This window comes from Rhipicephalus microplus, chromosome 10 (genome assembly GCF_043290135.1).
Source record: "Rhipicephalus microplus isolate Deutch F79 chromosome 10, USDA_Rmic, whole genome shotgun sequence".
NCBI classification, from domain to species: domain Eukaryota; kingdom Metazoa; phylum Arthropoda; class Arachnida; order Ixodida; family Ixodidae; genus Rhipicephalus; species Rhipicephalus microplus.
In genome coordinates this window covers 29,027,197-29,171,375 of record NC_134709.1, presented here as the reverse complement: position 1 = coordinate 29,171,375, position 144,179 = coordinate 29,027,197, and the positions used below count along the sequence as shown (strand labels likewise).

At 45.5% G+C, this 144,179-nt stretch overlaps 2 protein-coding genes across 3 annotated transcripts; one reads left to right on the top strand and one right to left on the bottom strand.

Moving 5' to 3' along the window:
• Positions 1-15,017: 15,017 nt before the first annotated feature.
• On the top strand, positions 15,018-17,547 carry LOC119180774 (uncharacterized). The gene is made up of 2 exons (XM_037431909.2): positions 15,018-15,848; positions 17,218-17,547. The coding sequence occupies exons 1-2, from the start codon at positions 15,484-15,486 to the stop codon at positions 17,357-17,359; spliced, it is 507 nt and encodes a 168-aa protein (XP_037287806.1). The 5' UTR covers positions 15,018-15,483; the 3' UTR covers positions 17,360-17,547.
• Positions 17,548-43,291: 25,744 nt separating this feature from the next.
• aux (cyclin-G-associated kinase) lies at positions 43,292-100,658 on the bottom strand. Of its 2 annotated transcripts, XM_037432247.2 has the most exons (26): positions 100,264-100,658; positions 94,894-94,955; positions 94,632-94,691; positions 92,427-92,541; positions 90,319-90,458; positions 89,320-89,445; positions 86,719-86,808; positions 83,587-83,722; positions 77,726-77,920; positions 77,173-77,368; positions 74,945-74,997; positions 73,717-73,988; positions 72,171-72,304; positions 67,585-67,701; positions 66,948-67,028; positions 64,836-64,938; positions 63,751-63,830; positions 62,901-63,085; positions 61,900-62,018; positions 60,161-60,415; positions 59,377-59,622; positions 57,831-58,098; positions 57,405-57,725; positions 51,745-51,896; positions 45,331-45,504; positions 43,292-43,884 (listed from the first exon to the last, which is right to left on the bottom strand). In XM_037432247.2, the coding sequence occupies exons 1-26, from the start codon at positions 100,415-100,417 to the stop codon at positions 43,789-43,791; spliced, it is 3,930 nt and encodes a 1,309-aa protein (XP_037288144.2). In that variant the 5' UTR covers positions 100,418-100,658; the 3' UTR covers positions 43,292-43,788. The 2 variants fall into 2 exon arrangements, with proteins under 2 accessions (XP_037288144.2, XP_075731453.1); XM_075875338.1 differs by lacking the exons at positions 43,292-43,884; positions 45,331-45,504 and adding an exon at positions 45,532-45,667.
• Between the last annotated feature and the right edge of the window lie 43,521 nt (positions 100,659-144,179).

Here is a 144,179-nt window from a genome sequence, read left to right as displayed (position 1 = left end):
AGCACCTCGCTACGGCGAGTCGAATGCCAGAACTACAACCGATGATTTCAAGATCATCGTACGTCCTAGAGATGGCTTCAACGGAGTCGAATATGGCATGGATCGCCTTTCTTGCTGCCTACGTAACGTGGTGGGTATTGGCAGAGAAGCAGATCGAAAAGATAGCATCTGCCTCAATGTGACGCAAAACGTCGTACTCAGCACACCGTCGGCAGACAGAATCACACGCTACGGAGCCATCAGCAAGTTTTGCATCGGTGGCAAAGAGTTCGCTGCTAATGCTTATCAAGCCGCCGCGGAAAAACACTTCAAAAGGCCTGATTAGGAACATTTCCAAGGATGAGAGCCCGGCGGACATTAATAACTTTGTGACGCAGCGCAACCCCGGATTGCTGCACGCTAAGCGCATGGGCACCACGGACAACATATGTATATTGTTTGACGGCTTCCACGTACCCAGACACGTGTACTATGGACCTATGCTTGTCACATGCTCCCTTTACAGGAAGCACATCGACGTGTGCTATGAGTGTGACAAGCTGGGACATCGCTCTGACGTGTGCCCCAACCCGCAGGACAAGATATGCCGGGGCTGTGGCAGCAACAAACCGCCGTCTGACCATCGATGTGAGCCGCGGTGTCAACTGTGTGGCAAAGGCCACCTCACAGTATACCGCAGCTGCAAAGCGAGATACAAGACTCCGTACATATAGTCAAGCGTCTTCAACTAGAGCGACGACAACGAGAAGAAGAGGAAGCAGCCGAGGTGTACGGCAGCAGATACAACAGCAGCATCGGCACAGTAGGCAACACAGGTCACTACGGTCACTATTCATCGTTCGACAATAATTCGTGCAACGCCGGCCCGTGAAAGACTAGCCGAGACGCGAGAGGCGGCAAGGGGAAACACTGGTCCCGCTCTCGCAGCCGCACACCGATGCCGAGAAGCACGTCGAAGACGCGTGGTGGTGCCTATCCAGGCACCACAGCCTTTAACCAAGGCACACAAAGTCAGCAGCACCAGACGCAGCGGCAGCCGCAACAAGGGCACATGAGCACTGGGCAACAGGTGAGATGGGCAGATGTCGCCGCTTTTCCCACCGGTGGCGTTGCTTCCGCGGATCGTTCTCTTGGTCCCGCCGTCGGTGGCGGTGGTGGGAGCGAGCTCGAGCAAGCAATAGAGCGAGTGCTAGAACAACGCCTTTAGGACCATTACAATCAATTATTTCTGAGCTTAAACGCGAAAGCGCTATCCTCGGAGCGGGAAATTCCATGTTGAAAGGCGAGGCTCCACAATGGCAACCTTGGCAGCAACAGGTGACGCCGCTGCCTCCGGGTTTAAAGCTTTGGACAGTGAGCTGGGCCAGAAGGGTCGCCGTAGCACAGCAGTGTCCGGCCACCTAGAGCGGCCCGAGGGCTCGCGTCATCCTGATTCCACTTCCCCAACCACACCCACCCTCAAATGATTCCTTTGTGAATCAATAAAGTTGATTACCCACCTACCTGCCTCCTTCGCCGCTTCGGTCTTCGACTTTCACGCGATCCGAGGCGGTGGAGATGGACACGAACGATGAGAGCGGTTCGGGAGAAGAGGCAGACCACCGACATGACCGCCCGTGTAGCGCGAAAAGAATCGCACTAGATCGTGCGAGACCCGCGGACCTCTCCGGCAATGTGAACGTTATGAGCAACAACAAAAACACATCGATATTATAGAAAACAGCCTCGATGATCGTTTTGCAAACCATGTGGCGCAGATGAATGACATGTTGAACAGTGCGATTGCTAAGTTGTCTGTGCAAATGGCTCAAATGTTCACCGCGCATGTGGCGTGCATAGGAAACATAGAAGCCCGAATGCCGCTAGCTTGGGGCAAACCGATTAAAACGATAAACAAGCCGTACGCTAGACAGCAACCAAATCAACAACAGCAAAACACGCTGGCAGACGCAGAGACGCAAATTCAACCGAACCCAAGTCGCCTTGACGGTGATGGGTTCAATTAATTGTGACTATCACCATGTCTAGACACGCACATAATCGCATAAACACTAGCCAACAACAGTATAAGATCCGGCAGTGGAACTGCCGGGGTTATAGGAGAAAGCGGGGCAATCTAGAGCAATATATTCGCGGCCGCGCAACGAAACCCGATGTTATCATTTTACAAGAGACAAACTGTCCGGCAAAACTTGCTGGTTACAAAGCCATAAACGCGGCAGTGACTGACAGCAGACGGAGAAAACAACGGGTGACATCATGCCCGGCACATGGCGGGTCGCCGAGGGTGGCCGCGGGGCGCCGGCGGCGGGGCGTTCCACTCACGTCGTCGGTGCACCCGCGGTCACCACCGTCGCGCTCGCAGCCGTGCTTGTAAGACGTAACGTCACAGTGGTGCAGCGTGAACTTGAGTGTGCAAATATACCACACGTCTTCGTAGAATTAATTCCTAGGCGTGGGCGAGGACTGTTGGTCCTTGACGTATACAGTAAACCCACGTTGCAGCACCGATTTGGGGAGCTGCTCCGGATGGCTATAGCACGGCCGCCAACGCGGAACCTCTGCTAGTCGCGGGTCATTTCAATGCGCAGCACGGGGCCTGGGGATACATGCGTGAAACGCCTAAAGACAAACACCTTTAAGAAGACTCTGCAAGACCTACGGCTTGAACTCGTCGCGAACCCCGCCGATCCAACACGCATGGGGCAATATAGTGAGTACAGACACGCGTCCAGACCTTGCGTTCGTATAGAATGTAACCGCAGTGTCTCGGAAAAATATGCAAGAGGACTTGGGGAGTGACCACTCGCTTATAGAAAATATAACTGACACGGGCCCGAGCGTTTGTGGAGTATGCTCAAAAGGCTACGGCCGTAAACTCAAACTAGTAAAGTGGGACGCGTTCCGGAAGAAACGAGAAGAAGAAGGGCGCGGTGACAAGCCGATCACGAATATAGACGAATGGACTGCGACGCTCAATAGGGACGTAGATGCGGCAACGTGTGACATTCCGCCCGAGGCGAAGCTTGAAGTAATCGACAGCCGGCTGCTACATAAGTGGGAAGCAGAGCAAGCCCTACTTAAAAGATGGAAACACCAAAGACACAACCGGGCATTGCGAAAACGCGTGGCACAGTTAGACATATCTAGGAACACGCGTTCAAAGTATGTATGGCGGAGTGGGAAGACATGTGTAATGGCTTGGAGAGGCAGATGCGTTGGCCGGATGCTTGGCGTCTCTTTCGGCACCTGTTGGATCCGGAGGAAACTCAGGCCACCCAAGGCCATACAACTCCAAGATTTGTGAAATATTGTGAAGGTGCGAATATCCTCGCCGCAATACGAGACCGTTACTTTAAGGCGGGAGACTGCGCCCAACGCCCCGATTACGATGGAGTCGCTAATGATAACTTAGACGCAGACTGTAGTGAGGCAGAAATTTGGGCAGTGCTTTTCAAACTTAACTCCCGGTCGGCGCCAGGACCAGAAGGGTAACCAACAAGGCTCTCCGAAACTTAGACGATGAGTCAATCTCCCGATTGGTAACTTACGTCAACGAGTGCTGGAGAGACGGCTCCCTTCCCAAAGCGTGGAAAAGAGCTCGAGTTGTCATGATACGTAAACCAGGCAAGCGAATTGCACTCGATAATCTAAGGCCAATTTCGCTTAGTCCTGTGTAGGAAAAGTCATGAAGCACGCAGCTCTCATTAGAGTAACCGACTTTTTCGAAGACCGTGACGCATTCCCGCACACCATGCTGGGATTCCGCCGCGATCTCTCCGCACAGGATGCACTACTTCAGCTAAAGCACCACATTGTTGACGACATTACCAGCTCCACAAAGGCGATTCTTGGCCTGGATATTAAAAAGGCCTTTGACACCGTCAAACACCAATCGATACTAAAACAAGTTGAGGCATTAGGTCTAGGCCGAAAAATGTACAATTCCATACGTGATTTTTTTTTTTGCAAGCAGGCGCTCAAGTGTCGTCATCGCCGACCAAAAGTCACAATATTTTGAGATGGGCTCGACAGGCACGCCGCAAGGCTCCGTAATATCACCGTTGCTTTTTAATTTAGTGCTATTGGGGCTACCAGAGAAATTAATGGAAGTACCCGGAGTGTATCATAGTATATACGCGGATGACATCACCCTCTGGGTTCCCGGAGGAGGTTGTGACGGTCACGTCGAGAGAACGCTACAGGCGGGAGTAGACAAAGTTCTGGAGTACTTGCAAGAAACGGGCCTCGAGTGCTCAGCAACCAAGTCCGAACTTTTAATCTACAATCCCACAAGTAGAGGCCACAAAACCCCACGCCGCGAGGAAAGGGAATCCTTCAAAACACGCGTTCTGTTGGCAGACAGCACTCCCATACCACACGTAGACAGGATTCGAATTCTGGGTTTACACATACAGGCAAATGGCCATAATGGTGAGACTGTGCGCCGGCTCCGTCGTTCAGCAGACGACGTGATCAGACTATTGCGTCGTATCACGAATAAACGTAATGGTCTGCGCGAACACTGCGCGATCTGTCTCGTGGATAGGCTCAGTGGATAGACTCAGAAAAAAAAAATAAACTGCATGGTACAAAAGGCCTTCAAGAGAGCTATTGGCCTCCCGATCAAAGCGAGCTCCGAAAGATTTCTAGAGCTAGGACTTCTCAACTCACTCGACGAGTTAATTGAGGCCCATGACGTTGCGCAGTACGAACGCTTAACAAAATCAAAGACGGGTCGACACATCCTTGAGTCGCTGGGCATCAGATATCACGCCCAGCAAGGAGAAAAGGTGGAGGTCCCTGCCTCAGTCCGCCACCGCTTGATCGTTCCGCCGATTCCTAGGAATATGCACCTCACGCACCACATCGGACGGCGTAACCAGAGTGCTAGACAGCTTCAAAAGAAGTTTGGTAACAGTACGGACGTGGTGTACGTAGACGCCGCGAGATATGGAGAAGGGAGAAGAGCCCACGCAACTGTGGTCGTTGACCATCAGGGAAAATGCCTCGCGTGCGCCACGGTGACGACGGGACACACGGAGGCGGCCGAAGAAGCCGTGATAGCCTTAGCACTCGCCGCATGCAAAGATTGTGATAAGTGACTCAGAGGCGGCAGTCCGCAGTCTCGCGCGTGGCCGTGTCTCGCGGGAAGCCGCGCGCATCCTTCAAATGTGCTGAGATGGCGACTCGACGTCGCCTTCACAACCTCAAACTTCAACGGTTTTCCTCCTATGGACCCCGGCACACACCAGCGTTCCGCTCGCGGGGAACGATGTGGTCCATGCCATGGCTCGAGGTCTTGCTCGCCGAGCCGTGGCTCACTATGTGGCCGCCGCTTCCGACTCCAAGAGCGGGGCAATGCATCTGCTGGATCAAGACACTTTGATAGGCACGCAGCAACAATATTCAGAATGCTCATGGGGTGATCGTCTTACAACGTTCCGTGACATCACCCAACACTATAGGCTCGATATAGGTTCCCGCCACCGCACGAGAAATTAAAGAGGCGCGATGCCGTAAGCTTTCGCTTACTCCAAAACTTACTCCTAACCTAGCCCGGGCCTTCTACGCCACCTCTACCCGAACCTATACCGCACCGGTATGTGTAAAGCGTGCGTCCACAGAGCAACGCTGAGTGACGTGTTCTGGGAAGGTGCCGGCGACAACAGTCGTTAAAACGCCGCCAATCGCGATGCGATGCGTCTATAGCGGCCGTCATTACCAAGTCACAGGGAGCCTCAAGCTCACTCTTTCCTGCCGCCGCTCCGGCTGCGGGAGCCGCGGGAGACCTTCTTCGTGGGCGTCGCCGCCGCTTGGAGGCGGTTCTCCAAAGCTCAGAGCTGAACGACCAGCTTTGGGCCGTCCGGCAGGCCGAGAATGCCGCCCGAACCCAGGGACTACGAGCCGCCACCTAAAGCCACCGAGACCAAATTACCCACTGTGTTCAATAAAGTATTTTCCCTCTCTCTCTCTCTTTCGCCTACGGCAACACATCAACCACGTGGAGGCAGGCAGGGACTTTGCCAGAAATCTTTTTGAAGCAATACACTTTCAGTCGTACAATGCCCGGTCGTTGTTGTCGAGGCTCGCCCAGCCGTGACCCCTAGACGAAATGCAGGTGCAAAACATCTGTGCACAATACCGTCTACAGAGAGTAAATAACACGCACATGGTTCAAAGAAGATAAAAGGCCACAACACCGCAAAAACACCAACATTAGACCGCCAATCAATTGAAGCACATGACAGCACAAAAGATTAACAGAAACAAGATAAAGGGCTGTTAACTTGCACAAAATAGAAGGTCGTGATTCATTACTTTGCGCTCTGCTTCGCCACTCTAATCAGCATTCATTTCGGAACAATCTTCCCAGTCCGTCATTTCGGCCCCTCGGGACGGCTTTAAGCACTCCCATAGTAGAGTACTCTGTGCTCTGAATCGTTACCCCCTTTTTCTACCCCCCCCCCCCCCCCCATGTGGTCGTGATAGGGACGGCTTTGTGCTCTCCCATAGTAGAGTACCAAGTACTCTAAATCGTTAACAACTTCTTCCAACCTCTCTTGTTCTCGTCGCGGGACGACTTTAAGCTCTCCCATAGTAGAGTACTCTGTACTCTAAATCATTACCCACTTTTTCTAACCCCCCCCCCCCTGTTCTCGTGCTCGTCCACCATTGAGGGCCACGGGACGGCTATAAGCTCTCCCATAGTAGAGTACTCTGTACTCTAAGTCATTACGCACTCTTTCTAACCCCCTCCCCTCCCTTGTACTGCGTGTGCTTACAAACTGGCAGGTGTTCTCTGTGCTTACCCACGGGACCACTTTATGCTCTCCCATTGTAGAGTGCCAAGCGCTTTAAATCGTTAACCACTTTTTCTACACACACAGAGAGAGAGGAGATAGAGGAGTGGTGGTTTAGACACATTCAAATCATTTCCGTGCGAGTGGCATCAAGAGCTTCGAGCCCCCGTCCCCAAGTTACGCCAGTAGGGGCAAGATCAATAGGAGTTACGCAAAGAAAGATGAAATTGTGACTGTCCATCTCAACTATTCGGTGCAGCAGGCAGGGCTTAACCATTTATGTTCTTTTAGGTAATTTTAAATTGCCCAACACCACTCTGTCTCTGTCTATCTCAACTGACATTTGTAGAGCTTGGTCTACAAAGTTCGCGGAACGTCCCTCTAAGCTACAGTAGCCGGCTTGCTCCTTCCATGTTTACTCTTTTCCCTTAGCTTGTCTGTCCATGTACCTTTGACCTTTATTTGCCTGACGTGACCACGCACGTGCATCTGAATGTCAAAGAAATAGAGGACGCATCTATTTACTCGGCGCAGCGTCGATGTGTTCTCGTTGCAACAAGTCGCCGCATCAGGGTGCGTGCGGCACTTGGTAAGCGTAAAACCCGATAAGGGCCGTTTCACGCGCTTGCCGCACAGCCGCTACGCACGTGCCGGGACCCCTACCGCACGCAAGCGGGGGGCAAATAAGCCGATTGGCGACGCTGCGGAGAGTGAAAGAGCGTTGCCAGTTGGCTTATTTGTCCCCCGCTTGCGTGCGGTAGGGGTCCCGGCACGTGCGTTGCAGCTGTGCGGGAAGCGCGTGGAACGGCTCCAAGTCATGTCCCGGCCTTGCGCAGTACTTTGCGTATGCTTGAGCAACCGAGAAAACAACAAAAAAAGAGCAGCGAAATCCCCTTGAAGGGTCAGTCAACAGGCTCCGAAACACGCAGGACAAGCTCGCGCATTTTTCCTGCGCGTGACCAACCTCCTTCAACGCGCAGTGACGTCATCTCGGCCGGCGATCGGCGACGTGGCGTAGCACGCAGCTCGTCGATTGGTCTAAACCAGGTATCAATAAAGAGTAACTTAGTCGACGTCAGCGATCGCCGAGTTGACGTCACTGCATGTAAAAGAATTAAGGTTGGTCGGGCGTATGAAAGATGCGCGTTCCGGAGCCTTTTGACTGGCCGTCGCCGTTCCGCGACGGACTGTAATAAGGCGATTCACACGCTGCTTTACATGCTACTCATTATTTGCTTTGACCCAGATGGTGTAATTTTGTTTTCTAATTTAGCTGTGGTAAGCTTAGATAATACGCAATGCAGCATGGTTGGCCTCGGTGGTACGGGGGTTACAGCGTTCGGCTAATGAGCCGGATGTCAGGGGTTCGATCCCTGGAGGCGGTGGTCGCGTTTCGGTGGAGAGGAAATGGTAAAGGTCCATGCATTGTGCGAGGTCAGAGCATGGTAATGAATGCTAGGTTGTTGAAGCTTCCCGAACCCTCCACTACGGCGTGTCTCATAATTATATCGTGGCTTTGGCTCGTAGTATCTTGGATATTATTGTTGTTATACAGCGTTAATAAACACCTAAGACTTCGTCGCATTAAAAGCAGCATGGAAGAAATATATTAGGCTGCTCTGCAAAAGCATGCTACATGGGTCAGTCGTACTTTTACAGGATGGGAGAGAGAAATAAACGTTTATTTAGAAACAGTGTTCCGAGCGAGGACCGGTGACAACCTAAGGTGAGAAAGTTCCCTAGTGCAGGAACACTCTAGCTTCGACTGCCCTCTTGGCCCTGGTGACGAGTTGTCGCTGGTCCTCCAGGTCCTCGAGGACGAGCTTGGCCTCTCACGTTTCGATCAGGTGGTCGTCGTTCGTTCTTGGTGCTTGGTCCCACTCTGGTTGCATGTCCTAATTTGCATGGCACTGGCATTCCAGGAGCAAGTGTGCCAGGGTGTCTGGTACGCTGCAGAGCGGGCACGTGTAGTCATGTTTCGTTGGGTATAGGCGTTAAACAAGATAAAAAAACAGCTTTTTACTCCAAGCATAGCGCTGGGATAACGCGTAGAATAAGCCATAACCGAAGATGTCCCTTCAAGCTGTCGTACAACGGAGCTCACTGCGAGGGTCGCGATTTGAAAGGTGTCCGCTCGGGATCTATTCTGTTATTATAAAGGGCGCTTTTATTTTTTTTCCAAAACAGCCCTAAAACATCGCAGTGATACAGTTCTGATGTCGGCAGGAATCGCTAAGTCTATAATCTCAATAATAGAGGTCACACGACACAATATGCGTTTGATGATGATGGCCAATATGTATGACTCACACTCACTCTAGGGGATTGCCACGAAACGAAAAATTAGATAGAAGGGATCACATTTGGGGTGTGTTCCAACACTCACCGTAGACCGCTAAATAGACAGCTAAATGAATAGCGGTCATCTTAAGTCCCATTCATCTTAAGGCCGCTGTCACGGACAGCTATTTTTGGCGACACCGCGTCTCGGCATTAACGGGCGCCGTACTCCCCGACTGACCGTGAGAAACGGCGGCGCATGAAAGGGATCCGAGAAGGGCAAAATGGGGTGCTCGTCTTAGAACGTCGCCGCCGACGGTTAATCCTTTTGTAACTGTGGCGGCCTCTGCAAGGTCGTAGAAGGCCGCGGTATACCCCGAACAAGGATTAGACTACGAGACGACCCGCTGAGAGCTAAGTGGTTGACCGTTCCCACGGAGAAAAGCGTGGGAAACGCTCTGGTGGCCAAGCCGTATGACAACAACCCGACAGGTTGTCACTCTCGCTAGTTGCGGGCCCTCTCCCTATTAAAAGGGGTGGGGTCAAAATATTTTTGGGGCGGAGTTTCCCCTCAATTAAGCGCGCATGATTGGACCCAGGTAGAGGTCTCTTGTCCCCAAGGAAGAGAGCGAGGAGACATGAGAGGGATTTAAGCGCAGGATTTTGTCCTGCTAGGCAGACTAGTCGCTGACCAAGATGGTGTAGAAACAGATCAACAAGCATCTCTTCTAGAAGTTTTTAGTGTGGCTCTGTATCGGCTGGCCACCTAAACTTAGCCGTTCGTCTAGTTGTGACGCGATATTAACGTCGGCAACGTAGACATCGGGACTTCGCCTCGAGTTAGCTCAACCTGCTCGAAGTCACCTGCAAGCACTAGCCTCCCGGAGCCACCAGCGTTGCAACACCGCCGACATCGCAGTCGTGCCAGAACTTTCTTCGACTTCTCGCATCCGATCGTCGGGGACACAACGCTGCCGGTCATCACACGTATGCCTTCACCTGTTTATATCTTTGAACTTTCTACTCCGTATTTCTATTGTTGTTAGTTTGTGTAGTTTGTGATAGTTCTCTCGCGTAAGCTGATTTATTGCTTTGTATATATATTTTTTAGTTGCATCAAGTGTTGATGTGCTTTGTTAGTTGTATTGAAGTGTTGTATTATATCCCGTGTGCTGCAATATCACTAGAGTAAAGCTGTTTTGTTTTCTCACGTCTCTGATCTCTTCACTGTCTCTGCTTGCGTGCGGAACGAACCAACCTGCTGTCATTCCCGTCGCCGACTTCGCGCTGGCGACGCTTGAGTGGCAGCTTGTAACAGCCGCCCTTTCGCATACGTGTCGTACGTGTTCACTCATTTAATACCCCCTCCTACAACAACGTTAACCAATTTAGCCATCGACCCAAGTAAGTCGCAATTTAACACCCCATTTCACAACCACGTTAACCGATTTAGCCATCGACCCAAGTAAGTCGCAATTTAACACCCCGTTAACCAATTATATGCTCCGCATCCTCCTCAGTGTTCCCTCGAGGGAAGCTGCGGGCAATTTTTTTGCACTGTTTTTCTTTAAAAAATATAACCCAACAGCGTGTACTGCTTGTTCACAATACCGTCCACGCTACTTACTCCAGTGAACGGAAAAAGTGCCCTAGTTTTTCTCAACCCGTACAAACCTCGCACGCACAAGTGTCATCTCTGATAGTGTTCGCACCAATGTTTATGCGATGACACGAGCAAAGAGAAAAAAAATGTAATTTTTTTACGTTTATCGAGAACACAAAAGCAATCTCACGACGCGTCCGTTATAGGGGAAACGATTTTCTGGCGTGTCAATGCGACACGGGTGTCTTCTTTCCTCGTGGCGTGCGCAGCAGGGAGCGATTCGGGTCGCATCGACGCACCGGTCGATGCGACCCGAATCCGAACACGACCTAGTTTCGCTCAGCCGGCGCCTTTCCCTGACTGCGGTACAAGAAATAGTGTAGCTCCGAAGGGACTTTTATTCCTGTTACTGCGATGACACTTTCTCTTCTCCTTCCGATAGCGATATTGTGACTTAGAGGAGCGTGGCTTTCTCTCTTTGCACTCCTTCTCTCTCCCTTTTTCTCTGTATTCATCTTTAAAACTCACCCTTCCCTCTCCCAAGTGTATGGTGGCATACTGGTTCTTCTATACTGGTTAACATCCCTGCCTTTCACCTCTCTCATGTTCCTTCCTTCCTTTTCTTCCTCTCTCATTTCTCTATTCCTTTTGTAAAGACAGAAATATTATATGCCTTATCAAACGCGAAAGGAGACAATCGGGGGCGTCGGCATCTACACGAGAGATGCAGAAGTCATCACGTGGAGACGCCACTTTACGACCGTAGGTCACCAGCATTCCTGGTGTAAGTGACGTCGCTGTGACGTCACATAACCTGTTCCCGCGTTGAAATTCGTCGTCGCATTTCGTCGTCGTTTCGTGGGCTGATCCCGGAGGCACTGCAAAACCACGTTATGTGCAGCAGAAAGGTTTCAGTAAGGAGGCGTGGAAGGTGGCGATGCAAAAAAAAAAAAAATACATGGACTGAGAAAGAAAGCAATGGCGGCTTTCGGTTTCGAGTCCTCTTAAGCAAAATGCATAAGGGGACGTGGGACTTTTGTTTTCCGCGATTACGTTTATATGCTATTCTTTAAACGAATTTTTTCGGGATGAGTTGCCTCCGAGAGCCGAGTGCGAAATCTGCTGTTTCTTCAGGGCAATGACCTTATAAGTTGAAGGGTATGTGGGCCTCCTTAGAAATACATGGGATAGTGGCCTAGAAAGTTTTGACCCCCCCCCCCCCCCGTCCTCTGTACATAAACGCTTGTGCCCACTTAAATGAGCGCGTTTTCTGTCTGAGTCTCGTTCTTTAATGTCTCTTTTTTTCAGCGGTACTAACGATCATCACCACATGTGACACCAATACAAGCACATCTAAGTGCGCGAATCACAGAGAAGCTAGATAAAAATCAATGTCTCGCGATGTTACCACATTGCGATGACTTCGACTTTGGAGTATACACTAGGCAAAGATAACTCGCTAACTATTTCGGTGAAACATGCATACCACATGGTTTGGTGGCGTATGCAGAAGTTCGTTTCGCGCGCATGTGGGGGGGGGGGGGGGGGGTTAGGCAGAGGTGTGTGTTTGACCCAAGTGTAGGCCGGCCACGCAAGTGTGGTAGTAGTTGTCTTCGTCACCGTGGCGAGCTTGAGGCGAAGAACACACTGGCTGCTACGTATTTCTATAAAATCATAGTTTACTAATTGAACGTAACGATTACAGTAATAGTTGGGATTTTTACGTTCCAACACCACGGTGTGATTATGAGGGACGCCATAGAGCTTAGGGCTGCGAAAATTTGTACCACCCGGGCCTCTTTAGCGTGTGCCTCAAAGTACACGGTACTCCGGCGTTTCGCCTTCATCTAAATGCTACTGCCGCGGTCGGGATTCGATCCCGGGACCTTACCGTCAGCACTCGAGCACTACAACCACTAGATCCCCACGGTTAGCCATGAAATGTAACGAAGTGGAGGGGCATAGTAGCCAGATATTAATAACGCAACTCGCGCAGATCGTCGAAAACTTTCGTTGTAACTTTCTTCGTTCGTCTTTTTTTTTTCTACTTGCAGGAGTCGTCTCACCAGAAAGGATCCATCCGAAGCTGCAAGCAAAGCTGTGGGACTTTCTTCCTTTTGTTGACCGACTGGTCACCACAATCGCTTCAGCATCGACCAAACAAGCGGCTTTGCATTTCTTCTTTATTCTTCGGCAACTCTGGAAACTGGCCCAGCTGAAGCAACCATCGGAGAGCTTTGCTTTCTTTCTGTATTGGCAATCTAAGACAGCGGGCGAAAGAAGCCATCGGACCGCTCAATCCGCAATCAGTAGACCATACGGCGCAGCGCAGTGGAACGACCGCCTCCCAGCTTCAATATAAGAGACTGAGATAATAATCTCACGAGAAGGCTGCAAACAATCAAGACTTCGATAGCACCGTCGCTTATACACTAGCCCTCGGACCAGTAGAAGAGATAACTGCGTAACACTGTATTAGGGCGAAGAATAGTGCGGTGAATATTTTTTTACCACAGAACTTCATTCGGCCTTGAGATATAACAGCACCAAGAAGAAATCGAGTTTTCCGACAACTTAAACGTCGAGTATCGAGTGATGTATTAGCAAACAACAGGGGCGCAGTGCCACTCGGTTTATCTGCGTGGGGAATCTGTTATCACTGTGGAATCAAAATAGCCTCGAAGAACCTGACCAGCGAAACATCTCATTGTATCGATGCAAAGGCAACGGGAAATCTAGTTACCTGATGGTTTAGCTTTAACTCATAGTTGTGCACTGATCATTGACGTCGGTGGAGCGCAATTTCAATTATTTTCCATAATTTTTGAAGAATCAGATAATCATAGAAAGTTGAGACGTGAGCAGCAAAGGCTTGTACACAGAACCTTTGGACCAATTACCTGCGATAAAAGAGAACCTAACTACCTGACTAATTACCCTCAAACTTTATTAATGCACTCAATAGAAACATGTTATAAACCACTGATATAATCTAATGACATCAACATATACTTCAATTCTCATCGTGTTATACTACGTGCCTCACTGTAAAGATAAAAACGAAGTCGGATTTCCCGCTATCACGAGGACGTGTACACACAAATTAAACCAAATTAAAGATACTAACAGAGCATTGCGATTGTAGTTTTTTTTTTCTTTAGTAAAACTATTAGGAGCACCGAAATCATGACGTCATACTGAAGGACTTCCCTTTGGGACCATTAACCGAATAGCCCACTTCGTCGACTAACTGGACACAATATTTTATATTGTAGCAGGAGTCTTGTCCAGCTCAATCAAAACTACATATCTCAAGTACGTATTAAAATATCAGCTCTTTTTCCGCAAACCGTGATACTAAAGAACAAAGAGCAGGAAAATGACCACTCAATTTTTTACCGGAAACTTTACATAACCTAGCAAATCGCACCAGCCGATGCTTGGAGCAGCGTTTTAGAGCTGCCTAGAGCCGGTTGCATAGTGTATTAGTTATACTCAGCACATTATAACCTCGGCTTCAAGCTTTCGTAAAAAGCTGGCGCCTCAAGTGTAGATAAAATAATGATGTCTATGTAGAAGACACGTGCTGGCAGCCCTGCCAGAATATACAGAGCCTGTAAGGCTTTTCAAGTCCACCCCAGCTTTTACGGATCAGCGTAGGATATAGCCAGGCTATAATAGAGACCAGAATTATATAGTTCAGACAGCCCAAGTAGCCGGGTAACTGGCGGCAGCTGAAGCATTGTCGACTGGCCAAAGCTGGACCAATAAAAACGACACGATTTTTTGTCGTTCGTGAGGAAGCTCTGACTGTGCTGAAATCCTTCAAAGCCATTTGCCGGGTGGTAATCTAGAAATTTCGCAAGTGAACAACTGAATTTCTGGCTTGAATCTCAGCCAAAATTTAAGTAGCTGATTTTCGATCAAAATAATAAGCCTCTGAAACAATATAGAGTGTTTTGCTGGCACTTGAGAATACCAGACATGACAGAAGAGCTCATGTGAAAATAATGTTCTATGATCTAGTCGGGCAGATGATTAGTCATGCCATTCTTTAGGAGCAACAGCAACAGTTAAAAACAAGCCAGGAGTCAATCAAAACAGAACGGTTATGCCCCGCAAGACGCTTGATAGTATCGACATTCTGAAGTGGAGGGACGGCATTTTTCGTTTGGCAAAGCTGCAGGAAAATTGTAAAGGTACACCAGTACATGTTCTGGTCATCCACCTGTCTTTCCTTGAGGCCAAGCTCTAGGAAAAAATACTGTGAAAAGAGGACGCTGCGAAGACCACTTCCGAAGTCACTAAACCAATCGCCACTGCGAAACCATACAAGATACCGTCATCTACATTGTACGAGAGAACGCAACACCAAGATTGTGCGGGAACCTCAGAAATCACACCTGTTTGTACACTTCATCTTTATCACGTGATCAGACACGCGTCAGGAAAACTCCAGGAGTCATAAAAAACAAAAAAGAAAACGAGAATATGTCTGAAACAGTGCGCTAGACACAAAAAGGACAGGTGTGAAACAAAACAATACCTACATCCGCTCTTCAAGGAACTCTTGGGAAAACGGTAAACCCCTGCACCGAACAATCGAACGCTTGTCTCTGGAACGCATTGAGACTGGAAAGCAGGATCGAGCGGTGACAAAGTGGAGCCAGGAGTCCAGGAGCCTGTCTGAGAAGGACACTGCACCACTGGAAGACCGAATGCTTGCGACGTGATACCAAAGGAACCAGGAGGCGTCGTCGACAAAGCAGGCAGTACAGGAGAGGCCCGTTCCGTCGAATGGCTCCCGTTCAGGCGCGTCACGTCCAGCGCGCCCCGCATTTGACGTCGCCCATAGACGTGCACTGCCACAACATGACCAGACTCCTGCTGTCGCTGACGGCCAACCTCTCCTCCTCGTCGTCGTCACCATCAGTGAACGTGTCCCGGGGTGCAGAGGACGACCTGTGGTTGACCAACGGGTCCTCCACGTCGGGCACGGGTTCTCCTGCCATCGACGACCGGGAGTCGGAGGCGAGCCAGCGCCAGGCTCTGCTCTACATCGTGGTGGTGCTGTTCTTCTACTCCTTCGGCATCGGCTTCATGATGATACGCTACATGCGCCAGGAGGCCAAAGAACAGGAGGAGTGCAAGATGTACCGCAGGTCAGTGCGTTCGAAGGTTCACTCTCACACAAAAAAAAGTTGGAAGTTTTGTGTGTGTGTGTGTGTGTGTGTGTGTGTGTGTGTGTGTGTGTGTGTGTGTGTGTGTGTGTGTGCGTCTTGACTTGTCACGTGTGTCACTTTCTCTGAATATTGAAAAACGTGAACTCTCTTTACAAATCCTCGTGCTTGCTTCTGACAGTCATGTGACCCAAAACAGTTACAAACGCCGTGAACGTTCCAGGCCAGGATTCACCTAAAAGAGTAACGCATAATCTGATTTTTTTTCTTACTAGTCATTCACGGCAGAGCCAGCGTGGAGTCAGCAGTGCAAGTACAGGGATAAGCGCTATGGCCTCGGTATTCATTAACTCGCACACCGCCAGCACTGTTTAGCACAGGCTAATACTAGTGTTGGCTAAATAGTAGTTTTTGACTAAAGCTTGCTAATCTTGTCCTGTGTTGGCTTACGAATGGCAATTGTCGGATAGTGTTGCCACGTGGTCGCTAAATATCAGCCATACAGTAGGCTAGTCCTTCTAATGAAGGCTATGCGCTGCAATGACAACCTTTTAATTGTGTTGCCTTCATTAAATCTCACTCCAATGGTGCTCTCGCATGTACAGTACAGTTCACTGCCGAAGGGAACGTTCGAATCTGCGTATTTCGTATTGCAGGCCACCCAAACACTGGTCGCGCATTGCGCGAGTCTCTCAGGAGGTTTCAGAACCGTCGAACACCTTATTCAAGTGTACACACAGTTACAACCTAAGAAAACATGTCAGCTCCGCCCACGGCCACAGATGTCCCTTCCACAGATAGAATTTGCATAAACTTTTGATCCAATAACGCTTACTCATTTCAATGACGTCAAGCTCCTTTCGAGTTTTTAGATAGGTCACTTAACCATACAGAACCTTATGTTGCTGGTTGTGTTGCTGGTTTTGGGTAGGAAACTTGAACAGCCCAGTAAATTTCATCAAGGATTCTGACATCGTTGCTCATCCAAACTTTATGCACTAACAACGAATTAAACTCTTAGTAATACACGTATTATTCATATTAGCGGATAAAATGTGTTTACGGTTCGGACGGAAACCAGCTGGCACGACGATCTTTCACAGACGATGGGCAGGTGCACTGCAGTTTTGTCTACGGAGCTCACTTTTTTTTAGATTCCAACAGACTATTACTCCCCTCTGATTTTGCTACAGCATGAAATCCTGACATGTCCTGCGCTCGTGTGTTCCTTTTAACAGTGAGCCTGTCTGTAGATAGACAACGTGTGTTGGTTTTGTCTGAAATTTATATTTGTCAAGGCACGCCGCCTGACTAAGCAGGGCTCACTCTTCTTATGCTCCTCTGTCCGCAGATACATCAACGCTGCCCACGAGCAGTACCTGAACGCAACGAACCGAGCAAGGCTGGCCAACCGGCTGGCGTTGCAGGCGCTGAACACCGTCAACGCCATACCGCAGACAACCCACGTCGGTTCCAAGGTGACCTTCGTATGACGACCGGCCAAGGCCTTCTTCTAGACGTCCCAGCGCACGGACAGGACGTCAGCTTCTGCGTTTGGTCTGCAGCACCGCAACGTCGATCTCCGAAAAAAGAACAGATAATGCTCTATTCCCCTGCTGGAACCAGACAAACGATCCTACAGAAGCGTGTTGATAAAGAAGCAGACGGCTTGTTCGCCTGCTGGACTGCTGAACTCTGAAGCATGCGACGTTGCAGGAGTGTATTGTCGATATACATACATGTGGAGTTGTCCACTCAAACGGTCATCCACTGCACCTCCTACTAGCGATGATCAAGCATGCGGAAACATAGGAGAAGGTCCTGGCGGTCCTTTTTGTCAGCTTTTCTGCCTGACCATTCTAAGGTTTCAAAAAGGTCCCCGGAACATCTTCATCATGTTCCCTGTGTCTCGGCGTTCATAACTTATTAATCGTGTTGCGCCAGGACATGTTGAGTTCAATTCATCGCGGAGGGGCTCGTTTGAAGCAAGGAAAAGAGTTCAACCGCGTGAAGCTTCTGTGAAATCTACCAAAGAAGGGTTTACGCTCACCAAGAAGACGGTAACCTCGACGAAAGGGAAGTGATCGTTGGAGACGCTCAGAGCTATACGTCAAGGATTGTGGTTCAGGAACTCAACAACCAGCACACGGAAGACGACCTTCCACTCAACCGATTCCTCCCCAACGCAGTTGCGTGTTGAAGTGAGGAGCTTGTGAAATATATATATTTTGAGTCAGTTTACGCGAAGACTTCGAGGAGGCAGCAGTGTGACCACAAACGCTTGTCCATCTGCCGCAAAGTACGTGCGCGTGGTTTAATGGGACACGAGCGTACAGGGTGGTGACTGTTAGACGACTGTGAAAGTGCGCACCAAGGCAGCTGTACGGACAGTTTTCTGCATGCGATTCTTACCCACTACTCGGTCTTTGCACACTTGAGACCTGACCTCAAAGAAGCCAATCGTACTAGAGGGTATACATATAACGTCTCAGACCAGACTGATTAATAATTGATCTGCGGCATAAGAGATCCCATTGAAGGGTTCAAGTCACATCTCCTGGAGCCGAACTTGTTAAAGTGTTAGCATTACGGGGCACAAGACGGGGTAAACAAAGTGTACAAGTTCACCTAAGGCCCTCTGTGTGAACCCTACTTTATGTACTCGCATGGCACTAGCACCGAGTTGGTCAGCCTTTGACTTGTGCTGGCTAGATGTCGGTTGGTGTATTGGCCAATGCTGGAGTGTAACGTAATCGAAGGTAATTACAGGTAATTAAGGGTTATGTCAGTGCATAATTTTTTTCCCTTTCGCTCATATCATCACTAGATGTTCTAATCTCCTGTTTGTCAGTTTGTAAAAGCCAGTGACAACTTACATGATTAGCGCCAAGCTCGACCTCATCGTGGCATCTGTCTTCGAGATGACGTTGAAGAAACGCAGCATTCGTGCCGCGGCTTCAGGACTGGAGAACCCCGTAACCCGTGCATATTTTTTGTTTACTTTCTCGACTTGTTGAATATGTAGTGTTGCAATTGCACGCATACATATATACGTGTCTTCCTTATCCACCTCTTTTTGACGATATTTTGTCACTTGAGCAATTTGCGTTTGGGTGACTTATACACAGTTACGACCCGTTCCTGTCGACCAGAAAGCACACGTGCATAGTAGGTGGTGGTAGTGGTTCTTGAAGAAAAAGAAGGCACCTAATTTCTGCAGCCCTCTAGGGAGCACGGCGCAGCGCCTAGGCGTGCGCAGATGGGAGGCAAGGGGGGCCACCTCCTCACCCCACATTTGTCTAATGGAAACGCTAAGTCCGCCTCATGCCTTTGCTCAGTCAGGCCTCTCGTCATAGTCGAATGTGCAGGGTCATGACTAGGAAGGTTTTTGTCGATAATGACGGCCGAGTACTTCCGGTCTAGCACTCTGACTGTTTTGCATCCAGTGGAGCTCTTGTTTTCTTTCGGACTCAGCCAATGGGAGGAGGGGGAAGGGGGGGCAAGAGTGTGGCGAAATTTCGCCCCTCTTGAAGGAGAGCCCTATATACGCACGCTTATGCACAAGTGTTTACGTAGAATATTCCTGCAAGCCTTTGCTTCGTTTCATTGATTTTTTACGGCGGATGAATGAGCGCAATCAGTTATCTTCAACTCGAAATAACAACGGCTCACCGATACCATTCAACGCTAAGACCACATGCCCAATGAGACGACCGGCCGCAGTTAACGCTCCTATTACCAAATGTCTACGTCGTCGCACATTTTTCCGTTCAAGAGACAGTCCCTGTAGTTCACAGTAGTGGCAAAGATGTGACGCTCACAGTCAAAGCACAACTTCTGGCGTTCTTGAAAAGTTAAGTAGTAATAAAATAAAACTTGAATATAGGTACAGGGAGTGCTGACTTCTGCGACTCGACCAGACGGCCCTCAGTCGTTGCTGAAGGCGACCTCTTGGGATCTTGCGTGACCCGAGTTGGACGTCCGGAGCAGAGCTGGCCCGCCGAGTCTCCCGCTTACGCGAGTCTACAAGCTTCCGCTTTGGTAGAAGGGTCCACGCGTTAGTTCAACAAGATGCGTTTCATCGAGGCCATCGTCCCACATTTGGGCTATCGGGTTCGGATTCGTCTGGGTGGGTGATGAAGCTCTCTTTGACCGTCATACTTTACACGACACGACATTTTCAGAATAAATTTTGCTTATTGCAGCATCGTTTAAATGCAGTTCGAGCGAGCTAGATCATTACTTTCGTGATGATAACACACGGGACAACATCTTATGTTCATTCGGGAGTTCGCGCGGCTAAACAAAATGCGACGCAACAGGCACTTCTTTTTGTGTACGCTTGTTTTCAGTGCATAATACAGTTATATCGCGTACGCGTGCGTTCGCAGCGTCAGTGAACAAGATATCGATAAGAGTATATTTGATGACATGCAGAACCGGATAAGGAGGGCGGCAGGGGCACATAAGGCCGTGCTTCGAGTGACCAAGATGACCACAACGAGTGCGCAGAAAATATTGATACACAATGTCCACAAGGCAGATCCTATCAATCACAAGAATGGCCTTGCATAAGATAACCATATTTTTCACGTAGTCTCGTTCAGCCTGCTAAGTATTATAGCTATAGATGGATCAGTGCGATGCGTGGCGAGTGTAAAAACGCTTTTAAAAAAAATGGCACAAAGGCTTTCGTAGCAGAGACCGTGGCTGAAATAAGAAAAAGCGACGACTGAACGCCCCTGAGTGATAATCGTCGTTCAGCGCTAATTCTACATTTTTACATACACTACTGCGTTGTCATATTGCCCTTTCGGGAAAAGTTATACGACGCACACAATTAGCTAATCAGAGTGCCGCAGCTGCCCTCTGGGCCAGTCAAAGCCTACGACCAGTATGGTCACGAGATGGCACTCAATGTCACCGTCGCCATCAGCACGGCTGCTTTTGGCCCCGTATATCCTCTGTATGAGGTCTACAGAACGTCTGCAAACTATTAAACGTACATCAGAAAGTACTGCTTCTTGTGGACTGTATACATCTAACGGATGAGTTCAAGTGCCGCTATCTCAGGCTGTGTACGTTGTCAGTTTGTATTTGTAACAATTACTATGTAAAAGATACCATATGGTAGATTGATTAAGCCTAAAAACGTCTTAATCCGTTCGCACTTTCATTAACCTGTTAATTTGTCACTGCAACGCACAGAACAGAAATCACTCATGTCCAAGATGGTGGCCCAATGCATTAGTCAAAAACGAAATTATTTATTGTGCAGAGACAGTGGCTGGACGAATTTCAAGTTCCATGGCGTTGCCGAACAGTCGAAGCACTTGCGATATACGTGTGTTCATGTAATTTCCGGTTGAACAAGTTCTTTCAGGTGTTTCTACAGATGTGCGAAAACTTCTAATGACGTGAGCCGCCTCTGACGTATTCAGCGACCGTGTCCGTGATATGTCGGCGTATTTTTGTCAGAGCCCTACGAAGAGCATTATATACACGTCTAGGCTCTGGATATTTGTAAATAGATACCTGCATCTACCGTGTCTGCGGACAGAGAAATAAACGAGTTGAAACTGTTATCCTGTGTGTTTAATACCTCCCCTTCTTGTTGTGTTATTCTGCCATATGATGCGCGAAGTGGCTATGAATTTCTGATTGATTGATATGTGGGGTTCAACGTTCCTAAAACCACCATATGATTATGAGAGACGCCATGGTGGAGGGCTCCGGAAATTTCGACCACCTGGGGTTCTTTAACGTGCACCCAAATCTGAGCACACGGGCCTACAACATTTCCGCCTCCATCGGAAATGCAGCCGGGATTCGATCCCGCGACCTGCGGGTCAGCAGCCGAGTACCTTAGCCACTAGACCACCGCGGGGTGGCTATCAATTTCTGGTTGGGATAACAGGTGACTACCACACTTCCAAACATTAGGCACAGTAGTGGCGGATTTCCAGCGAGCACTGGAAAGGAAAATTTACGGCAGATAAGAATTCCAGGCGAAGTCAATGTCGAGAAGTACACCAAGGTATTTAACAGATGAAACATAGGGAACAGGTGTGCAAGAACATGGAGATGAATAGTAAACCAGCAATAGGATACCTAAATAAACGTTTTTTAGTGGATTATGTAACAAATTAGCTGTGTTTTAAAGACGTTTACATTAATTACAGTATTAACGAACCAGTTCATAAAACTTGTCGTGGCATCTTGCAGAAGGGAAACTGCTTCTGGGAAACGAAAATTCCGAATACAAAATGACTGTGTTGTCAGCGTACTGAAATATGCTAGTAGATACAGTCGCGGCGAGATTATTAACGTGCAAGTGGGAAAAAAATGGCGTAATATTTATCCCTGTGGTACGGCGACATTTATAAAGTTTATATTGCTACGGTACTGTCCTATGGATACTAACTGTTTTTTATATAAAAATTTAGCAAGTATTTCTAAAGAAGGCCCAAGAAATCCAGTCAATGAGAGTTTCGGTTTTAGTAAACTATGACACACACTGTCAAGAGCTTTTCTAACATCCACGACTAGAGCCCCTACGACCTGGTTAGCTTCTAAAGCAGAATTTAAAAGGTCTGAAATATCCTCTACTAGGTTCTCTGTGTCTTTACCTGGTGTAAAACGATGTTGTGCATCTGATATGTTATTGGCATCAAGGTATGTGAACATGGCTGGTAAGATATGCTTTTCCAAGAGATGCAAGAGAAATAGGGATAGCATGGTAATTTGTACGCTTATTTCGTACAGCTCTCTTGAGTAATTTTGTGGGGTAATTACAGCACAAGAGAAGACACGAAACGAGACGAACAAAGACTTCGTTCGTTTCGTTGTCTACACTTGCACTTTAATTACTCCACGTAATGGGTGGCACGCTGCATCAATGCATGGGCGCATTCCTCAGCAGTCGCCAAAGGCACACTTCGGCTCCGTTTACTGTACATCTCAGTTTCAAAAAACGATAACGGTGGAGGAGCTCACCGCCCTCATTCCTGATGAAATCATTAGTGAGCGGGCGATGGCGCTTTAATCGGGTGCCAGATAAAGGACGGGTTTGCCGAGCTGTGTTTTCCTAATTGCTACTGTTTTGCGACCATTTCTTGCTGATTATTCCGTTCTACCAACGCCTCCTTTATTTATTTCAATGCCAGTGCAAACACGCACTCCTCAACGGATGCCGTCGATCCACGTTAGTTCAGCGAGTGGTCGCGATGGGACGCCACATGTAGTGTGGGGCTGCTTGCGTCCTGCGTGCGTCCGAGCGATTTCCAAAGGAGACGCGAAAGACGTGTTAAGCCTCTACAATATCATACATCCGTGAAACGTGTTCCTTCGTGCGCCTTCTTTGTAGCTCGAAGCAATGCCGCTGCCGCATCATTGCAGCGCTCCTAAAAGTCAGCGCATACAGCAGCATCTGAGTGACGCCATTTCCCATGATGATGATGATGATTAAAGGCCTCCTCTTTGAATCGGGGTGACAGCATGCGCCATCTAGCCTACCTTAATAGTTCGAGTTTAAATTTTGTCCCTCAACTCGGATGTCTTTTTAATTTTGCCCAGCCGCTACTCATGGCTGGGATGTTATTTTATCGACTTCTCTGCTTAATCGCCCGCACAGCGCCACCAACGGTGACACGATTTCTCAAAAACACCGCATCTCTTACAGAGCAAGCGTGACCGTCAACATTGTGAGCACGAGGGATGCATGACGCTGCCCCACGGATTTGTACACAACTGAACAAAAGATTACTTTATACGACTTCCGTCACATGATGGCGCCACATGACGGGTTTCCTTCCCCCTGCTTACTGCCGCCGTGACGTCACGCGACTTGACCGAGTGAGCGCGAGCGGGAGGCTGTGAAGCCATTGCCGCCAGCGCCTTGCGTGAAAACATAAAACATTCGCAGCAAGTTTTAGCTGTTCGATGGCTCAATTTCGCCGTTAGCGTTGGTATTGACGCTGGTGAGGAACCTATTCCGCTTTAAATTGTCTGGTTAATGTATCTGCAAGGAGTTTATTTTGCCATTTGAAGAGAAAAAAGTTGTACACTATCGAAGGTGTGGCTATACCATAAGTGTAAAGTATGATGTCCCGAAAAGGGGACGGAATGAATAAGGTAAACTATATTCAATCTATACTCTTTATTTACACACACACACACACACACACACACACACACACACACACACACACACACACACACACACACACACACACACACACACACACACTGTCCAGAAGATGCCCAGAAACTATTTCCGTTCGTTTGCTAAACTTCTGCAATTTTGTATGCTGAGTGAGTCCTTTTGTATTGTGTGTTGGTTGTTGCATCAGTGTACTTAATAGTCTTTAAATATCCCAGCTTGAAATGAGGCTCACAAACCTGAAAACCATTTAGGAAAGTGATTTATCGCAGGCTTTCTGCTGCACATGCACCAATATTGACCAACTTACAAAAGAGAAAAATCTTTGGGGTGTCTACAGGTATCCGAATTCGGTTGAAAAGCAGGCGTACACTTTTCAAGGAAGGCGAACGTGGTGGCGAGACCGGCGCATATTTATAGTACCGCAAAAATAAGGTCAGAGGAGCGGTAAGAAATATTACATACTATAACAGATTCACGACGCCACGCACCAGCCCTCTGCGTTTCTCAACTAAGAAACCGGAGGTGTAACAATAAGCCCACGGTTCTACGCGCAAATAGCGATATGCTTACCAACCATGAAAGAAAAACGCCTGCTCGAGAAAGATAATGCCATGCGCGTTTATTACTTCATTTTTATACGTTCAGGTGGCGAGCAGCACAACGTGGAACGGCTCTCTCACTCTGCTTCTGAAGTCGGCTAAACGAAGCGTGAAAATGCTTCTGCTTTGTTTCGCCGTCATTTTGCAGCCAGCCAGACATTAACCTCCCGACAAACGCGTTTACCAAAAAACTCTAAGCAGTAAAGTGCTGCCTCCGGAATCTACGTTATCGCATGGGTGAGCGTCAGCGACCCTCAGCTAAGTGTGTCTAATGTTAACACTCACGCTAGCAAGTCGGAAACGCACACATCGTTTCACAGAAAGCACCGAACGTGTGTTCGGAGTGTTGCTTTCAAAACAAATCAAGGGCATACCTTCGAATCACGGAGAGAACATCTATCGATGTCGCCCCTGTCAAAGGTAAGCTTTCATTTCGCTTTTTGGTCGTCCTCGGGGAATGAAAGCACTGGAACCATCGGCACATTGTCAATAGCGTCGGCATGTTAGGCCTGCGGCACTGTCCCATTGGGAGAGCTTGCAGTGAACACTAAACGCGAACATTCCGTGAACAAAGCACACCACATTGCCACGCAGCACTCACACGACTACGGAAAACACGGTCATCCTCATGCAGTCGCCGAAAGAAACACCGGCATTCCACGACAGGTTTCGTCAGGCTTTGCAATCCTGCTACCTTGAACGGCGGGAGCATGAATGCGCACGTCTACTTGACAGGAGACTGTAGAGTCAAAACTGAATGACGTCAGAGGCCATGCGTGGAGTAGTGAGCAAGCCCGATGCCATCTGGATAACATCAGGCCTGCTCAGTGTTGCGGCCGCGTGCTCTGACGTCATTCCGTCTTGACCGTCGTGTTCCACTGCACAGACCTGCCTTCGCTTGCTCACGCCGTTCTAGGTAGGTAACTAACTTTATTAGGATCCAACGAGGAATTACTGGTCCCGGCTAGGCCTCCAGGAGCTGTCGTCCGCTGAGCATCGTGCGATGTTTTCGGCGATAGCCCTGGCCCGCTGGACAGCCCAGATTTGGTCCACTGCCCGTTGGCTGAGAAGGGCGGCTCGCCACAGCTCAGCCAGTCGCCCTGGGGTACACTCACGCTCGTCCGAGTAATGGCGGCGAACACTGCTATACAAATGGATTTGGAAGCCTGATTAATTGATGATTGATTTGTGGGGTTTAACGTCCCAAAACCACGATATGATTATGAGAGACGCCGTATAGTGGAGGGCTCCGGAAATTTCTACCACCTGGTGTTCTTTAACGTGCACCCAAATCTGAGCACACGGGCCTACATTTCCACCTCCATCGAAAATGCAGCCGGGATTCGATCCCGCGACCTGCGGGTCAGCAGCCGAGTGCCTTAGCCGCTACAGACCACCGCGGCGGGTCGATTTGGAAGCCTGTCACATGCTTTCGTGGCATGCTGGTCGGCAACGGAAGAGACCGTGTTTTAAATGTGGAGCATTTCTTAATCGCACGAAGTCACGCGTCGGCGATGGCGCCGTCCACAACCCCTAATGTGCATAATCGCGTCTCGTGCCGCATGCTCGCGTCCCATGCCGGCCCAGGAAGACACCCGCAAAACTGTCGCTCCCCCCTCCCCTCTTTTTCCTCGCAAGGTCGACGCAAGCAAGCTCTGCTAGTAAAAAAAAAACAAAAAAAAAAACGACTCCTCGTGCTGCACAACCGTTCACTGGCCACCCCGTATACGCTGGCACAGGATCGCGTGTGAGAAATTCCGTCAAGGGCGTCTTTACTTGGCTTTCACTTGACGTTGGTGGTGGTGGTAAAAAACATTTATTTCAGAAAAAGTTTACTAGAGAGTGCCGACGTGGCCCATCGGCGTGCTAGAGTGGCAAGACCCTATTCCGGGACGCCAGTGGAGCTGGAAGCTGCCCGTGCGCGCTCCACCAAGGAGCGTTGTGCAGCCAAGGTAGAGCAGCCGAGCAGGTGCTCCTCCCAAGCCTCTCTAGTTGGGATAGGAAAAGGGGATGAGAAAGGGACGGGATTAACTGGGCACGATGCTACGACGTGATATGTGTCGGCGAGCACATGACAGGTCGAGCAGGTGCCATTGATTTCCGGCAAAAAGTGCCTGGCGACCGCCGGACTGATAAAAGTGTTCGTCTGCAGGCGGCGTAGCAGTCGTTCGTCCGCTTTCTCCAAACCGCGTGCGGGGTCCGGGTAGAGGCGGCGCGAAGCCCGGTAATAAGCCAAAATTTCGCGAAAGCGCGTCAGGCCAGATTCCGTCTCGGGACATGGAGGGGCAACGGCCCGGACAGAAGAAGCGCGGGCAGCGGCATTTGCCGCCTCGTTGCCGGGCAGGCCCGAGTGGCCTGGGGTCCACACTATACGAATGGGATAAGGGTTAAAGCGCCAAGAGGCTGCCTGTAGTAGGCTAGCCGCCAGCGGAGCAATGGAACCCTGAAGGTACTGAGAACAGGCCGAGCGCGAGTCCGTCAGGATGGTGCGTGAGGCAGGGTGAGAGGCGGCCAAAGCTATGGCAACCTCTTCAGCGTGCGTTACTGTGTCTGCTCGAAAGGAGAGGCCATCTACGTGTTTGCCCTCTGTAATCACGGCAGCCGTGAAGTGACCCGAGGGGGAGGGACCCGAGACGTCCACGTAGAAAACACCAGGACGATCGGAGTGTCGCGTATGAAGGGCCGCGGCGCGTGCTAGCCTACGGCCAGGATGGAGGTCAGGGTTCATATTACGGGGTAGAGGTTCCACCCATAGCTTTTGACGCCAGAGCTCTGGTATCGGCTGCAGAGGGTCTTGGTCAGATATCGGGTTAAGGCCAAGTCTGTGTAGAAGACGGCGCCCTGAAGGCGTCTGCGACAGTCGATTGATTTGGTTAACGCGATGAGCTTCGCGTATCTCTGCAAAGGTGTTGTGTACCCCCAGAGCCGTGAATCGGCTGTTGGAAGTTGCAATAGGTAGGTCCAGAGCGCGTTTGTATACTGAACGAAGAAGGACGTCCAGCTGGTGCTCGTGTCGACGACGCAGGCGAAGGTAAGGCAAGGCGTAGAGGACGCGACTGGTCACAAACGCGTGGGCCAATCGGAGGGACTGAGACCCGCGGAGGCCGCCGCGCTTGGTAGAAACTCGCCGTATCATGCGGCTCACCTGTTCGCTGGTGCGTCTGAGGCCTGATATTGTGCCCTTTGGATCCAAGGACGATGTGAGGTGAAGGCCAAGAACCCGAATATTTTGCACTGACGGGACGGGCCCGGACGGAAGAAAAATTTGAGGCGGCGGTAGCGGAGAGACTGAAAGAAGAGCCGATTTAGCTGGAGAGCACTCCAGGCCGCATGAACCTGCGTAGGTGTCCACCAGAAGGGCAGCCTTTTGCAGGCGTTCTTCGATTTGCGCTAAGGAGCCGGTGTTGGTCCAAATTGTGATATCGTCCGCATATAGTGCGTGTTGTATTCCCTCGACCTCGCTTAGAAGAGAGGGGAGGTTCATCATCGCCAGGTTAAAAAGCAGAGGAGACAGGACTGCCCCTTGAGGTGTACCCCGCGTGCCTAATAAGTACGGGCCGTGTTCGGTAGAATTAAGGCGAATGAAGGCGGTGCGATGTGATAGAAAGGCGCGAATGTAGTTGAAAGTCTTCTGCCCGCAGTTTGTGGTAGACAGGTTAGTGAGTATAGTGCTGTGTTTGACGTTGTCGAACGCCCCGCGGAGATCGAGAGCGAGCACGGCTTTATCGTTATGGCGCATAGTAGTCGGCTCTATGATATCGTGTTGAAGCTGGAGCAGGACGTCCTGCGCCGACAGATGCGGGCGAAAGCCAAACATCGTGTCGGCAAAGGTGCTCCTGGCCTCCAAGTAGGCTGAAAGGCGTTCGCGAACCATGGTTTCCATGAGTTTGCCTGCGCAAGACGTAAGTGAGATGGGTCTCAGTGCCTCAATACTAACGGACTTTGCCGATTTGGGAATGAATGTCACGACCGATGTGGTCCATTCCGTTGGAAGCGGAGAACCGTCCCATATCGAATTTATAAGCTGGAGTAGCGAGAGGTGTGCTTGGTCGGGAAGATTTGCCAGGAGCGATACTGTGATTCCGTCGCGTCCAGGGGCCGTGCCCCGTCGCATTTTCGTGAGTGCAAATCGTAAATCAGAAAGCGTGTATGGGGCGTCGAGCTCGGTGTTAGGGGCGCCGGAATACGTATATGCTGGGCCTGCGGGATCAATTGTGCGGCAGATGTAGCGGTCACAAAGTTCTCGCGCGAGTTCATCCGTAGTGCCCTGAAATGCATGCAGAACACGGTGGAGCTGGCGTTGCGTTTCTCCCCTGGTGGTGGAGGGATCGAGAAGGCTTCTAAAGAGTCGCCACGCACTCTTAGAGCTCATCTGGTTTGCAGCCTTCGAACAGGTGTCTGCCCAGTTAGCATCGGAAAGTTGTGCGGAGTATGCGGCCGCCTCTGCAGTGAGCGCCTCAATGCGAGCGCGAAGTTTCCGATTAAGTTTGTTGCGTTTCCAGCGCCTTATGAGCCCGCGGCGAGCGTGCCAAAGATGTAGGAGGTGTGGATCGATTGCAGGAGTCAAATTAGAGGTTGCAAGGGTGCGAGTGTTCGCTTGTTTCATATGAAGAGCGTATGATGCCAACGCTGCATATTCGGTCGAGGAGAGGCCGGCGGGGAATGGTTGCATTCTGAACTGAGTCCAATCGGTGAGACGGGCTTGGCCCCAGTGTTGGCGCATTTTCTGCCGCGGTGTGAACGAAATGCGGAGTAAAAAGTGATTGCTGCCTAGGTTTTCGCCTAAATTTTCCCATGTAGCATCGCGGATGTGACGGGTGAGGGAGAGGTCGGGGCATGTGTCTCGCGTGACCGAGTTGCCGGAACGTGTGGGTTGTGCCGGATCGGTAAGAAGCGTCAGGCTCAGCGAGGAAATGAGCTCCTTGAGCTCTCTGCCCCGGGCCTTCTCGTAGTGGTAGCCCCAGTGAGGGCTGGGGGCATTAAAGTCCCCGACAATCACCAGTGGTTGTCGGGCCGCTATACGCAGTGCCCGATGGAAGAGATGCGCAAACGAAGCCCTCGCAAGGCGAGGGGGACAGTACACGTTTAAGATATGTATTGATGGTTGGCCCCTCCGCTGAGACAGCACTGATATCATGCCGTAGTCGTAAGGAAGATCCAGATCGAGGTCGATCTGTATCGCCGTGTAAGCTTTATGCACGAGCAGGCATGTGGTGGTGCCGCCTACATAGGAGCAGTATCCAGAAAGGGATGGAGCAGGGCCAGATTCTTGGAGCGCCAAGACGGCCGGCTGAGAGCCAAGTGAGCTGAGGAAAAGGGAAAGATGTGAACACTTTCGCCTGTTCCCGAAGCCTCCAGGGTTCCACTGTATGATCTCGAATTTAGGCGCAATGTTTGAACGGGACGTACGATTGGTAGCCATCGTGACTGTCCTAGGTTTTATATTTGGTCCTCCATGTCCCGCTCGGAATCCTCAGAGGCAGGGAGGGGCACGGAGGCCGGATTGTCCGACGGCGGGGTGGTGGTAGCCACCTTACGACGACGCCGTGGAGCTGTACCCTCACTGCTCACCGAGCAGGAGCGGGAACGCGATGCCTTGGGTTGAAACTGGGTGATTGCCCAGGCTTGAATAGCCTGGGTAACCTCTACTACTATGCGTTGGACCGAGAAGCTGGTGAGGAGGTGATTAATCGAAGCTTCGACGCGCGTGAGGCGTTCCTCTACGCACGGGGTGTACTCTTCGCTAGGGAGAGTTTGGTTAGCGGGCAAGAGAACCTGAGGTGCCCCAGGAGCCTCAAGAGCTTCTGGAGTAGATGTGGCACCGGTTCCGAGTGCTGGAGTACACATGGCTGCTTGAACCGGCGGTTTAATGGGAGTGGACTTAGCGCGAGGACTAAGCTTGGACGTAGCTGGCGTAGCCGCCTGGACAGAGGAGGCAATACCGGATGGCCTTGCAGGACACTGTTGTTGTGGTTGAAGTCGCTTATTTAAGAGTTCGAGTTGTTTACTTAAAAGAGAATTTTGCTTTTGAAGTGCCGCAACTTACTGGCGAAGGGCCGCAAGTTCGGGAGAAGGAGGATCGACAGAAGGGGGTGAGAGAGGCTTAGAAGCAGCTTTCCCTGCCCAACTGCTCACCTGAGGTACCGCCGCTGGTGCTTCGAGCGGTGGGAATGCTTGAGAGTCGGCGTGGAGTGGTGGAGCCGAATGATGCAGGTTTGTGCTGCTGTCTGGCTGTGACGAACATGAGGTGGTTCCTCGAGGAGATGTTGAGGGCTGCTTGCGTTTCCGATATTTTCGGTATTTTGCCGTGCAGCCACTGGTCCCAGTCTCATGGGCGCCGTGGCAGAGGAGGCACTTGGGGTGGCAGTCGTGGGCATCGAGACCTGCAGGTGCGGGGGTCCCACATTTGGCACACTGGGTTGGAGCGGCGTGAGGGCACTGAGGTGGTCGATGACCAATGGTACCGCACTTGGTGCATACAGGGACCGTTTTCTTATAGGCGCGGATATACGTCGCCACGCAGTGGTAGAAGAGGAAGCGGGGTAACTTCGTGCCCTCGAAAGTCACCACCGCCGCCGCGGAATCTCCGAGTTTGCGGACCGCAAGGATAGTACCTTGAGGCCAATACAGTTCAGACTTTATCTTTTCCGGGCTTTAAGCAGGGTTTACATTGATGACGCCCTTGCATGTATCCCCTGGTGCCTTGGCGTGGCCTCGAACGGGCAGCTGCTGATCCCCCACTTGCAGCTGGAAGTCCCCGAGGAGTCGCTGTGCGATAGGCAAAATGGTGGTGCTACAGACCAAGATGTTCTGTTCCCATATTGGCCACACTTGAATTTGCGTGGTAGTCCGGTCGCCGAGGTAGCTGCGGATGGCGTCGCCCGCGCGATCGGCCGGGACAAATGTGCGTAGCTCGCAGGGAACGCGAGGTTTCAGCACTACGATGTAGTCGTTGCGAGAGAGGCGAGGAGTTTGACGCGGACGCCACTTGCGTTGCTTCGCTGGCTGCGAGGACGGAGCAGAGGTAGGCACACCGCCGGAGGGATGGCGCGCCGGCGTTCCTTGCAAGGCTGGGGAATGGTGGCCCGCCGTGGCGTCTCGTTGTTGTTGAGACGCAGACTTCGATTTCGCTTGCTTGCGTTGCCACAGTTTCACCATATCGTCGAGGTATTCATCTTCTGATGGCATAGGGTTTTCGGAGGATGAAATCTCCATGGACAGCATTTGGCTTGAGGTAGGATCATAGCCCGTAACCACGTTAGCGGCCGCCATCGCCGGGCTGAGAGCCCTTAGCGAGGCGGCGTTGTAGCCGGGAGTGAAGGACGTCCCTCAAGTTGTCAAAACTGGACCCACCTGGACGAAGGTGTTGTCTAGGCGAAGCGGAGAACTTGGCGGTGACGATAAATCCAAGTTTAAGGGGTACCAAGGTGGATGTCCGCAGAAATAGCAGAAAATCTACGGAGGCGATGTGGAGTGCGTCCGTCACCATCGAGCGCTCGCAGCGCCTCCCCACTTGACGTTGGAAGCAACGCTTCTCCTTCATTCAAGAAATAAGTATAATAAAGACGAAATAACAAATAAGCATTCCCAAACCGTACCCAATTACGCAACGTTCACGCGGTACTCTCAACCCTCTGCGACGCGATTCCTCGATGTTTCTCCCGTGGGAAGATCCAGGAGGCCTTTTTTAAAAGGGCGATAGTCTTTCTTGGGGACTTTCGACGGAAAAATATTGGTCTGTCTGTCTGGTTGTGACGCACGATTTCCTGAGACAAAGATTCTAGGCAGAAGCGCAAGTGAAACTGCACGTGAAGTGTTAGAGCTAGGCCTTTTTCATTGAAAAAAATAAAGATCACTGTGTAAGCACCCCTTCAATTTCGTTGTTACCAAGCGAACTTCAGTTTATCGCTCTGAGGCTATGACATTGATTAACTGTACGTTTGATAATGTATGCTGTTGGCCTTCTATGGTGTGTGTGCGCACAATGTGTCCTGTATATATTCAAGCCTTCGAGCTATGGATAAATCAGTTGGAAGTGGGCGCTGTGTGTGTTTGATGCATGGGTGTGTGCGTGTGTGAGTGATCGTGTCAAGTTTTCGCGCTCAAATTAACTTTTCGAAATGCTCTACCAACTAGCCCAATAACAAGTTAATTCTTTTACAATATTCTAGACGCAGTGCCGACAATTTCTCCCAGTGACCTAACTTATGCGAGGGACTACGCACCAGTGCGAGAGAGGACAGATCAAAAAAAGGAAATGCCGCTCCGTGTGTCTGTCCCAAGACATTTTTTGTAAATGGAAGATTGCAATATCTGTTGCAATCTTCATCATCCTGACATTGTGCTGAATAACATACTTGTGGCAGCAGCAAACACTCTCCTCAATACATACGCCTTTACGAAGACAGATGTTCTAAAGAGTACAATAATGATAACTCAGCAGAGAAAGCTGCTGGGAACTCGGGAAATAAGTGGGCATAGTTTCTACGTGCAGTGTGTGTGTGTGTGTGTGTGTGTGTGTGTGTGTGTGTGTGTGTGTGTGTGTGTGTGTGTGTGTGTGTGTGTGTGTGTGTGTGTGTGTGTGTGTGTGTGTGTGTGTGTGTGTGTGTGTGTGTGTGTGTGTGTGTGTAAATAAAGAATGAATAAAATTTACCTCGTTTATTTCTTTACTTTGTTGGGCCATCAAAATTTCGCTCTTATTATTCGATCACATGTTCGATAGCATACAATCTTTTCTGACTTCATGGAGGAATATTAAATGGTTTAAAAATAAATCGACAAAGACTTTAAAGAGTAATACACCACTTCAACTAGCTCCTTTCTAGACGCTGATGATGATGATGATATGTGGGGTTTAACGTCCCAAAACCACTATATGATTATGAGAGACGCCGTAGTGGAGGGCTCCGGAAATTTAGACCACCTGGGGTTCTTTAACGTGCACCCAAATCTGAGTACACGGGCCTACAACATTTTCGCCTCCATCGGAAATGCAGCCGCCGCAGCCGGGATTCGAACCCGCGCCCTGCGGGTACCTTTCTAGACGCAAAAGGCAGAATAAAACTGTTGCGCATGTAACAACTCGCCGCAGAACGTTTTATCGTTTAGCGGGAGACGATGGTGGACATTGGTTCACAGCCTACAGTAGGCGCGCTCGCTCGGTCAACACGAGTGACGTCACGGTGGCGGTGAGAAAGCCTGAAAATGTTTTCTAGATAGCATTGGCAGGTGGCATTGATCGCCCGCTTATCTGGCTAGCATTGAAAGCAATCAGCAGCATATGTGCGTGCTTCGCTGCAAATGTCGTCGAAAAACGATACTCTTCTGCCGGCAGTCTCTCTCTTTTTTTTTTCGTGCATGGCGTCGCATTTTCAGCGCAGCATAAGAAACACTGGGGTCTTTAGAATTACGTATCCATGTATTTTCTAGTAAATGAACAGACCACCTAATACTTACGTATTGATGTTGTACCTCCAACATGCGGAATATTTGCTTTTTGATCGACAATGTTCACGAGTATGGACGCAACCACCAGTTCAAGATAATTGGGAGTTCAGCTAGTGCATTAACTTTCGACGGGTGGCTGAACCATGTGACATTCACGGACGGACAGACCAAAATTCATGCGTTGAAGTATCCCAAAAAAGACTACAGCGTCTTTAAAGGATAGAGGAGGCGCTGGTTCTACTTCATTCCGTTTTCCTCCTCTCGCTCTAGTACACTCTTGGAAAAAAGGTGGTAGTACTTGCTAACTTTGGGGTAGTAATGGTTTGTCACATATGTTACAACCCTGGTAGTAAGCGCAGTTAGTAACGGTGAGGGTGGCAACAGTTACTACCTCTGCTCTTTCTACCAGCAGTTAGTAACTGTTACTATACCTAGCCGTTACCACCCATTGGTAGTAACTTTTAAAAGGGTTCAAAAAAGTAGTAACCGATACTACGTAGTTCACTCATTTTAGCATATTATTTCTACACGGCTAATGCTGGCTAATCAATGTCTTACAACTAGACAATTTCGAGTAAAAAGTGGGGTGCGCCATGAATGCGAAGAATGCATAGACCAAAAAAGTTCACTATTTTTACGTATTTAAAAAAAAACACTATTTTTACGTATTTTTTTTCTTTATTTACACTATTTTTTTACGTATACATGTAGTAAGAAGTAAGCGTGGGGTATATATAGCCCCTACTTTGCAGGGGCAAGTCTGGCATAAGGGAGCATTTGCATTTCAGGATGAATTTTAACAAATATAAAACTATAGTACTACATTATACTACGTGGTTACGTGTGTTTGGTGACGTAGCACAAGACTTTTAAGCAGCCTTGCTTATAAAAATTTATATCTCATATTTATTTATTATAAAATGGCCACAACAGGGCATTATGTACAGTGGCCGGAGCAATGTACCGAACTCATTCTCAGTGCATTTGAATGCTTCACATGACTAATATATCTGCGTTTAAAAGGTAATAATCGTTATGGGCCTTTGACGCGCCAAAACAATGATAATATTTGAAGACACGCTGCAGTGAATTAGCTGTGGCTGTCCTCGAGGCTGATTGTGACAGCATGGTTATTTTGATCTGCCGGTCTTGTTAATATGTGCTGTAATTTACTAAGTTTGTTGTGATTGTCTATTACGACACGTGTAGCACTTGCTTATGGTTCGTTAACTTGTACTTCTTCGTTTCGACAATATCAGAATGACATTTAAATATCTGTGTTGCGTAATTTAAAACAAATTGTATTTTCTTGATCTATGGATACCTTCTGCGTCATTTTTCCAAGTAATGATTATACGTCGAGACGATTACTCTCACAAATAATCAGAATCATATTCACACATTATTTGGAATAGATAGTCGAAAGCCGGGCAGCAAAGATGTAGTAACGGAGCAAGAAAGGTAGTAACAGCTGCAGTTACTGCCTCTTTTATTTCAGTTACTAACTCTTTACTAACGTAGGTAGTAAAGAGGTCGCAAAAAGTTAGTAACGGTCACAGGTAGTAACTGTTTAATAACGTAGGTAGTAAACATGTAGCAAAAGGGCAGTAACGGTCGAAGAAAGGTAGTAACTGCTGCAGCTACTACCTATTTGCCTGCAGTTGCTACCTTTTTACTAACTTTTTTTTAAGAGTGTAGATGTCACAGCCACACAAACAACAACACCTGTCTCACTACGCGGCGCTTGGCGTTCGCCCCTTTCATCGTACCGTGTGCAAATGACCCGTTCGCTTCCGCCAACATTGCGAAACGCATGAACAGGAGCTTATGAAGGAGCTGCGCCCTAATATTACAGTGTCTAGAAATAGTATATTTCTAGACACTCTACCAATATTCTTGCGCACGCACACCAAGCAGCCAGTGAAATATTTTGTCGTGGCAGGTTTCGAGAAGCCGCAGTAATGTGCTCTGTGTGTACACCTACCCACCATCCCAATACGCCAGTCGTGCATCATACGCGTTGACAACGCGCTTAAGCTGAATTGCCACCCCCGTTTCATGCGAGTTTTCATCTAGTGACCATCGCTTTATGTAGCTACGCTCCGGCGATATGTACAGAGTAAAGAAAAGGTCTGGTGTAGCAGCCAACCTTGCGTTTGAAGGAACGAATTGCCAGTTCCTGTGACCATATCGCTCCATCTACAACGCCGACGCATACTACCGATACACCGGAGGACCTTCGCGATACGATTTATCTTGAGTGCTAATCAGACTGGACACTTTAGTGAACTACCTGCAAGACAGACAAAGCACTAGCCTCCGGGCAACTTGGATAACTTTGCGCATGGTCGATAATCCTAGCCAAGTGCTGAAATGTGTACGACGATGCAGTATGTTACGCTACCTGTACTGAGTAGCGTGTCCGTTCAAGGCAAGCGATATTTTCCCCTTGTTCTTGAACTCCCATTTCTAGCACTTGTACACTTCTCCCTTACACCGCAGCACGAACTAGCCGGCGAGATGACGAGCGTCCTCGCGCAACGTGCCCACTGCTACACAGCTTCCGGCCTGCGCAACATGTATCGAGGTGGAGGACGTCAGCAACTTAGATATGTGGGGTTTGACGTCCCAAAACCACGATATCATCATGAGAGACGCCGTAGTGGAGGGATCCGGAAATTTCAACCGCCTGGGGTTCTTCGACGTGCACCCAAATCTGAGCGCACGGGCCTACAGCATTTTCGCCTCCATCGAAACTCCAAGTGCACAAAAAGGGCCATATTTGCTCATAGGCTAATATGATGCAATTATAATTGTTAGTGTTGTCCTATCCCGAACTGGAGCAATTAGGCACCTTCCGAGTGAAGCTCATTGAAGAAACTTTACCATGAAATTGAAATCAAGACCATCGATTTAAATGAACATCGAACTCGTGCCCTTGCTGTTTGTTATTGTTGAAAGCAGGTCACAACGTTGACCACGGCATGCATTTCTCCACCAAGCCTAAAATTTACAATCTTATTATAACCCGGATATAATGAAATATTGGTTATAACGAAGTAAATGAAAAATTTACCGTTAGGAATATACTTTTATAATGAATTTTCGAATATATCGAATTTATTTTCGTGTTAGATGCAACTTCGTTACATAGAGGTTTGAGTGTACAATGCGTTGACATGAAAGGCCATCCCGGAGCTGGCGATCAATACTGAACGCCTCAACTGCGTTCCCTGGAGCAGAAGTCTCGAGCAAGCGGCACGCGAACCTTTCGCAAGCAGCCCGGCTTCTGCGCACGACTATCTTCATCGTACATAGAATTCTTTCCCTAATTAACACATGCGATCCACCACGAGTATCAGATCCACGCAAGATAATACGTTCGTTTCTCTTTTCGCAGCTAAACATAGTAGGTATCGTGCCAGCAAGTTTATAATTTTTGCAGTTATGTGCTTAGAAGTAGCTTTGTGACAATGCTAAATGCTGCTCTAGCATTACTTTAATTGTGGCAATTAACGAATTTTTGTTCAGCATCTGCTGGTTTCCATGGAGCTTGTTCAGGCTTCATGCTAACGCAATATATAGGACATGCATATATACACAATGTTTATGTAATGACGTCAGGCTAGTGACAGCACAGGGTAGGAATGGCTGGCTTAATTTGAAAAATTATTCAACAAGAAATGTCACGAGCATTTCGACAATTGGACGCCATGGAAGCACTCGATGCCTTGACGAAGACAAGTCCCGTTGTTGCAATGTTGGCTTCAACAATGTACACTATTCAGCGATTCATTACCACAAGCCTCCATGTTCCTCCGACTTGATTGATATGTGGGGTTTCACGTCCCAAAACCACTGATGATTATGAGACGCCGTAGTGGAGGGCTCCGGAAATTTCGACCACCTGGGGTTCGTTAACATGCACCCAAATCTGAGTACACGGGCCTACAACATTTCCGCCTCCATCGGAAATGCAGCCGCCACAGCCGGGATATGAACCCGCGACCTGCGGGTCAGCAGCCGAGTACCTTAGCCACTAGACCACCGCGGCAAGGCATTCCTCCGACTTCAGTCTTGCTTGGCTGAGCAATGTGGTCGCAATGCAACAGGTCCCAAAAAACTATTCTGCTAGTCTGGACAGTTTGAATGCCTGTTTAGTGCTTCTTCATAGAAATGCTCTGATAGAAAATCTCCCCCAAAAGCAAATATACAGCTGGCATGAGTAGTTTCGAGACCACGAGATGAGAAAAATTTGAATTACCCAGCAATCGGTGACTATATTCAATCAAACTGTGCCGTACATGCTGTTCGCGCATTTGAGAAGAGGCCGGTAATCTATATTCAAGTCTGCCAGCCTGAACAGCGAGAAAATCCAGCTTTTTTTTGTTGTGGTCTCTAAACTTTTGATACCAACTGCAGATCAGCCCATTGGCACAGCCATTGGAGTACTTAACACTCCCAGTGGCCCTGCATGCAGTAATAAAAACTCAAACAACTTTTTTTGCATTGTTTCATTGATTCCTCAACAGCATGAATTTATGTATATATTTATAATATGTACATCAACAAACAGACACACACTTTCGGTCGGAAAACACAGTTCTGCAGGTGTAACACGGAAACTGGACATCAAAAAATATATTGGCAAGAGTAAAGCAAAACACAGAGAGAGAGCTAAAAGTGTGTAAGGGCTGATTACACAGCAAGACTTACACGTCCGATAGCAACTAGTGGAATGAAATCCTAGTGGCCGTCGAGCTTCCAACAAGTACTCACAGAGACGAAAAAAAATGTTACGCACTGTATGTGGACAAGTACTACGCCCAACTCTGTTTTGTGTCCTCCGTGTAGCCACCTACATGATGAATTTGCAAAACTAGTTTTTCACTTTTTTTAAAAGTCAGTGCTTTGAGTAAACTGACATGACAGTTTACGAAATTTTGTTACACCACTAGGTGGGAGCATCGTATTGCCCTGAAATTTCTTCTCATCTTGCTCAGTCTCACGGAACTTCAAAACTATTACAGTTTTACATCTTTGGCAGTCACAAGCATAGTCCTTTCATGCCCCTGTATTTTATTTGCCACCTGTACTCATATGCTAATCAGGCACTCACACCCAGAGTCTGCCCTATGATGTTTAGTTTTGCACAACTCGTCAATCTATTACACTAAATACAAAATATGATGAAATGCCACAGGCATGCTGTGCATTTGATATGCAACGTGATACATACATCTAGCTGTTCACAAAAACATCAAGCCTAGTGCTTCTCAAATACTAAGCCTAGAGCAAAACAACCACTGTTATTTACATTGCTTAATTCACTTCCACTTGCAAAATAGTTTTTCTAGCAGTCTATAATGAAAGGCTTGCATGCATATCTGAACATGATGCTCATCACTAAGGGTTCCCAATTATAAACCTTCGGAAAAAAAATTGGTGATACCGTGAGACCTGTCTTCAGCATCTTTTATGCATTCTTACTCCTCACTGCAAATGTTATCGAAGGACTAAATACGTATCCATTTTAGGACAACTTTCAATCGGGGCCAATCGTGTCAAATTGGGGAGACTGGTCACGAGGACACAAAGACAAAAGAAAGCCCTCAGTATCATTTGTAGGCACAGCATTGACGTGTGCGGGCGCACTTGTAGGAAGCTGGACGACGTTGAAACAGACAAGTTCTCATCAAATCTATCACAGACAAAAAAACAAGAAGTTTTGTCACCATCTCAGCCACCGTATATTACACTCCTTGTGCTCCACCTCGCACATGGCAACAGTTGCTTATTACTCACGAACTCAAAGGAAAAAATTTTTTCTTCCTTAAAGGCTCTGGGTACTAACCAGGTTATAATAGTAGAGACGGGAGGTGCGGCACTGTACATCACCAAGGAGAATGCCTCGAGAAGGCATCACTCTAGAAACCGACAAACAAAAAGTGTAGACAATGACCCACATCTTCCAAGAAAATGACCGCTCAAATCGCAGCTGTCGATCTAATGCATACAACCTAGTTTTCTTGTGCATCATGATCGTAAAGGCAAATTTGGGGCAAACAACAAAGCACATATTTGCACTCAAGCAGCGTACCCATCAACCTAGAAAACTGCAAGAGTGCGCCTAACCGGGCTGGTCAGTACACTATAAAGATAGGAACTGCAACTGTCTAACACTGTTTTTATCTTAACCTAAAAAATAACACTTGTGCACTCAACAATCTAACCACATCTAAAGAAAGCTTTCAAAGAATTTTTTGACACCAAACCAGATGCCAGAACCTGCATATAGGCTCACCCATTATGACAGCACTTCTTCAGTACCGATGTGCTCTCAGAGGCTTAAAACCCACACCAAAGTCTGCATGACAATTTTTATATGACGACTGTTACACCACAATCAAACACTTCTTTTTTTCCCTAATAAATTTCAAACTTTCTCGAATGTTACCCTGCCCGAAACGCTAATGGGTTGCTCTTCTTAACAATGCATCAGCCTAAACATCGAGAACTTCAGAGGTCCTTCACTAAGTGCTTAGGCAACCGCTTCAGGTCAAACGCCAATTACCCTGAACGCATGTAACGACTGCTGCACGGGCTGACAAACACACACAATCGAATGATGAGTGCACCTACAGTGATTGTTGCAACACTTGCATGTGTCTTTCTAAACATGCCTCAACTGGATCCCACTCGAGTAGACACACATCATACACACACCAGCCCCTAGAGGGATGCCTGCACGCTGCTTCTAAAGGGACAAGGAATACAGTGAATTCTAGATCCCATCTTGTAGCCTGAATTCGCCCATGTCGTGAGAAATTTTTCACTAAGCAGCGCTTGAGTGACGACCTGCTTGCCAAGAGCGACGCATGCCCGTACTGACAAAGCAGCACTGGTGATGAAATCCCCATACCCCTACGCACAACTGCAGGGTGTTCCTTGTTTATCGCAACTTCGACATCAGTGGCATGCAGCACAAAAGCCGTTAATCACCTGTAACTGGTGGATCGCCATGTAAGACTCAAAGAGCAGTAGTAGTAGAATACGGTGCAGTAAAAGAAAATCAAGACACAAGAAACAATAAAATCACAACTAAAATGACAAAACACTGTCATGGTAAATGCGCTGATCTCACTTTCAACAGCAGAACCAAGATCTACACAGTCTCCGTAAAAGAGTTTATAAGCATTCAGTTCCCAGTGCAGCCAAACCTCAATTACTTATCACCTCAAATTACATATCAGCTGTAAAAATTAGTCGAAAAAGAGTCACGCTACCAGGATGGTTTCGCAAATGTATGTTGAGGAACAGTCACACCATGAGGACAGTGTTGGAAATGAATTTCAATAATCAATTTTAGCCACAAAGCAATTTTGTGAAACATGCAATTTCGTTTTGATGAGGTTTGACTGTATCAAGGTTGCTGCATTACCTGCGACCTGGCAAATAAAACTCAAGCACACTGCATTTGCCAGTCATGACGACAGAGCCAGATCTGCACTCCATGTCAACAGCACAAGTTTTTGATCCTCCATGCACAAAAGAGGTCAAAGTGAACCGGCGTGCCCACAGAAGCATGCATACCACCAGCAAGGAAAGGTAACTAGAGAAACCAGACTTCGTAAAACATGGCACATGACATATACAGCATTCCGTACGCCACAAAATGAAAACCTCAAAGTTTACACACAAGGTTGAGTTCCCAACTGATTGAACGCTCTCCAATGAGGACAAAAGTGCGAGGACGACATTTCGCAAACCAACAGAAGTACTTTGATTAATGCAACCATAAAAGCTTCACCGAACAGAAAACGCGTAGTGATTAGCTTTGAAGCGAAGACCTAAAAATCCACTGTGCAGCGTTCACAGAGTGTGTGTGTCGTTAGGGTTGGAGAGCAGTTGCTAGTACCACGCCCTTCTGCTACAGAGGTACTTGTTAATGAACAGAAAAGAGATGGTTAACTGGCAAACCAAATAAACGAGCCAACATAAAAGAAAAGGGCAGCATACAACACACCTATGTATAAGAACAGCACGTAAAGTTGGGCACTAAAAGAACACAGCCCCAAGGAAGGAATACAACTGTGACACTGCCTCTATGTCTCGTTTGCAAGTGCCACATTTTTAACGAGGCCTCTTTGAAAGCGTGCCAAATGAAGCCGACAAAGAATGTGCAAGTCTGGTCTTTTTTGATCCCTATAAAATAAAAAAAGAAAACTCGGTATGACAATGACATGCAAATATAAGTGCTGGAATAATAACGCAGTAACCTGGCTTTCAATGCACACTGCCGAACTCAAACCTCCTACAATTGTAGATTGTACAGTTGATAAGCTGGCTACAGCAACAAATGTACACCCCCAAAATGTCGAAATAATAATCATAATAATAATGATAATATTAGTAAAGACAACTTATTTTACAGCTCGAGTCTTCAATGACTGGCTCAAAATCAGAACGCCAAAAAGAAAGGCAGCAACAAAAGATAGCATTATGTACAAAAGGGTTGAAAAAAAAAGTATCAATAGTTGAGCAGAAGTCTAGGATAGCGTGCCTAGCACGTGAACACTACTTCAATCCGTGAAAACCCACTCTGTCAAGCCGGTATGCTGAAAAAAAAATAATAATAAAGGCGTACTGCGAGCTATTTTTCACACTAATACTTTGCGCATGCGATTACAGTTTTCTTAGAGATTCGCCAGAGCTGGAAGGCAGAAACTGTACAAAATGAACAGAAAATTTTAAAAAAAACTGCAAAGCACTTTTGTAACTGGATCGAGTGCCTGCTGTCTCGCACCAGGTCACCACATCTGCAGAGCTGTAAGTTACATCATTTGCAATAGTGAGAATGCAGCTTTTGCTAATAAGAGTAGGCTCCCCGTGATTCTTGGTGGTTTAGTCATTTGATCCTGCTAAAAAGTAAAGTGACTTCAAAGTATTTTAAATACTGCTTATTTCTTCAGGTAACACCGTCTTCTGAATATGTGACATTGCACAAATCAGGTTCAGCCGATTCAACTTCAAAGAAGCAGCGAAAGTGCCTGCCCCGCAAGAATGCCGTAAGAGCAGCAACTTACTTCGCCGATTCTAGTTTTTAAATAAAAAAAAAGGGGGGGAGGATGGATGGATTTTGAGCCACTCTCAACGTGGCTCAAAATCAAGCTTCTGCAAGTTTCCTGCTGCCGAAAACTGAGTCGTAGCAAGCCCAACGACTAGCAGTTGTAGGAGATGGGCCAATACAACCAGTCATATATCTTTGACGAGTGCTGGGTTGTATCCACCTGGACACCTGGACAGTGCTTCCGAAATCTCCTTCCAAAACAAACTAGACACATGCGCACACAAGGGTCAACCATACGTAACAATTTGGTGTATGTCGACTTGTGACAAGAACCATTTCTTCGGCAATGGTTGCGAAAACAATGACAAGCACTGAGACAAAAGAAGGCATAAAGTAAACGTCCACGATAGCGTTGGAAACGCGTGCACCCGGTGGCTTTTGCACGTGGACACCACTGCTCTTGTCGTCGCCGCTGCTCTTTCGCTCGCATTTTACCGTTCGCGCCGTGCGGGTGCTGCCGTGCACCCCACATGCCTTTCCTTTGTTTTCAGTCTCTGCACTCTCCTTCTTGCTACAAGCACAGCACTGAGGTCGTGCGAGGAGAGCAGAGGTGAGAAGTGAAAAGTCCAGTCCTTTTCTTGACTAGGCAAGTCCTTGCTGCTTCTCGAATTCGCTCCAGGCATCGTTGAGCTCCATGAAGATGAGCTTGGCTAGTTCTTCATGCTCGGTGCCCACAAGCTGGTCGGGAAGAGAGGACAGCACACAATACAGTTAGAAAGTGGTCCGAACAAGGCAATTCCATATCAACTTTGACTGCCTGTTCCTTAATGTGCACCTATATCTAACAGTTCAAGTATTCTCGCATATTGGTCCTCTGTAAGTACGCTTGCAGTGTGTGAGAATTGTAAGGTGCGGCACTGCCAAAGCTCCTTAAGCTTGGCAGTGCCGCACCTACCCACTAAGCTGTCATGGTAAGCTTGGAAATGCTTTTGGAACAGCTATACTAAGTGCTTGAGAGTGCACAGTAGAAGAAAAATTCACATGACATCAATGATGACAGGTAGCAGTCATAGCATGTTGGTCTGCTTTCAGGTTGAGGGACCAAAGACTTTCACTAATGCAGCCAGCATATAAATTTTGTTCCTATAGTTGATTTTATGGACAAAACAAATAAGGAGAGAAATACAAGCTGCTTAAATCGGGAACAACCATCCCAGGCTGCTACAGTCGATGTACATGTATGAGTATACTACACATTAGTAGTGCGAGTAGCAATATTATGGGTGAGAAGAAAATTTAAGTAACAAACTGAGCGCAGATCGAATCGTATAATTGTATGCTCATACGGTGGCCCGACATCTCGAACCGGAAGTCGATGCAGACTGGCGCTGTAGCCCACAATCCTCTGCGTGAGCCACAATTTTTCTATCCACCTATGGTATCAGCATCAGTAGTTGGCAAGTTAATATGGCAAGTTGGGATACCACAATTCATTGTTCGTGAGTTGCTGCATGGGGGGTTACATTAAAGGGGCCCTGCAACACTTCATCAACTACCCATGGAATGAATTCGCTGAAGGAGCTTACTGCCTTGCGAATTCACCGCCGAAAACATTTTTCGTTTCCGTCCACTATGAAGCTGAGTTGCAAAGATTTGTCACACGCAGCAGCCACATTCTCTCCCCTCTCGTCCTGACGAAAGCGCTGGGAGCTAAGCAGGGATGAATGGCATGGGGAAAGAAAATAAGTCACGCATGCCTCGTGAACTTGAACACTTTATTTTTTTTATTCGAATACACGGCTTTCCAGTGCGATCGCATGTGCATGCGTGGATAAGTTGTGGTCTCTCGCGGCAGCCCCAGTAACGACCAAGCGCCCCAAGCTCAAATTAGCCAATGGCAGATAGAATGGCTGTGATAAGTGATTTTTGAGCTGTAGTGTCATTTGTCGAGAAAATAGAAAGCAACATTTAGCTGACGGAGAATTTATTGTGAATTCCAGGCCACAGGCTGCACTGTGATATTCGGCTCTTGCGTTCTCGGACGCCTCGACCACCGATCGGTAGTGTTTTCTGACCATGCTCGAAAAGTGTTGCAGGGTCTCTTTAGGACACAAAAAGCTACTCAAGCAGAATAATGGGTCAGGTCCTGCACTAGCGTACGCCATCATTCTCTGCCATACGCACCTTGTCGGGATGTACGGCGAGACAGGCCTTACGGTAAAGGCGCTTGACGTCGGCCGGCGACACAAGCTGGTGCATGCCCACCTCGGTCCAGCGGCAGCCCTCCCAGATGACCGTGTGCAGCGAGCACAACAGTGCCCGGATGTTGCGCTCCTTCTTCGTTGTCCAGTCCATGATCTACGGCATTGGCACAGGATCGATGGCCAATGGTTAAGTATGCCTCGTGGGCTGACAACGAGTCATTCCACTGCCAACACTGGCTGTGGCTCCGACAGTACACAGTTGCGAATGCCGCAAACATTTATTGCTTGCATACAGGTAGCGAATATTCTGCACAGGGCTATAACAGCAGTGGAACAAATGGAAAATTAAAGGTCAGCATTCTGAAAAATAATCGTTACAGACTGTATTTTCTTCCTGTTACCTAACAACAAAAGCCCTACCGTACAGTCAAAGCTCATTAATACATACCCATCTAAGTGTACTAACTAGGCTTGTGCAAATAGTCGAAAGCTTCAAATATTCAAACTAATAATGCAGTATTCCAATTCACTTCGAATTGAATTTAAATTATTCAAAATTTTTAATTATTTGAAACTAATGAATACTGCATATTAATACGCATGTGACAACATGTAAAGGTGGTTGCACTGCAGTGGAGTGATGCTAAGCCATGAAAGTACCCGACCAAGTGTATATTAATTCGCATATATTCTTGGCAAAAGTGATTTCACTGCAGTGAAGTGGTGCTATGCCATAGAAACACATACCCATGAGAAATATGCAGCGCAATGAAGCCCCACTTCAAGGTTAAATGAGAATAATACCCTCACATCGATTCATTCTTTGAGTTTAAACGCTTGTTATACCAACTTATACCCCTGACACACGGGCGCCCTAAAGTCCTTTCGACGGGGGGGGGGGGGGGGGGAGGACATCTTCTAAAAAGAAGTTTAAGTGCAGTGACACACTACAAAGAAGTAACTCCTGTCCGGCAAAGATCCTTTTCAATAAAGCAGATCCCGTATCTACCTTTCGGCCCGGAATGGCGTACTCCCAAACGCCCGCAAGACGTCACAAGCACCCTGTTGGCAGCGGCAGTTGCTGTGTCTGGTGCCGTGTGTCATCGGCGCAACTCCTTTCTGTAAATGGTCCCTTTTGCCGACAAAAGGGGTTTACTTTGATGTACTTTACTTTTCCCCACGTGTCGCAGGTATTACATGCTCCAAGCGGAGCACATTTTAAAAGTAACATATTTTTACAGGCTATCACTTGTATTCTACAGAAAGTCAAATTTTTGAGACAGATTTTTGAAATAAGCGAAGTTGCGCTAATCGTTGTAAAAGATGAGTGCTTTAGAGAAAATTACTACTACTCATCAGCTCTTCAATGGCAGTTTCCAATCTTTCTTCTCATACAGGTTTAAAAGCAAAAGAAATAACATACAAGGGACGTACCCACTGGGTTTTGCCACAATTCCATTTTTTTAGCAGAGAAAAACTGCCTAATGCTCATCAACTTTGCGGTCATACTCGGGCCTAAGAAGGTGTCATCCGGCTGCTTGACACGTCGGATCAGTGTATCTTCACCACCCCTGCACTAGACCTTATTTCGAAGCAAGCTGAGCAAATTTATCGTCTCAGAAGACGTCGGAACTTCTCCAGGTGGTTCGTTGTCGCCGTCGTCTCCGCCATCCTCTACTTTAGCGGCCGTTTGCACTCCTTTGACGCCATGCTTGCCACATTCACGGTAAGTCGTCGCTCCTCACAGTCAGGAAAAGAATTCGTACCATTCGGTTTGCGCAGATGAATGGAAAACACAGCTAAGAATAAATCCCGAGCACTCCACTCAGTCAGCGAAAAATCTATACCACACGGTTTGCGCAGACGAATGGAATTCACACTTCACGAAAAATTTTGTGCACAGCATAAAGTTAACGAGAGAAAAACTACACCAAGCGTGGACAGAGGGCCTCCCTGATCAGCACATGTGGCACATGACGTGCTACAGGGTTGCTTGACAAAGTTGATGAGTCGCTGGGCTAAAACATTGCTCACTTCCCATTCGCGTAAGCGTCAACATAGTGGCAGGCGTGGCTAAATAGGAAAACAGATCGTGGCAGCATTGCACAAGTCTTGTGAAATGGTCCGGTGACGGAATTTTCGTCCCACTCTCAATTAAGATTTCGAGTTATCCGCAATCCGACCCAAAAATACCTTGAGATAAAAAAAATATACATGGGACGTATAGGCAAATGTTGGGTGCCGCAGAAAGTTTCGACTTAGCAAATTTTTTAGATGCATATGCAAGTTCGAGTTATTAAGGTATTACTGTTGTGTACAGGTTAGCTGGGCCATGAGAGATATGCTTATTTTTCTTTATAGTATGCGATACATATACTAGGCAAATTCGATTCAAAATTATTCGACCAAAATCACTATTGGCTCCGAACTTAAAATTCACTATTTGCACAAGCCTAGTACTAATGGTCAAAATCTAGTTGCAACGAATCCCCCAAACGAGCCTCATAAAGATTAATGCATTTGCGTGCCGCTTAAGCCAAAGTGTTCGCCATACGCCTACCGGTTAGTGCGTACTAACAGCGTACCGTGATAACATTTTGCACCCTAAAATTTTACTGCAACACTGAACTTTCAGACGCCACAATGTGCTGTGAACGGTTTTCGGTCATGTTGATAAGTGTGTAGATCAGCCAATCAGTTATTATGACTTCCGAACGATTGTGGTGATGACTTTGAAAGTGATCATTGGGAAAAAATGAAGGCGAGGTGGCGGTCACCGACAAACATGCTGGTATGACTTATCACCGCGAAAAGCCTTATGACAATATTATAATATAGATCGACCTTTTTTTTTTTTTTCACAACTAGTTATCAATCTATATTAACGACCAAATAATCTTTACCTATATTTATGATCAAACCAACCAAAAGCACCAAGCTTATGGCGTTAAACTGCCGTGCCCGCTGTTCTTCAAGCAGTTCCTGCTACATGCGCATGTTATATACCATAAAATCTAAAATAAAGACCACCCCAGGCCCCCCCCCCCCCCCCCCCTCCGTTTCTTGACTAAGTAATTAACAAAAAGGTTGTTGATGCAATAGCCGCATACCAGCTTTTGAAAGCCCCCGCGAAATGCAGCCACTCCGCCATGTTTGCGATGAAACCAAGTTTCTAGCCCGCCAGACGTGCTTCCGGTACCGCCATCCAGCATGCAGCTGCACTGTCCTGAGGCCTCGCCACCTCGCTCTTTGTTCGCTTCACAATTGCGGTGACGGTTCGCATTTGCTTGTCCGCGGTTGTGACAATGTCACGACGGCAGAGTTAGACAGGCGACTTCAAGCGCCAAGTACTTTTTGCCGAAGACTCGACCAACTGTGCCACACAGCGCGAGTTCTGTGTGACTGAGAACTTGATTAGGGGTTGGCGAAAGCAGCAAGACAAGCTGTTTGCGTGCAACGGACGGCGTCGTGCTTTTCGCAGCGCAGCAACCGGCAGCAATAGCAGCGAGGATGACATCGTTTGGGAAGATGTGGATGCTTGCGAAGAATCCAATGACAACAACATTCTTGATACATCTAACGAAGATGACCGCACCGGCAGCAATTAGGGCGCTAAGTTATGCAAATAAAGGTGTGCTAAGCTTCAATTTTTCTGTTTCTATATACATAAAAAAGGAGGGGGGGGGGGCAGACTATTTGAATGCTTTTTTTTTTGTTTTTTTTTTTAATTTCTCATCTAACACTATAATTAGGGGTCAACCTATATTTGTGTCCTATTTTCGAGTAAATACAGAAATTAGCAGCAAGAAATGACACACAAGTAAGTTATTTGCAAACAGAAGCACCATGTCATATACACTCAAACCTTCATACAAAACTCTGATATAACAAAATATCGGTTATAACGAAGTAAATGAAGAATAGTCTTGCAATAGATATAATGTAGGAATAACCTTTATGAGAAATTTTTGGATATAATAAGCTTATTTTCGTGTAAGATGCAACTTTGTTATGAGGTTTGAATAAATGAGCAAGTGTGAATGATCTGTGGCTTACTTTTAAAGATATTGTCTTTGAATGCGTGGAGCGTTTCATACCGAAAATCGTTAAAAAAACTGAATGCCGGAACCCCTAGATTACAAGAGAAACGCTACATTTACAGCAAAAACTTAAACGAATAAAAAGCAAAAGAGCGAAATCTCATGATAAAGCTGCTTATACACCGCTGATAGCTAACCTGTCGGGCGAACTAAAACTGCAAACTGTGCGCGACAAGGAAAGATACCACGAAACATCGCTTTCAACTTTAATCAAAACATCACCCGAGAAATTTTGGAGGCTTATCACGCCAACATCTCGCTCGATTGACTCATTCACGATAAGCGGCCAAAGAACATGCAATGAAGAAATAGTTTGTTCCGCCTTCAACAACCACTTCAAGTCTGTTTTTACTTGTGATAATGGCATCCTTTCTGATTTTTCAATATCGCTCCCACCTATTCCAGACTTAGTCATTTCCGAGAATGGCATTTTAAACTTACTGCTGAATCTGGATGTTAAAAAATCAACCGGGCCAGATGGCATTCCAAATGCCTTCTTGAAGCGCTACGCAGAATGGTGTTCTCGCTATTTGTTTATTTTGTATACCCATTCGTTGATTGAGGGCCAACTGCCAGATGACTGGAAGATCGCCAAAATTAAGCCTTTACACAAAGCGGGAGACAAGTCATCTATTCCGAATTACCGACCGATTTCTCTTATATCAACATCATGTAAAATTCCAGAACACATTATTCATAAACATATAATTACCTTCCTTAATTCTCATAAAGTATTAACAAATGTTCAACATGGGTTCAGGCGGGGCTTTTCAACGAATACTCAATTAGTGGAAATTACACATGACTTTGCTCAAGCAATTAACGAAGGGAAGCAGACGGATGCCATATTTATGGATTTTCAAAAAGCCTTCGATAATGTTTCGCATGCTAAATTACTTCACAAATTAACTTGTATTCTACAAAACAAAAAGATCCTTGACTGGATAACAGCATACCTAACAAACAGGCGTCAATTTGTTACGGTAAAAAATACATCTTCTAAACACGCTCCTGTAAACTCAGGCGTTCCTCAAGGATCCGTCCTTGGGCCTCTTTTTTTTTCTGTTATATATAAATGATATCGTCACTGACCTTTCTGTTTACATTAGGCTGTACGCCGACGACTGTGTCTTATATGAAAAGATCACCTCAGTTGATGATCAAATTAAACTAAATCGGAACTTTCTAAAAGTAATTTCGTGGTGTGACAAATGGCAGATGCCTGTTAATTTTGCTAAAACAGTTTTTATGAGAATTACCCTTAAAAAAGACTCTCTTTTGTTCCAGTACTCCACCAACAATACAATTCTGTCAGAAGTAACTCAATACAAGTACCTTGGTCTCTGGATTACAAAAATCTATCCTGGTCAAAGCACATAGATTTTGTAGCAGCTAAATCTCTCCGTAAACTTTTTTTCCTAAGGCGTTCTTTAAGATCAACCACACCAAGTATTCGTCTCCTCGCTTACAATGCCATTATCCGTCCTATACTGGAGTATGCTGTGGTCATATGGGACCCGTTCACTCAGACTGATATCCAAAAACTTGAAAGGGTGCAAAAAAAGGTTGTTAGGTTCATTTATAACTCATATGGTCCTACTTCGATTACAAAACTTCTCTTGAAAAGCAAATTTCCAAACATTCCGGACCAAAATCGAATATTGCGCTTAAAATTTCTTTTCCAGTTAATAAAAGGTCACTATGCAGTCGACACATCACATATCGTTCACTTTTCATTGGGTTACGGAACAAGACAGAGACACAATCTTACTATCTCTCCATTGATGCAACGAACAAATTGTTTCAAATATTCTTTTTTTCCGAGGACTATCGTGGATTGGAACAATCTACATAACGATGTTGTTACCCTAAATACATTGTCTGCATTTGAAGAGTCACTGCAGATATGATTGTTATCTATGTTTGTACCTTGCTTTTTGTTGATTCTCTAGTCTCGAAGAATCACTGCAGCTATCAGTTACATAAGTTTGTATTACATTTGTTTTTTATTGTTTGTTTGCCTGTTTTCACTGATGTTTATGTTTATGTTTTGTACCACCCCTGCTATGATCTTGTAAAAGATCGCAGTACCAATAAATAAATTTAAAAAAAACAATTTGTTAGCAATTACACATCAGAATGGAGGTGATGTATTTCATTAAATAATGAGTTCATGAAGACAAGATGGCACACTCAAAACAGATAACCGGGTTCCCTGATAGTTATTCAAAAGAAGCTAAACTTAAATTATCCAGAGCCTACTGTATGTGCAAGTGGAGGCCCTGCCCCCTCACCATGAGCTTTATTGGGTCCATCTCTTTGGCCATCTCTGCCCGGCGAAGCTCAGCAATCGTCTTCGGACCTGTGTCCTTCTTGCCAAAACCCGAGAAGCCCTGCGTGCCCAGAAGGTCCTCGAATGTGTCCTCCGTCAGCTTTGCCTTCTGGCCTGAGTACATGGACAATGCAGAAAAAAAGAAAAAGGTAACCATAAGAATTGGGCGCACTTCTAGGAAGCAAGTAAAATTTGTGTGAAAACAAGAACAAGATGACTGTCGGTGCATGCAAACAGGCGCAGTATGCAAGCAATCAGTTTACCATGTCAGCACTTCCTCTATTTTCTTCAATACCAGTCAGATGCACTTGATCCATCCATGTTCACCACCCACTCGTCTTGTTCCTTCCTACTGCACTCCTACATTCCTACTTTGATATAACTAACATGACTTAACGAAATATCGGTTATAACGAGGTAAATCAAGAATAGTCTCACAATAGATGTACAGTCAATGACATACTTTTATAACAAATTGTTCTATATAACGAACTTATTTTCATGTAATATGCAACTTTGTTATAATGAGGTTTGAGTGTATACCCTGTCGGCTAGCCTTCACATTTGCTTTACAATTATGGGCAAGTGTACCGTTTCAGTGGAGCCCCACGGCAGTAGTCAGTGTAAGCAATATTTGATCAGTCGTGTTCTTATACACGGGACGTGTCTTGCACCTATCATGATCCCTCTGTTGGCCATCATGCTGGCTCTGTTAGACACTGTGTACTGAGATGGCGCGTCCCATTTCTTGGTGCCAGGCATGCTACCAAATGGACAGCATTGCTTTGAGCCACAGAAGTCTGACACACACATGCTATAGGAGAGGGCTGGCACATCTAATGAATCTGCATGGGAACATGCTCAACGAACATGAGATCTAAGCATTTGTACCGTTTAGGTGACGTCATACCATGACAACTCCCTGAACTAAGGCGGACCAACAGTTCCCGTTAGGAAGCGAGCATTTGCAATTCGCATTGAAAAATAAAATAGAGAGGGCATTAGCTTTGCTAATCTCTTAACAGTCTATTGCACCGTAGCGGTGCCAAAAATGACGACGCTGATGGCAATGAAAATGACGATGATCACCGACCAGAACTGGTTGTGCAGTATATGACGCATCGATATGCCCTACGATACATTTCGAATGACTGAAAACAACCAGCAACCACCAGGGGAACGTGCATAGGCATCATATTCGCAAACCTCAGGCTAGATCAGATACCACAAAACAGTAATAACAAAAGCAAAATGAAATTCGCAACTCGACAAAACATACCTGTTATGACCAACCAACAAGGTGTATTTAAATACGTTGTATATAACTGCACACCGCTTTGTCACTGATTCATGTGCATGAGCGGTCAATGTCACGGGTGATTTACGATAACACGAAACGGTACCACTGCTTTGCCCACTTATCATTCACTTCGTGCACATTCAGTGGTTTTTAATGCAATAGTGTTGAAGAGCTCGTCTCGCAGAAATGCGTCGGCGTTGGTGTCAGCATCGGCGGTTGAGAGCGAAAAATCATCATCTTTGTGCGACCAAAAAATCAAGCAAGACGCACATAAGATAAATAATAAAGAAATCTGGGTCTGAGTGGGGATCGACGTCGGGTCGGTTGCGTGGCAAACGGGTGTTCTACCACACAGCCACGCCTCAGTGTGTAAATACCGCGAAGGTAACTTCCTCTGCTTGGAAATGCAGTGAAAGCAACTTTCATGCTTTACAAACACGTGCGTCCTGTATACACGCGTCACATTAAAACATGAAATATTGCCGTAATGTGTGGTACAAGCATACAGTGCCATCAGGCGTCAGTACATGGGATCGTAATAATGACTTCATAGTCAAAAGCTGGTGGGTGCATAGCAAGTTTGAAAACATTTTATACACTAAGTGCTCGAAGTACGCACTTGGAACAGAATAATGCTATCAAGTTCTACTCTTAAAGGTGAAACGTAACAATCCCCAATTTTTTTTTTCCTGAGGAGAAGGGTAAGTTTCTTCAGTTTGATATTGAATATATTGCTTTTTAAAGGCATGTCTTGATGCACACGAAAAAATTCAATCATATAATAAGTCAATTTAGCATAACAAAATTTATTGTCCTACGGGCTAATATTGTCTTTCCTGATTCACAAAATAATGGCCTCTTCCTGAAAGTGGCAAATTCCATAACACATCAAGACAACAAAGCCAACTTCAGTATCTAAACAAGTGGTGCGCGAAGGGCTGTAACATGAGGAAAGGCTTATTTTCCATGACGAAAAATGGCCAACACAGGCGTTTCGTTCACTGGACCTGGTTAACCTTCCAGCCTCTCTAATGCTTTTCTCTCCCCCTTTCCTTTCTGCCTTCACAGAACAACATATCTGACACACGACTCGAAAAAAATGCAAATTGGTGGTTAAAATAAATGGCCAAGCAAGTGCTGCCACCTGTGAAGAAACACACAAACTAGCTTGCAAACAAGCGATTCTCATTCAAAACACTCACGGGGAGACTATCTCAAGTGGACCAGAAGCACTCGCCCAAACGGTTTGAGCATGGCTGGGCAAGGACGTGCAGTGCTTGTCCACAATGATTGACGGATTAAAAGAGTATCGATACAATTTTAAGGCATCACAAAAAGGGCATTTTTTTGTTTCGTTGGCATGCAGTGTGTGTTGTCCCCCCACATCGAAGCTAGGAAACATGTATAAGGTGCTTTACTTTCATTTGAAAGTTTTCTGTTGCCCAACATCTCCAATATACAACTCTACCACTATGGGCATTATCACAACGAGTCCTGTACACAGTTAGCCGACTTTCCGAACTCTTCATCCTACATGCAGCCGAAATTGCTGTCATAAGCGGTGGATGCCAATTCACCCTTTCTTATACACAACACATACAGTGTCACAGTGTTGTCCTTTACGAGAGAGAATTCACGAGCGTGTGACCTGAGCTCTGCAGTGGCTGCAGACAGCACCATCAACCGACATCTGAAGTAAGCACGTCCACCTTTGAAGTCAACCACTAGGAAACAAGATAATGAGTCATGGCGAGCGGACACGCACAGCTAGATTACGCTACCATTCCGGTCTGGCAATGGGCAATGCTGACAAAACCGGGCGTGCTTTCATTAGCTGCCAGTTGATGGTGCTCTAGGACAGCGGGCGCAAAGCGCAGGCTAGGCGCTCAAGCGTTGGCTTTCATAAAGGATGACTGTGTGGTACAACTAACAGCGAACTGCAGAGTGCTGCAAGCACACCAAGAACTGCTGTGCCCCAGTGAACCCCTATCAGATTTTAGTGTTCAGCATTGGTAATTTTATTAAGAGCAATAAAATTAAAATTTCTGAAATTCACATCAGTGGTACAATTAATCCAGACGGAGGTGTTCCGTTCGTTACGTCAAAAAGTGGGTGGTCCGCATCGGTCGCGAGGACGAGGGGAAGCGAACAGCCAATGTGGAAAGTGGAGGCCTGCGTCACAATTTTGACGTCGGTTTGAGGACCAATTGAGCGCAATTAAAACGTGACGCGTCCAGTGTCTCCGACCTGCGAAGGATGCGTCCAGTGTCTCCGACCTGCGAAGGATGCGCCCAGTGTCTGCGACGGACGCACTTGGTGCCTCTGCAAGGGACGCAGCACACTCGTAATACCACGGAGTGAATGATGATGAGTGGGGCGAAGCTTGAAAGGGTTTCATTGGTAAACCGTGAATCCTCCCTCCGTCCGTTCATCTGTCCATCTGTCCGTACGTCTGTGCATCTGTCCATCTGCCAGTCTTTCTGTCCATCCGTCTCTCTGTCTGTCCGCCCGTATGTCTTTCTACGACAACGAACACTGACAGACAGACGGGGCAGTTATGACAACGAAGGGAGGATTGAGCCGCAGCGTATGTGCATTAGGCCCGCTGCGATGCCAAGTTCTCAAAGTACCCGAATACCGAAAGGCGCGAAGCCCTAACATTTGAATCCAATTCATGCCACCTCGCAGCCATATCAATCCATCCGTTTCATTTCGGACGGTCTCTGCGACTGTTCTTCCCCCTCCGTCCGAGAAACGAACAAAAACAGACATGTGACACCTTGGCTCAAGTAGCATAAAATGTCACGGCATTCATCACGGCTCAAATGGGCCATTCGCGTGCGACTAGATGGAGTGGAATGCCTCTGTCAGAGTTTGGCTCATGTGAAATATAACATCACGGCAGTCGTCACGACTCAAATGGGCTAATCGCGTACGACTCGATGGAGCGGAGCACCTCCATCCAAATATGGCTCACGTGACAGAATGTCACGGCATTCCCCATGGCTCATATGTGCCAATCACGAGCGACTCAATGAAACAGAACGCCTTCGTCCGGATTTGGAACGGTATAAAAATGCACCACAGAACTCTTAAGGGAGAGAGACAAGAGAAACGTGGCAGCGGCCAACGTGGTTGTGCCGTTTTCTTGCCACTTTGTTTGGAAAGCCAAGAAGAGGGACGGCGGCTACTGTGTCCGGCCGCTCTGTTTCGGCCCTAGAAATAAAATGACAAGATCGGCATGGCAATGTGGGCTGCCTTCACGACGTCTCACGTTTCGACTCTCTCTCTACAAAGAAATGGTGTGTATTTGTGCGAGTGAGGCTCGTTAAAATGCATTTGCTGTTTCAGTGAGCAATTTTGCAGAGAACAGTGCTGCTAACCAGTAAACCTGTCAAATGCACAGCTGAGGATGACACAGTAAGGTGCCGAGAAAACTGCCAGTATGCAATGAACAGCAACGCCATTACCTTGTTCGTCGAGTGAGGGAATGTGACATCCCTAAGCGACTCGGAAGACGCAACAGAGACAACAGTGAAAGACTTCTGTTTAAGCTTGACAATGTGGGTTTCTTCAGTATGCAGTTAAAGCAAAGCACAAAGGTTATCCTGTGTTCCTCACAAGGGACACAAGTGCAGTGACCAGGATTGAGCCTATAGTCTCCACCTGGCCACGAAAAACACCCCACAGAAACATGGGAATGCACAAAAAGGCACAGGTGAAAGGTGAAACGACATGGCTTGTCTCCTGCTACGCACACTTCAGCCCCATTTTCATCATGGGTAACAAACCTGCCTAAATAATAGGTGTATTAAAGGGAACCTGAAGCACCTTTCTAGAAAAATATTACATTAAACCTTTCAGGGGTATCAGGCAGGCGGCCGCGTTAAACCTAATTCAAGGGTTAACGTTATTAGAGTATATGCCATGTCTGAGAGATCTGCATCTAAAAACGTATCTCTAGAGGCAGCATTTGTTGTGGCGAAACACAATGTCTTTCAAATTTCTGTTGAGAGTTGCGAAAGCTGTGTTACGTCAAGTTGGCATTGCGCAAGAAAGACCGGAAACAGGCGGCGTGCTCCAGCCAATCAGGAGAGATCGAATTGGACACATCCACGAATTGGACATCGCGAGAATAGCTCCCCTGGCATCATACTCCACAGTAACATTTGGCTTATGAGGTCTCAGTATTCTCGACTACCAATCAGCAGATTTTTTGAGACGCCAGTTTTTATAGATGTGCACAAGCGTTATCAGCTAGGCCTATTGGCATGCAAAGACGTTCAAAGCAGAGACTGTCAATTCGCAAAATTTTTCCTAACCATTGCTGTAAGGTGCCCCAGCCGGAGCTGCAGTTTTTTCCACAAACACACTTGCGCCACCGGGTGCAGCTGCAGCGCTGTAGTTAGGCTTAGCAGGCCCCGCTGCTGTGCCTGTCTGAGCAGCTGGGGGAACAGCGCTGCCAGGTCTCCACTTTACGCCGTTGGCACCGGCACCGCCAACCTGTGTGCCACTTCCAGTCGGCTGCGGGCTGCTCGTAGCTGTGGCTGACTTCGGTTGCGACCAAGCAGGGAAGCCAGTCGCGGTTGCCGCTCCAGTCTTGGAGGCTGCACCGGCACCGGTGGAGCCACCAGTCAGGTTTCCTGTAGCCATAATAATATAATTACTGTTGAGCTTTCATGTACCAATAATAAATGGCAATTCATTACTGTGAATATTGCAAAAATAAATTGGGTACGTGAACCGACCTAGGTCTGCAAACGGGTCGGCCTTGCGCCCGAGCGCCTCGAGGTTTGGCGTGGAAGCATTGCGCGTCAGCCCAGATGCCGGGGTCCCCGCTGCGCTACCACCCGTCGAGGGCACGAGCGGCACCCACGTGCTGCCTGGGAACAGGGTGTCCCATGTCCCTGGCATGGTGTCGAGTTTGGCGGCTCCTCCGCCACTCTGAGTCGTCGCTGTAGAAGTGGCAGCCATGTTGAAGGCTGATACGCTGTTTGGGATGCCACCCTGCTTGTGCTGTGTGAGGGCCAAAGAAAAATAAAATATGAAAATAATAAAATAACATGTCTGCAGAAACAATGGACTCTAAATAGTGTCTTTATGTTCACACTGACATAGTATTTCCTCACTTCTAAGGCTCATTCTTTATCTAAGAGTAGTATAAAAAAAACAGTGTCCCTTATGTATTGAACAACTCAAATGCAAAATCCATATATTTCTTCTCAGTTGATGCATTCATCCTCCTCTATCTTAAAAAGCCTTCCCCACCTAAAAAATGCATTTAATTGATATTGATAAGACCAACCGCGATCCCTTCAAGTCTGTCATGAAGGAAGACTACTGTAAATTGCCAACACCCATGTGGATATGACGGTATCTGTGCTGCCAATGATGCTTCATTACAACCAGGTTTCAACTTCATATCTATGCAGCTTATGTACCTATGAACATTATTTACGGCATTGCTCAATTGTAGGCTGGTGCGAATAGTAAACTTTAGGTTAGAAGCGAATAGTGATTTAGGTCGAGTAATTTTGAATCAAAGCCCAGAGTTGCGCACATTTCTATAGCTTTTATGCGGGTGCACTCCGCTGTCATAAGTAGCGTCCTTGCATGCGGCTCCTGGACGAATTCGGTGAGTAGCGTTTCCAGTTCGGGGTGCACTGCAGTCAGTCCACGAAACAGTTTCTTTTTGGCTGCTGTAGGGTGTGATGCGTTGCTTCTGGCTCTTCCAGTATGAGACGCTTTTCTCCTATGCACCGAATAACCAATGTGCCGCCAGGTTGCTGTGCGCTTCAACATACTTCATAACTTTTTTTTTTATAGCCTATCATTAACTGCTGTCGACTACCACTCATTTCTAAAGAAAATAGAAAAAAAAAAGAAACTGCAGACTGACAGAGATAACTGAAGCAAAATGGCGTTGCCAGTACACTGTAGGTCTTGCATAGTTTTGCCCAACAGCGCCGCTGCTGATGCTCACGATGGCAATGGAGGCCTTCAACTTCAGCTGCCCGTCATAGCGAGACTTCAACATTATTATCTGCCAATGACCGATATATAAAACGAGGATCGGCTTTTCATTGCGTCCTCCGAGAAAAAAATTCGACCTATATTCCGGACCTATATTACGATTTTTAGGGTACGTTGACAGCGATGAAATATTACAAGCGCGAGACACTCGGACTAGCAACTTTTGCTGACCAAGCTTACAGCACAGCTTACAGGGTATTGCACCTGAATGTATGAAACGGAGTACCGTGACCTCAGTAACTCTGTGCCTCAGCGTCCCACCTGTGGTGTGTTCCCTGCGCTGACACTGGTGCTAGCCCAGCCGGGAGCAGCAGAAGCCGGGGTGGCCGTGCCAAACGGGTCGAAGAGGTCGGCCCCACCCTTGGTGACTGTCGGAGACTTGGCATCCAATAGGTTGACAGTGGGAACACCCGACGCAGGCGCTGCCCCCGTGGAATTGGCGGCAAACGGGTCGAAGGCCGGGGCGCCAGGCGACGAGAGGTCCCCGATCAATGGTGGTTGCGCCGACTGCGAGGCAAGCGATAACACAATCCATGACAGAGTCAGTTTTATGACGTAATATCAGAGGTGATTACTGTTATCGACACACCACATACTGAGTAACAATGACAAGAATAATGTCTCAAATATAGTGATCCAAATAATTAACTACCTAACATATCTCAGTAAGTGGCACTCCTGTTAAACAGAACACACTTTGCCGGTTCCTTCAGGTTCAGATAACAAGAGCCTACTAATTGTCCAGCAAAAGGCGATTTTAGGCCGAAGTGGCAGGATTTTTGGACTAGGTCAAGAAAGACGACCAGCAAGCAGAAAAACTACACAAAGCCTACACACAGTGAAGCCCATGCTAGACAAACATGTTTGCAATAGTCAATATTAATTTAAGATGTATCATAGGTAATACCTTATTTATTATGTCCCCATTCATATGTCAAATGAGTTCAGTAGCAACCATCAGTTTGCTGTAAATAAAGAACATTCTGCATGGGGAACATTCTGCGAAGAACACGTGCTGCTTTCCTTTAGCTAAGCCAGCACTGACCCTGTGGTTGACGAGAAGGTCAAAGTTGGACGTTGGCTGGCTGGACAAAGAAGTGCCCAGGAGGTCGTCCAACGAGCGGTCCGAGGGTGCTTTACCCTCTCCACCACTACCCTCATCAACGGAAAAGCTCCCCAGGTTGAGAAGGTCCGCCTCCTTTGCCTTGGACCGCGGTGGACGTGCCGGTGCACTGCTATTCGTGGCCACCATGTTCCCACTGTCTGATGCTGAAAGCTTGCGCATGGGGCCCAGCAGGATCTGGAATGAGTGAGATGCAGAGGAGGTGAAGCAACAACTCCTTGCATTTTACCTCAAACTAAATTTTTCATATCCGTTTTGTTGCATGACCTGAAGTGCACTTTACAACTGTCACCCACTATATGACGCATGCTTACGATCAAAGCAGGAAGCAGTGGATGGTGAACAGAGCTACGGGCAGCAAAGTGGAATGGTGAGGAGAACCCTGACAATGCCTCATCTCGAATACTTTTGCCCTCAAACTCGACGACGTTGTAAGGAGTTGGCACGGTAAACTTCAAGGTGGCACTGAGAGCTAAATTTTCTTTTTATGAATTTACTTGCTAACCAAGTACTTTAAGACACCAAAAGTATACTGTGATATGGTGGAAGGGTATCTCACTAATAACGCTAATACAAGTGTCGTACAAATGACACTTGTACGCTTGTAGAAATACAGACAACAATATTCTCTTGTGCGCGCCTTCAAGCCTACAAGGGGAGCTACCTTGACACACATTCTGCGACAAAACAAAAATTGTCCAGAGGGGACCAGAGGGAGCCCCACAGCATTAATGAAGGCTCGTTTGATGGCTAGACGTGAGAAGAGCCACCAGAAAAGGCAGTGCTGCCAATCATTTCGGCAAAGACTGGATACAGAACGATCTCCAAACGACTTGCATTGGATCGAAACACCAGCGCTCGGGTCAGAGAACCAAACTAGCCTGTTTTGAGCATGGCTTTCTGCAATCCAGTGCCAAAGGTGTGCGAAAATTTCAACCAGCCCTCCCACCGTGTCTTGCAAGATCGCGACACCAGCTAGTGCCCAATCAAAACACTGAGGGCAGATTTATCTCGGAAATTTTTTTGTTGATTTCTTCGGTAATCTTGATCAGGCTGCACAGGCATATGCAGTTCTTTCTGCCGATTTTAAATATGTAATTACAGTAGAAATTTTTAATTAGAACTAACTGGAACTGTGTGTGACTGTGAAACATTAAAAAAGTGGGATGTAAGGAACTTTGAATTATTGAAACTCGTCAGACGTGGTCATTTACTGAATCTTCAGATTTCAGGTCAAGATCCAGTGCTGAAGGTGGCGCCAGTGAACTGTGGTACAGCACGTCGTCTCCCACGTGCTAGGGAGCGTTTGTACAGTAAATGCACGCCATACGCTCTCTCTACCAATAGGAACAAGTCGGCATTGTGATGGACATTTGAAGAGCACAGCATGTGATAACAAAAATACTCCCTCTTAAAAATTACATGATGCATGGAAATTATTCCGAAACCCTTCCTTAATAGGCCAAAACAACAATTAAAAACTCTCATCACGTGGCGAGCGCTGAGATGGTGGCGGGAACGAGCAAACTCTTGGCGAGAAAAGACGATCTCTCTCGTGTTCAAACAAATCGACCATCATGACAGCAGCCAACGATGCATGCCGACACACTGAAACTCCAAGGTGCTTTCCCCTAAATCTCTGTGTGTGGACGAATACTTGCCTCTGCAGATGTGGCACTGGGGACATCGCTCTCCGAGTGCTGAGGTGAAGTGTCCCTGCTCGGTAGGCTGGGTGTTGCAGGCGGAGGCGGCCTTCCAGGAGCGTTCCTCGAGAAGTGGCCTGCAACGACGAGAGGACAGCACACCTCGTTACATTTATAGACTACTGAATAGCACACAGAAGGTCAAATATGAAAAACTCAGTTTAAAAATACAGGCACCGTAATGTTTAATTTACTTAGGGGGTTTTGAACATGCGGTTCGCGGGCCGGTCTTGGTAAGGCTATCGGGCCGGTCTTGTTAAGGCTATCGGGGTAAGGCCTAGGATTGGGGGGCGTTATTCCTACGCTCCCGATTCCCTGTCACATGATGTCAATCTGGCCACTTCTGACACCATGTCGCGCGGTTGGTGCCGCAGGGGCAAGGATACACAGAGACTGACGCGTGCACACTGCTGCCTCAGACGAAAGTGGAATGCTGCTTTTTATTAGACACGAACGTATGCACGGTGCAAGTAACGGGGTGCCCCGTTCCAGTGGCGGCCTAATAGAAGGGCTGAATTGTGGCGACCTCTACACAAATAAGCGAGAACATTGATTCCCCTCGTTACTAGGCAGTGATCAAGCCAACCTGGCCAAGTAGTGCTCTGCCATCAAAAGCGCCTGCAAGAGTAATCAGCTTTGGGCTGTCCAGAGAGCCCACAATGGAGTGATCAGGCTTAGCCTGCCCGTACCGACATCTGAGAAGTCCACAGCACACTAGCCGCGTCTCTCAGGACTTTAAATAAAATTTCTTCATCCATCCATTCAGTCTTTTCTTGCGTATTGTGTACCTTAAACTTCTGATGCTATCTGTGCATGAAAACTGTACCGTGAAGTTGAACAAAAGTGCTCAGCACAGCCATGCCAATTATGTTTATGATGGAGCCCATTTCGTGACTGCATTCTTGGGCGGTCGGCAGCTTCAGGATATTTCCTCAGAGGTTTAAAACAACCATACACACCAATGCAAGCCTCGAGTTCCTCTTCGGTGCTGAACAAGATGGCGGCGCTAGTCTCCAGGTGCTCAAGGTCAGCCCATGGACCGTTGGTGAGCCGCTGGCTGGGAGAGTCCCCCACCCGGACTTCAAGGGTCAGCTGGAAGCCCTCAGGGTACCGGTCCAACTCCTCAATGCCATCGAGCTCGTGCCTGCATCAAATTCACACACACGAATGACATCTGTAAAAGACTGCACCAGTGCTCTAAGTTGAATCACGAAAGGCAAAAGAAGGGGGTGGCCATTGCTGCAATATATTTTTCTTTGCTTAAGCAGAATTCACTCTCTAATTCATCTGTAACTGAAGAAAGCACAGTCCATAAAAGAACTTTTATGACAGAACTATCTGTGCACCCAATAGAACAATGGCATACAACATAACATTGTAACAAGGAAATAACACAAGCATGCAGAATTACATGCGTCATCCTGAGTGTAATAATTTTCATTTTTTAATCGCTACCTACACTTCACATTCTCGATTGAGACCTAAGTAGTTTTGCTACTTTATTTCATACTTTTCAAGTTCAAGTTACTTACGCTGTGTGCACAGCAGTTCATGGAACATTTTTACATGATTTTGCCTGCCCAAGCTGTCTGGCCAAGCAACTACTTTACTACAGCAATTAAGCCTGATTCAAGGTACACAGTTTCCATAATAATGACAAGACAAGCAAAGTTTAAGGAAAGAAACTTCCCTTCTTCTTTTTTTTCTTTTACAGAAGAGTAAACCTTTATCAAAAGTTCAATTTATTCAAAGTTCAAGCAGCCACCAAAGAAAAATTTTAACCAACCCACTGAACCTGTCTCTACGTACCTGCAAAATGTCAACTGGGATGTGCCAGCTGCCACGAATCCCGAGTACAGTTGGACTTGGCAGATTTTTATCGGCGAAACCTGTTAGACAAAACGCACAAGTATTTCAGCGAAGCATAAAAGTCGTCACTTTCTTCCTAGGTTGCAAGCGACCCGACCGACAGCACCAATTCTGAACATCACTGTTAGAAACAACATAATGCAATACCAGAACAACACAGCATCAAGTAACACATATGGAATCCTTGAAGCTATACACGGGATAGTAAAAAACAACTTGTGAGTGTGCACATAAATGTTTCTAGCAGCAGCAGCAACATAGAGGAGAACATCATTAATAACTAATGCCACAAAAGTCCTGGTTGAGTGCATTGTGCACTCCTCCACCTGCGTTTGGTTAGCGTTTTCTGAACCTCTTTATGAATTACGAACATGCCCATACGTCCAACCAAAATCTTCGGTACAAGTGCAACAAAGTTAACTTAAATTACGTTGGCGGTTAACTTATGAGCTTTTTTTTTGTACTAGAAGTATCTGAAAAGGAAAATTTGATTTCTAGAGCCTTACATGTTGGAACAATGAGGCAATTACGAGGCACATCACTGTGGAGTACTCTGGTTTCATTTAGACCCCCCTAAAGTCTTTTTTTGTTGATTCACACGTAAATCTGCTGTTGAGCCTTTTTATAAGAGAAACCAGGAAGTAGTTAGTGCCCCTTATACAAGTTTTCTCTCTTAAGTAGGGTACCATGTTGTAGATATCTGGTCAAGCCTTATTTCGATGCAGGCATACTTGTGTCTTACACCAAACTCTCCATCACATGAGTGTCTCTAATACAAGGTTTCAACTATAACCACGCATTTTCGAATTCTTAAACCAACCAAATGCAGCTGCTGTGGCCAGGATTTGAACCCCCATCCTCGTATTTGAAGAGTATCTGAAGAGTGCAAGTCAAAGCTCGCACATGCTAGGGCAATGGCTGCGAATGAATGAAGACGGTATGCTGTATATGCTTGTAGGCTCTGCTCACCGTATTCAAAAAGAAAGCAGGTCTCTGATCCAGTTTTAAGCATATGCTGCACTTACCTTCCCAAACGACGACCGAGCGTGGTAGACGGCAACTGTGACGTCTCCGGCAGCTGCGACGTTCAGCGGAATCGTCAGCTGCTTTTCTGCATAGTTGTGATGACTGCACAGTGTTCCGGTGGAACAAGGAATGACATGAAATTCATTGAGTCAACAAAATGAATACGGTTACACGCACTTGGTTTATTTCCTTTGTGACAGCATATCATCAATGGTTAAACCAGTGTTATTACTAGGCACAGGTCATGCTAAAATACCGCATTTACTAGCATAATAGGCGCACTATTTCCCCAGAAATTTCCGGGGTCAGGTTCGGGTGCACCTATTACACAGGGTGAAATTTCCAATAATATTATTTCTGGATACAACATATATCAATGATAATAACAATAAACAAGGACAAAAAAGAGCACTACAGCGCTCTTTTCTGTCCTTGTTTATTGCTTCCGCAGTCATGTTGTAACTACTAGGTTGCGCTGCTTGCATATACAGCTATGGGGCAGTTAAAACATTTGTACCGGAATCGAAGGCACATGCGATATCAAGATTTATTTTTTCCAAAAAAAAAGTGCACATTGAAATTGAGTAAATACAATACACTGCAGGAACAGTACAAATGAAGTCAAAGAGGCTAACACCTTTTACCAGGACACTAAATTGAAAAAAAATAAATAAATGTTGGATGGCAACACTGGAGTAAGATTCCTACAAGAACTTGCTGTGACATTGCAGATCTTCATGGTATCTGCAAAGACCTACTTTTTTTCTTTGTTCCTAATGTTAAAAAGACCTGCATTGCTAATTAAGGGAGCCAGATATGTATCAACGCCATTTTCAGTCAGTTCTGTCGAGCAAATATTGCCAGAATTCAAACAAAAAGGAACATACAGAAATCGACGACATCACGTAGACATGTGCTTACAGTTCAGCGAGATATCTGAGACATAGATGTTTACCTTCATGCTTTCACCCTATAACAAACCTGTGATGAAGAACTCAACAATTGCAGAGTTCATGAAGAATATTTCATCAACCTAAACTAATTCAGCTTATCACTTTAATGTCAACCTTAAAGGGCCACTCACCAGGTTTGACAATTTTTTGCTGACAAGCGCAATGCGTAGACGAGGCGTTCGTGATCACGTCTGCCAAAATTTGCAACGCTGTGCGCCGCCGAAACGGGCCAAATTTCAAGATGAAAGCTGCTAGCCCTCCCCTCTACTTGCGCACGCGTAGAGAATGAGGGCATGATGTGGACGTAGGAATGGCCCTACGTACACAGCACTGCGGTCACGTTGGTCCTCTACGTATACGACTCTCCTGTGACGTTGTCAACAATATACCACGTGACGTGGCAAAAATTATTTAACACAACATGCGTAGTTTATGTATTTGTTGCTTTAAAAGATGAGTAAAATTTGAAATAAATAATGAGACGCAATAAAAATTTGTGCACGTTTTTCTTACATTTTTTCCCCGTGAAATGCTACGAGATGCGGGGCTAATGTGCCAGAGTTTCACATGCGTTCGGGTTCTCACGGTCAGCGCATTAAGCAGATGACCACCGTAGAACGCTCCTACGCGTTTGCGCACTCATTGTGCTCATCTACTCTACCGCGTCTAAGCCAGCGTTTCCAAAGAATCCTGCAGAAACAGGCAGAAGACCACAAAATAACGCTGGTCAACAAAGCAACGCCGCTCGCGTGCACGGGGGGCTGGGCTTGTTCGGGCACATCATGCGAACGTCACCTCTTGGTCGGTTGCCGGAGAGGGTGGGGAAGAGGTTTGGCTTGCGAAGGCTATGAAGAGGAGCGGCAAGGGTTTCAAACTCGTCTCCTCTCACCCTCGTTTCGCACTGCTTCAAGAAAACTGTTTTCTCCGCTTGTAAGGAACCGATTCGAGAACTTTTTGTGGCAAAACGTTCCTCATCGAACACCCAACAACTTCCACTGTCTAACTAAAATTCGGTATGGGGCCTGGTGAGTGGCCCTTTAAGAGAAAGCGAAATGAGTACTAACACAATGTTATGACACCATTCACTGAAGGCCGTGACTCATGACAGATTCCACAAGTGCAGCCCAAAAATTACCAATTAGTATAAACTTCACTCACGCAATTCGTTCGTACTCTTGACATGTACTGTGTATCCTCTCCTCTCCAATGTAGACCTCAACAAAAGGCCGACATCCATCCCTAGGGGAAAGCAAAAAAACACAATTATAACTGAAAGTTTCAATGACCAATTGATTGAGTGGTTGATTGATTGATCGATCGATAGACAGAGTGACATTGTCTTAGGAACTCAAAGAAGCATGTGCAAACACCAAATCAAAGACATCGCGTCAGGAGGGTGGGGATAAGACACTTGTGCTCTGAAACTATAGGCATGGTCCACACTCCAGGGTAGTCTACACTCCGGGGAAGCCTTCACTCTAAATACAGCCTTTACGCCCTGTAGGGTCTTTTTGTTCTACAACAATAACAATCAAGCTTGAACTGATTTCCTTTCTCGAAATTCAGGGCTTGCCGCTTTTGCATCAACAATGTATTGTCACGCAGATAGCCTGCGTAACGTTCTTGACCTCGAAGTAGCAATCAGATGGCAACAACGCAACAAAAGGCAAGCAAGATAGGTGATGACTAATGCCACAGATGCCACAAATATGCCCTCTATGCTTTGAATGCAGACCACAAAATCATCAATGGCATCCTATTCGGCATAGTTGTTCCCAAAGAAGATCAAGCTCACCTAAGCTTCGTGAACATAGGCACAGGCTTCAGCGTAAGTGCCACAATCTGCAGCGGGAACCGGTGCGGCAAAACTTGGTGGTTCTGGGAGACCATCAGCGACATGTACTGGATATACCTGCGAGAAGGACCAATGTTTCAAGCCAAGATCGATTCAGACGCGAGCCGACGCCTATCAAAGGTGGGAAGACCACTAGCGAATTTCGTGGCCGAGTCGATATCTATACTCGACGACAACTTATCTCGACATTGGAGAGAAAGCTACAGAGACAGGGCTTCCACACATACGTGTTGCCCCGCCGCAAGTAGTACGGCAGCTTGCGGCTAGTTTCGGTTTTCCTCGCTCACATCAATAACACATTCAGACAAACATATACGTGAAAATTATGAATGGGTGCAACATTTGGATTGTTCAGTGTCCTTTAATGAGTACATTTTTCTCGAAGAACTAAATGCGATTGAAGCTGCAAACTGGCATCAGGAATGCCATTTTTCCTTGAAAAAGGGTAGACTGAAACAGTGTTGCTGTCTTAGGAAAAAAAAAAAGGAAAGCATTCTTGCAAGGAAAACAATAACTGTATTTTACCTACAATTCCTCGCAAATGTTTCAGTTTCATATAAAATGAAGCAGTATTTCAGCAAGGCAAATGAAAAAATCACGGGTAAATTTAAGTACTATTCTTTTTGACACGGCAACAGGCATGCGCTTTGCTTCTGTAGCTCCCACATTGCTGTCACGAAAAGTTGTCGCCGAGTATACAGCGGAACGCGATACGCCCGAGATCCTACGCCTAGTACAGTCAAGTTATCAAGACACGAACGTGCATAGAATGCAGCAGTTTTGCTTAGGCTCCCGCAAATTTTTGTCTCATATGTTCACTTTCTCTTAATATGTTTTCATCCTTTACACCCAGGAAAGGATAGCAAACAGGACTCGCACCCGGTTAACCTTCCAGCTTTCCTTCCTCTCTCTCCCATTTTTTTCCCACCTCATCCTCAAGTGGATTGCAGGCCACATGCTGTGAAACAAAGCACATCTGGATTCCCTATTTTGCATGTCTCATCAATCTGCACGAGATTCCGCAAGACTGCTGCGTGGTAGACACCGTCACAATCCGTATGAGGTGCAGCGCACTGGGCCCTCATAAATGTGAGTGCTCAATAGCGATTCCATGGCAACTTGTAGGAAACCACACTGCCCCACAAATGCAAGCTGCTATTGCCCCTCATATGCACGTGGCTACACTGCCGCCTCAGCCTTCCAACAATAGTAGAAACTCGACTATATGATTTAGAAGGAACCGCACAACACCATTGTATAAACCAGACATTGCATAAGCTGAAGATTGAATATTCAGGCAGAGACACTCAGTCCTGCTAAACAAAATGAACACTGAGAGCCCGGATGATCATATGACGTGAATGTGCACTTCTCTAACAAATAAGATTAGGTTATATTAGGTTACTTCATGCATATTAACTTAGACTAGCTTACCGTATTTACTCGCGTAATTCTCGCACTCGCATAATTCTCGCACTCCCACATCGCCAAACAAAAATACGTTTTCTTTTTTTTTTTCTCGAGTAATTATCGCACCCCCGAAAACTGCCGCAATAATGTCGTCTGCTCGTTCCAGCCACTGATGATGATAGCGTGCGCTGTCTGGCACCATCTCTTAAACATCAAGCATACTATTATTGCACGAAGACTCAATCCAATCCAAGCCAAGCCAAAGTGGCAAGTGCGCGTTGCGGCATGTTTTGTATGTTGTATCGGTAACCTTGTCACGTTATTTATTTATTTATCAATACTGTTGGCCGAAGGCCGTTACAGGGTGGTTGTGTTACAAGATATGCAATAAAAAAGGGAAAAAATGCAGTCGCAATCGAGGATAGACTAAAGGTACAGTACACGCAAGACACAATACAGTAGTACACAATATACAATGATAGAAAAGGTACAATGCAAGCAAGAAGAGCTATAGACACTAGTAAATCCTGGTACCATCAATTTTTCCGCAGTCGCTGGAGGAATCGGCTTTTATACAACAAGAAACGACAGTTTTCTTTAGGTAAATAGAATCTGCAATGTATAGGCTAGGTGTCTGCAGGTTATGGGGCAATATCGAAGCTACATGGCTGCTTTCAAGTTGAAAGTGATAGATCATGCACTAAACAATGGCAACAGGGCTGCCGGTAGGGCCTTCGGGGTCTAAGCTTTTTGTGCTCGCTACTGGTGATGGCCGTTGAAAGCCACCAAGAAGCATTGCGCCTGCCGTGTGCTTAAAACTGGGATTGATGGTAAACCTTATTTCTTTAGAAGGAAACTGCGGACGATTCTGTTAAATAGCCATCAGCACAATACTCGCATTCTAAGCTTATCATTGAGGGCTCCTGTTAAGCGAAAAACGCTACGCCCACAAGCTTTGCATATGGTATTTTGATTCTCGACTATTTGCTTGCACTTTTTGTGTCTCCAATAGGTCTTGCCTTGTGTAGAACCTGCGCTTTTATTGCTGAGGTAAGTCTTAATTGGTACTTCTCAAAGCTTGTTGTTTGTTGCTGGTGTAAGAAACCCGATTTGCGGCCACTTCGTTTTCTTTTTCGCACTGTACGTTTTCGTGGAAAGTCACCGCGTAATTCTCGCACCCCCCAACTTTGCATCGGTTTTCCGCCAAAAAAAAGTGCGACGATTATGCGAGTAAATACAGTATTTTAAAAGCAACAGTCCGGCATTTAACTGAAGATGTAACACAGTCCTTAGTGAAGTGTTAAAAATACTGAATTTAAATACTGAGGTACATTCCTTTCGATAAAAATGGTCAAATGGCTTGCACGTTAGCATCTAGTGTGAAAATGAAACCATAATAGTGACAGCTTTCTGCCCATGGTGTGAAATACAGTGTCACCACCATCACAAATTACCACAGAGTGCATATTGTTACAAGTTCGTGAAGATTTAGTTCATGCTAAATGCAACCTGCGTGGTTTGAATGAGGCACTGTTGGTGGAGTCGCACTTTATTAAATTTCATGGGACAGGAGAAAGTTAAACAGCATTCTGAAGATAGCTGCAACCCTCGTTATCAGATGCTCACAGCCTATGACCATGAGCTGTGCAATGGAAGACCTCCTACTACAATCAAGGTCCGATTTCCCGGACCCTCAAGGGACCGCCAAAACGTCCGGAAAATCGGGCAGCCCAGAAAAACAAATGCAAGCAAAAAGACACTTTTTAATAGGTATTTTTCGCTGATGGAGAGGGTTTCGCTAGTAGTGCAGGGTTTTCACTGCAGCGAATGCATCGTTTAGGTGGCTCTGGAAAGAGCCGAAAGAAAAAAAATCCGATGTGGCTGGCACTACCACACTTTTGTGTAAACACAAAAAAAGAAAGTCGCATAGTTTCTTTTGCATGACCTTCCACTTGCCCGCGATGATGTCACCCTCAATTTCATTTAACGTCATGCTGTCGCTGTGCGCCGATGAGAGTCAGTGCTCGCGTCAATTCCGCACACAGCTCGGGGTCTTTGTCAGCGTCGGCGTGCCTACAAGGGTTATGCCAGCTAGAATCAAAACACCAACAACGAGCAGATCATAGAAGGCAACGTCTGTTTGCGTGTGGAAGTTCGTCGCACACACTGACCACTCCGGGCGCGATGGCTGTCTCGATGTCCAGTATGAAACTCGTATGGCGAAAACAGTCGCGGAGGGTCTGTTGCGTGAGCGCCTTCCACGAGTCTACAGGCATGCCAACGCCAGACCACAGGTAAACAGCGTAGCTTTTACCGCTGTTAGGGCACAGGCTGCACAGCACCATGCGACCTAAGCTATAGAGGCATTTTCAGTTTCGAAGGTAGGAAAAATGGCTGGCGTCGATACTGACTTCAAGTCTGCGGTTAGCGGTAAAAGTACGGAAAATCGGGTGGCGAAAGCTATAAACATCCGGAATTTTTTCAGACTTTTTAATACATTGACTCTATGGATAACTTGACGGTGCCACTGATGAGTCCAGGAAATCAGGCATGTCCGGAATTTCGGGCGTCCGAGAAATCGGACGTCGGCTGAACATATAGTCCACAAAAACTTTCTAGGGGCCTAAATAAGATAAAGCTTTTATAAACTGGTAACTAGTTTGATGAATACACTCTGTTTAAGCCAAGCTTGTTTATGTAACAGCCCCTCAATGCTCATACAAATGAAGCACACTAAAAAATGAAAATGCACTGCCAGGAAAGTAAATTCTCCTACTATGATGGCTAAGTCCACTTGTGTCTCTTCTATTCATTGACACAAAGGCATGCCAGGTTTATATTAAAAAGCTGTATCATTACATGCAGTTGTACTTTTATTCTGAAACCAGTTCAGACCACGAAAATTGTGCACGCATTAGGTTAGAGTAAATACGATATCTTGGGGTGGGGGGGGGGGGGGGGGGGAGTGCTTTGATGGCACTGACATTGTATGAGGTAGGGATGGCATAACAGCGTGCCGTATAAGCGAGGTTTGGGTACATTACTGCTATGGGGGTTTCACCGAGGCCAAACCAATTTGTCGTAAAATGTATGCCATGCACAGAACACTGCCTGACCTTATCTGGGAAGGGCAGAGGGTGACGGGACACCGGCGAACAGCAAACATCTGCAGGGCTTCTTCGGGGCTGTCGAACAGGTGGCAGAACACCAGGAACGCCGACACCAACACTGCTGATGAACACTTGCCATCCTGCAGTGAAAGGTCCACAAAGGAAATGCAAACACAATTGTTGGGGTGTTACATCCCGAAGCCACAATATGATTATGAGGACACTGCAATGAAGGGCTCTGAAAATTTTTAAAATTTCATGTTTTTTAACTAAGTACACTTAAATCTAAGCCCATTGTCATGAGTAAGAGGGCGTGAGGCGGGTGCTAAGCACTGGAATGTGACATCGATGCGCGAGACCCCGATGGTGCGCATACGCGCCACATTCACGTTCAAGATTGGACACAGAGGCTCGTGGCACGCAACCAGAGCCGTAATGAAAAGTCCCAGAGGATGAGCCGTCACTGCGCTGTGGAGCTTTAATCTGCGAAGATCAAGAAGGGTAGCATCGCCACAGCGACAGAAGCAGTAGCTGCCCAGTTCTGAAAACTGTCAATCCCGTAAGACTTGAGTGAGACTGCTCGGACTTGCCGCACCCTTTCACAGCAGCTCCTGCGGCAACTACAGCTCTTCCACTTCGTTCCGGAATGGTTGCAGCCCACACCAGTCAATGGAGTGAGTCATCAGTGAGGCCATTGACAAGTTAGGTTTAACAATGCGGGCCGAAGGTGATGAAATAAGACCGGAACACCGGCAATGAAGACAAGCGGTTCGTTGGGCGGAAACAACCGACGTTGACTGTGGGAACTTGCAGAGGACGTCAATGACAGTTTCGAGAAACCGTCGACACGGCAAGAATGCAGTCGAGGCGACAACGAGACGACCTGTAAGGTAGTTAGATTACCAAGGCGCCATATTGGACAGGTAGCAGCAGCTAAGGCTAGAGAAGGGTATCAACTGGTCTACAGTCGGCTTTGGTTTGAATATGTACGTTTGGTTACCGAGCTAATTTTGTGCGTCTTGCTTTCTATTTTTTAGGGGTGATAAAGAGTGTTAGATTAATGTACATTTGGTTGTTCAGTTAATTTTGTGTGTCTGCATGTGTTTCTTTTTTGCTTTCTATTTTTTAGGGGTGATAAAAAGTGTTTGTATGGCCACCCCAGTCTCTCCCGATTGAATCCTTTGCAAGCGCTCCCGAGATAAATCGTGACACCCACAGACCTACAGCATTTCGTCTACATCAAATTGCGGCCCTCACAGCCAGGATCAGTCCCATGGCCATCAGGTAGATTGGGACCAAGCTAGCAGGTATTGGTTTTTAATCTACTTTAGTTCCTTTCAATTTAGGTCATATATTATACTACCATTAAAAACATACGAGCAATGTCCTCTATACCTTCCTTGGCTTCACTGTCTATCCATTCCACTAACTTGTGTCTTACAAAAGAAACACGTCCCCAATCGATTTCCCGATACATCCCCCAATCAATCCCCCCGTTTTATTCACATACTTTCTATTGCACTATGAAAAAATATATATACGTGCGACTCACGAGGCAGTGGACGACGCACACATTGCGGGTGTCCTGGTTCAGGTAGGCCAGCATGGAGCGGCATAGGTTGAACAGGGTGTGCAGGGGCGGGGCCTTCCGGGCCAGCCAACCCCGCTCGGTGACCTTGCAGTCGAACTTGGCCGACGAATAGGCACGGCCCGACACGTTGTAGATGGCATAGTGGCCGCGGTGTCGGGCGTCCAGCAACGTTCGCACGTCCTCCACGTGGTTGCGATATGCAGACTCCAGCCCTTCCGCGGGATACGACATAACTGCCCGCCATCGCGATAAAAAGAAAGGGACAACAAAATGTGAGGAGCCCTTTTCCCGATAGGGAAAATGGGAGCAAGCGAAGCTTGGTATGTGAGTGTCTGACCTATTTTTCTTTCATTCTCTCTATCACCTTGCACCATGCTCCCTCTAAACTTTTTCCTTCCTCCAAGCCAAGAATTGGCCCTTTACACACAGGCTTAGCATCACACCACTTTTGTTGCTACAGGCAACAACAATAGTAACGCGTGAAAATTAAATGTAACAGTGAAAAGCGACAATGAAATGCAGGAACATAGCATGGCAAGTAACCTATTTAAAGATCAGATTGCCATATCAGAAACGGCTGATCCCCAAAAAACCTACGATCAAGAGAGCATCAGTTGTTGGAAAATGGTGCACAAAAATACACATGTCTCACCCTCGAGGCCCTATTTGCGTACACCTGCACTTCTGTACACTCATCAGCACCGGTTTTTTGCTAAATATGCCATCACCACCGTAATCTGCAACTCACAGAAGCTTTGCTTAAAGACTGTAGTCTGACTGACAGTTTGGTGGTTCGCAATTAGGTGAAGATATCGTACTTAAATTACATGTTATCCGAAGCGTCTTACTGAAAAGAGGGTCCAAGTGATGCAATTTACTAAGATAAGATAACGAGCAGGAAAACGGTTGCCAAGGGAGGAGAATCCAAATGATGATGGTTAATTAATAACACTCAGAGAAAATGAAAATCAACTGGATGAATGACTGCTCGATTGACTTATTTTTCAACTAAGTGAAAAAATTGCAGGAAAATATGTTTACCAGAACGTTTACTGAAAAAAGTGGCATTGGGACAGGTCATGCAATCGAGAGATGAGGCAACTGGGAAAGATTTGTTGAGAAAGGGACATTCTAAAGGTAACAGTGAACATCGTATAGGAAAGGTCATCACAAGTAATCAAATACTCACCTGCAATTCTACTTGTGATGTAGTTGAAATCCAAGTCAGCCTTGCCCATTGTCCTGAAAGAGTAAAACAAATATCGCAAAAAAGGAAAATCAATCAAAGGCTCGCAACTTTTTTTAGACACAACCTAATGAAATGAACAGATAATGTAGACCATGCCTCACTGTAGGTTTCTGGCAAATTTGGCTATCTGTTTTTTTTTTGTTTGTTTTTTTTTTTTTTTTCACTTAAGCTGAGCCACTAGACAAGCCTAAGGTGTTTTACCTTAATCAGAATGCGACCTCCGCGGCTGAGATCGAAACCACGAGCCTTGCGTTAGCAATCGAGCACCATGATCACTATGCCATCGAGGCAGACGTCTTTCTTATTGTATTAACTGTTTCTGCACAATCTACTCATCGCACAACTTCACCTATTTTCTTGTATTTTTTTTTACCTACATAGCGTGTCCACTCTACAAAGTGGTGCTCAGTTTTGTCTTCACGCCTCTTATTTGTATAGATGCTTCGCGAGTACAGTTTGCATTCGCACTTCTGTATGATTCTTCATTGCTTATAGTATTAATAAAGAAAAATGCCCCGCCATGATGGTCTAATGGCTAAGGTACTCGGCTGCTGACCTGCAGGTCGCGGGATCGAATCCCAGCTGTGGCGGCTTGATTTACTACACGCGATTTTCTACAGATACTACGTCCAGCCATCTAGCCCCGCTGCGGTGGTCTGGGGGCTAAGGTACTCTGCTGCTGACCCGAAGGTCGCAGGATCGAATAGCGGCTGCTGCAGCTGCATTTTCGATGAAGACGAAAATGCTGTAGGCTTGTGTGCGCGTATTGGGGTGCACGTTAAAGAACCCCAGGTGGTGGAAATTTCCGGAGCCCTCCACTACGGCGCCTCGCATAATAATATGGTGGTTTTGGGACGTTAAACACCACATTTCAATTAGATAATTGATACAAAATTAATTGTAAAGCATCGTCAAAGAGTTTAACGACTGTGTGTGAGTGTGTGTGTAAATGCCTGCCTTTCCCATTATAAATATCTAGTGTAAAAATAATTTATTTTGCACATTATTGCAGCACTGAGAGCAGCATGTAGAAATGATTCGCTCTAAGGCATAGTTCACTGAGGACTGCCACTAGTCGCTACGCACTGGTAGCAAATAATGAAAAAAAAAATTTTGCAACGATTTGTGACAGCTTGGACGAAAACAAAACTTGAAGTACATAAACAGTGAAAAAAAAAAGTGAACTGCACGCATTTTTACAAGGGGCATCATACCAGCAAAGAGGGCGTACCTAAACCAAGGAAAGGAATGTAGAAAGAAAGAACCTGCGTGGCGTCATAGTGGTTATGGCACTCAAAAGGTCGGGAATCGAATTCTGGCCACAGTAACCCCCCTACGACAGAGATTAAATTCCGGAGTTCTTAAACTTAGGTGCATGTTACATAACAACACCTGTTCACAAAATTTCCACCACGTCTCTCATAATCGTAATTTGCGAGAATTCATGTTCCGGTAGTTCCAATATGTAAATTTCCGCAAATTATGACTGAGAAAACTAGACGGGTATTACCTACAGAGAAACACGTATAATGTATATTTCATTATACAATTGACATCACAGATAGTGAAAGCAAAAATGAAAGGCGGACACAAGACTAACCAAGAGCAGCAAAGAATGTTTACGGACTAAAATACGCAATTCATGCACATGACAATCAAGCGTACAGCCGTCAGCGTATCCGTTTCTTACGCTAAGTTGATGCCGGCGTAAGTTATGCATGCATGTCCTGTCGAAATACTGGCTAGAAACTTAAGCTGCGAATGGATTATCTGTTCGTTGGATGCCACCTATCACGTTTGATTTTCGCTGTTGAAAACGCCCTCTTTTATGTTCTCTTGGAGAACGATACAGCTTCCACAGTTTCTGGAATGATTAGTGCCCTGCAGCCACCCGACACCTGCCATGGTGATGGTAGCATGCGCATTAAACTGGAGAAAAACAAGCGCCGGCACAATTATCCGGGCGCAGTGAACACACACAAGTGCGTAGGCGGAGGAATCAAAATGGCGGCCACGCTGCGGCCAAGGCCGCAGAGGTGGCACCTGTTCTTTCAAAGGGTGACACCACTCTTAGCGGGGACGCGTGTATCGAGGCACTCTGGCTTAAGTAAAAAACCAGACTTGTACATGTTACAGAAACTGGAACGGACGCATTGTGCATCACTCACTGTTGGGCCATGTGCATGACCTTGGTGGAGGTGTCGCCGAGACGCTTGAGCAGGCTACCAGCGCCGCCACGCAGCGACGTCAAGAGGCCTGCGCTGCCCCAGCCTCCTTCAGCTGCCGAGGGAGGAGGAGCAGCTGCGGAAGGCGTCGTGTTCCCGTGGACGTTGAGGCTCGGTGGAGGTGGCCGACTGGGCGGTGCTGTGAACAGCAAAGCAAAATAGAGGTCGTGGTAAGCCACTAAAACCATGATAAACTGCAAGGGTGGGCAAGTAGGGGTGGCAGTGCCAAGTGTTACTATGTAGAGCCAAGGAAGAAAGTGACAAATAACATAGAGAAAGATGACTCAGTCGGGTTCCACCACCCCATTTGGCGCGCATCAAAAACAAAGATAACCGAGAGCACGTGGCAATATGAGAGCCTCAATGGATTGGGACATAATGAACACAATACTGCTGTTACAACAGTCGATAGCTCTACATGGGCCAACACAAGCTAACGTTAGTGACCACTTAGCCAATATCCAGCCAGCACTAAGCAAAAAGGCATGCCACTCACTGGAAGTCGAGTTGGCCACGCTGTGTATAGCTGCACTGGTGTCGCCCTGGGATAGGCCTCCCGTCACCGGGCTGGATCCGCGCAGCCCTGGCGAGTTCTCCAGCTGCACGTTCTTGGCCTCGCCCATCTCCTGCAGTCGCTCAGCCACGTCGATGATCGTGGGCCGTGATGTTGGGTTCACCTGAAGCATGCCCCCTGCAGGCACAGCACAAGTGATGTTCACGAAAGAGCATGTGCATAGATACAGTAGACCACAAAACAAATTAATCAATTTCTCGGGTTTTGAGCAACAATTTCATGACATAATTCGAACTCGAAGGGGCCCCAAAATTTGTTCGAATTAAAAGAAGTTTGAATTAATGAAAGCTAGATAAACGGAGCGCTCTCCATGCAGTGGCGCATGTGCATTGAGCTAACACACGAGGGGGAAGTTTTAGAAGACTTACATTTATTCACAAATCACAGGACATCTGTTATTAATTGAAGTAATCGGTGATGCGCGTCTGCACATGTTTGCCTTGCAGCGAGTCGATCAATTTTGCAAGCAGCTTGCAAAGCATTTCTACTTCGGCTTCAGCATCCTCCTGGCAAGAGAAGTTGCGCGCGAGAATGTCCAGCGCCTACACTTTCTAAAGACGACGATAACAATGACTGCTGCGTAGCAGAGCCTCTTGCTCTCCGCTACGCAGCCGCAGCATGGCCAGCATGTGACGAGAAATGAGGAGCGTCTCCACGCGGAGAGAATTTCAGAGAAAACCAGCACTCCACGGCAGCTTTTTTTTTTTTTTTTTTTTTGCTCTCTTCGCGCGTGTCGTTGAAAGTAGGAGGATTACGTGGCAGGGAAGGGAAAGGGAAAAGCGTGGCACTGGCACGTCAAAGACACCCCCTCTCAAGGCGCAGACCTGTGCTCCCGCAAGGGACAAGGGCTGCAGAAAATAGTGCCTTTTTCCTTTCCTTCAACCACACAATCATTCAACACAGCGATGGCTTTCTTTTTTTTCCTCTCTCTCTTCGCGCGCAGCGTTGGAAGAAGGAGGGTCTTTACGTGGCAGGGACTGAAAAGGGAGAAACGTAACACGGGCGCGTCGCAGATCGGCATTTGAGATAGAGCAAACATTCCAACGCAGCCTTTTCTTTCCTTTTCATTTCCTTCGCGGGCAGCGTTGAGGTGTCGCAGGTGCCACGGCGGGATTGGGCAGGGTGCTGAGAGCATTTTTGGAGCGCAGTATGTTCGAATTAACCATCGTAAGTGATTGGCCGTTCAAATTACCGAGCATTTTCGCCCATTGGAATACACATAGCTTTGACGGCATTTCATCGCAAGTTCGAATTAACGGGAAGTTCGAATTAAGCATGTTCGAAATAATGAGATTCGACTGTACAACTATGACAAAGCTAATCAAGCCAACCAACAACTAAAAAAAAATCATGGCGGACATTATGTTTTGTTTTTCAAAAGAGCCCTGCAACACTTTTTGAGCATGGTCAGAAAATGCTGCCGATCGGTAGTAAAGGCTCCCGAGAACACGCAAGCCAAATATTGTAGTGCAGCAGCTGGCGTGGAATTCACAATAAGTTATCAAAATCATCTAAAAATTGCTTTCTCTTCTCTCGACAAATGACAGAAGATGCTCAAAAGTCCCTCATAAAAAGCCTTCTATCTGCCATTGGCCGATTCAAACATGCTCGGCCGTTACAGGAATCGCCACGGGTGGCCGCAACTTGTCCACGCGTACGCGCCCGATCACACTGAAACATCTGTTTATTCAAAAAAAAAAAAAAAGTGCTCAAGGTCCCGACGCGTGCGCGACGTATTTTCTTCGCCCCTACCATCCCTGCCTACTTAGCTTTCAGCACTTTCGTCAGTACCAGAGAAGAGAAAATGCGATTGCAGCATGTGACAAATCTCTGCTCATAAGGGACAGATTTTTTCAATTTTCGCTGCGTTGAATTCGAGAGGCAATGAGCCCTTTTAGTAAATCCATTCCATGGTTACTTGAGAAAGTGTTTCAGGGTCTCTTTAACTATAGTGTAATCATTTGCCTTAAATTGAAGAAAATAAAGTGAACAAAAAATTGCCTGTTCTGCTGGTGGGATCTAAACAGATTCTTCTAATATGTAATTAGGTTTGAAGACTGGCGTTTATGGGTTCTGAATTTAAAGGTTGTGGATTCAGATTCCACCAATGGCAAGAGTGATTTTTTTTTTTTCACTTTTATTCCTTTCATTTTAGGTCCATATCATTGGACTACAATTAAAAGGAGCTAGAATGGAGTCCCCCGCCCTACTCCCGCACGATCTTCTTGGCCTACACGGTAACTGTCTGCTGGTTTCATTGGCTGCATCTAACAAAGGAACAGGCCACTCGAACGACTGCCCTTCTTTCAATACAATGCCGAGGCATGTCATTATCAAAATGCAATCACTGCGACCGAGATTGAAACTGCGACCTTTAGTCAGCTGCCGAGCACAGTAACCAGTGTAGCACCGAGGCAGACCGGCCACAAAAATGCAGCCAGCAATTGGCTGTCCATCAAAAATTGGGGCTCACCAAGACGCACTAAGACATGTTCTTCTATATAAAAAAAGCTGTTCTTTCAAATTTCGAAGAGCTCCTATACTGAAGTACTCAATAAATATAGAGATATCATCCACAGTGAAGCCTCGTACAGTTCAAAGAACTAAGCTCCCTGATATGCCAGACATAGGTAAGGCTACCACCTATTTAATACACCCTACCTCTTTACATAGAACACCACCAAGACATACATGTGCCCTGTATTTTTTGTGCAAACGCACAGAGGAGTGAATTGAAGAACGCCATGTCGGCAAGCCCAAATCGAAGCCATACAGTACCTGGAAATGTAGAAGCATTAGACTGTGCTCGCAGAGAACATCTGTTCCTCTAAACGGGGCCCTGCAACACTTTTTCAGCATGGTCAGAAAACACTGTCGATGGGTGGTCTAGAATCCTGAGAACACCTATGCCACGTGCTATAGAGCAGTTCACGGTTCATGGTTCAGAATTTGCAATTTAGTCTGCAAGTCAGCTAGAAATTGCTCCCTGTTCTGTCGACAATAGACGCCACATAACACACATGGTCATGCCAAAAACACAAAGCCCACGACCATTGGCCAATTTCAGCATCACTAGCTACATAGCGGTCACCGTGAAATGCGGCCATGAACTCGCGCTCACACTGAAAGGAAGCAGTCTGTTCGATGAAGAGAAAAGTGCTCAAGGTCATGATGCGAGCTGACCGAAAGGAAGCCGTCTGTTTGATGAAGAAAAAAGTGCTCAAGGTCATGATGCGAGCTGGCGAAGGGACACATGATCTTGCCCTATTCTCATTGCCCCTCCGTAATTTCCAGTGCACTCACTGGCACAAAAGGCGAGCGAAAGCACTTGATGTGTGCGACAGATTCCGGTAACTCAGCTCGTGCTTGAAAGATTCTAAAAATATCTGCGGCAGTTGATTCACGAGAAAATGAGCTCCTTTAATGATACCATTCAACGATTACTTGGAAAAGAGTTGCAACGCCCATATGGCCTCTGTATGACTATCTGTACATGGAAAACACTGCCAATCTGCACTCAAGGCTCCCGTCAACGCACATGTCAAATCATTGCTGTACATGCAGCAGGGAATTTACAACTTCGTAGCAAGAGTGCAACAGTAAGGCCAACCAATCTGCACTCAAGGCTCTTGTCAACGCACGTGTCAAATCATTGCTGTACACGCAGCAGGGAATTTACAATTTCGTAGCAAGAGTGCAACAGTAAGGCCAACCTAATATACCCCACACTCATCTGTATATGTGCAGTGCTGAGGTTGCGGAATAAAATGCCAAATGAAGAAAAACTGTTCCCAAGAGACATCAATCCGAAATGCTCTTTGGAGCAAACATAATGAAACAAACTTTCTTACTTTAGTCATCTCATGCAAGCTACAGTTTCAATGGAGCGAAAATCAATGCTAGTCGAAGTGGAAGGTTAGAGGGGCCCCGCAACACTCTTCCAGCACGGTTAGAAAAGGCTGTTGATCGGCCATCAAGGCTCCTGAGCACATGATAGCCAAACATTATTGCGCAGCACACGGTCTGAAATTCACAATAAATTTTCAATGTCCGCTGCAAATTACTCCCCCTTCTTTCTACAAATGATGCCATATACTCAAATTACCACGCCATATTCGAAAATTCACGGCCATTGGCTAAATGGAGCATCGCTAAGCTGTGTAGTTACTATGGTCCCCGCAAGAGGCTGCTTCGCGTCTGAACGCACACTTGCTCACGCCCACATTGCAAGTTAGCCACACGTTAAAAGAAATAAAAAAAAGTGCTCAATGTCATAACATGCAAGCAACATATACCCCTGTCACGCTGGAGGTGTTAATGTCATTAGGTTCAAATGTCATTCAGAGCAACGAATGCCATTCGATCCGTGGCGGTGCTACACAGGAACGCAGGAGTGCTACATAGAAAAGCAGCTTCTCACCGATAGCACACTCGCTAGCACGAAAGGAGAGAGAGCACCAAAAAAAGCATTTGACAAATCACCGTAACTCCACTTGTACTTGGTGGATTAAATGAACTGTATCAAACAGATCCCACTGACAGTTATACACAAAGAATGCAACCAGCAGTCATAAGTAACTGAAGGATATATTTACAACAGCTGATAACTGATAATGATAACTGATGACTCTACGGCCAAGCTGTTAGTGCCTTACAAAAAAAAAAAAAATTAACATCCCACCTGACATAACCTTACAGGCCCTTACAGGAAAGCCTTCGGCAAGGCTCCAACCGGCACAGCACGAGCACCACGGCAGCATGCTAGCAATTTCTTCGAGAATCCTATTGATCATGAGGATGCGTAGGCAGAGATTTTTTTACAAGACCGGGCACTGCAGAAGAAGGGAGGCCAAGAACACACCGCACGGCACGACACACGTCTCCCGCACACGACTGCTTGCCAGTAGCCAATGACAAAAACCACTTGCAGCCAAAAGGCGGCAACGGTAAAAGTTGAGAAAGGCCGGAAGTGCGACAGAGGCACCCCTACAACCAGCCGTAAGGCTTCGTTTCCACTTTTTCCGTGCATTACTGTGAGCACCGACCTGGAGACAAACCAGCGCAAAGGTTGAGGCATTCAGTCACATGCAGGTATTCCGTCCCATCTCATGCTTGAATGAACTGGTACGAGAAGTTAAAAAAAGTAGCCACCCATCAAAGGGAGGAAGCTGGGATAAAGATGATTGAGAAAAAAGTTTGTATGAGAAGCCAAGAAATGCTGCAGTCCCATCCAGCACCTTTCAACTAAAAGCCGCTACAGCTTTGGGAATGCTGCACAGAATTGTTGAAGAGTAGTTCCGATGGCACTCAGCATGTGACAGACGGGCACTGACACTTGAAGAGAAGCAAAAAAAAGAGAACACAAGGACACAAAGTAGTGACGTGAAAAATTAACAAACAAAAGCGAAAGCACAATGCCCTATAAACTCGCACGCACTCTGCGACAGCACTATAAACTGCAGCTGAGGAACAAGGCTGCGGGAAAAAAACGTAGCAACGGCAGTAAAACATAAAGACTCAACCACAAGATGCCGTGACCAACACATGATGCAGGAGAATGCTGAAAGTATAAAAGACAACTGTGACAACTCTGTACGCACACAGTAACAGCCTATGGTATGCGACAGCTGACAGCTGAATGCTGCTGCCTAGCTGGCAGCTCCAAGAGCTGCCAAAATACAAGGTTAGAAGTGCGTCACAATGACGTCGATGCTGCGTAAGTGTCACTAAAGGAAGCTTTTAAAAAGTCACAGAAGAGTGCGAAAGGGTTTGCGAGCACTCACGTATGAGATCGTGGAGGATGTCGAAGCTCGTGTTCCCAGGGGGAATGCTGTAGTTGGCGTTGAGGATGCGGAGCTTGGACGAGTCCGGGAACGGGTGCTCGCGAAAGCACAGGAGGAACAAGACGCACCCCAGAGCCTGTGTCGATGATGGCACGCACGCAATGAGAGCATGTCAACAAACACGAACACCTTTCATTAGCAAAAGGTACAGTCGTCAACATTCTCATCCTGTTTTTGTCCACTGCACAACAAAGGCCTCTCTCTACCAATGATCTCCTGTTTACCCCATATTGTGAGAGCCAATTTAATTTCATCCTCACCAAGTTCTCAATATCGTTGCTCCATCCAACTTCCTGCCTACCTCGACTGAGTTTTTCTCATTCCTTGATAACCATTCTGTTTCTCTATAACAGGTGCAGTACACTGAACAAAAACTGGTTTCAACAGTTTGAGAGTAGCTCCCTAGCACCTCGCGATATTGTCTATTGTTAGAGTAAATGCGCTGTACCTTCAGTGAAACTACGTTAATATGCACCTGCCAGGTTCGTCGGCCTAACTACGCACTAAGCGTACTTCGCATTAACCACCCGCAACAAATTTGCATCTCCTGACACGCGCCATCACCGCCAACAAAGGAATAAGTTCAGTGCCACAGGAAATGCTGCCTAAGGTGACCACCGCCAAGCCATTTCTTTTTGCCAAAGCGCAAAAAAGATTCTGTCACTCTTGCAGAACTGTCCGATAGCACCCGGTGGTGACTCCAATATACATTTCGAAACTACTGCGGGGTCTGGGTTACGCAGCGTGGTACAGCTACAGAACGAACATGATCGGCTGTCCGCGACACACGAATTACGCAGTTTGCTTCTAAATAAAGACTGACACAGTTTTTTTTTTTTTTTGGGGGGGCGGTATGGTCACAGAGAGCCAAATTGCGTACTGCATAGGTAGTTGCGTGCAGCGCTTCGCCCACTCAACACACAACGGTACTGCCAATCTGCTTGCATTAGAAAGAGCCCACTCCGCTTCAAGCCATGCACAGATGCAGCGAGTAGCCTGTTAAGATAATGCAGCGCAACGAACTTTCTGCAAGCATTGCACTCTTCGCGATGCACTAGCAGTCCTGACAGCAGACGGAGGAGCGTTTCGGCTGTCACTGAATAAACACGTGCAACAGTGCCACGCTTGCTGTACAGTGTGCATACAGCAAGGTTTCTCGGTGCCCACAGCCCGCAATGCTGAACTCCGCAACAGCTAGAAGCTTGGGTTTCTGCAAAGTGTTGTGTTCTTGAACATGATTGATTGATTGATTGATTGTTTCATAGGTGGGGTTTAACGTCCCAAAACCACCATATGATTATGAGAGATGCCGTTGTGGAGGGCTCCAGAAATTGGGACCACCTAGGGTTCTTTAACGTGCACCCAAATCTGAGTACAGGGGCCTACAAAATTTCCGTCTCTATCGTAAATGCAGCCGCGGCAGCCGGGATTTGAACCCGCGACCTGCGGGTCAGCAGCCGAGTACCTTAGCCACTAAACCACCGCGGCGGAGCAGTGCGTGCTTGAACACAGTATCGCTCGACGTGGCAGCAGGGTTTGGTGACCCAGCGCATTCAGGTAGTCACCTACTAAAAGCGTGCAGCAGGCTTAAAATAGCGTTACACCACATGCGTGTGCCCGAGCAGATAGGCGAGAATCATTTCATCGATAAGGCTTCTGTCGGCGATAAGCCATACCGGCACATTTGTCAATGGTCGCCACCTCGCATTCGTTTTTTCCTTATGATTACCCACAAAGTCTTCGCCACAATCACGTGGAAGTAGGAATAACTGATCGGCTGAGCTTCGCACTTATCAACATGATGGAAAAATGTTCATGGCACATTGTGGCACCTGCAAGTTCAGCGGCGCAGTAAAATTTTTTGGTGCAAAATTTTATCGTGGTATGCAGTTAGTACGCACTAACCGGTAAGCATAAGACGAACACTCTGGCTTAAGCGATCCTCGAATGCATTATTAGTCTGTACGAGACTCTGTCGGGGATTCATTGCAACTACGTTTTAATGTTAGTACACTTACTTGAAGCCTGTACACACTGACAAAGTTTGACTGTACTGTGCCATCATCATCAAACTGTAGCTAAGTCCAGCAAAACTAATCTCTGTTTTAGATTACTTTACGTCCAGTTCATTAATAGTGAATAGTTCTTTCCGATAAAGGTAATTGAAAAACATTTATTTAATCTGGCTTTGACCAACAGCAAATCTTAGTACTGCATACATGACGCTCATAATAGTGTTGTATACATAAGAGCTAAACGTATTGCACGCTGTGCATGCTGGGAACTTCTGCTCATGCACACTTTGCAAGACACAGTATTAAACCTCGCTAATGACCAAGTTCTCCCTTGAACAACGGATCACACTGTGAATAATACATACAACAAACCTGACAATATGCCAATTAAAAAAAACATGCATTTCAATAGGGTTGTTTCAAGTACACTTTTTTTTTTTTTACTGATGGGTGTGCACTTTGTTAATGGCAACTCAGTTAAGTATGATGCAGAGGTGGCATGAGAAATGAGAGATGCTGCAGCAGACATCTTAATTGTTTAGTGTAGAAACAGCGCTATTACAGGATGCAGAAGAATGCGCACACAAGAAAAACTACATTTCGTGCATATGAGCATTCTTGTATGCCAAGCTTATATGAACAGATGTGACATGACAACTTTCAGCGGCACAGCAACAAATGAAATGTAATGCCGGTGTGGAGTGTGACTTCGGACTGCATTCGGGGCACATCTAGATCAGATATATTGATAGCAATAAGAAATGGTCACTGCTATGCAATCCAACAGTGTAATCGGTATCAAAATTGACACAGACGTCAGCTAAACCACAATGCACAAATCGCGCATGATCCAAATAGGGCCAGATAGCAACTCAATGCTACCACATTACAGCCCCCCCCCCCCCCCCATTTGAAACAAGCCTAATCCAGATCAGTCCTCCAGATCAGTAATCCAGATCAGTAATTAAATGCAGGAGTTCTGCTTTAATAGAACTACTTCAGAGATCACTAACAAGCAAGGAGGAAAAGTTGAAAGCAAAATAGTCAAGGCCCTCACCCAAATGTCCATGGCCTCGTTGATGGGGTAGTTGTTGTACGTGTCCAACACTTCCGGCGGCCGATACATCGGAGTTGTGTTTTTACACATCTGTCATATCCAGAAAAAAATAAAAACAAAAATGTGTAACACAGCACAGCTTTCGTTGAACTTGAAACGCACAAAGTCAGTCAGAAGTGCTGCTGCAAGCAATCGATTTTTAGTATGTTACACATACACACTTCTGGCTATTTTCTGATATACAGTAGACTTGTTATACGAAACCTGGAAAGACCAGGATAATATCTTCAGTTTTAGAGGAATTCCACTTACTGAGAGAGTAACAGGAATGCAGAATAAAGATACTAAACTGCAAGTGTTAGACGCAGTCATACCATTTAGGCAGCAACGCACTTAACTCTTTCGTTACCAAGACTATTCAAATCGATCACCAGTGATTGACACATAGCATCACATGTTAAAATTGCTTTTCACACAGCCAGCACTTCCTAGTAGTTAGTCCAGCCACTCAACTTTCAGAACCAATTTGAATTTGCCAGTTTTCGCAACTTAGTGAATTTTGACAGAGCTTTACACGAACCAATGTACATGTGTGGTTGGGAAAATGCACTTGGCTAGCGAACTTGACTGAAGTATGTGCCTATCGTGGTTAAGCTGTAGTAACATCAAGGTTCTGTAAAGAAAAGAACCTTTGAAAGTCAAATATCAAATTAAGGTGTCAGTTTTGCAATCTAACAGTGTTGAGCAAAAATAATTGACAAAAATTTATGCCAGCTATTCAATATAGGGCTGTTGCCAGGAGTCGGGTGGAATTTATTCTACAAAAAATATTTTCGAAGGTCCGCCGCGTGTATAAAGTGTGGAGGTGGCCTTCTCAGCCAGTTTCCAGCCAGCTTTGGTTTCGCTCGTATCATTGTATCAGACACAAGGCTGCATCTAGTGTCACTCATTTTTTTTTAGGATGACCATAAAGTGACAAAAGAATTGTTTGCGTAGTTACATACACAAGGTTTATTCATGAGTAATGGCACGATAAATTGCAATAAATGTTTGTGTAGTTCACATACATACAATAATGAGTGCATGAAGTGGCCTCAAGCGGAAACTCTGAGAGAAAAATGTCACTTTTGATCCAGTTAGCATCATTTCACTATGCACGCTTTTGAGACATCGTTCAGTGGTCATCATTTGAGTCTGAACTTGTAAGTAGCTCTTCGTATGATGGGGCTGGCACCCTATAAATCAAATTCTGATTCGGCATTTGACCAGTGTTTCGGAGGAATAGCACTTTCGCAGCGCATGCAAACTGCACATGTGAGCGCAAAGAAAATTGCATGGTTGCATGCAAGTTTGGAAAGCAAAAAGCAGGGAACCTGCAACAATCCCTCGCCTTATCACTAACAAGACAAAAGCCGTTTTTATGGTCCCAAAACGATAAACACAAACCACAGCAGCGTCGTTTCAGCATCGGCATATGAACAGACATGATTTCATCCCTGGGTACAATAAACAAGAGCTTAACAAAATAAGTAGCCGCCCTTTGTGAGATTTTAAACCAGACAGCCGTCATTTTTGCAGGCACAAAAAGTGGGAGCACCCTGAAGGACATAACTGAATCTAGCCGGCGCACCACCGTACGAAAGCAGAAAAAAAAAAGAAAAGCGAAACTATTGATGCAAGAAAATGCCCTATGTATTCTTGCAATGTAGCAGCGCACACCAAATGAAAGAAATGATTAAAGAAGGCACGCATTTCAAATTACACAAGCAATGATGTACATATTTGTGATTGACCATATTGAAGGTGTTTTTAGAGGCAAAATGTGTACGTCGTTCACCTTGAAAGAGTTAAGAGAGTTCCCTTTCTGAGAATCTATTGTTACCTCGATCATGACACATTGTTGATTAAAAGCACAGGCTTCTTGAAATGAGTGGACAGTTTGTTCTCGTTAGCTTTACTGCAGGAGTGCAAAAGATTGAAAAAAAAGAAAAAGGACAATAAAGACATCTCCATAATTTCCTGTTTTAGTATTTAGTGCCAATAAGATGGATGCGGACAAATTTCAATAAAGGCTTGACAAGGTTTGCGTGTACTATTACTTGGCAAGCAAAACATACCATGTCTGAGCATTGAGGCATGCAGAAACAACATTTCAAGGACCCTTAAACAACCTTTTAAAACCCAGAGGACGAGCGTTCCCCAGCTTTTTGGAATAATTAGGTGATGCCAGCAGTGTCTGTTTAAGTGTCAACACAAGAAAATGAGCCCTTGATTGGTCCATTTACAAGGGGTATCCTGCCCTGCCTTGCCACGCGCTCGCAAGCCCGTTCTGTCTTGTCTCCCGCGGCTATTGTGAGAGATCTACTGATATCACTTCGTGTTGCGTTTTTTTATTTCTGCAAGAAGAGACAGCAGTGCGAAACCAAAAGCACGAAATTCTGATAGGCTCAAAATTTATTGCCAATTGTGCATGAGCTATATAGAAAAATAAGTGGAGAGGAGCCGATAGTGCCCATAGGAAGGGCAGCGAAGGCCACAAGGAGACCACTCTCGCTTTTGAACTTGGAGAGTTGTCCAGCGGTAAGGATTGCCAGAACTCACCTCGTCTTCGACTAGGCTCCGCTGGATGGCCGTCCAGTAGCTGTCGGGCTTGTAAGACTTTGTCGTCGAGCTGCCAAAGTCGCACAGCTTGATGGTGCCTTTCGAACTCAGCAAGAGGTTCTCAATCTGCGAACCAAGTAGAAGAAACCAGAAATCTCAGTCACATTTTGCTTTTCAAACCCACAGAACAAATAAGTATGACAAATTTTTTAACTCTAGCGATTATCCAAAGGTCACAGGCAGAAAGGTCACAGGCTCACCAATAGACTGTTCGACAGGCTTCTACAATTTACTGCTGCTCCTCAATCATAGACAAGAAGGCTTTAAAAAAACTGCTGGCATGCAAATCGAATGAGTGGTTATCAATTTTTTTTAACCCTTCCACCCCTTTGTGGAATGCCACAGCACTGGTTTACAGTGAAAATCTAGTTTTAAAAGTTAAACCCTCCTTACACTTCTGAGGAAGAACAAAGTGAGGAAAATGAAGCACCTTTCACAAATTAACTACACTCAAACCTCATTATAAAACAAGTTTGTCATATCCGAATATTTGTTATAAAGGTTTATTCCTAACACTGTATCTATTGCAAAACTACCTTTCATTTACTTCATTATAATCAATATTTCCTTTCATCCGCATTTCTTATATGGAGGTTAGAGTACACACTGCTCAAGATCCACAAATGATTTAACTTAGCAAGTGGTAAGCACATCTGTTAAACCAACACAAAAACTTGAGATAAGGTTAGAAATGTGCAGTGTCCTACTGGTAAGCTGGTACAGCGCTCTTTGCACAAAATTTGAAACACAGGTTTTCGATAATCACTTAATCTTCATAATAAACCTAATGATGAATCGGTCAGTGATGTCTGTGTGCGCTTTTCTGCATTCTCTGTTATTACTTACACTATGAGGACTGTTCAGTGTAAATCACAACTAGTTGGCAATGCTTTCAGTTCTACACGCATTTAAGACGCTGCCCATCGCACAGCTACTGACCTTGAGGTCGCGGTGTATGATAGGCGGACTCTGGGAGTGCATGTGACGAACGGCACTGCACGTCTGGTAGAAGATCTGCAGCACCTGGGCGAGGCTGAGGTTTGTCGTCCGCTGTTGAAGGACGTCCACCAGGGGGCCACCTGTATAACCAGCGCAAGGTATATAAGTTTATAGGGTCAATTGTTTAAAGCTGCAAAGCATACAAGATGACTGTGCAGTACCGCATGAACGCGGATATTACAATCTACCCCACACGTGAGGAGTAGGTTGCACTAATAAAAACAAGCAGGGCATGTATACTTACTGTAAAGTACCACAGCAGCATCCACCTCACTTTCACTGACAATTTCAGTAAACTAGCATGGGCGCTTGTCCAATCGATGCCATAAAATATAAGATGGCAGCCAACAAAAAGCTTCGAGGTAGCACTACGGTGGCTACAAAATTGAAGAAAGCACGTTTGTTTTGGAATTGTAAATGACAGGTAAAAATAACGCCTACTCATCATCACTGAACCCAGAGAATGACTTTCAGCCGCAAGTTATTGAATATTCTCCCCATCGCCCATTTTGATCCCATAAGAGCTGCAATGAGATGATTATTACGCTCGATGCTGGCACTCTAAAGGGGTGGGAGGTTAACATACGGTTTGCAGTGTTCTGAAGTTTCGGAAACATTAATACTGCCTGCTTATGCGAAACTGGGCACTTCTGTGGTGCTTTGCAGAATATTAACAAAGAAGAACCAAATTTTCTTCCCGTGAGCACTATTAGAATGTTCAAATTAATTCACTATTAAATAGTCCTCAATTCAATCTCTGATGCTTAGTCTACTAGCCCAATACCTTCTTAATGTCCTATGGATGCCTTATGGATCAAATAAATGACAAGCTTTAATGCAGCTGTTGTCCTAAGAATACTTCCTAAACCTTGATTAGTTATACAACAGTCCATCAACTTAGGCAATTATAGATTTACAACCAGCTCTATTTAACTTTCTTTTAAATTTTTGATCGATTTTGGTGAAACCTGCAGAGTATGTGTACATTTATGCACTGATTTCAACTACGAAACAATTTTTTAGAACATTATATGGTTTTTATAATATCAAACATTTTATAAAAATTTCGAGAATAAAATCTTCTGAACAGAGAAAGTTGTACAGTAATTTAGCACGTCAGAATAATCTGGAGTGAAAACTATGCGCAACAGGATGAAAATGGATATTGTAAACACATTTGAACAAAAGTTATAACTTAAAAACATTAAAAGGATCGTCTACCACTCGGAAAATTTTTTCCGATTGTGGTGAAAATGAGCAGTTCATTCATCACACCGGCGGCAACGAGCATGCTTTTGTCCTGTAGAAAAGGAATGATATTTCTAACTTGGTGTAGGAAGTCGACAAAAATTGGCTGTAGCGTCACCCAACAGCGATGAGTTTAATCTACTGGTAGGACAAGAAATCCTCACAGGCACACCTATTTTGCATAAAAACAAACAGGTAAAACTTTAAATTGTATTTTATTCACTTGAGGCAGTTTAGGTTGCGCCAGACACTAATTTTTCCTTTTTTTTTCCCATGCGTTTGAAGAGGTGCCTGGTGGTGCTGCCGGCAATGCGTTCGCTTGCCTGAATGCCTGCCTGCAAACAGCGGAGAAACGCGAGCACGGCGTCCACCGCCACTCATAAGAACAACAAAAAAAGTGTTAAATAACCGCTAAGATATTTGTTTCATTAGTAAATAAAACTTTATGAAGCCTGCAAAAACCACATGCGGTTTCAGTTTTTTACTTTCACCGGCAGTACAGTTGTCATCACCTCCACCGACCAGTGTTGAGGGCATTCATAGCACCGATTGAAGGAGACTGAACGCAGATCGAAAAATTCTGTTTCAAGAATTTCTACACATTTTCCAGGGGAACCGCTGCAAAGTTAGACCCCTCAGATGGTACGCGTTTTATTGCGTCACAAAACAGGAAAGCAGTGAAAGACAGTAGACAGTCCCTTTAACAAGCGAGTTTATATTAAGGTGTCAGAGTAAGCAAAATAAATGAAAAAAATGTGTTTTTTTTTGCATTATTTGACATCTGCAGACAGTGTTCTCACCTGGGCAGAGTTCTGTGAGGAGAAGATACTCCGACTTGCCATGGCCCGATTGACCTTTCTCAATGGCCGCAGCTGCAATGAAGTCTATCACGTTTGGGTGGCCCGAAAGCTTTTTCTGTACCCATCGTCAAGGTCTGCCAACAAACGACTCCAAGGATGACACTGCTATGACTAAAGAAAGCATTACATACAATAGCTAACGAGTGCCTCGGCTAAGCGCATCCTACACTGTACATCTCGCAAAGGGGACAGAATTATTTAGCAGCTGATGTGGTAGTGTCTAAAGGTTTGCTATAAAGTGATGAGACTGGGCTAGAAGAGCAACTAGGGATAATTGGTGGTAATTCAGCACTAAAGAACAACAGCACTAAAAACAGACAAGGACCAAAGACACGACACAGGTGCCGACTCACAACCCAAAATTTATTGGAAGGGACAAGCACGCATATATAAAGCAGCCGACGTAGTCAAGAGGCACACCATAGTGTCTGCACAGCAGGGCTACAAAAATAACAGATCATGACGAAGTAATATATGCTCAAGAACAACACCCGAGAAAAAAGAACAAACCATATACATGCAAAAAATAAGCACGACAGTCCACAACAAACACTCGCATACGGCAGCATTTAATCTAACTTCCTTTTCACCTAGGCTACAGACACTTTGCTGACACACCCTTTCTTCTACCTATCAATGCAGAAAACTTCCCTACAGCATTTGTCCAGATGGCTAACCAAACAAGCAGTTTCCTCTTCCATCAGCTGGCAGCCACCGCACACTCTACAACGAGCTGGCAAGTACAATCTGCTAGGAGCCATTGACAAGAATGAGTGTTCTATTAGACTAACATAGAATTCACTACACGTACTGATCAGATCAAAGGGCCATCTTTACCAGGACCAGTCTGATTACTTTACCGGCAAATCCTGCATAGTTGTACGTAAGCCAAGGAGGCAGGAGAGGCCTCCCTCAAATGACCGAAACATGGCAGCTGAGTACGTCGGTGTCTACAGAAGAAATATCTAGTCCCGCTCAAGTACAGACGGGTCTCCTGTTAAAGGGAACATCTGCATGCTAAGGATGTTTGAATTCGGCCCTCTTACAGAAGAACACTGGCTTATATTTGTATAAGGTGACGGTGGTCGACAGCTCTGACTCCTCTCAAGAAACTAGGGACTTGCATGAAGATTGCTTCCTTATACGCTGGCTGCTGGAAGGCCAGAAATATGGGCAGTGTTCATCTGAGTGTTCCCTTTAACAGTGAACTATACTGTGCTTGGCAAAATTTTCCCGACATAGTCGCTGATCGCCCTGCTTACAACTTCAGCCAAGATAGTGCAGCGCACTCACCAGTACAGGCTTTTGCGCATATGCCTATGAACTGGAGATGCCACTAACTTTTGAAGGTATATCTTACTGTATTCACTGTAAATGCAACATTTCATGTAAGACCTACACAGATGTTAACGTGGTTTCCCAGCAAAACCAAGTTGTGTAAGATTTGTCTTGTTAAACAGATGAACCGCACACTCTGAAGGAAGTCTGAAATGCTTTGCAAGTTGTACGAAACCTAGTCAAGAATGCAGCTGCTACCACTTATTGTCAGGCACATGAATAAGCAGACTGCTGCAATAACGAGAAACAGGCAGTCTGTGACTGACGAAGGTATACTACGTAGAAAATTTCATGTTTTTTTAAACAACACTGAGCACTTTCTGTAATGTTCTTAATGTCTTGAAAAGTATACTTAAACCACTTATGCTGGAAATCAAGTGCTGCTCAATGTTGAGAAACAGTCAAACAAGTAATGTCTCCGTGCCCAGCATTTGGCAAGGAAGACTTGTCAGTGTCATCATGCGCAAAGGGGGGGGGGGTGACTGCAGCAGCCCCTCCCCAATTTTTTCCTCTCAAATAATTCACTTGTTGTGAGTGCTTCCTCAGTAAAAATATCCTTACACTGCACCCATTTTTCACGACAGTTGCTATGTGGGTGATAAATGCCTTTCATTGAATCATGGGCTCCAGCAACAATTCTTGTACAATAATTTCTTGCCACTCCAATCCTCAGTCTTGACTGCAGTCTATTGCAGACACCATTTATAATAACTACACCACTTATACTTGCACTAAATCTTTTACCAGTTACAGAGACTCAGTAACAAAGTGCTTCAAGCCAACAAGCCAAAATCAAGCCAAGGATACAAGAACATTGACTTCCTGGAGAATGGATCTGCTCGCCTCCTCATCGCCAGCAAACATTCGCTGTAGAGAGTGAATAAAAAGAATAAGAGAAAATGTCAGGGTCATGATCAACAGGAAACAGCTGCGCACCATGCGTAATCTAGCACTTCCTTCACATACTGACGCCGCTGAAATGAACAAAAAGGGGGGGGGGGGGGGGGCAGTTGACAGGAAGTACCAAATTGGCAAGCTCCACGAGAACTCGAAAACGCAGGGTCGTTACCTTGAGTGCATATTCCTTGTTCGAAGACAAGTCTTGTGCCGCAAATACGAAGCCAAAACCCCCTGCAAACATACAATGCAAAACAGACGATCAGTTAGGCACAATATTTATTTATTTATTCTTGAGAGATACCTTACAGGCCCGATAGCATCGCATAAGAAGTGTTACAATGAAAACTGAACTTACAGAAAACATGGGTATAATACAAATTCATAAAAAGAACAAAGAATGATACAGCGCAATAATGTTGACTCCATACACCAGAGGAACTGCACACCGCATACGGTGGCAAATTACAGCACATTAAGTCAAAGAAAATGCAGCACTTTATGAAAATAAAGCTTGAAAGTTCATGATAAAGCAATTTTATGATGCTATTACAAAATAACAGCTCAACTTTGCGTCGAAACAGAAGCGATGTCAGTTGCTACTACGCCAATCAAGCAACTGAAGCTATACTTCTCTACATGCATACATAACTGAGCAATGCAGAAAAAAAAACTGTGCTACCTTTAAGGAGTTATTATGCTACAACACCAAAGAGCCCCCTCGTACAGAAAGAGTATACTTGCTGTACCGAAAAAGGTAAACTAAAAGTCTCACAGAAATAGCTCTGACTGTTTCTGTATACGAAACAGCAGCATTAGAATGACATTATAAAAGCACCTTAAAGGGACTAACAATTGACTTTTCTCAAACCATTTTTTTTTAAACATTATGTAACAGAATGAATCTATTCAACACAGCCAACGGGAAGAGAGCAGTTGTTAATAGAAGGGTAGAGGTTTTTGCAAACATACATATAACTACCAACAGGGTACCCCAACCAATAATTGGGACAGAATCAGAAAATTTTGAAGCAAGACATTCCCAGAAGTAAACTACAGACTAAACAATAAATGTGGCTTTACGGCAGATCTGCAGTGTCTGAAGAAACTGCCGAAGACTAACAGCCCGGTGCATCTCGTAACTCAATGAAGGTAAAACTGACTGCCATGAGCTGAATTTCTTTGTTCCTGGTGAAATGTTAGAAGTTATGATGCAGCGTCAATAATGAATTAGCAAATGAGAATAGGCTAGCAAAACAAAGTGAGGCTGGCTCCACAATGTTCTGCGATAATTTCTGCAATTAAGAAAAAACAGCCTTTGCATGAGTGCATTCATGGGTGTACATTTTTCATCTTTGAGGAATCAGTTCATAGTTTGTTACAGTGGCAATGTGCCGTTTTGTCTCGTAAACTCTGGAAGCGTGAAGAGCCTAATAACCCTCAGCCTTTTACTAAATATGCTGAACTTAGGTGTACAACGTTATCTGTTGTCAATCACGACCTCCAGCTCCACTCGCATCCAAAACTGCTCCCAATCAAAGATAATTTTCATAGATGACTGATCCAATCATCTCTTATTAACATGAGACTGATAACTTTTTGCATGCTTGAGAAGGTTTATTTTGAAGTGCACATATAGATTTGTAACGTTTGTTCTGGATAGAAAGTTTCAGTCGCATCAAGTTTTGTCAGATTTTAAGGTCACTAGTGAGCCAAATCAAGCGTTTCAGGAATAAGCAATGAACTTTTATTTTTCAGTAATGCATAATCATTCAATTAGCAAAGACAAGGTACTTATGCTCCAAGAGGTGTAAAGGAGGGAATATACGTCAATTCTGTGGGTGGAGATTTTTTTTTTTTTGCTAGATGTAGGTTACTTTAAACAATTGTCGCTCATAGCGCGTTTGTAGCGCGTTTCAAGAAGGAAACCACAAGAAATAATGCATATGTGGAATAGTTGACCCAATGCGGTTGTGCAACAAACATCAGTGGATTTTGAAAATGCATTGGACGGTTTTCTTTGTAGTGATGCAGGCTGAATTCTGTTGTCAGCATTTATGCGTTGATTTTTATGTGTGTAGTCACTATTTGCTTAATTTTTTATTGTTGATTATTTATCTCATATTTATATGTGCTTTTGAATTTTTCTTCTTTGTGCGAATATTATGTACTTTGTGACACCCTCCCTGTAATGACTCAAGCGCGGGGTTGACAGTATCAAATAAATAAAATAAAATAAAGAAATAAAATGGCACATACTAAAGCGTTATTTGAACATCACACACCAGTCAAGGCAATGACAGAACAGAATGGCTTTCTTTGTACCAGTATCCCAACAGATCGCTCGCACACGACGTCATGGACCCAGCTTCTAAACATATTGGCACGCTACAATGGTGGCTTTGATGACTAACGAGTTGTGGTTAACCTGCTTCAATGTGACGACGTGGCATTAACGCCTCTGTGCATGTATAAAAAAGTATGTGCATGTCATGTTTTGATGTCATCAATGTGACTTTGCAAGTGTCACATTGCCCCCCACCCTGGTGCTTCAACACTGCAGTTTCGGTGACATCAGCGCAAGGCATCTATAGAGACTCTCGAGTTTTGCGGACACGCGGAGCTACTTGTCGACGCAGTTTTGAGTTGTGCAATGCCCGACTCCCTTGCACAGCTTGCTGCGCAGCCAGGTGCAGCTACAGCGTACGAAATAACGATTGAGCTAAATATTAGATGTATTTGCGCATTGAACACTCAGAAAAAGAGCTACGAATTTCTCTCCACTAGTCGGACGCATCACCGAACCGCCATGAAGTGCTTGTTGGTTCACTCGCCTGAACGAAGGCGAAAACAAGAGCAGAGACAAAAGCTCTGCTCTCTGCGAAAGAAAGACCTCAGTCTGCACTACTGTTGCATTGTTAATTACCATGGACGTAAATGTCTTCAGTTTTACCGATTTCCGCAGCTTTCTCAACGCAGAATCACGAGAGTGCTATATAGAGGCCGTTTCCAATGTGTTGTAAAAGCGTATTCCTCGCGTTCTCCACACCGTTTCCTTGAGTCAGTGAGATAATGTAGGTCTTTTGCATTATTTTGAGTAGCCCATACAGAAAAACGTGGTAACTTTGATCATGAAGCTTAACAGACCCTTTGACCGCGGTGCGCGACATGCAACAGTAGACAGGAGACGCCAGCGATAAACATCCCACACGTTGCGACCACCGATATTCAAAACTTGTCCCCACCACACAGCATTACGCATGTAGGCCTTTGAATGCTCTAAGCCCCGGCTTTAACAACTCGGAAATGTGAACACGTGCGTCATACAGGTAAATCGCAAAATAATCTCAACCACAATAATTTTTTTTTTTTTTTTTGGCCTTGGTCTTCGGTTAACAGAGCTATCTCGGAGGCATCAGTTTTGCCTTTCCAAGTACACTGAAAAAGTCGACAAGCATGTATCCTCATTTGCTGTATATACAAACGGAAGACAACCGTAAACAGAGCATTCGAGCATGCGTAATAAAACTGTTCAGTGCGCAGGAAGCGACAAATCGATGAAGAATGCAACTGCAAAGTGAAAATCACCAGGGCCATTCGTGCCAGATAAAGCGAGCTTTGTAGCACTGCTCGCAGATTGCTCGTGTATGCACTTAATCACTTTGGCAACATGTGCATGCCCAATTTTAACGCAACAAGGCGTTGCACTATAATCAGGTCCCGCTCAAAGTGCTAGATATAGTCAGGAAACAGGACATTTTTCTATAATAGTTTCCTAGATATAGCCACCATTTAACCAGGACCAGATTTAGAGTGTACGGAATGCACGTCAGAGTGCTTGCCTCGAACTCGATGTCATGCTTGCACCTGAATTGCCAGTTGCAGCACGCCGAAATAAATGAAATATCTTCTGCATTGTGCCCGCATTTCGTTTTGATGAGCTTCCTACTTTTATGAAGCTAGGTCGGATCGAAGGAAGAAGCTTTTCAGGTCCTTGATTTTCAGGAAACCGCATCCAAAGACCAACGAAAGAGGAGGACCTATTCACGTTCGCTTGTGGACGGCCCTCGGTGTACTACCCATTTACAGCCGGCGCGGCGATGGGGGGCGCTGGTGGCGGAATTTTTCGCAGCGCCGCCTGGGCAAATTCTGACACCTATAAAAAATTCCGAGGGTGTCACATTGGTGCCAGCATTATACGGTGAAAAATCTGATCCTTTCACGCATCACGAAAAATAAATTAATATTATGGTAGAACGAGAGGCGCTGCCAAACATAGATGAAAAGAGAGAAAGAATGCATCGTCAGACAAACACAAGGTGTGTGACAGCCGGGGGAGGGGGTATGTGTGTTGGGGTGGGGGAGAGGGGTGCTTTCACTGAACTGCTGTAAACGCAACCTGCGATCTGCGAACAGGCTATTTTCGGAAGCGAATGTAACGCGGTATTACGCGAATCCTTCGTTGTCTTAGCGGGTGAGCGAGCAGCGTACACACGCGGACGGTCTCGCTTCAAAGCAAGGCGTTTTCGACACATACGGAGCGAGAAGTTCTCTTTTTCAATACGACGCGCACTCGCGTAGGCGGGATTCAAAACAGAGAATAAAAGAAAACCATCCTCCTTGCGCTTTTTAAGCGTCCGACGCGCCTGGCACGAAACGCGCGAACGCGTTAACAAATAAAAGAAGAGGTACGGGAATGCTAAAGGGCCGCCGCACAGGCCTCTGCGGTAGTTCGCTTTTTTTTTTTTTTCCCGAGCGTAAATCGAAACTCCTCCGTACCCACCATTACCCCTTTCACATGAGCTCCGGTTTCTAGCGAGCGCAGACCGTAGGCGTGCGATTCTTGTTTGGGTTTTGCTGAAGGCTGCTTTCGTGAGCACAGTGCAGCCCTCCGAGGAGCACTAAAATGAATGGCGATAACGCGACGGCGAAAGCAGGCCGCGCGCTCGTACGGACTAAACCAGGGCGAGTTGTCCGGGAAGTCGAGCTTGAGACAACGAATCGGTGATTAACCGGATTAACGAAAAGGGTGGAGAGTGTTACGGGCTACGAGAGGGCTCGGCGGGCCATGCGGGGCACGATCACTGCTAGAAATCATAAAACCACGCCGAAGGAGCGCTTGACAACTGCTCCTTCACAAGTGGCCCCGAAAAAAACAGCTGCTAGACCGCCGCCGCTCGCTCTGAAGTCGCGGCTGTAGTTTGATACTGTACGGTGGGGCGGGTGACGTGCAATAAAGAACTTCGAGAGACACCGTCAAACGCTAGTTGCGCCTAGGCGCAAAAGCTCCGCGGCTTTTGCAGAGAGCAAAAAAAAAAAAAAACGCAGCCGGCCCAACTACTGCTGCTAAGAAACAAAAACAAGAACCTCTCAATCAAAAGGAGCCGTGCGCGCAGCGTTGGTAAGTGGTGCAGCACGCATGACAACACAAAAAACGCGTTTGTGGTCAGCGGTAACGTAGGAAATCGCATCGAAGGAAGCATTTTCGAACATGAGGTCGCGTTGGATGCTGTAGACGAGAAAGAAGCAAAATAAAGCTGACCTTCGGCTAGAACCCGCTTGACGCGCAGCCTCTGGTTTCCGAGCTCAACCACTTGGCCAACGAATTCGTGGTCTTCGCCGCCTCGACCGTTCGCCGAAGACGAAGAACCGCCGCCAGCGAGGTAGCCCAACGCCGACTTGAACAGGTCTGTCATGCTGGTTCACGACTCGGGCAGGCTGCGGCAGTGGAGACGGGGGCGTCGCACGATGCGACTTCTAGCTCGACTCTTTGGCGGCGACAAAGCACACACCCGCAAGTGCGAACTTCAGAGCATGTTGACGCTGTCGCGTCCGTGCTTTCTGCTCGACGGGGTTGAAAATAAAACGGCCTTCGGCGTTTAGACGACGGAGGATCGCCTATCGACCGCGGCCCGTGCTGGGAGGACGCTCCATTCACCGCTGGGCGCCATGTTTGCCCAATGACGTCATGGGAAAGACACCGCAGTGCTGCAGTCCGCCGCTGCGTTGCACCGGGCGCTCCTTCCAGAAAAAACTAGCTCTATTTACAGATATCAACTTTGCCGCAAAGCAAGCAACGTTTTTGTAGGAACTAGTTTTCTTGAGCGTTGAATGTAGAAGTGGGAAAATTAGTAAAGTTTACACGTAGCCTCAGAGATGTCTAATTATTGAGTAATCGCAGAGGCAACGTTTCAAACTCGCTATAATGTGATAGCGCTGTCATCATCTGCGATGGCAAACACTTTTTTCGCGAGTCTGTGGTTTTCTTGTGCATTGTATAGCGCAGTTATATACTCTGTATTTTGTTATGCAGTTTTATGCACATCTTAGAAAAAACCTAGATTACATTGAATGTTTCCAGCGATGTTTATTTTTTTTTACACGGTGCTTTGAACTGCCTTCGCGAAGTTCCTATGTATTACGTGGTTGGAAAAGAGCGAGCTCAGTCCACGCAAATTTATAAATAATTAGTGTACTAATCATAATATTGGTGTATATGATTCAGACTCATAAATACTGTCGAGGAGTGGCAGAGGAAAAAGCCCCGGCAGTGCGACCAGTGGCGGCGGGCTGCCAAAATTGATTAGCTTCAGTCGTAAGACGTTTTCACTGTCATCACCAAGCCAGGGGTTGACTCAAGTATTAAACATATAGGACTTGAAGCGTGTGGGATGCCGACGTGGGGGTGGCTGTACGACAACGTTCTCCTGTGGCTAAATAACGAGCCGGCCGGAGGAGAAATCGAGTAAGCCCGGTCCTATCACCATGGCTGATCACTCAATGGAAACGCCAACTTGCAGTAGTGATTTTCATATCATAGCTTCGCTGTACATGCATTTTTACGGGGCAGTAATATAATATATATATTAGAATAATACATTCAAACCAAGTTACACCAAAGTAGCACCAGAACCATAACTCTGTTCAGTACATCCGATATTTGTTGTAACAGTGCAGATACATGAAAATCGGCTCACACAACAACGCTGTATACAAATACACAAGCACTACGCTGAATGAAGGTTATCATCAGTCATTGGGAGTTATTTTATTTATTTTATCAGCCCCCTGGTCATGTCCGCAGTGTTTATTTACACCAAAACTTTCCTAACCATTTGAACCTCATTCATAACCTTTTTTTTATATCTCATATACTATCATTTTAAACAGAAATGTGGTCGGCAATTGTCTTGCAATATTTATTCTACTCTTTATGCTAACTTTAGTTTCGAACCTCGCGCGAGCCAAGTAAAGCTCAAGATGAAATGTCGGATGCATAAAAAACAAAAAAAAAAACTGCCCCAATCTGAGCAGCCGCCGCGCAGAGTTTTCCAGCGTGGCACGAGCCGAGTAAGAGCGACGAAAGTCCCGCGCTTTTACCGGTGATGCCACAGCCAGCTTAATTTGCATACGTTAGTTCTACCACTGGAGCATGGTCTGATGACAGGCTAATTCTACTCTACCTTGTCTACGCCAAGAAAAGAACTAGGATCAGCCAAGATTGATTGATATGAGGGGTTTAATGTCCCCAGACCACCATATGATTATGAGAGACGCCGTAGTAGAGGGCTCCGGAAATTTGGAACACCTGGGGTTCTTCAACTTGCACCCAAATCTGAGCACACGGGCCCGCAACATTTCCGCCTCCATCGGAAATGCAGCCGCCACAGCCGGGATTCGATGCCACGACAAGCGGGTTAGCAGCCGAGTACCTTAGCCACTAGACCAACGCGGCGGGGCCAGGATCAGCCAAGAAGACCATAGTAAGCCCCTGAAACGAACCAGCTTTGCTGTGTCTTGCTTCGCACACGTCGGCTGGTGAAAATTTCTCCCCCTTTTCGTTATCGTGGTGGCTGTCGCGTTTTCGGTTTCTATAAAGTGAATAAATGTTGATGACATGAAGCGAGACCGAGAAAAGTTCGCTACGAGCGATAATTCACTGTAACACGAGTTTCGATCGACTATAAAAATAACAGCCATTTCGCGGACAGCATAAGTAACATATATACGTGCAGCTGGCACATGTGAAGTATATGTGACATGGTGTTATAAATCCGAAGCTCGAAACGTAGAAAGTAATAAGGTTAGTACATAAAGAAAATTCTTCATCAGGTGTTTCACGGGCTTTGTAATATGCGATTGTAAGAATCGCTAAAAGTACCTGGCAAAGCACTGCTCAGAGCACGCACTCCTGCTTTTCTGCGCAATAAAATAAACAGGAGAGGTCTTTATTGATACTGAGGATAAAAGTCCACCCAGTACCTCTTTCACCGTGACGGAGCTACGAGAGCAAGCAACCGACTGACCACGAGGAGTTTTCACGGACTCTATCAAGGTCGCAGAACCACTGCGCCGACATATATAGGCATGCATATAAGGCCTTCCGTTTCCCCATAACCATATAGATGAGGAAGGAAAGTCGTTGCAAGCCTTATATATCGATGTTTTCACGGGCGGCTAGCTCCCTAGCTGGGCACCACCATAGTCCTTGGCTGCTAAAATGGGCGAGCCGCCCCCTGAAAATGCATTGCATGCCGAGGCTACAGTGGCTGGCACGCAGCCACGCACAGCAGTGATTTCTCGCGCCTGTAAAACGGTCTCATCATCAGAATGCCTTATCAAAAGCGAATATTGATCGTGGCGTCCCCCTTCAACGGCGCGTGATGCAAAATATCATCATCACGGATTACGTCACCAAATGTCATCATGACCAGCCTAAGTACGGCCACCGCAGGGCTAAGGCGGCCTCATTGCTCCGCCAATCAACCTCGCTCTGTGCCTCTCTGCTGCCACACGTTCAAACTTCTTACGCGCTTACCTTCTCTTGGCAGACGCGTAATTCCCGCCAAGCTTGTTTTCTATCCCAATGCGTACCCCTCGTGCGGACACACGGCGACATTCGCACACATGTTCTGGGAGCACTCATGCCGACAATTAAGGTCCATCAGAAGCTCACTTCTCGCCGACCAGCAAAGGGCCGTCCAGAGGACTCCGAAACAGCCCGCAGGTATTTCCCTGTCGGTCCCTACGTGGGCGACGCCTGCTTCGCGCTAAGCGCTTCCTGCAGGACAAAGTTTTTCCAGTCCAGTCCAAGTGGGCTTCAAACATTTCTATTTTAGCATTAGCGCTCGTTACCCCTGTTCCCCCCATTTTTTTCATAATAATTTCTGCCATAAGCCTTGGAAGTCCTGAGAACTGCGCGCACATTGCAGTCGCGACATCTCATGCTTACTTTTCAGATATATAAGTCGAAGGGAGTCGCTAAAGGAGAAACAACTTTCGCACAGAAATGTGGGGACCGTAGCAGAAGACAACGCAAAAGCCCCAAAGTAGCGCTACCGATGACAGCGCCCTTTTAACAACTACAAGAAGGTTTTCAATTGTTATATTTAAAACTAAGACAAAAAACTATTTTTATGTGTGAAAAATTACTGTTTGAAAGGTTATTTTATGTTATGTTTTACGTTTGAGTTTGTTAATGTGTCGTGAGATAGCAGAAGTTGTATCGCCGCCGTCATCACCGCATGCAAAAGCCCGCCTTTCGTTTCGAAAGCCGCGCTGAATTTAAGGGAATGTGTCGTGCATTCGAGTGAGTAAGTCGTATTTATTCTTATTTTAGCGTCAGACTTTAAGATAATGCTGGAAGCGAAGCGTTTAGCGAACGATATCATGGGAAATAGCAGGTAATAGTCTCCGCAGATTGCCGGAGGGATTATTTTCGCGTGAAACGTTCACTTGTCGCGGAATAGGTACGCTGCCTTCCTAGTCAGTTGGAAATAGTGAATGAACGCGCGTACTCGCTAGTATTTATTTGAATATATGCCCTCATCTTTACTGAGATTTGATGGTAACTCTTGGCGCGGTGTTTATTTGTGTTTGTAGCGTGCTGAACGTTTTCGAGTACCCGTAAAAGTGGAAGGGAAAACCGTTAGGCCTAACATAGTTAGGGGCTTCGTTGAAGGCTCAACTTTTAAGCCTGGCGAAGTAGCATGATGAGAATTACATATTCGAAAGTATAAAAAGTTTAGGAATCGTTTATGACGCTCAGAAAAAAAATTGCTGGTATATCGCTAATTCGGGTATCTCCGGGATTTTTGTCCAGTGTTGGCGTGTGGATGTAGGGGGGGTCGCAGCCATGACAGCCGACATTCTTTCAAGGCAAAGGGAGGGGGAGCTTCTGCCAGGTTATTTTCGTGATGAACCAGCCATCTGAGGAGGCAAAGAGGGAGGAGGAATTGAGTGTGGGGGGGGGGGGGAAGGCAGCTTGAAGTTGCTAGAATGCATGTGCCCCCCACCCCTCAGTCAACACCTTAGTAATGTAGTCAGAAATCTTCAATGCATGCGTGGGAGTGGGGGGGGGGGGGGTTCAACTATACTTTATGTTGTTTGTGTATGTGCTCATAAATTTACACATGCTAAATAGAAGGATTTAGGGCGGGTGCGGGAAGTACTGAGCCTTCCCCTGTAGCTTGCAATGTGCTGCTTGCTTGAAACAATTATTTGGCCTCTGCCCGCCACATTGTCTCGGCTGCACGGAAATGTTAACTTTGCTGTCTTTTCATTGCCGTTTTTGAGTGACGCGCTAATTGAAATGTCATTAGCTGAAATCGTCGTTTGTTGTTTTTTTTTGCTTCTTGATCTATATTTGTACTGGTATTTCTAAAAAGTGAGAAATGATTTTTTGTTTTTTTATTACAAAGTATTGCATTATTGTTACTTTGAAGCTTAAATGGTTACTTAAATGGTTACTTTTAAGCACATCTGCTTAGGAGTATAATCCACAAGAATGTCATAGAAATTACAAAAGTTGCTAAAAAAAAGATGGCATAGCACACAGGCAAACATGTTTGGTGGTCCATGTGGAAATAAGCATAATGCACATTTATTGATCCAGAGTTTTTTCTCTCTGTACTTGAGAAGCGTAGCCAGGGATGCCTCCTATGCAACACTTGCTTAATATTTTCTTGTATTTTTTTCTTCTTTTGCTAATACATAATTCTCTTTGCTGTCCCTTTTACGTAACTCCTCATGTCAGTGGTAAATGTTTTAGGAAGAACATCGTTGGTGTGACCTTGTGACTCAATGCCTGTATGTTTTCAATATTGTGAATTTGACTATCTCTCATGATTTAGCTGTTTTGGCAGAGCAAATGTTCTGAAAACTTGTTAATTTGACTCTCTTGTGTTGGTCTGTTCTTGATGTGTTCCTTTTCTGATTTATATGGCTGAGGAAGAGTCCCAATCATAGGCATGCGTAGTGTTTCCCTTCAGGGGGGTGGGGCAAAGGTTCATTGCAGTGCAGTGCTCCCCCCCTGTTAAGTCAATGTATAAAGCAGACTTTGCCCCCCCCCCCCCCCCCTCTTTCCTCTTATGTTACTAGAAGGGTGGGGATGGCAGCCCTCCTGTATTGCATGCCTGTGGTGCCAACAACGACCAAAGAGCAATCATGTGCCATAGACAGAATATCAAGTTAAACAGCGCTTGCATTGTCACCTTGTGTTATCTCCATCCTCCTACCTTTTTGCACTGCAACCTGGTAAAAAATGAGTCATCAGTAACTAGTCCATTCCCCTTCTTGTTCAGTTTACTGTGGGTTATGTGCAACATCACTTCATACCTGCTCGAAATGGTGGGCCTGTTAGCCATAAAATGTTTGAGGGGATCTCTTTTTTTACCAGATTAGGCTGGCATGACAGCTTTGAGGTGAAGTATTGTTTTTTTTTAAAGTCACTGGATAAATTATTTATGGATTAATAAAAACTTTCAGCATTTAATATGTTAGAAGGGCAGCCTTAGACAAATGATTAGGCTTGTGTGAATATCAAATTGTAGGTCCGAAACAAATAATGATTTAGTTTGAATAATTTAAAATTGATTTTCAATAGTATATATCACATGTTATAAAGAACATTGAGCATAATTGTCTTGAATTGCACTGACATTCACAATATTATATTAAAATGGTAACAAGGCATGCGAATTTTTTTTTTTTGTTCAAATGAATAGTAGCACTATTCAACATTCCTGCTACTATTCAACATTGAATAGTAGCAGGATGTGACTTTTGGTAAATGCAAGTGATAATCTCTATAATATGGGATGTTCTACAATTCACTTTTATATCAGCATTAAGCTTGTTTAACAAGCTTTTAAACTTAAAAAAGGAAAAATCAATGCATTGGTAATATAATCATTCAAACTTGAATTGGGGCTTCGAGGCAGTGCAGATTTTTCGGGGAAGGTTTATTCACGGTATACGACTCCTCTACTGCAGTGAAACCACATTTAGAGAGGTCTTTCTTGAAATATTTGCACAGGCACATGGTGACAGAGACAAACAAACTGGTGCCAGTCCCCGTGTGCCTGCACAAATATTTCAATATGAATGTGTTCCAACTAGGCCGAATCGCAGTTCTCTTAGACAGAGATGTTACATGTCCATTAATAGACACCTATTCGTTTATTTCGAATACTTCGAAATTTTTGATAGTGTAAATTCAAAGTGAAACAATATATTAATATTCGTTCGAATATTTGTACAACCTTACCAGTTATTGATAATTAGCCGAAATGGACGTGTAGCATGTGAGCGCTCTGGTGAAATCTTTGTCGTGAATGAACTATGTTCTCCCGTGTCACATTTGATGTTTGATTTTTTAAATCTGTTATATGCTTGTTTTGTCATATTTCTTGGCTGTACAGTGGTTATTGATTAGAAATATAGATTTGAATTGTGTATTTTCTAGCGGTGTGCAACTTTTCAGAAACTTCGAGCAATGAACGGAATAATATTCTGTTTGATTTGCTACAGGCATCGAATGGGGCATATTTGAAAAATTAAACAGTTTTATAGTATTTTTTGAATAATAAGCACTGAAAAAAATACTTGGAAGGAACAAAACGTTCCTTAACGTTGACATCAGATAGGCATAACGTTTCTTATTTTAGTAGTATAATTACCAAAGTGCATTCAGCCCTAGATTGATCACTGGATGAAGGCATTTACGCTTGAAACTCCAGGGTCCTCGACGTGACAAAGCAATAATTTTTCTATCTTCGAGATTACATTCTAGATGATGTTGGCTCATGAATGTTATTATTGTTTATATATAAGCTTCATTTAGAGCCTGCTGACAAAGAGCCTCATTGAATGCCATAGTCACTTCTGTATTTAAACTTGCAGTTACAAGATATTTATAAGGCTCAAGCAGTGATGCTCCTTACTACGCCAAAGAATTCCCATTCAGAGAATTCCCTATTTCGGGGATTTTTCTGGGGAAGCATTGACAAAATTTCCAGCGAAATTCCCGGCACAACTGTACTAATTTCTGAACCCATCCACGCACACACATACTAAAGTTACACGTGTCTCACGTACTGTCAACTTTTGCAATCATAACTAGCTCCTCCAATGCCGTACAACAAAAGCATGACTTTATTAATTAATATACTGCTAGTACACTGCACATTGTGGGCTTCATGTCTAACACCACGAGTGAACTAGAAATGGCTTCGCGTAAATATCAGAAACAAATCTTAAGGGCTATATGCTTGCGTGGTGCATGCATCAGAACAGATTACAGCAAATGAAGGTGCACTGTGATGGCTAGTTATCGGTCGTCATAGGAGAACTCAACCATTCCTGAAATTCCCTGCAATATCACGAAGATTCCCTTTCTCTCAAAATGACAGGAGAAAAATTCTCAAAAAGGCCATCACTGGGCTCAAGTTTCTGCTGTATATGACCTCGCGTCAGTTTACATAATCGTGGTATCTCATGTAGTCTAAAGGGTATCGTAATGCTCTTTTGGTAAGGCTTGTGAATACTTGTTTCAAATAAGTTGTCGCGGAGTCGTGGGCTGTTTTGAAAGCAGTTACATTACCATTCTTGGGCTGCTTTGAAAGTGGTCTCCTTACTATTTGAAAACTATTCAAATAATACTGAATCCTCATTTTCATTCGATTTGCTTCTACACCTCCTAATTTGCACATACCTAGTATTTTCATGTGAAATCTCACGTCCATTCTCTTCACATGGCACACTTGCAGGTGTGACTAAAGTGCTTCACAACATCATTATCATGTGTCTCTGGCCACCTGATGCTCTGCTTGTGGATTTTAGTGTGTAATCTTCTTGAAATGTGGTTAACTCAGGCCTTTGGCAGGGTAATTACGCATGTCCTGTCGTATGGCTCCTTACAATGTAACAGTATCTCTGTAGAGCCGTGTAGGTGCCACGAAAATCAATGTGGCAGGAAGGTGGTGTGAGAACATTTACTAAAGGCGGCACTTCTGTGTGTGTGTGTTTGTGTGCATGTCTGCTGCAAGGCCAAGCCTTCTCATGCAGTAAAAGCAGCCACATCGCTTTCACATGTTCTTTCTAAGGAAATGCTTCTAATAACTAAAATCTTGATATGACGAATGCGGATATAACGCAATATTAGTTATGACGAAGTAAATGAAAAAAAGTCCTACAATAGATACTGTGTTAGGAATAACCCTTACAATGAATTTTCGGATATAGAAAACTTATTTTCTTGTAAGATGCAACTTTGTTATAAGGAAGTTTGAGTGTATCTGCACTGTCAAGGTGTTTGGCTCGCAAATTGGCCACCCAATTCGAATAACCAATGCGATGTAGCCTTGAACAAAGGAGCAATTCACTAAACGAAATGATTGACGGCAATACAGTTAGATGCACTATACCATAATTTTATTTATTTGAAATGATATCGATAACTGGTTCGTGCTTATGCCTTGCATGTGTCCCGTGCTAAGCGGGTTCTTCTCTCACACGTGAAAGTATAATAATGTCGCTCCCCGATTTGTATTACACATACCCAGAAATTCTTTCGGGGGGGGGGGGGGGGTTTATCTGTAGAATGGCGAACTTTTGCACCTGGTGGTTGACGGGAAGGCCTGTAAATGCTTTAGTATCAACCGAGAATTTAAAACGTGAAAAAATTTCGGGGAGGTGTCGGAACCCTCTCAGCTCCCTCCTAGTTATGGCACCGACAGTTTCGTCTTCCTTTCAGTGTTCGAATGATGTTATCATCCATAATTTAACTTTGTCTATTGTTTGGTGCTGTTATCATAAATGGATTGAAATCATATGAAAACATTGGTGGTGTTCTAACAGCTGCTAATGATTATTAGCTCGCACCAGTCAGTGCTAATGAATGGTAGGAGTATGCAAGTAAATTTGCTGAACAGTGCTGCCTTCAAGATCGGTTGCTTTCAGCCAGCATTTTCTGTCTTTGGAGGTAAAGAAGCCCTAGAATTCAAGTTGTATACACTTTTGCTGTAATGAAGCTTCACTTTGTGTTTGCCTTTGATTTTACCCTTCCTGTCTCGGCTAATGATGGTGAATGTTAATTTTTAATACTGTCACATGTGCTTTGTGAATATTGCAGGATTATTCCTGCAACGCAGAGGGAATGGCACTGAAGGTGGCCCTTTCTCAAAGATTGCATCTACAATTGCTAAATAAAAGTAAGTTGAATGTGTTATTATGCTTTGTAGAACTGAAACTGAAAGTGCATGGGAGCGAAATTGCCTGACAGTGTATTTGATAAAGACCATGGAGGGTCTTTGAGCCGGAATAAAGGTGCATGCTCTGGGGGTAAGAGAATGCTTCAAAAACCATATGAGTTGCAATATGATAAGATTTTCTTCAAAAGTTTTATCATAATGCATCATTTTGTGGTGATTTCTTTGGCCAAACAGCAGCTTTGTTTCAGTGCCAAGGCTATCAGGATGAAACAAAAATTGCCATATGTTGTGCATAATTTTACATAAATCATTTTTACCATGCACAATAATTACCTTTCATACGCACAGCTGTTAAAACTGGTCTATATAAACTTCAAGAACTCTCGCACATTCACAGCTGCTCTTCCATTTAAGGAGGCTATTTAATGGAAGTCCACTCCAATGTGAGCAGCACCGTTTTTCTGCATTACTGTTTTCGTATAAATGCGCTGTGTATTATTCAGGTTATTCCGGGTGTAAAATCTTAACGCTCCTGATGTGGCTTTTGCATGAATGTGTGTGTGTGTGTGTGTGTGTGTGTGTATATATATATATATATATATATATATATATATATATATATATATATATATATATATATATATATATATATATATATGCAAACATGTATGTCACATCACTTTATTTCCTTAATGATCCCTCATGGGAGTATTACATTACAGATGGGCATACAGATGTGTATTTTATGAAAGTTCTGTGTGATTCAGCTGTGCAGTCTCATTACTAATGATAGTAGCCTGAGCATAAAAGAACTTTGTTAAAGTTGCAAAAGTACAGCTGTTGAAAGCATGTGCAACAAAGATATGCTTTATTTACAATGTACTTGTGGCAGCTACTTTTCGCTGCTCAAGTTAGTATGTAATTTGTAGAGCTGTGCAAATAGCAAAGTTCTGGATGCAAAGTGGATCCGAATATTAAAGGTTGACTGTGAATCAATCGATTATTTTTTAAATAGTTGTCTAATGTTTGTTTAATATTTTTCGAATACTTGAAAGTGAGAGCTACAGAAAAGTGAGAACTACAGGAAAAAGGTTGCAAGGGATTCTCATCGTAAAGGGGGCACTTGCTCGGCATAGGTCGGTGAAGTGTTGAAGTGCCGTAGGAACGGTGTTCCCTAGTTGTTCTATCAAGGATGAAGCAACACAGAGACCGTTTTGTATTTATTTACATGATTTCGTGCTACCAATCGTGTGGCACAATACTCTACATGTAAAAGGAAAAGACTGTTTCCTCCACATCTCCTCTTTTCCATTTTTGTGGAGGCTCAATTGATTTGGTGGACAAAGGCATGCTCCCTTCGAATTTGGAGTTGCTTATTTGCTCTGTAGACATTAATGTATGAAGAAATCTGAAATTTAGGATGCTAAAAGTCTTCATCTGATTTTTCCTGGAATTTTTGGTCTGAAACAACATTAATTAAATCCTGCACTTATGTCGCGTGGGTTCGAACCAGTGCTTTTGCAAGTCCATTCGCTTATGACCTTAGTGGAGGCCTAAAGGCAGCTTTGCCGCAACACCATATAGTGTTATATAGTGAAACGTATTAAAAGTATGAAGGGGCCAGTGTAACGCCACAGTGCTTCTCTTTGTAGCAATAGGCTTTTACTTGAGTTGATACATTGGCTGCCATGGCAGTCTGATGGGCAGCTTTGCTGCAATGGGGTAGTGTGGTGGGGCAAAGCATATCAAAGATCTAAAGGGGCTATTGTTAATCAGGCGCTAAGTGTAATAATAGGCAGTGATGGCGTAGTGGTTAGAACACCAGCCTTGCATGCAAGAAGTCCGTGGTTCGAATCCCGGTGGCACGCAGTTTCCAACCGGATAAAAAAAAATCCGCGTGGAGATGGAACTGTATTAAGAGGCCTGGGGTGCGGCCTCACCGGTGACCACCTCCGGTAGCGCACTCCCTCACCAGAGAAGGATTGGCCACCTTAGTGCAGTATCTGGCCACTACCTACCACATGCATGTGTCAAATAACTCAGCGCCCTCAGTCTCCAGCAGCTGCGAAGCAACCGACTGCGGCGGTGGTCAGATCTGCAACGCAGCAGAGGGTGCTAAGAATCTCTGGATCCGGACAGGCCACCGTAGAAACCTGAACTTGGCAACGTTTAACGCTAGAACCTTATATAGTGAGGCTAGTCTAGCTGTACTATTCGAGGAGCTAGAGGGCATTAAATGGGATGTAATAGGACTCAGTGAGGTTAGGAGGACAGATGAGGCCTCTACAGTGCTACAAAACAGGCACGTCCTTTGCTATCGAGGCTTGGCTGAAGGAAGAGAACTGGGAGTGGGGTTTCTTATCCACAGAGACAAAGCTGGCAACATAGAGGCATACTGTAGCATTAATTAAAGGGTGATAGTTATCGTAATGAAACTCAATAAGAGATACAAGATGAAGGTGATTTGTGCGCCTACGTCCAGCCATGATGACGCGTCAGTTCAACGCTTCTATGAAGACGTGGAATCAGCAATGAGTAAGGTAAAAACACAGTATACTATACTGATGGGAGACTTCAATGCAGAAGTAGGGAAGAAACAGGCTGGAGACCAAGCAGTAGGAGATTATGGTATCGGTACTAGAAGTGCCAGATGGGAGCAACTAGTAGAATTCGCAGAACGCAATAACTTACGAATTCTTAATACCTTCTACTGAAACCGAGGGAACCGTAAGTGGACATGGAGGAGCCCTAATGGCGAAAATAAGAACGAAATAGACTTTATACTGAGTGCACACCCAGGCATCGTGCAGGATGTGGAAGTGCTCGGCAAGGTATGATGCAGTGACCATAGAATGGTACGGTGCCGAATTCGCCTATACTTGAAGAAGGAACGACAGAAACTGATACCCAAGAAGCCAATCAATGAGCTAGCACTGAGAGGGAAAGTACAGGAATTAAGAGTCTTGCTTAAGAATAGGTTCTCGGCTCTTATCCAGGAAAACAGCCTTAGCGTTGACGCAATGAATGATAATCTGACGAGTATCATTACGGAGTGTGCAGTGGAAGTTGGAGGTACTGTAGTACCTCCAACACAAGACAGGGCACTGGCAAGCTGTCCCAGTAAACAAAGAATCTCATTAAGAAGCGTCAAAGCATCAAAGCCTCAAGTACAACAGACAAAATTGAATAGGTAGAGCTTTCGAAGTTGATTAATGAGCGCAAGGTATCCGATGTAAGAAGGTACAGCATGGACATAATTGAACATGCCCTGAAGAACGGAGGAAGCGTCAAATCAATGAAAAGTTGGGATAGGCAAAAACCAGATGTATACACTAAGGGACAAGGAAGGCAAAATAACTACCAATATGGATAGGATTGTAAAATTAGTGGAGGAGTTTTACAAAGATCTGTACAGTAGCCCGCACAACCACGACCTTGATATAAAAACTAGCAGTAACCCAGATGACACCCCACCAGTAATTATAGAAGTCAGAAAAGCCTTGGGGAGCATGCAAAGAGGCAAAGCTGCTGGTGAGAATCAGGTAACATCAGATTTGCTGAAAGATGGAGGGCAGATTTTGTTAGAAAAACTAGCAACCCTGTTTACGAGATGTCTCCTGACGGGAAGAGTACCAGAATCTTGGAAGAATGCTAACATCATCCTAATATATTAAGAAAGGAGATGACAAGGACTTGAAGAATTACAGGCCGATAAGCTTGCTTTCCGTATTATACAAGCTATTTACAAAGGTAATTGCTAACAGAATTAAGACAACATTAGAATTCAATCAACCAAAGGAACAAGCAGGATTTCGAACAGGCGACTCAACAGTCGACCACATTCATACTATCAATCAGGTTATAGAGAAATGCTCAGAATATAGCCTTCATAGATTACGAGAAGGCGTTTTATTCAGTAGAAATATCAGCAGACACTGCGGAATCAGGGCGTCAACGAAGCATATATAAACATCCTGGAAGAAAGCTACATGGGATCAACTGCTACCATAGTGCTTTATAAAGAAAGCAACAGAATACCAATCAAGAAGGGTGTAAGGCAGGAGGACACAATCTCCCCAATGCTATTTACCACGTGCTTACAGGAGGTTTTCAGAAGCCTAGAATGGGAACAGTTAGGGATAAGAGTTAATGGAGAATACCTTAGTAACCTGCGCTTTGCGGATGACATTGCATTGCTGAGTAACTCAGGGGACGAATTGCAACTCATGATTACAGAGTTAGACAAGGAGAGCAGGAAAGTAGGTCTTAAAATTAATCTGCAGAAAACGAAAGTAACATGTTCAACATGGGTCCCAAAAGGGGCTGTCGTGCACCACACAACTAGTTGTATTTTATCATGATCTGGTATCCACCATTGATTCAGGGGGGCAAACTGACTGCATCTTCTTAGATTTCCACAAGGCATTCGACACGGTAACACATTCACTGCTTTGCAACAAACTTAAATTACTAAATATAGATTCTGCTGTCCTAAATTGGATTGAAAATTATTTGTGCCAGTGCCGGCAATGCGTCATCTTAAACGGCAAAAGCTTTGATTATGTTGGTGGGACATCGGGAGTTTCACAGGGTTCAGTTTTAGGGCCACTTTTGTTATTAGTTTACATAAATGATATTTCAGCAGGTATTTCATCACATATTAGATTTTTTGCAGACGATTGTGTTGTGTATAGACAAGTAAAGAATGACAGAGGCCTTACCCAACTGCAAACTGATTTGAAATGTGTTCAAGATTGGTGCTCTACGTGAAAAATGAACCAAAATAATAAAAAGTGTGTCCATGTCTCCCTTACAAAGAAGCGGAAACCTATGGAAACAGAGTATACTTTAAACAATGAACGTCTAAAAAGAGCAAATAGTTATAAATACCTAGGTGTAGTCTTGTCATCCGACTGCTCGTGGAATGCGCATGTAGATGATGTGGTTTGTAAAGCTGGAAAGGCGCTAAACTTTATCCAAAGTAATCTAAAAACTTTGGAACTGAACTTAAAAAAGACAGCGTATTTAACATGTATATGACTTATACTGGAATACGCTTGTGTCGTGTGGGATCCTTCGCAAGCCACATTGATTGATAAAATTGAAAAAATTCAAAACCGGGTGGCCAGGTTCGTCTTGGGACGATACAAGAGAGGGGAGAGCTGCACTCAGATGAAAAATGAGCTTGGGTGGGAACTGCTTTCCTTGCATCGGCAAAAGCTGCCACTGAAGTTCTTTTTTCAGATATATAATGATAAAACAGTAATTAATAAAGAAAAATACTTTAAGGAACCTCATTACCGTTCATCCAGAACTGACCATGTTTTTAAAATAAGAGAATTACGCACCAGGACGAATTAATTTTTTGTTAGAACTGTTAAAGAGTGGAATGGATTGTCTGCCATGCAAGTGTGCTGTAAGAACGAAAAATTGATTGTGTCGTTTCTGTAACCCCATGTTCGCGAATTCATGTTTTGTTAGAACTGTTAGAGTGGAATGGATTGTCTGTCATGCAAGTGTGCTGTAAGAATGAAGAATTGTTTGTCGTTTCTGTAACCCCCCTGCTGTAACGCCTTTGGGCAATGCAAGGTAACCTTTGAATAAAATAAAGAATAAAGTAATATACAACAACCTCGAAAGAGAACAGCACTTCGAGATAGGTAATAGTGCACTTGAAGTTGTAAAAGACTATGTCTACTTAGGACAGGTAATTAACCGCGGAGCCGAACCACGAGAAGAAAAATGGGGTGAAGCACATTTGGCAAGTACTCTCAAATAATGACAGGTAGATTACCACTATCCCTCAAGTAGAAGGTATATAACAGCTGCATCCTGCCGGTACTCAGTTATGGAGCAGAAACATGGAGACTTACAAGGAGGGTTCAGCTTAAACTGAGGACGACGCAGCGAGCAATGGAAACGAAAATTTACGGTGAGAGACAATAAGAGAGCAGAGTGGATTAGGGAACAAACTGGGATTAAGGATATCATAGTTGAAATCAAGAATAGGAAATGGACATGGGCTGGGCATGTAGCACGTAGACAGGATAACCGCTGGTCATTAAGGGTAACTAACTGGATTCCTAGAGAAGGCAAGCGGGTTAGGGGGAGACAGAAGGTTAGGTGGGCAGATGAGATTAAGAAGTGTGCGGGTATAAATTGGCTGCAGCAAGCACAGAACCGAGTTGACTGGTGGAACATGGGAGAGGCCTTTGTCCTGCAGTGGACATATTCAGGGTGATGCTGCTGCTGATGATGATGATGAACTGTATTAAAGATGATAGTCTTTTTTGGGTTACTTGGACCAAAAAAAGTTTGGTGTGTGTGTGTACATTTATCTGTCTGTTCTCCGAATCGATACCCCAAACGGCCAAAACCCAACCCCATCCGCAGCGCCCACCAATATAGCTCAAGTTTCTGTGTTCATACTTGTGCGATTGTCAATTAAAAAGCAATTATTGCACATATCTGAGGCACTATAACAACACATCAATATTCTATATGTGTGTCTTTATACTAGAAAAGGGATACATAAGTAATTCTAAGGACCATAGCGCTTATCATGCTGCGCTGACAATGCAACGCTATGCACAAAAGGGCAAGTGTTTCCAACGCTTTGCTAAGACGACACGGTGGTGGCACCTGCCCGTCGCTTTGCATTCTACTCCTTATCGCCTCCGAGACGGGCATGCATGCCTTTCTTCGTTTTTGAAGATAATTGCCAGATAGCGCTCATGTCTCACGTGCCTCGATACGCCCGATCGCCTTCGCTGCACAGATCGATGTACTCTAATGCAGCACCTTTCGTATAATACAATTCACCGATTTTATCGCACAGAACATCAAATAGACGTTTTGTTCACTCTCTCCAGATGCAAGACTATGGTCTTTCGACGACATTTGCGGTGAAACATGTAGATACGGGGCCAATTTTTATAATCAGGTGTAACATATGACTTGCTCCTTTGAACTTTTGGGTAGAACCTGCTTGTTAAGAAGTGCAAACATGTCTTCATCAAAAGCTTCACTTTGATTCGTGTATTCAATAACGCTCAGCTGCCAATACTTCCTTTGTCTTCCGACATCTATACCTCGGGCAACTTTTATTAGTGTTGTGTGTGAAGCACATTACCTGCGCCGTGACTCCTAGCAGTTTGATGGGATAACTGTGCCTTGTTACGTTTGAGATTGGCACTCCCTACTGATGCGTTTTTCACCTATTTGAAGGACCTGAGTCCTCTTCAGTGGCTAAGAGTTTCCTCTGTGGCCGTTCTGAAAGACGTAGTCGCAGCCAGTTGGCTCCTTGCCACCAAATGTTCTTTTATATCAAGGCATCTAGCGATTCGCCTCTCATTAGCAAGTCCGTAGGATTTTCATCACCCAGGCAATGCTGCCAGCAAAGTCTGTCTACATTCAGGAAACTGGTTTGTCAAGAAAAAAACGCATATACTTTTTGTTTGTATATTTCAGAAATCTGCTGCCTATTAGTCCCCCATTATATCAAGGTATGGTAAAGAGAAAGGCTTCAATGGGGCGATTTTGATTTTGCAGCAATGAGACTTGTGCTGATGTCGCCATTAGCTAGCACTGTGCAAACATACACACACGCTCCATGAGCTTGTGTACTTCAGTCCACAAACGCGTGTATTCGAATCTCCCGACAGCTGCCTCTTCCATATCTTTTCTCCAGCTCTTCTTCTGCCGTGCTGTATCATCCAACAGCTCTTCATCCCAGTCGACTCTACGGGCCCATAGCTACAAAAATAACATCTTGCCTCTTACCATGAAAGGAGCGACAGTTCATGAAAAAGAAAAAAGTACAGTTTATAATCCTGTGGGTCATAAACTGTACATAATTTCTGCCGAATAGAGTGCTTCGTATCTTGAAAATTCTCCAGAAATGTCAATATTTTGAGAGCTGTAAGTAAGGCTGTCCGTCTTCATGTCTCATGTCATTCCGAGCACTTTCGTATTGCATGAAGTTTGCTGCTGTTAAAAAGAGCTGGCTTATTTGAGGCTTATTTTCTGCAGCACTTGACAACTCGTTCATTTTCTGAGTGGCATTCCAGCGTCATTCTTTACTTTCTTTGTGGTAGCATATAGCTCTACAGTTGCTAGTAAATTCTCCGCACCAAACAGCTGATCATCTACATAGAATGACTTGGCAAACTGTTGGGCCACTCCGTACCGCTCATTTACTACACCTCGATTGAGGCCATGTTGAAGGGTCGCTGTAAGCATGATTGAACTTGACGTCAATCTCAAAGCTACTCTTGTCATTCACCAGACCTGTATGTCGTCATCCCTGAATAGCAATGTAGCTAGGCTTCTCGGCAAACCATAGAAATCTGAGAAAAAAAAAATCTCTAGCTTTCATGAGCTCTTTCACCAACCTGAAGAAACGCTTCAATATGTCTATTGTCATTGGCACTTTGTACCAGCGAAATCACATGAGGACTTGTAGCAGTTGAGGATTCAAGTTCGGGCCGGCTTGTGGCAGTCATTAAAGGGCTCGCGGTCTCTTGCATGCGACAAGGCATCAAATACCACCGTCAACTTTGTAGTGAGCGAGTCCTCATGGATAATTTCCCAGCGCAGCATATGTAGTAGGTACGTTCCTCATCAGGTTTTCTTTTGGAGGCTATTTCCTCGTGTCCCATACCGACATTGTCGGATGGCGTGGTAGTACCGCTTAAGCAGGTCCTCTTTAATTGAAGTCGTCACTCAAGGCTCTTAAGGTGGTTACATGCTACGAGGTACTTGTCTTCAGTGAGCTGTTTGTCAGGTTCTTTGCACGGCAATGCAACTTTGTACTGTCGATCGTTCTTTACACTATTCTCTAAGAATTTAGACAACGGTGTTGAAGATGTTAGTTTTTCTTCCCCATAACATCTAATGTCCGAAAGGACTGCATGTCGATCATTAATCTCCTTTTGCACATCTGTTCTTAATCATAACCCTGGAGGTGCTTTGCACAAAGCTACTTTTTTTTTACATGCCCTCCTAGCGTTCCTCCCAATGTAATGTTAATTGTCCCTAGTCCTTCAATTTCTTGGCTTTTAACTTCACCAGTTATGATCCAGTATGCAGGCTCATTCCAGACTTGGCGTGCACAATAGGAACAATAAGCCCGTTCGCTTATACCATCTCTAGTTCATGAAGGTTTTTTGAAGTAATATTATGGTATTGGAATTTGCTTTATTTCGAATTTAAGTTATTAAAAATTTCGAAGTATTCGAAATTAACGAATAAATTTATATTATTTTGCATGTAAGCCCTGTAAAGGTGGTTTCACTGCACTAGAGTTGTGCTAAGCTGTGAAAACCAATTCGCATGTTACTGTTTGTAAAAGTTGTTTCACTGCAATAAACAAATGCTCAGCCGTGAAAACACTTAAACAGGGGGAATGCGCACGGCCGCGAAGTCCCACTTGAAGAATAAGTTAACATCAAACCCTCCCATTGATGCGTAATTTTTAAAGTTTAGAAGCTTGTTGTACACACTTATATGCTTGCATTCGACTGGAAGTCAAATCCTGCTACTGTTCAAAGTTGTTTATACTTCCTACGAACAAAAAAAGCAAAAAGAGCAAGGCATTTGCACAGGCCTTGCTTCAATTTTTAAAATATACTGTGCTGTTTAGGTCATGACCAATATGCCAATTTTTATTTGATATATATGATATATACTGTTCGACCAAATCAGTGTTTGCTTCAAATTTGCTACGGATCTAATACTAACTAATCGCGCAATTACCTTTCCTATGGAGCAGTCGGTGTTCGTCACTGTGGCGTCTTCATGAATCACTGGTATTGTGATAGCTTCGATGGTTTGTTCTTTGCCACCAAACTGGCTTCTCACGAGAATTTAGACTATTTACTTCGCTGTGGTTATGAAGGCACTTCAGATGCAGATGTGTTGATTGCCATACTCGTTTCTCCGATTACTTTCGACTGCAAATGTGTAGTCAGTTCTTCCTTTATAGATGAATGCTGACTCCCACTGTCTAAGATTCCTCTTATGTAGCAAGCCTCATTTTCTCTTCCCACCTAGGAACAAAAGGTCTGTAGATGTACATTTTCATCAAGTTGGCAGTTCGTTACAGCAGCTGATCTTTCACTTTGGTCTGACTCTGTTCTTTTAACACATGCTGCCTTTGTGTTCAATTTCTTACTCCTATTTTCTTTTGCGTTTGGGTTGCTCATAGTTGTTGTGTGCCTTTTTTTGCTAGACATGCAGTATGTGCGCCTTTGATAATTTCTGGCTAGGTGTCCCAGTATAGTGTACCTATAGCGCCTTGCATTTCTGTCTAGTCTATCTTTCTCCTCTTTGAGTGTTTGAGAACCGTGTTTCGTTTCGTACCTCATAGATTTGCAGAAGCACTCATTATATCTCTGCTTTACTGTATGTGTGGTATGCTGTGCAAATGCCGATAAAACATGCTTGCGATTTTGAGTGCGTGCTGATGGTTCTTGTGTCCCTGAACAATCTTGGCTTTTTATTTAGATACAAACCAGCTAGCTCTCAAGCTCCTGACATGATGACGCTGTTCCTTTGTTTGTAGCAAGTGATGTTCGGAGCCTGGTGAAAAGAAATGACGATCTCTTGCAGCACCTTTTAGTTGAATGCCACAGAGCAGGGGTCTACAAATTTGCTGCTGCAAAGCAGTTTTATGTGGCCCCGGACACAATATGAGAACTATGAAAACCACGCTTGTCGCTTCTATTTGAAGGGTGACGTGGCAGTTTTGATCTCGCGTAATGATTCCACTAGCAACCTATGTTTGCAAACTGCAACCTTGTGACATACGTGAAGGAAATAGATGTAATTTTATCCTGGTTTTGTACATTACTGCTGATACGCTAAATTTTTGCTCCTTGCCTACACAACTCTTTCTGTGTCATGTCACCGATTAATTGCTGATACTGGGTTTTAGGCACCGCGTTGTGGCTCGACATAACCGGCCCTGTAGAGGACCGCAATAAAAACTCGAAGCCTACTGAACAGTACTACGATTGCTTTAATGATGAGACAGAATCTGAAGGAAAAAACAAAAATATGTCTAGTAGTTCAACCCTCCACATACCCTTAATATTTTTTCTTAGGTCCCAACATCCCCCTTTATTTACAAAAGGCTAAATGAGAGGAGTCTTGTGGGATTGAAAGCTTGCTGTCCCTTATGCTATCACCTGAGACAACTTGAAGGCAAAAGCAGTCTTCTTTTACTCAATGTTTTATTGATGCTGCCCTGTCTTCTTCTTAAATCTTTTTGCATCTAAAATTGTTTCGCACTGCCTCCAGTATTGAAGGCATTTCAAGCTATCTGCACATAATGTGGTTTTGCACTGCCTTTTGTGATTGGCCCACCTGTGACCAAGCTACCATGTTGCGATTATGCCATCATGTTATGACGTCAAAAATTTTGGCGATCTGTGATGTCATTATGAAGAAAGGCGTAATGGTACAGGAACTTACATTTGGGGTGTCATCATGTGATGATGGTATTTTTCATTGCTCTTGTTGACGCAGATGCAACTAGTCAATTTTACATTTGACCAGGCATCTAAGGCTATCACCTTGAAATTCGACAAGAGGTTCGATTATTACATCCTAGTTTAATATTCCATAGACTCTGAGGGGGAATCTGACATTCAGATGATCGAATCTCTTGAAGAAGGTGCTTTCAAGCCTGGAGCATACACTAATTTACAGAGGCTTTAGTGAAAGGGAAGAAAAGCTTGGAGGAGGCTTTAGCATCGCCTGCAAGAGTAGAATGCCTTGCCGTAATTGGGCCCCTTGTGCATTGTGTTCTCAATTTCTAGCCTGGCTTCAGCTCTCGAAGCATGCCCCAACCATGCCACAAGGAAGCAAACGATTGTGCGTGTAACATTTGCATTTTCAAACTATCCGAGAATGCCTACTGCGAGTACTCTTGATAATGCCCAATATACCATGATTACACGTTCCACTAATCAGCAAAGGACCCACTACACATCCTTAAAGCAACAGTTGAACCTATGCAGCTGCTCACTTTGTTTGTGCATTCTCATCTGATTGTTAATAAATGTCTAAGCGCTTTCTAATGGGTGAGCCTTTGAAGCTGCCACTAGTTGCATAATTCACATGTTTTGATGCCTGGCGTGATTCTATGCTTCTGCCGCACAGCATTTCATGCTTTATGGAGACTTCTTTCACTACTTGACACTCATCTTTTCCCAAAGCAGTTTCTAGGAGTAGCGGAGCTTTGACTTCCTGGGTTTGGTTCTCACTCAAACTGAATATTTTAAGAGCGGGGCTCTTTATGCTTTTCGTTGCGCCAGGTAGTGCGAACAAAAATGATTATCATAATCAATCGGCGTGCGTTCTCTTAATCCTCTTCTTTCTGACAGTCGTCGTCACCTTTTGGTTCACTGCCAAACATAGGTTGACAAAAAAAAAAAATCGGGCGCTCACTCAAACTCACTCATGAAATATATTTTGCCCTTGGGGCCCACCAGGACTCAGGCCCGTATTCACAAACCAACCTCAACTTTTTTTTTTAGTTTTCTTTATCAGTTTGAAACTTTTATTGCACATGATAAACAAATTGCACCAGTATTCATAAACTAGCCTTGTCCTGATCTTTTGCCCTGTTACCATTTTTGCGCCTTTATAATGCATGTTGAGGAAAACGTGAGGTAAGGCCGAGGTCGGTTTGTGAATACGGGCCTCAGACTCGCCAAAAATTTTCTCATTCGGGTTTACTCAGCCTCAAACTCATGAGAATATTTTTCTCCCGGACCCATTCAAACTCATGCTAGCTTGATGAGAGAGTAAGTGAGCCTAAGTGAGTTGACACACGAGTGAGTTTGCCGACCCGTGCTCCCAAAACACGACTAATTTCTCCGGCATGACCTGTTATAATCCTGATTGGTGTGAGGAGGTAACGAGTATAGAGAGGGTGAGAAGGAAAGTCAAACAAAAAAAGCTGAAACGGAAGGAAAAAAATCTTAGTACTAAAAAAGTTCTTTATGGGGCAGTGGCATTTGAACCTGCGTAACCATGATCCAAAGGCGAGTGGTTTGAGTAGCCTAATCATCCACTCCTTGCCCATTAAGGCATGCTGGTAAACTTGGCTTTGTATACTAGTGTTTTGCTTGGGGGGGGGGTTAGAAAAGTGAAGTTAGGATGAGGATGAGTGAAATTACGAGGGGAGAAAGCCGAGCATAGAGTATAAAGAGTGAGAAAGAGAAAAATAAAAAAGCGAGAGAGAGAGATTGAAAAGAAATGAAAAATAAAAAATAAAAAGAGGACGCAAATGACTGATAACTAGAAAAAAAAAAAGAAAGGAGAAGAAATCAAAAGAAAGAGCAAGATATGCCTAATGCAAGTCCAAACTTTGTGGATGCAGAAAGTGCGGGTAAGAAACCAGAACTAGCAATCAGAGAGAAAGAAATAAGCAGAGGCAAAAGAACAACACAAAAAACAGATATAAAACACTCCCCCCCCCCCCCCCCCAAGAAAAAAACAGAACAAGAAAGGTAAGATACAAATGATGAGAAGCAAATAGGCCACCTATCTCAGTAATTCTTTCAGGCGTGGGACCCCTAGTGCGAAGCTGTCTTTATTTCCCTTTTACGTATTTGTTTCTGGCAACTAACTGACAATAATGCAAGAAATAGTTCAGAGGATGTTATTAGAAGTAATTAACTGTAACGTAAATGTGAACAAAGATTAAGTGGACGAAAACATAACTTGTTACCGGCAGGATCCGAAGCTGCGCGTCTGATGTTTTACCACTGAACTACAATAGTGGTTGTGCCCCCATCCACTTTGTGAGGCACATATGTGCATTTAAACGCAGAATCGTCAGTCAGCACCACCTTTAGCCATTATGGCGAGTGTGAAACTCTTTCGTGCCCGTTTGGCACCACGTAGTACGTGATCTTAACACGAGATGACAGCCGACGAAGGTCGCAGGTTTGGATCCTGCCGGTGGCATGTTATCTTTTTGTCCACTTTTCTCACATTTACATCACAGTTACTTCTGATAATGTCTCCTGTACTTTTCCTGGCATTTTCATCCGTTAGTTCTTATTGTGTCTTAGCAAGAAAATGAGTGCTTAAATTTACACGTTTGTTTATCTTATTTGTGTCTTTCTCGATTTATTGGTCACAGAAAAGACGAGTTTTCACTAACAACCAATGATGCTGACACTGGAATTTCATCAAAGCAAGCTCTTTGATGCTGTCAGATTAAAAGCACATCCCAACTCATTGCTGCTTATCGTAGTAGCCGCAGTTATGAGCACAAGATGTTTTACAGACATGTAATTACATTGCTGGAATGTACTTTGCATAAATAGACTTGTGTTTTGACGCAGCAAATAAATCAATCGTGGTGGTGAAAATGCAACTCACAGCCACCCCTGCCAGGCAAGTGGGAAACGTGTGTTTCTGACATTATTCATTAACTCAATACATGCAGGAGAAAAAGTGTACTCTGTTTCAATAGTGTCGTTGTGTAAAAGCTATACCAATAATTATCCTAACGCACAATTTTTTTTTGGTGTGTAGAGCTTGGATTACATTGTTTTATACATACTTAACTTCTCCAAAATTTTGTGCTGCAAAAGCCAGAATGTCTGTTATGCATAGACTTTTTTATCCCGCCAGTTTGCTCTTCCATCACTGCACTATGCATACGTGCCAGTCTTGTATGCTTTTATATGCTTTAAAATTACTCGTGTGTTGAGTACTTCTATTGTCTACTATATTAATGCCGAGTATTCTTTGGCCGCATATTTTACATATTTTTTTGCATGCACTATGATAATATTTCAGACATACTTACCTACGACATGAATACTCATGTCGTTGGGGTAAGTATATATGATTGTGAAATTTGATTAGCCCACTCTAGCTAAAAGTACAAAATACGATTCCTGATAGTGATGTGGAAAAAAAAATCTTGTTTTCTATGTTTGCCCATTATGAACTCCAGGGGTGGACATTAAAACCTATTCAGTCTCCCATAGCATTGTGCCTCCCGGTCATGTTATTGCATGTTTTGGTTCATAGAACCTCGGCAATTACCCATTTATTTTAGCACACTGTTGACCCTCGTGTGGTGGCAAGGCAGGGAATGCTTAGTAGGAATTGCTTAGTATCACTAATACTGATGAATGACTTGAATCATGAGAGAGGCAAGGGTTCTGGACCCATTTCTGATCAGGCGGGTGGTGAGGTGGGGACACCCCTTGCCAGTGTTCTAGCTTTGAAACTTGTCTTCCGAACATCATGTTGGAATCGCTACTCAGTTAAGTATACAGTCAAACCTTTTTGTAAGAGACACTGATGTAATAGACAAATGGTTATAAAGGACACCAGTGTGCCTATGTTGAAGTAGGTGTTGAGAATGCACTCTTGGTACTTTGCTTATAAGAGACACCTCATATAAAGGACAACTATTGCCCCTTGTGCATGTGTCTTATATTGGAGTTAAACTGTAGTGCACTTTTCGTAAGACCAACGCTGAAGTCTGAAATCCTTCCCATGAGCTCAAACAAAGAAGTGAGAGCTGCTTCCCATTTAAAAAATCACTGTAGAGCATGAGCTTTCTGAAGTGCTGCTTCTGAGGTGTCGCAAATGCTTCTTACGCCTGTCTTACGCCTGTCTTTAAAATAAAAAGTAAGTAAAGAGTTCCAGAACATCTGCTGCAATTTGTTTGGGACAACTGTTTCTTGGAAGCTATTGAAAATGTATGACTTTGTTATTTAAAAAAGACAAGTTCACCAGTTAACATAAAATTGCTTTGATGAAAATGAAAACAAAAGACGCTGACCACGATAAGAGCAAAAAGCAAGACGTTTCAGCTCCTGTACGGAAGCCTTGTCAACAAATGAAGAAAGAAAAAGGAGGGGCTGATTTTTCCCTTGTGAACAAGGCTACCGTACATGAGTCGAAATCTCTTACTGTTTGATTTTATCGTGGTCATCATATATCGTTTTGTCTTCATGTCTGTTCTTGACCAGACGGTGTTCCTTCCAACTCTTCATTTCACGAAAACGCTCTGGAAGAAACCTTCCAGCTGTGAATTGCGGCAGGCTGTTTCTGACAGGTATACATGATGGGATATAGAGCTCGCTGTAAAGAGAAGCTGTCCTATAACGTGTTTTAACAGAAAGCTTTTAGTGTTTCATTTCAACATTTAATCTGAATCACATATTAACTTGGAAATAATGGTGGAGCTTACCTGTGAGTGCCACTTAGAAAATAAGTTTGCCATGCAACTTACGCTTGTACTAGTATTGGCTGCTCAGTGCTATTCTTCCTGACCTGGAACTAATGGCCATTTTCTTTTTAAGTTTTATTTTAAGGCATGATTTTAGAACTTGTATAATTTTAAGTACAATAAAAGGTATGTGTATGAAAACAAAATGGCCACAATGGCAAGATTTGTCCCCCTTGTCACTTTTAACGATTTTCACCACTGATATGCCTAATATGACAGTCTAAAGGAACACATATATTTAATGTTTTGTTACAACTGCATTACAGTAATTCAGTATTGTATAGCAGTGCATTTAGTGCATCGATCATTAGAAATAATACGCAACTCGAAGATGCACAAATGAAAACCAATCGTCAAAACTGCACGAGAAATATATTCCTTGAAGGAGCCCTGCAACAATTTTTGAGCACGGCCAGAAGATGCTGTCGATCGGTAATAGAGGTTACCGAGAACACGCAAGCCAATTATTATAGTGCAGCACGCGGCCTGGAATTCACAATAAATTCCTAAATTAGCTAAGAATTGCTTTTTCATTCTTTCGACAAACGTGGAACAAGCTCAAAAATCAGTTGTCACAGCCATTTTACAAGCTATTGGCTTATCTGAGCATGGTGCGCCCGGTCATTGCAGGGCTCGCTACGGTAGATCGCGATTTGTCCACACGTCTACGGGAGATCGAACTGAAAAGCCACGTATTCGATGCAAACAAGAGAAAAAGCACTCAAGGTCATGAACCATGCGTGACGCATTTTCTTTCCCCGTGCCATCTCTCCCTGATTAGCTTCCAGCGCTTTCGTCGGGATGAGAGAAGAGAGAATGAAATTGCAGTGCGCGACAAATCTTTGCAACTGCACTTGTACTGGACGGATTGTATAAATTCTTGCGGCGATGAATTTATGAGCCAATAAGCTCCTTTTGTGAATCCATTCAGTGGCTACGTGAAAAAGTGTTGCAGGGCCCCTTCAAGCCCATTAGAAAGGTTTTCTAGCGATCACATCAGAGCAGTGAATACTGTAGGGAATGCTATTGTCGAGTTGCTTTAGCGAAAAAAATATTTGTAATAATTGAATGTATACATTGAGATATGGCATCAATTTACGCTGTGTATTTACATTCATGAATTCATCTGTGAATTTTTCTTGGTTGGGGTGTCAAGGGCCACATGCTGTCCATGTTCTGCTTATTTATTAGCAATAACGAGAGAGATCTGTGTGTCTAGTTTTTGGCGTTCTGCAAATGTGGGAACTTCTATGCGGCATAGCATATTACTTTCTCTGTTAATAGTGCTGCCTCCAGTTCAGACGCAGGGGAATGTCAGGAGCGGGGAACATGGCGGTGGGGAGGGTGTTGAACTTCCCCGCACCCTTCCGAAATGTTAAAGCTTTGGATGTGTATGTGTGCTCACAGAAACATATCCATTAACATACACTAAGGGTGGTTCCAACAGTTCACCCCTCGCCCGACATTTCTGTTTACGCAACAGGGAGATGGTGAGCGGGTTCCCTTAGCCTGCATGTTCATCGTCATCAGACTGACTATGCCCACTGCATGGCAAATACTGTCTTCCATGTGCCGCCAATTCATCTGGTCTTGTTAGTCTCATCTGCCCACCTAACTTTCTGTTTCCTTCTCACACGTATTTCCTTTTCTTGAAATCCAGTCAGTTACACCCAAAGGGACGAATGTACAGAGACAAACAATTTTTCGCGTATTAATAGAGTACAATTTCACAATCCCGAAAACACTACTCTGATCACGACACAATGCTTGGTAAACGAGAAAACGCACAGAAAGAAAATGCGAGTGGAGACGCCACGTTATGATTCTCGCACCATAAATTGTGAGGGCGTCTACTGTCTTACCTGCTTCTAATCGATAAATTTAAAATGCTTCGTCACATGTGGGTGTCATAGACCCACCGCACAAACTTTCAGAAAGTTTCATCGAGCCAATGTCGCGAGAGTACGAAAAGCACATTTTGGAATTCGGGATGTTAGACGCAGAGCTTTTGGCTCGAAATTTAAAAATGAAACTTCCACCTTGATTGTCTCTGCTAATAATGGTTTTTTTAGTGAGACTTATGGCGTTAGTGTTCTCGAAGTGCAGTTTATCAATAGATCTGAATTAAGTCATTGTTTTACTTTAGTGACCCTTTAATGACCAGCAGTTATGCTGCCGATAAGCACTATGTGCCTTGCCTATGTCCATTTCTTCTTGATTTCAACTATGATATCATTAACCCCCGTTTGTTCCCTGACCCACTCTGTTTTCTTCCTCTCTCTTAAGGTTACACTTATCACTTACCTTTCCATATTGCTCGCTGCGTCTTCCTCAATTTAAGTTGAACCCTCTTTGTAAGCGTCTAGCTAGTTTCAGCTCTGTAGGTAAGTAAAGGTAAGATGCAGCTGTTATGTACCTTCCTATTGACGGACCATTCATGATTTGAGAATGCTTGCCGTATGTGCTTCATTATTCTTTATTTGTTATTCTTCATTCATGAAATACCCCGCAGCATCTGAGGGCGTTACATCAATCAATGACGTACATCATCGTACGCACACAAAATACTACATCAATAACTGAAGTACACCTTTGTTCACACACACAATACAGTTATTTTCACACATAAATACATCTTCATTTGCACTATGTACTTGCTTTTCAGTAAGCTTATTCCACTGTTTAATTGTTCTAGATAAAAACGAATTGGAATACATGTTCGTTTTAGCTTGGTATTCGAGGATCTTGCAACTATGAGCAAAACGTTTTAATATGTAATAGGTTCTGTGTAGGCAAATGTCTCATAAGTTCTAGTTTTATTATTGTAAATCAAATAAAGAAACTTCAATTTCTGTTTATGGCGGCGGTCAGAAAGACACTTCCCATCCTAGCTCAGCCTTCATTGCAGTGCAGCTCTCCCACCTTCCGTACCATGCCAAGACGAAGCTAGCAGCCCGTTTCTGAATTTGTTCAAAAGCAGCAGTGAAGGTTACTTCGGCGGGGTCCCACATGACACAGCTGTGTTCCAAGATAGGTCTAATACAAGTAGTGTATGCCATGCGTTTTAAATTCACATGCAAACATCGCAGGTTTCTTTGAATAAAATTTAAGGCCTTACCAGCTTTCGCCATGATAGTGCCCACCTGGGACCTCCATGAACACTCGGATGATAGTAGCACACCTAGATACTTATATCTACTATCTTGTTTCAACTGTACATTGTTCAGATGATACCACGTCTGAAATGGTTTCATCTTTTTAGTAAGTGAAATATGTACACACTCGGTTATATTCAAATTCATTTTCCATTTGATGCACGTGCTATGAATCAGTGATAAGTCTTTCTGAAGTTCTGTTGCATCATCAGGATCAAAACTTTTTCTGTACACAACAAAGTCATCCGCAAAGAACCGTATAGAAGATGAAATTCCTGCCGAGATATTGTTGACATAAATTAAAAACAATAGCAGACCCAAACGGAGCCCGGTGGGACCCTTGAGGTAACATCTGCATATTCAGAGCATTTTCCATTTAATAGTACGATTTGTCTTCTTTGAGAAAGATAGCATTCGATCCATGTCTTATCAATGTTCAGGGTGGCAAGTTTAAACAGTAAGAGTGAATATGACATTGTGTCGAAAGCTATCCGAAAATTCAGGAACACACCGTCAACCTGTCCTACAGTATCTACACCCGATATTACATCGTGATCAAATTCTACCAAATGTGTTGTGCAAGACAGCCCTCTGTGAAATCCATGCTGCTCGTTGATTAGATCCTTATGCTTGTTTAAATGATTTATTATTTCTTTGTATAAAATATGTTAGAGCATTTTACACTGAGTAGACGTAAGCGATATTGGTCTATAGTTACCACCACCGTCTTTTTTGGAATCAGCCTTGTGTATCGGTACCACGTGCGCAATTTACCGGTCTTGTGGTAGGCTACCCGTCTCTAAAATTTTTTCGAACATTGCAAAAATTTACATCGAAATTGGCCCTGCACAACGCTTGAGTACACGCGGAGAAATTTCATCTGGACCACTATATTTACTCTCATCAATGTCCTGCAACGATTTTTCAATTTTGTTGACTCTAAGCTCAACAGGAAGCATAGGCAAAATGCTCATAATAGTTGGTTGATAATCACAGCTGTGTTTGGGTAAGAATATCGAGTGTAAAAAGTTGTTTAGACATGTAGCTTTATCTCCGTGATCAGTAATTGGCTTGCCATTATAATTTAACTCCTGTATATTGAAATACTCTGAGCCGCACTGTTTTAAGTACTTCCAAAACATTTTAGTATTTGATTTCATTCTGATACTCAGCTTGATGAAGTAATCATCTTTAGCTATTTCTATCTTTAGCTTATATACGTTGGTAATCGACTTCAGTTTTTCGAAGTTAGCTACTGATTTGCTTTTCTTGAATGTGCGAAACGCCCTCTTCCTTTTGTTGATAAGTGTTAATATGGTCTAGTTATTTCACTCGCATGGTTCGGCTGAGCGGTTGCTACTTGTCCTAAGTAGACATATTGTCTCGCACATATCACAAAGTGCTGCCCTCTGCTGAAACTGTTGCACATTACTTAGCAGACATGTACATGGGCAAACTTAATTAGTCCGTTCCATGCTTATTCTTCTGTAGTTACTTTACTATTATGGTTCGGCTTGACCTGTCCTTGGTAGGCATGTTCCTTTAGCCTGCATACTAGGTGCCCGTTATATGAACTGCATTATTTTATAGGCAAGAATTACAATGTAGGAATGAACCTTGCACATGCTTTCAAAGTTTGATCGCAACGATGGCAGATATCTGTATTGTGAGCACAGTTCTTATGCTTGATCCCCCTTCTTCCCCGCGAGTGGGAGATCTATGCCTATCGACCTCCATTGTAGTGGTTAAGAAGGTTTACTTTATGACAGGTAGATTGCCAATATACCTTTAGAGGAAGGTATATAACAGCTGTATCTTGCTGGTACTTAGCTACGGAGCAGAAACGTGGAGACTCGCAAAGAGGGTTCAGCTTAAATTGAGGACGACGCAGCGAGCAATGGAAAGAAAAATGGTAGGTGTAACCTTGAGAGACAAGAAGAGAGCGGAGTGGATTAGGGGACAAACGGGGGTTAAGGATATCATAGTTGAAATAAAGAAGAGGAAATGGTCATGGGCCGGGCATGTAGCGCGTAGACAGGATAACCGCTGGTCATTAAGAGTAATTAACTGGATTCCCAGAGAAGGGAAGCGGGTTAGGGGGAGACAGAAGGTTAGGTGGGCAGATGAAATTAAGAAGTTTGCGGGTATAAATTGGCAGCAGCAAGCACAGGACCGGGTTAACTGGCGGAACGTGGGAGAGGCCTTTGTCCTGCAGTGGACGTAGCCAGGCTGATGATGATGATGACTAGCCCTAACACCTTCACCATATACCTCTGAATGTGCCACGAAACGCGAACGTAATCGCGGGAGCTCGCTATACCAAAAGAGTGCGGCCATCTTTGGTCATACGTACGATTCGACGCAGACGCTAAAGAATCGTACTGCTTCGCCTCTCTGCGCACGCGGCCGCCTGTAGCTTTCCATCGTGCAAGGCGCCGTTGCGTAGAAAGCGAGTGGGAAGACGGCCGGCCGGGTGAATTGTTTTCCTTCGTGAAAGTGCAACTTGCGGTGGCGCGAGGGATTGCGCGGATGAGGCCGTGCACAACAGAGTAACGCGGCACGTTTTGCGCAATTGCTGCTGCTTGCAGTGTTGCGCTCACCGGCGGCGGCTCGACTCTCGGTTTCTTTTCCGCGTTTACGCGCGATTGCGTAGTTGCGTGCAGCGTTGACGAGCACGCCGGTCCATGCGAAGGTCTCGCGATGGACCGCGTGCAGCAGCGCTTTGTCGACTCGGGCGTGTCGTGTCGTCCGTTACGAGATTGTCTGAGGGGAACCCGATGCAGTACTACGTCACAACCTACAAATGGAGACCACTGCTACTGCTCCTACTACTTCTCTTTGAAGCAGTGAAGTGCGATTAGGCAGACATGTGAATGTTAGGCAAGACAGTTTTACTGAAGAATCAGAGTTCGTATGTGAAGCACATATATTAGAGAATGCAGTATTTAGCAACGATTCTCACTCGATTACCGTATCACCTTAATTGCATATTTAAGATAAACGCTAGCGTACGATATGCTTTGTCTCATTGGCGGCGCGAAATCACCGCGGGTTCCACTGGTTCTTATCGTTCGAAATATTTTCGGTGGACGCACATTCGAACTTTATTGGCGCAAATCGAAGCCAGCGTAGCGAATGCGCAGCTGCACCTTACTATAGTTCACGCTGAGTGTGTCGAGGTTACCGCGATACTCCCTCCATCGCCGCTTGCTTCTGGGTTTTGGGGTCATTGGCAAGGATGAATCGTGGGCTTGCGTTTAGGCGCGCTTTATCGCCTGTACACTTTTGTTTTTTTTTCTTTATTTTTCGTTTCTGTAACTCTCTCGCGCTGCTCATCTATCGCAGTGTATGTGCGCTAAGCCTCGTTTGCAACTTTTGTTTCTTCTTCTTCGTCCCCTGCAACCTGTCGTCTGCTTTTGTGTTTTTTAATCTTCTGCTATTCGTATTGTTCTTTTTTTTACGTGTGCGCCAAAGGCGAATAGGCATTCGCTGTAAGCGCGTATTCGCTTTCATCGGCATTGGCGCAACGCAACCTGCTATTTTATTTCTTTTGCAATCCCACACTTGACGGTATCCATCTTCCCTTGCCTCTCGAACGCGGAAGCAAGGTCTCTGTTGCTCTCAGCATGCCGGTTGTTTATCGGCCTCGATGACCACGCGTTCGCCTTGTTAGCCGTGTCCGTGCATGGCGAAGCGACAAGAGAAAGCAGTCCTCTCGAATCACGCGAAGAAAAGCAGGTCATCTGTCACCGAGAAATGCGACGCTCTGACTGTTGGAACGTTTCTTTCTCTTTTTTTTTTCTTGTTTGGCTCGCGCATCGCCTGATATGGCGTGAAAGCAAATGAGACTGACGTAGTGTCGGCTGTAATTGCGTCCTATTTTTTTTTCTTCTGTTCGCTGGCTTAATTCATAATTTTTTTTTGTTCGGGGACTGTTTATGCGTGGAATGGCTAAGTTTAGCACCTGGGGGGGGGGGGGGTCGATGTGTAGGCGTGTAAGTGCTCTAGCATCACCCGAAAAGTGAAAACGTGAGAAAATTTAGGGGGTTTCCGACACCCCTCAACTCCCCCTTGTTGTCATAAATCCCCTGCCGCGGATTCATGACATACAGGCTCATGGGAGGGTGGGGTGGGGGGGGGAGGGAGATAAAAAGTTCCCAGGACACCATACCATAGATATACATGAGATAGTAACCTGCAAACTTTCTGCGCGTCGGACAGAGAAAAGCGTGGCTGTCGGAAACTTGGCGTGACGTAGCACGCGTGGAAACGAGGATGTGAAGAGGCCTGAGAAATTTTGAGAGGGCGCTGCTATACATCTCACTGGCATGGTCGTGCGCGGGGTTCTCTTTCAGATGGGGGGGGGGGGGGTTACATGTTAATGCATCCTGCTCCCCCCCTCAAAAAGAAAACAAAACGAGCTCAGCAAAAAAAGTAAGAGAATTCAAAGTCAAGAATGAAATTGAACCGATGACACGCTACTCTCAGAGGCTTGCCATTTGTCCGCTTTCCGGGGTAAATGCGGGAAGTTTTCCTTTTAATTCGACATCACGATTCCGGGGTCGCCGTTGTCTTCACAAAACAAGTGAAGCCACAACCTAGTGTCTCGTTAAAAACCCCGAAGAAGGCTGGACACATTTACCTCAAAGAATAGATGACATGGCTCACTAAGAATTATTACAGGCTCTGACGTACCTACACCATTACGCTATTTCACGGCAGAAGAGTGCGCGCGGCATTGTAGGGTGCGTGTCAAACGCGTCTATTTGAGCGAACACCAGGAGGCGCAAGTAGGTAGAGGGCTGTATATGATGTATACGCTCCATCGCTCCGTCAAAGACAGTTGCTCGTGTGCACGTGCGTCCACGTACTTTGAAACGCACGCAAGCGTAGAACGTATACACAAGAGCATGACGTGTTCTGCAAGCGCAGCCTATACGGCTCGGTTCTGCGAAGATCTGGGTCGATACGAGGTCGCGGCCGATGGAAGGTCATGGGTGTGACGCACGTGAATGCAAGAGGTTTGGCTGCCGCGGGTGCGAGGGTGTGAGAGCTCATTTTTTGTTGCTTTATGAATTCGAATTTGTTTGCATACGTAATAGTGTAGCTTTAAATGGAGGCTGTGGTCTTGCATGAGTGCTCCATATAGGGGTAGTGTAACATCAACGGGAAGCCACAAGATGGTCAACTTATCTGGGGAAAAAACCCGGCCGTGCGCCCGAAAAGGGGGAGAGCAGTGGGAATTCCCCTTTGTTACCTTTGGGGGTGCGATGTTGTCTTTGATGAGCTACAATTGGTTCATGAACTATGGGGCACAACAGCGCAGTCATAGGACGAAGAACATACAGGACGCAGCGTTAATTGGTGAACTGGGTGCGCAGGCAGAAGTTCCTTTCACGGGGAGGGGGAACCTTCTTGATCCGAAGAGAGGGCAGCCAGGTAAAGGGTCATTTAGCGCTATGTATGCCATGCCAAAAAAAAAAAATCGGAGAGGGGGGGGGGGAGGTGGCTGTGTCCTGTATGTCCGCCGTGCCGTTTTTGACTCAACACGGCAGTTGGGGGTTGGGGATCGCAAAATTTGTCCCACACTCAGTCGTATGTGTCCCGTAATTGCTTCAACAGATTTATGGCCATGCATGTTTTTGGGTGATAGTGGATGCCGAAGGCATTTCATTCATGGAGCTGTTCACTTCCCCACCGTTACTCACGACAAGCTAGGGACCCAAATGAGGGCATTGGGAGATACGCGTCATAGCCTCGTCATTATTATTATTATTATTATTATTATTATTATTCAATGCCGAAGCGAGTAAAAAAATAATGAAGCGTTTCACTTCTCTCTTCACCCATTTTCTCACGAAGTATATCTAGCTCGCCCATAAAAAAGTACTTTTGGAGAGACGAGAACACTGCAGCGTAGATAATGGAATAGGGAGTTGAATACAAATGACGAAGACAAATGACGCAGAGAATGGGATTCGCTAGCTAACCTCGAACCAATGTCTGAGTGGTTATAGCATTTGAGCGTTAGGTCGGAGTATATACTTCGCTCCCCATTCTAAAAACCTGGTGGGTGCCTGGCTGCATTGTAGATTGAACCCCGTATGGCCCCAGTCCGCCAATTTGCGATGCCATGCCGCATGCGTCTTTCTGACAACGGAAATGTCGCGAGACGCCTCGTGACGTCGGAGGTTCCCGTTCCGGCGATACGAGAACGGCAGAGGCCTTCACAGGAAACTGTAGAAGGTGTTTCGGACGTGGGCGCTGTGCCAGTTCACTATACCGATGTGGTGGCCTGAGAAATGTTTCAGTAATACGTTCTGGCGGGCTACACAGTAAAAATTTTTACACCCAAAATGGTGTAATAAGGGTGCTTTTACAAGAAAACACCCTTTGCAACATTCTTTAACACCCATAAATGGTCGATTGAAAAAAAAGCACCCATTTTTTGGGTGCTTGCCTTGATAGCACCCTAAAATAGGCTCTAAGGGTGCTTTTGTGTCTGAGAAGGGTGTAGGTGAGTGTGTTCATTGCTGTTAAATATTCTTAAACTGCCACGTGAAATGACCAGAACACGAGCAAGTAAACACTCCGACAACACTGCGCTTGTGTTGTTCTGTGTGTTTTCTTACTCCTATCCCGGTCATTTCATGCAGTTTAAGAACGTTTAGCAGAAAGGAACAGTGAATCAGTGAAATTAAGGTGTAAGTGTCGACAGTTAAAAATGTCGGCAATGGCGAAGTCAAAAAAACCCGCTCGTGCTCCCCAAGTCGACCATGGGGAGCACGAGCGGGTTTTTTTTTTCAGAAATCATTCGAAGTGAACGACCCACTACAAGGCGCTGGAAAGGGCGACCTTTTATAGTTCCAAGGCTTCGTTACAGCGCGAAATTCAAAAATTGGGGCAGCCTTAAGGTTCGCCTTTAAGAGTTGAACTCGATAGTGACGTCCTGCTTACTTCAACTGCTTTGTGCATACTTTTTTATTCTATGATGCTACTTGAGAAGTTCGAATTGCGGTTTACTACAATGTAAACGATAAAGTTGAAAGTGTCTTTTGTCAGACAAGCTTGTCGTATACAGTTGCATTCTGTGTGTTGAGTGGCGTGGTTTAAACCACAAACACAAATGTGCGTGAAATGCTTTTGACCAGGCTATGCCTCTCCGTGGTCGCGCGCGGTAACGTGTGTGCCTTTTGTAATGGGTGGCTGGCCTTAAATATTCATTTCGTGTTCAAGGGCTCGGTTAAATAGTAAAATAAAGGACGGCCATAATCCAGTTTTCTTTCTATTAGCATGATTATTGATATCACCTTTGAAGGGGGGAGGAATGGGGCTTGAGAAGTAGACCACTACCAAGTGTGTTTAAGAGACAGAGCAAAAAAAAAAAAACAACGTCAATTACTAAGTGGCCAGTTAGTGAACGTCGGAGGCTCAATTATTCCAGGTACCTTCTGGACTAAACCGCCTGCAGGACCAGAGGCGCTGATCGACCAGGTCGGCCTTCAAGATCGTAGCCTCCCAAGCTTCGCTGACGAGGTTAAGGAAGTACTGAAATCTGCCATTCTTGCTACCCAAGGTATTTATTTTACCTTCATGTTGCCCTGTTACATTCGCTTGTTATGACTTCTGTTATTCCCATTAATTTCCCCCCTATTATTATTATTTCACGTATAAGCTGTTTGCTGGAGTAGCGCTACCTCTGTGATTCACTCTATGAGCGACGGGTGTTCCTTAGTGTGAGCGCGCGCCCTGTATGTTGGAGTTAGCTTTGCTATAACGATATGTAACTTTGCTTGCGGTAATATCACCATCAAGGCGCTTGAAGAACAAGAAGACGAAGACTTCTCCTTAGTGTGAGCTCGCGCACTGTAGGTTAGCATTAGCTTTGCTATAACGATATTTAGTTTCGCCTGCGGTAGTATCACCGACAAGACGCTTGAAGAACAAGAAGACGAAGACTTCACCTTAGTGTGAGTGCGCGCTCTGTATGTTAGCATTAGCTTTGCTATAACGATATGTAGTTTCACTGTGGTAATATCACTGTCAAGACGCTTGAAGAACAAGAAGACGAAGACTTCTCTTTAGTGTGAGCGCGCGCTCTGTAAGCGTTAGCAATGCTATAAGGGTACGTAAATAGTTCCGCCTGTGGCAGTATCACCGTCAAGACGCTTGAAGAACAAGAAGACGAAGACTTCTTAGTGTGAGCGCGCGCTCTGTATGTTAGCGTTAGCTATGCTATAAGGATACGCAGTTGCGCCTGCGGTAATATCCCCATCAAGACGCTTGAAGAACAAGAAGACGAAACTTCTCAGTGTGAGCGCGTGCTCTGTAAGCGTTAGCTATGCTATAACGATATGTAACTTTGCTTGCGGTAATATCACCATCAAGGCGCTTGAAGAACAAGAAGACGAAGACTTCTCCTTAGTGTGAGCGCGCGCTCTGTATATTGTCACGTTAAAGAGACCAGGAGACGTTTTTAAGGCGTCCTCACAAAAGTCCGAAGAGCGGTCGGCTCAGCGCAGCCAAAAACAGAACAATGGCACGAGGGGAACTGCCACTTCGTCTGCCTCTTTTGCGCTGGCAGATCAAGCGCGCGGCACTGCCCCTCCTCCCTGAAGAGCATCGCCTCGATGCTAAACGAAGCGTGTATCGTAAAAAAAAAAAACATTGTCACAGTGTGTGGTACGGTTTTAACCGCACCACGTGTACAATCTCGGGTCGTAGCTGTCGGCGTCGGGGTGGTTGGCTTCCGTCCGGAAGGACTTCGTAATTGACGTCGCTCACTTGTCGTAGCACTTTGTACGGGCCAAAATACCGACTGAGAAGCTTCTCAGAGAGACCTTTGCAGCGCACAGGGGTCCAAACCAACACCTGGTCACCTGGTTTATAATCGACTTGTCTGTGGCAGCGGTTGTAGCGCTGTGCATCGACGCCTTGTTGTTTCTTGATGTTTACGCGGGCTAGTTGACGTGCTTCCTCGGCTCGTTGCACGAAACACTCAGCATCTTCGTCGAGATTCTCGATGTTGTCAATGTCGCATGGGAGCATTGCGTCCAACATCGTCTGAACGTCCCGACCGTATAGAAGACGAAACGGAGTGAATCGTGTGGTCTCTTGCGTAGCGGTATTATACGCGAATGTTACGTAAGGCAGTATTTCATCCCACGTCTTGTGCTGTACGTCTATGTACATAGACAGCATATCAGTCATCGTTTTGTTAAGCCGCTCGGTCAGTCCATTTGTCTGAGGGTGATACGCTGTTGTCTTGCGATGCGTGGAGTAACTTAACTGAAAAACTTGTTCAAGGAGCCTTGCTGTAAACGCTGTTCCTCGGTCTGTGATGACACAGGATGGAGCACCGTGGCGTAATACAATTCTCTCGATGAAAAACTGAGCAACTTCACAAGCCGTGCTTTTAGGAAGCGCCTTAGTTTCAGCATAGCGGGTTAGATAATCTGTAGCGACGATTATCCACTTGTTGCCGGAAGATGACAAGGGAAACGGACCCAGGAGGTCCATGCCGACTTGATCGAAGGGTGTTCTGGGTGGCTCGATAGGGTGAAGTAATCCCGCAGGCTTAACAGATGGGGATTTTCGGCGCTGGCATTCGCGGCAGGCTTGAACGTACTGTTTAACGCAAGCGGCAAGTTTCGGCCAGTAGTAAGACTTTCGTACCCTAGCGATGGTTCGGGTGATGCCCAGATGGCCCGATGGAGGCTCGTTGTGGCAGGCAAATAGAATTTCCTCACGCAGCTCTGCGGGGACGACCAACAGGTAAGTTTTGTTGCTGGCGGCTGCGTTCTTCTTGTACAACACGCCCTGTCGTAAGCAGAAGGATGACAATCCGCGAGTTATATGCTGGGGCAGTGATACGTTGCGGCCCTCTAGATGTTCAATGATAGGTCGCAATTGAGCATCTGCTCGCTGCCGTAAAGCCAAGTCTGTTACGCTTACGGAGCCAAGGAAAGGGCAGTCCTCTTCGAAGCTCTGAGCGGCAGGCTCAACTGGCGCGCGTGACAACGTGTCCGCATCTTCGTGTGCACGACCGGACTTGTACACGATAGTGACGTCGTACTCCTGCAGACGTAGGCTCCACCTTGCCAGTCGTCCGGAGGGGTCTCTGAGGTTCGCAAGCCAGCACAGCGAGTGATGATCCGTCACTACTCTGAATGGACGGCCGTAAAGGTAAGGTCGAAACTTAGCAATTGCCCACACGACAGCAAGGCACTCCTTCTCCGTGGTACTGTAGTTTGACTCCGGGCGTGTTAGGGTTCGGCTTGCGTAGGCGATAACCTTTTCAATTCCCTCCTGCCGTTGGACGAGTACCGCGCCCAGACCGACGTTACTGGCGTCGGTATGAATTTCTGTTTCGGCTTCCTCGTCGAAATGTCCAAGAACAGGTGGTGATGCCAGGCGAAGCCGAAGCTCTGTGAATGCTGATTCTTGTTCAGCACTCCAAACGAACGGCGTATCGTCTCTAGTGAGTCTAGTTAATAGTTCGGCAATTTTCGAAAAATTGCCTATAAAGCGCCGGTAGTACGCGCATAGACCAAGAAACCGCCGCACACTTTTCTTATCGGCAGGAGTCGGGAAGGCTGCGACAGCGGCGGTTTTCTCAGGGTCAGGACGGACGCCTTCTGCGCTTACGACATGTCCAAGGAACTTTAGTTCTTCGTAACCGAAATGGCATTTTTGCGGCTTTAACGTAAGGTTAGCCGTCCGAATCGCCTCAAGTACTTGTCGTAGTCGCTTCAGATGTTCGGAGAAGCTGGTTGAAAACACGACCACATCATCCAAGTACACAAGGCAGCTTTGCCATTTTAAGTCAGTCAACACAGTGTCCATCATGCGTTGGAAGGTAGCTGGCGCAGAGCAGAGTCCGAACGGTAGCACCCGAAATTCGTAGAGGCCATCCGGCGTGACAAAGGCGGTTTTTTCGCGGTCGCGCTCATCAACCTCAATTTGCCAGTAGCCACTCTTTAAATCCAGGGAAGAAAAATACTTCGCTCGTCGTAGTCGGTCAAGCGAGTCATCAATACGCGGCAGCGGATAAACATCTTTTTTTGTGACGTTGTTGAGCTTTCTGTAATCTACACAGAAGCGAAGCGTACCGTCCTTCTTCTTAACCAGAACGACCGGTGAGGACCAGGGACTGTTCGAAGGCTGGATAACGCCGTCGTCGATCATTTCTTTCACTTGCTGCTTGATAGCTGCGCGTTCTGTCGGCGAGACGCGGTATGGCTGTTGGTGAATAGGTCTTGCGTCGTCGTAAGTGATTATCCTGTGCTGTGTAATTGGCGTCTGACTCACTTTAGACGACTGAGCAAAGCACGCCCTGAATTCAAACAATAGCTCTCGCAAGGCCCTCTGGTTCTCTTCTGGCAGTGCACTGTTCATGTCAACATCTATTACGGTTTGTCCATTGCGGCTACTGTCTTCACAGGCAAAACACTCAATGACGTCCTCCAAGGCTTCAGCGTAGGCGACCGCAGTGCCCCGGAAAAGGTGACGATGCTCATTGGTGAAATTTGTAATCATGACCTCGGCTGTACCGTTCCGAATGTCAATGATGCCTCGTGCCACAGAAATTCCAAGCGCCAGCAGCAGGGAGACGTTGCACTCTGCCACTGTTTCACCGTCACTGGTTCCTTCGGAAGTCACCTGAATTAGGATACTTGCACGAGGTGGTATTGTGACACTGTCGTCGGAAACACGGAGGGCGGTTGTACGGCGGTTGGAGTCCCTTGACGTAGCGTTGACTGTCGAAAAGGAAATGCAGCGTCGCCGTAGGTCGATTACGGCGCCATATTCCCGAAGAAAATCGAGGCCGAGAATTAATTCGCGGGAGCAGTCACGTAGCACGATGGAGCTGACCAAAAACGTGCAGCCTCGTATTTGTAGCCTGGACGTGCACAAACCAACCGGCGTTACAACATGTCCGCCAGCTGTACGTACATGCGATCCTGTCCAAGGCATTATCACTTTCTTCAAGGTACGTGCCAATTGTCCGCTAATAATCGAGTAGTCAGCACCAGTGTCTATTAAGGCAGTTAAATTGCGACCGTCGAGCAGCACAGGTATGTCCATTGAAAAGTCGCTCAGCTGGGATACAGGCGCCGGCGTAGTCGAATTTCCGTTGGTCCGATGTCGCGTCGATTGGAGGGCGAGGTCTTCATCACGTCGAGAATCAGCGGCCTCGCCTCGAAAGGTCGCTGGCGTTAGTTTTCCAGGCGAGGGCTCGGAGACCGTCCTTGCGGCCTTCGATTTCCGTTGCCTGAATAAGATGACGACCGCGGTGACGGTGAGCGCGACTGACGCCTGAGTGGGACGTTCTGCCGAGCGATAAAATCTTCAATTTCTGGTGGTCTCTGTCCAAACCGGGGGCGGGGTGAATTGGCAGGAAAACCCTGCAGCCCAAGTCGGCGGTACTGGCAGTCTCGGTAGAGGTGACCCGCTTCACCGCAGTGGTAGCAAAGCGGTCGTCGGTCGGGCATGCGCCATATGTCGGATTTACGCATGACGGGTCGAGTGTCTGCAAAATAAGGGACCACCTGTGCGGACTGCAGTGTGGCGTACGGGGTTGCGGCTGGTAGTGGGACTGGTGCAGGTGCGTTGTGTTCGAACGTGTCGGTATAAGTGGTGCGCTGGAAACCACTCACTGGGGATGGTGTCGTGGACGACGGAACGGTGCGTCTCAATACGTCTGCGTAGGTCACCCCTAGAGGTTCACTTGAAGTTGCGAACGCCTGAAGTGGTGCAGCAACCTGCGTTGGTGTCTCGCGGCGAGGTGTGCCGAGCGCATGCTGAACTTCGTCACGTATGATGGTGGCGATGCAATTCGTGGAAGGCTGCTGCTGCGCCTGGTTCAGCTGTTGCAGCTGTTGTAGCTCGTCGCGAACAACCGAACGTATCAGCTCGCGAAGCGCTCCCACGTCGGTCGGGAACGAGCCTAGCCCGGTGGTATAGGTAGCATTCACTTGCCGATCGTACTGGTTCCGCTGCTGCAGCGCCTTTTCCATGGCGACGGCTTCAGTGAGGAACTCCGCGACCGTTCTAGGCGGACTACGAATGAGTCCAGCGAAGAGCTGCTCTTTCACACCTCGCATCAAATGTCGCAGCTTCTTGTCTTCCGGCATGGTTGGATCGGCGCGAGTGAACAGATGAACCATATCCTCCACGTATGTAGCCACACCTTCATTAGGCATCTGCATGCGGGACTGGAGGGCCCTTTCAGCGCGCTCTCGACGATCGAGACTCGAGTACGTTTCGCGGAGCCTGTGACAGAACTCATGCCACGACGTTAGGAGGCCCTTGCGGTTCTGGAACCATGTGCGAGCACCATCCAGAAGACTAAAGTACACATTCTTGAGCTTCGCTACTTCGTCCCACCCGTTGAAATCCGCTACGTACTCGTACTCAGCCAGCCAATCTTCCACATCTTCATAGAGGCCACCACGAAAGGGACTCGGAACACGTGGTTTTTGTAGCGTGTAATGAGTGGGTGCAGCTGCGGGTGCAGCGGTTGGAGCAGCGGCGGCTCCAGCGGTAGGGGAAGCGGTGACAGCAACAGTATTCTCCATACCAGTCGACGTACTTGTACTGTGAGGCACAAACTCGGGGGACAGTCCTCGAATCCTCCGACTGAAACGGTGTACCGGCGTAAGCTCTGGGTTTTGGGTCACGTTCCGGCTGCTAGAAGGAGTCTGTTGCATAGGTGAGGTTACCCCGCACCTCCACCATTAAAATGTCACGTTAAAGAGACCAGGAGACGTTTTTAAGGCGTCCTCACAAAAGTCCGAAGAGCGGTCGGCTCAGCGCAGCCAAAAACAGAACAATGGCACGAGGGGAACTGCCACTTCGTCTGCCTCTTTTGCGCTGGCAGATCAAGCGCGCGGCAATATTAGCATTAGCTTTGCTATGGCGATATGTAGTTTCGCCTGCGGTAATATCACCATCAATATGCTTGAAGAACCAAAAGATGAAGACTTCACCTTAGTGTGAGCGCGCGCACTGTAGGTTAGCATTAGCTTTGCTATAACGATATGTAGTTTCGCCTGCGGTAGTATCACCGAGAAGACGCTTGAAGAACAAGAAGACGAAGACTTCACCTTAGTGTGAGTGCGCGCTCTGTATGTTAGCATTAGCTTTGCTATAACAATATGTAGTTTCACTGTGGTAATATCACTGTCAAGACGCTTGAAGAACAAGAAGACGAAGACTTCTCTTTAGTGTGAGCGCGCGCTCTGTAAGCGTTAGCAATGCTATAAGGGTACGTAAATAGTTCCGCCTGTGGCAGTATCACCGTCAAGACGCTTGAAGAACAAGAAGACGAAGACTTCTTAGTGTGAGCGCGCGCTCTGTATGTTAGCGTTAGCTATGCTATAAGGATACGCAGTTGCGCCTGCGGTAATATCCCCATCAAGACGCTTGAAGAACAAGAAGACGAAACTTCTCAGTGTGAGCGCGTGCTCTGTAAGCGTTAGCTATGCTATAACGATATGTAACTTTGCTTGCGGTAATATCACCATCAAGGCGCTTG

What these genes read in the sequence shown, in the direction of transcription:
- LOC119180774 (XM_037431909.2), top strand. Translation starts at nt 15,484, where the DNA reads ATGGCTCCCGTTCAGGCGCGTCACGTCCAGCGCGCCCCGCATTTGACG. An exon ending in GAGTGCAAGATGTACCGCAG is followed by an intron (nt 15,849 to 17,217) that starts GTCAGTGCGTTC and finishes CTCTGTCCGCAG; the next exon opens with ATACATCAACGCTGCCCACG.
- aux (XM_037432247.2), bottom strand. Translation starts at nt 100,417, where the DNA reads ATGACAGACCTGTTCAAGTCGGCGTTGGGCTACCTCGCTGGCGGCGGT. An exon ending in CCTCACAGAACTCTGCCCAG is followed by an intron (nt 90,459 to 92,426) that starts GTGAGAACACTG and finishes CTGGTTATACAG; the next exon opens with GTGGCCCCCTGGTGGACGTC. An exon ending in CAAGAGTACGAACGAATTGC is followed by an intron (nt 64,939 to 66,947) that starts GTGAGTGAAGTT and finishes AACACTGTGCAG; the next exon opens with TCATCACAACTATGCAGAAA.